The 144179-nt window shown below is 41.4% G+C and overlaps 1 protein-coding gene across 2 annotated transcripts; it reads right to left on the bottom strand.

The window, feature by feature from the left end:
* Positions 1–40347: 40347 nt before the first annotated feature.
* Positions 40348–140562, bottom strand: SLC1A3 (solute carrier family 1 member 3). Of its 2 annotated transcripts, XM_049862470.1 has the most exons (10): positions 140458–140562; positions 138423–138698; positions 108375–108512; positions 62417–62621; positions 59628–59670; positions 54198–54490; positions 49488–49721; positions 48546–48740; positions 45251–45385; positions 40348–42656 (listed from the first exon to the last, which is right to left on the bottom strand). In XM_049862470.1, exons 2-10 carry the CDS (start codon positions 138601–138603, stop codon positions 42452–42454), a joined length of 1629 nt encoding a protein of 542 aa, XP_049718427.1. In that variant the 5' UTR covers positions 138604–138698; positions 140458–140562; the 3' UTR covers positions 40348–42451. The 2 variants fall into 2 exon arrangements, with proteins under 2 accessions (XP_049718427.1, XP_049718434.1); XM_049862477.1 differs by lacking the exons at positions 108375–108512; positions 138423–138698; positions 140458–140562 and adding an exon at positions 107931–107999.
* Between the last annotated feature and the right edge of the window lie 3617 nt (positions 140563–144179).

The raw sequence follows: 144179 nt of genomic DNA, 5'->3' as shown, positions 1-144179 counted from the left end.
ATAGAGTTTCCAAGGAGCACCTGGAGGATTTGAACTGCCACCCTTTTGGTTAGCAGCCGTAGCACTTAACCACCATGCCACCAGCGTTTCCAAGTATATACATAAAAAAAAGATATGTTTAATTTCTATATTTAACATTAACTTTTTAACAGAAGACAACAGAAACCTAGCATAATCAGGACTACCAAGGGCTGGGATCCACTAGGAATGAAGATCTGGGTGACTCCACCACATCATTAACCTGGCCGAGCTGTGAGGCTGACTGAGGGGAAAAGTCACATCGAATGGGTCATGGAGGAAAAAAGTTGTAAATAGCAACCCTAACCTTGTAACAAGTTACTGAAATTAAGACTATCATAACCACCAATATTTTTTTTCCTTTCTCTGTTACGTATATATTTATATATATTAACCATTTTCCTCTGAGGTGTGATGGGTTGCTTTTGTGTGGCTTTTACCGCCACGATCTTATAACTCCCACCCAAGTAATTGGGTCAGGCTATGCAAATAAGGTAATGATGGCCCACCAAGGGGATTGGTCAGTTTTGCCATTCCACTAGGGTTAAAAGAGAGCCAATCCCAGAGCAGAGAGAGGATCTCATCACCATCAAGGAAGAAGAGCCAGGGACAGAGCACATCCTTTGGACCTGGGATCCCAGCATCGAGACCCACCCGAACCAGGAGATCGAGAGAGAGTGCTATAACACTGAATATGGCAAGAAGTGGTGGCAGAGAAACAACAGCAGAAGAGACAGACAAGAGAGGCCTCCCCAGCCCATGGAGCAAGAAAGCTGAGTGCATTTGGGCATGGGGCTTGCATTTGGGGTAGGGTGCCTCTGGGCACTTGATGGAGCTAGGTTTGCTGAACTGTAGAACTAGGCTGAGGGCCTTCAGGCTTACTGGCAGAGTAGGGTGCCTCTGGGAACTTATTGGCAGAGCTAAAAGAGCTTTGTAACACTAGCCTGAGCAGGGCAGAGGCACAGAGGCCAGAGAAAGGCATTCCTACAGGCATAGCTGGGAAGCAGCTATCCTGGCGGAAAAACTGTATTCTGAGCATTCCTGAACCTGAATTGTAACCTGTTACTTTCCTAATAAACCACGTAATTGTGAGTATTGTCTATGAGTTCTGTGTGGCTGTTGAAATGAGTTATGAACTGCAGCAGAGAAGTAGAGAGTGCTGTAGGAGGGACGGTTGGTGTCAGAATTAGTAAAGGTGGTGAAGAGAGGAGGCATGTCTGACCTCTGCCTCGTAAGAATCAGCCTTGGGCTGTTCATCTTGATTCACCTTCTCCCTTGTGAAGTTAGAGGAGGTCAGATGCCACCCTGTTATAACTACAGTTTAAGCAAGAAAAATATTTATTCAAAGATTACAGGACATTAAATGGCTTATTGAAATATTGAGAGAACCAAAGAAACAGGCTCCAAGTCAAGCTTTCAGGAAAAACTCCCAAAGTCACAATACAGAAACGGGTCACCAAAGGAGTGGCTTCCTCCTCTGTGATCGAGAAGCAACTGCCTCCAGGGTCATACTCCAATGCCGTGATCAGGATGCTGCTAGGATGAGAAAACTGTCACATCGGGAAGTCACACAATGCCTTTATGATATATACCACCAGAAAGGATCCTGGTAGTCTGCCTCTTACTACTCATCAGCTTAGTTACTAAAAAAAAAGTTACCATAGAGTAGACTGACTCTTGGTGACCCATGTAAGTCAGAGTAGAACTGTGTGCCAGAGAATTTCCATTGGCTGATATTTGGAAATAGAACACAGGTTTTTCTTCCGAGGCTCTTCTGGGTGGGTTCAAACTGCCAGTCTTTTGGTTAGCAGCCTGTTTGCACTACTCAGAGACTCCCAACTTAGTTACTAGACACTGGTATCTAGGCTAATCCTGCTACAGGAAAAAAAAAAAAAAATCCCTCCATGACTGTGCTTTCCAGAAAGAAGATCAGCATCACTTCTGCCTTCCAGATCTCACACAAGTGTGATTGGTTGGCTAAACTTAAAAGACACCCAAAATCTTGGCTGCAAGAGCATCTTGTTGTCAGTTGTCATCCAGTCAATTCCAACTCATAGCAACCCTACGTACAACAGAATGTAGGAGGGACAGTTGGTGTCAGAATTAGTAAAGGTGGTGGAGAGAGGAGGCATGTCTGACCTCTGCCTCGTAAGAATCAGTCTTGGGCTGTTCATCTTGATTCACCTTGTCCCTTGTAAAGTTAGAAGAGGTCAGATGCCACCCTGTTATAACTACAGTTTAAGCAAGAAAAATATTTATTACAGGACATTAAATGGCTTATTGAAATATTGAGAGAATCAAAGAAACAGCCTCCAAGTCAAGCTTTCAGGAAAAACTCCCAAAGTCACAATGCAGAAACGGGTCACCAAAGGAGCGGCTTGTCCTGCACCAGAACTCACGATTGTCCCTATGGTTGAGACCATCATTGCAGCCCCTGTGTCAATTCATCTAAACAAACAAACAAAAAACTCCCCCAGACAATTCTATGTGCAGCAGACTCTGAGAACCACTGTCAAAGAGGGTATGAAGTACATCTTCATCACCCCTTCAGTGCCTCAATAGTTTTTGGTCTCCTTCTCCTCAGGCCATTACTGTTTCCTATCAGAATCAAAGCGCTGATTGATGAAACAGCAATAAAAGACATAAACTGACCTATAATTTTTGACAGATTTCTCTCCAGAATAATAGGGAACGTAACAGTGGTGCATCATGGAGAAGCCACACCTAAACCTTGCTTGCTCCTTATGATGAACATTGGCGAGAGACAGTGGGTTCCTAAAGCCCTATATTAATTAGGGTTTACTTGCCAAGATCATCTTGTGGAGGGTCTTCCTCTTTTTGCTGACTCTCTACCATGCATGATGTCCACCCTGATTACATGTCCAAAGTATGTGAGATGAAGTCTTGCCATCTTTGCTTCTAAGGAGCATTCTGGCTGTACTTCTTCCAAGACAGATTTGTTCGTTCTTTTGGCAGTTCATGGTATATTCAATATTCTTCAACAACGCCATAGTTCAAAGGTGTCAATTCTTCTTCAGTCTTCCTTATTCATTGTCCAGCTTTCGCATGCATGTGAGGCAATTGAAAATACCATGGCTTGGGTCAGGTGCACCTTAGTTTTCAAGGTGACATCTTTGCTTTTTAACGCTTTAAAGAGATCTTTTGCAACAGATTTGTGCAGTGTAACACGTCATTTGATTTTTTGACTGCTGCTTCCAAGGGTTTTGACGTGGATCCAAATAAAATGAAATCCTTGACAACTTGCAAGGGCATCTGGGAAACATAATTATTTGCCTTCTAACTTCTGCATTTCAGGAAAGTTCACCAGAAGGAGGGTGGAATGGATATTGAGTATCAATCCACCTTAAATACCATAGACCATTGCTATTCTACATGCACTTCTCCCCATATTTAAGCTTCGAAACAATAATAATGTAACTACCCTTCATACAAAAAAAATGAGCTCACCTCCCCTCTAAAAGAGAGACCCAGAGACCCATCAGTCTTTGCTTTTAATTTATTTTATAACAGATGAATTCTTCTTGTAAACCTTGTGTACCAATATAGTCATAAAGCAATAGGTCTGGCATCAAAAGACTAAGTTATTAGCAATAAGCAATCTTTTCCTTAAAGAAAGGTATCTTTCAAATGACATCAATAGGTATCTTGTTTGGTTTTGCTTCACTTTTTTTTTTTAATTGTGCTAAATATATAGGTAACAGAACATTGTCCATTTCAACAATCTTCACATATACAGTTCAATGACAGCGATTATGTTTATCATGTTGTTCAACCATCACCCTTACATGTTCCTGATTTTTTCCACCACTTTTAACAAAAGCTCAGTGTTGGGACATTTTTAAAATTCCATCCCAGGGCTGAGCCTCTCAGTGTGGGATCTCAGATTCAGGATTTTGGAAGCTCCCGAAGTGGTTTCATTGTGTGGCCAAGATTGGAGAACCACTACAGCCTGGGAAGAGAGTGGGGAATTCTTAGGTTATGCATGAGTTGCAGTTAGGGAGAAAGAACATGCTAGTAAAGTTGCATGGGGATGACATCGTCAGGATCCATGGGTTCATCAGATGGCATGTGGGTTTTTCAAGTTATTGGGGTCTTTTAGTTCCCAGGCAATGAGTTAGGGAAAATCACAGCAGCAATCCAGAAAGAGGAAGTCATGAGGAAATAAAGGACAAGGGCGCTGGGGAGGACATACCCTAGGGACGCCTTCTCCACATTTTTGAACCAGAAGAGGCAATTGGAGGGGCTATTGCACTAAAAAACTATTACTGTTTTTTTATGTAGATTGTGCACACTTTATACATTTTTTGCCAATCTTGCAACCCCCCTAGCTATTTTCGTAAGCGAGCTATGCCATGCGTTACATGTGTAGGTGTGTTACTTCAGAAAAAAAACACGGTAATTCAGACATGATGGGAAGCCTGGTGTACTGTATATTCACACACTTGAAAGAAACAGGGTTAGCCAGAATGGATTGCTAAGAAATTGGATAATAATTTTGAGTTTATGTTGCCTTGCCACTTTTCACCTATTTGTAAAATTATTTTTCAATGATTTTAAATTTCTCTGCAATCTCCTGAATGCCTGGCTTTAGAGAACTGGAGAATGCGAACCTGCAAACCCTCCAGTTTGCTGATTTGTCGTTGTATTTTTAGGAATCGAGAGGAGCCTATCACAAATAGTTGGTCCTCTTAGCTAATTTTTTTTTTTTTTTAAAGAGTCCTTCACTATTAATAATTCTAAAATGAAAATTATTCTTTTGGCAGATGTCCTCCAAAATTTATTGCTTCATATCTAGTAACCCCTCGCTGCAGGCTAATTCATCTGGTTGCTCTGGGATACATTGTGCAGCTAATTCATGCAGGCAGGTTCATGGGGAAGCTGTTGCTCACGAGATTTTATATGACCTCACTGGTTGACTGGTAACACCTGCTTTAAGCCTTTCCCATGCCAAGAGCATCAGGCCATGATCCATGATATAGAATGCTACAAGCTTAGCATTTATTTGATGCCCTGCTAGAGTAGGCACTGTTTCTCAGGGAAATGCCTGACTTTACCCACAGGTAACCTGCAGACACTCTGTCTACCACCCTTTCATCTAATCTCAAAAGCATCCGAATCCACCCTTAGCTAGAAAAATAATTTTGTGTGTCGACAGGGTTAAGTTCTGGTGCTCAGGTGTTTGGTCAAATACTAGTCAAGATGTTGCTGTGAAGGTATTTTGTAGATGTGATTAACATTTGTAATTAGTTGACTTTAAATAAAGGAGATAAGCCTCGATAATGTGGGTGTGCATCATCCAATCACTTAAAGGCCTTAAGAGCAAATAACAAGATTTCTTGGAGAAGAAGGAATTCAGCCTCAAGAAATTCTGTGTGAGATTCCGGACTACCGTCTTGCCTTACAGATTTTGGACTCAAAAACTGCAATATTAGTTCTTCCCTGTTTCCTGCCTGCAGGTCTACCCTACAGATTTGGACTTGCCAACAACCCCCACTACTGTGTGAGCCTATTCCCTACAATAAATCTCTCTCTCTCTATATGAATATATCCGTTGGTGTTGAGTCAATTTCAATTCATAGCTACCCTACAGGGTAGAGTAGAACTGCCCCATAGGGTTTCCAAGGCTGTAATCTTTAAGAAAGCAGGCTACCACATCTTTCTCTCACAAAGTGGCTGGAGGGTTCCAACCATCGATCTTTCAGTTAGCACAGTTGCTTAACCACTGTGCCACCAGAGCTTCTGTAGTGGGCTCCTATACATAGGAGCCCTGGTGGCAAAATTGTGAAGCTCTGGGCTGCTAACTGAAAAGCAGACAGCTCGAATCCACCAGCTGTTTCATGGGGGAAAAGACCTGGCGATCTGCTCCTGTCAAGATCTCAGCCTAGGAAACCCTATGTGGCAGTTCTACTTTGTCCTATAGGGTCTCTATGAGTCAGAATTGACTCGATGGCACACAACAACAAATATATATATATATATATATATATATATACCGATAGGATATGTATGCTGTTGTTAGTTGCTGTCCAGTTGGTCCCTGACTCATGGCAACCACCATACACAATGTGACTGGGTCCTTGTGATCCATAGGGTTTTCAGTGGCTGATTTTTGGAAGTAGATTGCCAGGCCTTTCTTCTAGGATATATATATATCTCCTATTGGTTCTGTTTCTCTGGAGTACCTTGACTGAGAGCACCAGCATCGCAGGCTATTTTTACTGTATACTAGGTTGTGACTGAAAACTAGTAATCTTTGTTTCCCTGGGGCCACACTAAAGGGACAAGGGTAAGATGGAGTTAGGTTACAATAACAGGAACAAAGTTGAGTTTCCCTGGCTCAACTGCTACCCTTGATGGGACTTGGCAGGCATTTCAGCCTCCCTCTTAGGCATGCTTGTACCCTGCAGGCCTCCTGGTGAATCCAGGGCTCCTGCCATTTCCTCCTTTCCAGTCCTGAGGTTGGCCCCATGGGCCCTTGCTCCCAGGTTGCTGCCCTGAACTCCTGGAAACTTCTAACTCTCTCTAGCTAAACTTGAGGCACAATTATAGCCCCTGTAGAAGCTGTTGTGGGCTTCCCCCAATCTCAATGTTCTATTTTCCTTTATATCGTCCCTGCAGCTGATTAATTTATATTAAAAAAAAAATTTATATTATGTGACAATATTATTGTATGTGTTCTTGCTGAAAAGCTCTCCAATAGAGGATACAAATGCATAAGTGGAGTGATAGCACTGTTTTCTTTCTCCCTGGTGAAACATTGGTCATGAACACCAGCTGTTTATTTTACTCCAGAATGGGAAGGGCAAGGGAGGATGGAGCTGGGGGCAGGTTTCACTTATTTTACTACTTTGGTCAAAGGAAGCCTTGGTTGCCTGTAGGAGAAAGAAGCTTTACTGGATCAGGCACTTTCCCAGATATTAGATAATCTCAGGGTTGAGTAGATAGGTAGAAAAAAGCTGTAACCTGGGCCTTTTATTCTCATGAAGAAAATATAGCTAACTGCATTTCCAATCTTGATGAAGTCTTTTCTGATATAAATAGAGTATGACAAATTTAGCTCAAGAGTCAGCATCTAACAACCAGATAAAAATGGTCATTTTGGATTGTGCAACTGGGGTAGAAGTTACCCCAAGGAAGACTTATAAAATTTCTCTCTGTTTCTTGATCTCTTTCTTGCCTCTTGCTGTGCATTCCTCCTCATTTCTTCCCTCCCTTTGCCTAGTGCTGGATGGAGTTTCCATTGGGCCCCACCATTGTGCTAATAATAGCGATCGCTGCTATTTATCAAGCACTTACCACTTGCCAGGCGCTGTGCAAAACACCCTAGATACATTACCTCACTCATTCCTCCCACGGTGCTCCCGGAGGATGGGCATATTTGTGTAATGAGCACGGTCTGACAGGGAGCTTAATTGCTCCATTATGTCCTTTGTCAGCACTCCAAATAATCAAGTTATTGGTATTCTCAAACTTTTCATGCTTGGCTTAAAATATATTGGTAAATATAATGCTGGCTACAGAAAGAAACCAGCAGGCAGGCTATGGGGAATTGGAGTTATGCTTTATTTATTTTTTCCTCCTTTCCCTAAGCAGTAATTACTGGTGGTAAACGAAAGTTCTGGGAGCTGTTGTTTTTTATTGAAATTTAACTCCTTCCTTTCCTGCAGTAAAACAGACTCCTCTGATGAAATCGAACTAGGGTGAGTAAGATCCTTTGGTGGAGGAAAGTGCTAAGTTTTGAACTCAACTTCTCTTGGTAGGCCCAAAGCTTACGAACATTTTCAAAGCTTAATCATTTGCGAAAGCAAAAGCAAGTTCTCTGTGCATTATTGCTGTTGTTTGAGTCTGACTCATGGCGACCCCATGCGTGCAGAGTAGAACTGTTCCATAAGGTTTTCAAGGGTGTGATCTTTCGGAGATAGATTGCCAGGATGGTCTGCAGAGGCACCTCTGGATGGATCCAAATAGCCACCCTTTTGGCAAGTATTCATATGCTCAACTGTTTGTGCCACCCAGGTCAAAACCTCTAGGCTGTCTGTCTCTGGAAGGCCCAGCCCTTTAAGTTAGAGCAAATGAATTGGGAGAGAATGGCAGTCAAATGAGTGCAGGCTGGGATTTTTATTTATGTTTTCTCTTTCTCCGGGAGCGTGTATTACCTTCCACCTTCTTTGCTCTCTTAGTGAACCCATCTGTGTATGGAGCTCTCCAGAGTTCTTCCGCTTCAGTTTTCCACAGGTAAAGCATTGAAGGTTGCTTTCAAAGTCAGGATCTATGAGGCTCCTGGGACTGGCAAATATTCTGCAGTTAGACAGCCTGGTTTTCACACAGGGCCACAGAGCCAACTTATTCAGGCACGAGAGCACTCGGGGAGCATGGTCTTGCATCAGATGCTGAAGATCTTTCATCACGTTGCTCTGAAAATATGGCTGGAACAACCACAGATGACAACTGATGCAACAGGACAGCGGGGGCTGGAGCACTGGGAGCTGAGCTGCCCTTGTGAAAGGAAAGACCGAAAGGAAAAGGAAAAGACAGTATCTTGAGGCACTGAACTTCCTTTTCCAGCTGCATATTACCTGAGAATATCCCACATCTTTTAAGATAAGCTTAAAGGGAATATTATGAAGTCACTGAGGTGAAAAGTGACCAGGCATGGTGGCAGCTCATCAGAATATTAGCCTTTCTTAGTTTTATCAACATCAGTAAGGTCTGAACAGCACTGTTTCTAGTTATTCATTTGTATATGGAAGATTTCAAAGGTAAAAACAACAACAAACAAAAAAACAAACCAAACACCCAGTAATATATTGTAGTAGGCTGAACAATGGCCCCCAAAGATATTAGGTCCTAGTCCCTGGAACCTGTAAATATTACCATATATGGAAAAAGTGTCTTTGCAGACATGATCAAGTTAAGGAGCTTGAGATGGGGAGATTATCCTGGATTATCCAGATGAGTTCTATATGCAGTCACAAGGGTCCTTATAAGAGGGAGGCAGAGGGAGGTTTAACACACACAGAAGAAGAGGAGAAGGCAATGTGACCACAGAGGCAGAGATTGCAGTGATGCGGCCACAAGTCAAGGGTTGCTGGCAGCCACTAGAATTATGTAGTAAAGCCATGAAGATCTAGGTTACAATATCATCCCTATCGCTTGCCAACTCTGTCATCTGGGACAAATAATTTTTTCTGATCTGTAAAATGGGAATAGTAATACATACTTATAGGGCCGCTATGAGTTGGAATCGACTCCGCTGCAATGGGCTTTTTTAATAGGGTAGTACCACTTTATTCTGAAAATTCGGGGAGCTAGTAAGCATTGTTGAAAGGAAGTGGGGAGGGACCTCTCAATGTGGTACTTCAAGAAGGTAAACATGGTAGTGGCAAGTCTGGAAGTTTCTATGCGCTTGTAACAGCCTAGGTGTGGGTCTTAAGGCAGGAGAGTGGAACTAAAGAGAAGGATGAATAAAAAGTACATCAGAAGACATATGGGCTTTATTGTATACATGTAAAACTGAATACAAATTTGTGAGGAATGGAAGGGAATTATATGTGTTTTTTCTATTCCCCTTTTCCTGCCCCTCTCATTTCTCTCCCTCTTTTTCTTCCTTATTTCTCCCTCCTTTTGCCTCCACTCCTATGTATTTCAGTAGTGCCAACCACAGTTCATTTAAACTATAATTGGAAGTCTTCTTTTGAAATGGAGATGCCTGATACATTTAAAAAAAAATTTTTTTTTTTTTCTAGACACCATAAATCAAACATCGGGCTTCGAATTTCAGAGTGGGGACAAGAAGTCATTACACAAGGGACCTTCCAGCTCCTTTTTAAAGGGCCAGTTGAGATCATGGACTGGAGCAAATACTCAGGGGCATTTGGGGTAGCCAACCTTCCAGAACAATAGACCTGTGTTCCACTATTGTCTTTGCTGTGGAAAAGCTCTCATTTTGGATGCTTCTTTTCCTCAATAGTGTTCCCTGTGGGCATGGTCTCTTCAAATTTCTGTAAAAACACAGTATTTCTTCATCTGCGGGTATGAATTTGGCAAAGAGAGGAGTGGCTGATGGATGGAACATCATACCAGTATTGAAAACCTCCTTCTAAACCTCCTTCTAATCTTTACTTATGGCTATAGACAAAAAACAGCCATGTTCACAGCAAGAAATAGCATTTAGAAAATGTGGGAAGAATATTTTTGTTAGTTTAAATGGGACTCCATATTTTAACCACAGTTTATTATATGAGAATATCAGCATATGTCAATTCATCTCTTGCTGTTTCCTTATCAACTGTCCCACAGGAGTTTATTCCTAACTTTTTTACTCTCTGAAAATGGCCAAACCCATCCCTCTACCTCTGGCCTCTTCCTTCCCCTCCACTCCTCAAAAAGTGAGACCATCCTGTTTGAGATTTCCCTGCATTGCTTTTCTTCCTTTTCTCCTCAGCATATCACAATGTCTACACTCATCCTCAGGCCCTTCCATCACACTTGAAAGAAAAAGATGTCCTCCTAGTGGTCCAGACCTAATCTTGCCACCTGTTCTCACAAGTTATCCTCCCAGTATCTCCCTGAAACTTGGCCCTTAATCAGCAACTCTCATCCTGGTTTTCCCCTCACCTTTGTCACCATGGAAGTGGTGCTCATAAATGGGCAAGGGTTACTTTATATACACTTATACATCCCATAAGGAGCCCTGGTGACACACGGCTAAAGTGATTGGCTGCTAACCAAAAGGCTAGCAGTTCAATCCCACCTGCTGCTCTTTGGGAGAAAGGTGTGGCAATCTGCTTCCATTAAAGATTTACAGCTTTGGAAACCCTATGGGGCAGTTCTACCCTGTCCTATCAGGTCACTATGAGTTAGAATTGACTTGATGGCTGTGGGTTTATACACTCTATGATACCCAGCCAAGTGAGAAGGAGCTCATCACCAAACATTTGTTGAATGAGCATAAGTTCATATGTGTATTCCTGTGGAATGTAAGCTCAGTGCCTGGCACAGGATGGATGCTCAACAATATTCTTATATTAATTTACAGGTTCCTCTTTGATGTCTGAAGTTGCCCTGATCCAAGCCATGATTTTTTCATTTGTCTCATATGCATGCAAAAACTGGACAATGAAAAAGGAAGATAGAAGAATTGAAGCATTTAAACTGTGGTGTTGGCAAATAATATTGGATATGCTGTGGACTGCCAGAAGAATGAACAAATTAGTCTTAAAAGAAATACAGCCAAAATGCTCCTTTCAAGGGTGAGTTGTGGGCCTTCAGATCACTTACTTTGGACAAGTCATCAGGAAAGACCAATAGCTAGAAAAAGACACCATGGTTGGGAGAGTAGAGGGTCAGTAAAAATGTGAGAAATCCTCAGTGAGATAAATGGACACAATAGCCGCAACCATGGACCCAAACATATCAATGCTCATGAAGATAGAGCAGAAGCAGGCAATGTTTAGATCTGTTATGCATAGGATCACAATGAGTTGCAGCAGACTTGAAGGCAACTAACAACAACAATCCATGTTGAAACAAACCTTTCCTTGACTCTGCTACTTCTCTAAGTGGCTACATCATTGTAAGACTTTCACAGCCACACTTCACAAAAATACAGCAGTGTAATCTCTAGTTCTCCTCCTTTTCCACTCCCCAACTCCCTTCCATCCAACTTCCCTTTCAACACTCTAAGAACCCTATCAAAGGTGAATACTAGGAAAATTGGAAGTCGTCAAAAATGAAATAGAAGGCAGAAACGTCAATATCCTAGGCATTAGTGAGCTGAAATGGACTGGTATTGGCCATTTTGAATTGGACAATCATATGCCAGGAATGACAACTTGAAGAGGAATGGCATTGCATTCGTCCTCAAAAAGAATATTTCAAGATTTATCCTGAAGTACAGTGCTGTCAGTGAGGATAATATCCATATGTCTCAGTTAATATAATTATTTTTCAAATTTAAGGATCAACCACTAAGGGAAAAGATGAAGAAGTAGAAGTTTATTACCAACTTCTGTAGTCTGAAATTGATCAAAAGTGTGATCAAGATTCATTGATAATTATTGATGAATGGAATGTGAAAGTTGTAAACAAAGAATACCAAAAAAAACCCCAAAACAAAAAACAAACCTGTTGTGTCAATTCCAACTCATAGCTACCCTATAGGACAGAATAGAACTGCCCCATAGAGTTTCCAAGGAGCGCCTGGTGGGTTTGAACTGTTGACCTTTTGGTTAGCAGCTCTAGCCCTTAGCCACTACTCTACCAGGGTTTCCTAAGAAGAAGGATAGTACTTGGAAAATAAGGCCTTGGTGATAGATATGATGCCAGAGATCACATGATAGAATTTTGCATGACCAATAACTTCCTCATTGCAAATACCTTATTTTCACCAGCATAAATGGTGACTATATATGTGGACCTCATCAGATGGAATACACAGCAATCAAATCAACTATATCTGTGGAAAGAGGTGATGGAGAAACTCAATATCATCAGTCAGAACAAGGCTGGGGCTGACTGTGGAACAGACCATCAGTTGCTCATATGCAAGTTCGGGTTGAAACTGAGGAGAACTGGAACAAGTCCATGGAAGCCAAAGTATGACCTCAAGTATATCCCACCTGAATTTAGAGACCATCTCAAGAATAGATTTGATGAGTTGAATAGTAATGACCAGATGAGTTGTGGAATGACATCAAGGACATCATGCATGAAGAAAGCAAGAGGTCATTAAAAAGGCAGGAAAGAAAGACCAAAATGGATGTCAGAAGAGACTCTAAAACAGTCTTGAATGTTGAGTAGCTAAAGCAAAAAGAAGAAATGATGAAGTAAAAGAGCTGAACAGAAGATTCCAAAGGGTGGTTCGAGAAGACAAAGTAAAGTATTATAATGACTTGTGCAAAGACCTGGAGATAGAAGACCAAAAGAGAAGAACACACTTAGCATTTCTCAGGCTGAAAGAACTGAAGAAAAAATTCAAAACTTGAGATGCAGTATTGAAGGATTCTATGGGGAAAATATTAAATGATGCGGGAAGCATCAAAAGCAGATGGAAGGAATACACAGAGTCACTATACCAAAAAGAATTGGTCAGTGTTCAACCATTTCAGGAGGTAGCATATGATCAGGAACCAATGGTACTAAAGGAAGAAGTCCAAGCTACACTAAGGCATTGGTGAAAAACAAGGCTGTAGGAATTGACAGAATACTAACTGAGATGTTTCAACAAACACATGCAGCACTGGAAGTACTTGCTCATCTATATCAAGAAATTTGGAAGACAGCTACCTGGCCAACTGGCTGGAAGAGATCTGTATTTATGCCTATTAGCAAGAAAGGTGGTCCAACTGAATGCAGAAATTATCAAACAATATCATTAATATCACACCCAAGTAAAAGTTTGCTGAAGATCATTCAACAGTGGCTGCAGCAGTGTATCAACAGGCAACTTCCAGGAATTCAAGCTGGATTCAGAAGACAACATGGAATCAGGGACATCATTGCTGATGTCAAATGGATCCTGGCTGAAAGCAGAGAATTCCAGAAAGATGTTTGCCTGTGTTTTATTGACTATGCAAAGGCATTCGACTGTGTGGATCATAAAAAATTATGGATAATATTACAAACGATGGGAATTCCAGAACACTTAATTGTGCACATGAAAAACCTGTGCATAGATCAAGAGGCAGTTATTCAAACAGAACAAGGGGATACTGTGTGGTTTAAATTCAGAAAAGGTGTGTGTCAGGGTTGTATCCTTTCACCACACTTATTCAATTTGTATTCTGAGTAAATATTCTGAGAAGCTGGATTATATGAAGAAGAACATGGCATCAGGATTGGAGGAAGACTCCTTAACAACCGGCATTATGCAGATGACACAACTTTGCTTGGCGAAAGTGAAGAGGGCTTGAAGCACTTACTGAGGAAGGTCAAAGACCACAGCCTTCAGTATGAATTATACCTCAACATAAAGAAAACAAAAATCCTCACAACTGGACCAATAAGCAACATCATGATAAACAGAGAAAAAATTGAAGTTGCCAAGGATTTCATTTCACTTAGGTCCACAATCAACACCCATAAAACAGCAGTAGAGAAAGCAAATGATGCATTGCATTGGGCAAATCTGCTGCAAAAGATCTCTTTAAAATGTCAAAAAGGAGAGAGATGTCACCTTGAAGACTAAGGTGTTCCTCATCCAAGCCATGGTATTCTCAATTGCCTCGTATGCATGGGAAAGCTGTACAATGAATAAGGAAGACTGAAGAAGAATTGAGGGGTGAAGAACATTGAACATACCGTGGACTGCCAAAAGAACAAACAAATCTGTCTTGGGAGAAATACAACCAGAATGCTCCTTAGAAGCAAGGGTGGTGAGACCAAGTCTCACATACTTTGGACATGTTGTCAGGAGAGACCATTCCCTGGAGAAGGACATCATGCTTGATGAAGTAGAGGGTCAGCGAAAAATGAAGGCCCTCAAGGAGGTGGATTGACACAGTTAGTGCAACAACAGACTCAATTATGACAACAATTATGAGGGCGACGCAGAACTGGGCAGTGTTTCATTCTGTTGTACATAGGGTCGCTGTGAGTTGGAACCGACTTGATGGCACCTAACAACAACAACAACATATGCCCAGAGTAGATCCCCAGTGTTTATTAGATGGATAAATCTAATGATCTGTTTTTACTTATAAAATCATGCAATATTTGATCCAGAAGGAAATTCACCATCCAAAAACATGGTACCAGCAGAAAATATAAATTGCTTCAGGGTAACACAGCAAATAGTTAACAGGGAAGGGGAGTGATGTAAGAGGGTGAAGAAAACATCTGTGGTTTACTCTGTATATTTCCCTATTCTTCACATCTTTTATAAGGGAATGAAATTATGTATCACAATAGGCCCACTGTATCTGCAGGTTCCACATCCATGGATTCAACCAACCTCTGACTGAAAATATTCGGGGTGGTGGGGGGAAGTTGCGAAAAGCAAAATTTGCATTTGCTGCACACTGAGCACTCTGCTGAATCCATTCAAATGAAGTGATGTGTAGCATCCCCTGCTGTAGCCTTCTGCCATTTCACAGATCCTCAGTCTCCAGCACACACTGTTTGACCATTGTTCACCTGATATCTTGTCCTTATTCCCTAAACGATACAGTATAACAACTATTTACATAGTATTAGTTATTATAAGTAATCTGGAGAGGTTTTAAAGTATACAGGAGGATGTGCTAGGTTATATGCAAATCCTACTCCATTTTATATAAGGAATTTGAACATCTGAGGATTTTGGTATTGGTGGGGGTTCTGGAACCAATCCCCCGAAGGGATGACTGTATTTTTAAAAACACATACAATGTAGACAAAATGATTTAATGTGTCTCTTTAAGGTAGTTTAGAACAAGAAATGGCTACAGATCCAGAAAGGGTTATTTTAGCATGTTTCCGGTATACAGGCTTGATTATTTGGATTGATCTGAAGAGTAAGGACTGGATTCTTCCATAACACAGCACTTAATGTCATGATATCATGATCAGACACCAAATATTGGATTTTAATGCACCATGTTAGTCTTACCTAGTATGGCTGTTTTGTTATAAAATACACATTTATTTCAGTTTCTAACACTAACACAAGCTCCTCCCTTCTTCCTTCCTTTCTTTCTGTCTTCCCTTCCATCCTTCTACAGCAAGTGCACAACTGTGTTAGATACTGTGTGGGATGTTCCCTGGGTGGCGCAAACAGTTAAGTGCTCAGCTGATAGCCAAAATGTTGGTGGTTCGAAAGACAGCCTTTGCAATTTACTTCCAAAAGGTCACAGCCTTGAAAACCTTATGGAGCAATTCTACTCTGCACACATGGGGTTGCCATGAGTTGGAATGGACTTAAAAGCATCTAACAACAACATACTCAGCTCCTGTTTTCCAGAAACTTACATATTGGCTTGGGAGATAAGACACATGAAAAAAGACAACAGATGATCTGTTAAGAAGAGATAATGCCATACGACCAACAAAGAGGCGGCAGGGCCACGAAGATGGAATAGATAGATGCTTACAGCGAGCCCTCTTACAACAAAGACCTGAAAAAACAAGTGAAACGAGTGTATTTATGACAAGCTAGGAGCCCTGAACATCAAATGCAAGGTTAGAGAATGAACTGAGGGGCAGGGGGAGAAAGAGACAGTTCAGAGGTGGAGAGGATTTACCGGACCTGAATCTCTGGGAGCCCTCAAGCACCATTCCCAGAAGTGGCTGCGGCGGGCTGGTAGTAGCATTCAGCTGCTGTTTCCTCAGGGAGAAGCAGCCAGCCACAAAGCCTACTCATACCTCTGGAACCAGAAAAGAATGGCACACTTTTGGCAAAAGCTAAGTACTTGCATATATTTTCCATGCCCCCAGCTCCCAAGCTGGCTTCAGTGGCTGTTGATTTCCCTGGCCCTGAGATAGGCCCTGTTGAGCACCTAGAGCCATCCTCCAGGCCCTAGAGAAGGAATAAATTTGAAATTGGGGGAAAAGATTATTTGCCAGGTCCTCTAACCAGGGGAGCTCAGGACCGAAGCAGCACCTGTCCAGGCATAAATGGTCTGTGGGCTTTGAGTACCTTTCCCCTCTGCATGGACATGTGTGGGCATATTTCAGGAGAATAGGCCCTTTTTGGCAGACTCCAACCATTTCAGCTGTGAAGTGGAGAGGTGGGTGTTTGATGTTTGACATTGCTTTGACTATTAAACAAGGTCCTCACCTACCCACTTCAGGGCCTAAGGACTGGTAGCTCCACTCAGGTCACCCAGCCACCTGCAACAAGTATGCAGGTATCACTGGTACCTCCCAGTCCTTACAACCAAAAACATGGGGTGACCATGGTCCATCTACGGAACTCACCCACCTGTACACTCTAAGGAAGAGGGACATGCTTTCCTCAGAGACACTTGGGGGATGATTCTCAGAGACCTGCCTTGTTCAGAGTGTGATCCCCTGCTGCAACCAGATACCAGTACCTACACCAATCACCCCTACCCCTCTAAGACTGTAGGACAGAGCCTGTACCACACATTTGATGATCAGCTGCCTGGACACCTGAGCTGAATTCATACAAGAAAAGTGAATGGACTCCTAGACGGATATACCTGATAACAGCTGTAGCCATCTGGGGACAGGAGTCAGAGCTCCAAAGGCAAAAATAATCAAGCTAACTCAACCAACCTATTTGGGCATATCAAAACAAAACAAAGCAAGAAGCTATGATACAGTAAGCAAACATAAGATAAACCAATACAATAACTTATAGATGGTTTGGAGACAACAGTCAACATGAAGTCACATAAAGAAACAGACCATGATCACCTCAACAAGCTCTCAAAGCAAAGAATCAAGGGATCTTCTAGATGAAAATGCTTTCCTAGAATTACCAGAGGCAGAATACAAAAGATTAATACACAGAACCCTTCAAGACATCAGGAAGGAAATGAGGCAGTACACAAAAACAAGCCAAGGAACACACAGATAAAGCAGTTGAAGAAATTAAAAAGGTTATTCAGGAGCATAACGAAAAATTTAATAAGCTGGAAGAATCCATAGACAGACAGTAATCAGAAATTCAGAAGATTAACAATAAAATTATAGAAGTAGACAATTCAATAGAAAGTCAGAGGAGCAGAACTGAGCAAGTGGAAGGCAGAATTTATGAACTTGAAGATAAAGCACTTAGCACCAATATATTTCAAGAAAAATCAGATAAACGAATTTTAAAAAATGAAGAAACTTTAAGAATCATGTGGGACTCTATCAAGAGAAATAACCTGTGAGTGATTGGAGTGCCAGAACAGAGATGGATAACAGAAAATACAGAGAAAATTGTTGAAGATTTGTTGGCAGAAAACTTCCCTGATATCGTGAAAGATGAGAGGATGTCTATCCAAGATGCTCATCAGACTCCACATAAAGTAGATTTTAAAAGAAAGTCACCAAGACATATTATAATCAAACTTGCCAAAACCAAAGAGAGAATTTTAAGAGCAGCTAGGGATAAGCAAAAAGTCACCTACAAAGAAGAGCCAGTAAGAATAAGCTTGGACTACTCGAGAGAAACCATGCAGGCAAGAAGGCAATGGGATGACTTATACAAAAAAATTGAAGGAAAAAAATTGCCAGCCAAGAATCATATATCCAGCAAAACTGTCTCTCAAATATGAAGGTGAAATTAGGACATTTCCAGATAAGCAGAAGCTTAGGGAATTCGTCAAAACCAAAACTACAAAAAATACTAAAGGGAGTTCTTTGGTTAGAAAATCAATAAGATCAGGTATCAAGATCCAAGACTAGAACACTGGGCAGAGCAATCAGATGTCAACCCAGAAAGGGAAATCACAAAAAATAAATCAAGATAAATGCTCAAAATAGGGAAACAGAGATGTTATTATGTAAAAGAAGACAACATTAAAATAATAAAGAGGGACTAAGAAATGTAGTCAGAGATCTTTCATATGGAGAGGAAGACAAGGCAATACAAAGAAAGAAAAGTTAGGTTTAAATTTAGAAAAATAGGGGTAAATAATAAGGTAATCACAAAGGAGACAAATTATCCTACACATCAAAATAAAATACAAGAAAAAAATAGAGACTTAGCAGAAACAAAATCAACAACAACGAATATGAGGAAAAGACTACATATAAAGATAACCTACTCAGCACATAAAATTAAGTGGGAGAAAGAAACTGTCAACAACACACAAAAAAAGACATCAAAATGATAGCACTAAATTCATACGTATCCATAATTATGCTGAATGTGAATGGACTAAATGCACCAATGAAGAGACAGGGAGTAGCAAAATGGATTAAAAAACACAATCCGTCTATATGTTGCCTGCAAGAGACACACCTTAGACTTAGAGACACAAACAAACTAAAACTCAAAGGATGGAGAAAATATATCAAGCCATCAACAATCAAAAAAGAGCAGAAGTGGCAATATTAATTTCTGACAAAATAGACTGTAAAGTTAAATCCATCATAAAGGATAAGGAAGGACACTATATAATGATTAAAGGGACAATATATCAAGAAGATATAACCATATTAAATATTTATGCACCCAATGACATTGCTGCAAGATACATAAAACAAACTCTATCAGCATTGAAAAGTGAGATAGACAGCTCCGCAATAATAGTAGGGGACTTCAACACACCACTTTCAGTGAAGGCCAGGACATCCAGAAAGAAGCTCAATCAACCAACTCGACCTCATAGACATATACAGAACACTCCACCCAACAGCAGCCAGGTATACTTTCTTTTCTAGTGCACATGGAACATTCTCTAGAATAGACCACATATTAAGTCATAAAGGACGCCTTAGCAGAATCCAAAACATTGAAAAATTACAAAGCATAAGCCCAACATATATGTAATTAAGGTCTGAAAGAGGGGACCGATAAGAAGGTTGTGAGGTGCCACTACTGATGCAGATTACAATACAGCTGACTGTACACATGCAAATAAAACAGAACCCTATTGAACTCTTTTTTTTTTTTTTTTCATTGTTCTGACTTGTTACTTCAACATCGTCGTTCTCAAATCGTTGCTGGCACACTTTTTTCCTAGCGTTAGAATTGCAAATAGACTCCTGCCAAGTGATTTTGCCAACAGTTCCCATTCTTTCTGCAAACAGTCGGGTGCTCAGGCTTAAGATGTAATGTGTCCACACTCACCTGTCATTTGGGATACAACATGTCCATGACCACATAGCCAGTAAGAGGCAGAGTCAGGAGTTTAACCAAGTCGTCTGCCCCCAGAACCTGCATGCTTAGCCAGTGCCTTTGGGAAAGGGAAGGGAAACTGACTTCTACTGAATATCTATGATGTGCCAGGCACTCCGTTAAGCACTTTCATATGCATTATTTCATTCAATCCTCATGACAATCCTCAGAAATAGCTATGATATCCTCAGTTTCTGTGAATGTGGAAAGAAATGAAAGCTCAGAGAGGTTAGGTAAGTTGCCCAAGGTCACACAGCTTGTAAGTAATGGAGCTAGGATTTAAACCCAAGTGTCTCTGACTTCAAAGTATAGGTCCATCTCACCATTTCTGATAATATTGATAAGATCATTCAAAACATAGCAGTGGGAGATTAAAATGGTCCTTGGCAATTCAAACATTGGGAATCACAGGTCTACGCCCTCTGTTTACTGGCTTCATAGTGTTTTTGTGAGCATTACCACTTTGATATCTTCTCACCAATCCCTGTCATCTTCCTTCTTGAGTTCTCTCCTATCTCTTGGTCTTCTTTGCCTTTTACCCTTTAGCCACTTAATAGTCTCGCCTTTTATCTCCATTAATAACTTCCCAAGTGCCTCTACAGCTCTCTCATACTGTGCTCCTTTTGGCACTATAACTTATATCAAAGTTGCTTTGTAATCTGCATTTCTGTTTCTTTTGGTCTGCTCTGAATTTCATGAGAGAGAGAACCATGTTTTGTTTATTCATGTTGTTTCTCTCAGGCTGGCTACTGTGCTGAACATGAAGTAAAAAATAAACAATTATGCCTTGACTTGAATTCCCCTCTGGTTGTTCTTAAAAGTCACCTGAGATTTTCCTCCCAGCTGTACGCCTTTTGTACCACCCCTTCCCCAGTCTCCACCCTTCACTACCAACCTACAGGGCCCCGAGCTCAGGTAACTCAGTGAATTAAGACTTTCGGCCATGACGGCAATGTTCTACATCTGCATTGTCCAACATGGTAGCTACTAGCCACGTGTGGCTACTGAGCACTTGAAATGTGGCTAGTGTGACTGAAGAATTGGATTTTCAATTTTAAGTAAAGTTAAATAATTAATTTAAATAATTTGTTTAAATGAATTGATTTAACTTATTAGCTATTTAACTTATTTTAAATGTAAATAGACACAACCATCTTGGACAGCATGGCTCTTGAGGAATACATAACAAGAAAATGCCCCCTGAAGTAATGACTTGAGGAGACATCATGACTAAAAATGAGAGGAAAGACATTGTGCTCATGGAAAACACTCTGTGCAAAATGGAACAAATGAGCTCCTCAATCTGAAGCCCAAATTAGAGAATAGACTTTTGCAAGAACTCTGTAGGAATATATTCTTGAGTTTACAGAAGTGAGGTCTGTTGGAAAGTTGTACAATTATTTCTAGGCAGCCTGCTGCCCACATCTGCTCTCACGTTGACTTGAGCAAGTCATTGTGCAATCAGTGGACTAATTGTGTAGACACAGCGTGTGGTTCATAGGGTGGCAGCTCCATTAAGGTAACATTCATGTCTATAGGGGAAGAGGGAGGAGATGCCTGAGTGCTCTCTTATTGAATTACCCTAAAAATCCCTTCAAAGACACTAAGATACTGGAAAAAATTCCTTTTTTTTTCCTCCTCTACATTTCTGCCAAATTTAATTTTCTTGTTTTCTTTTCCTGAAACTGTAGTAACTGTCAAGAATGCATTGCTGGGAGCCAAATTTGTCATTTCTTTCAGCAGTTGAAGAGCTTTGATTTTTCTTTTTAGGAGTAATGCACCTCCTCTCAGAGGACAGCTAAGTGAAAATGCACTCCCAAAACTAGATTTGCTCTGCATACTTCCTTCAATTTGTCAAAAAGACAAAAACTGGACCAGCCTCACTTTGTTGTAATGCCTGGAAATTACCTGCAATCATCTTCCACCTACTTTTCTTGTCTTTATTATCTAATATGTATAGCAGGATAGAAGAAAATGAGCACATTTACAATGTCATGTTCTGCTTATATGTGTATTGTCAAAGCTAATTGTTTTAAGCAAGGTGTTTCTGTCTTTGACTAAAATGAGCAGTGCCTGTGAGTATCAAGGAAATGATGGTAGAGTTTCAAAAGTTGTTTTCATCACAGAGTCCTACACTTCACGTCTTCATGTGCTAACGCTGATAATCAATGCACAAGGGCTGGCTTAAGCAATGCTTAGCTTTCAAAACAGAAAGGTGAATGGCACGTTCATTAATGAAATTCCTTAATATTCCCCCTTGCTCTATCCAGTTAGAAAGAGAGATATTAGTTTGTTTGTTGTTTTGTTTTGTTTTTAAATCCCCGTTTGCAGAGAAGGAAACGAAGACCATCAATTAGCCAAGGGATTTTTACTTTCCCTACCCAACTGTGGAGTAGCCATGTTGAATATTGAACATAATTTCAATTTCTGCACCGTCTTCAAAACACATAAGGCATCTCTTCAGGGTAGCCATTTGCTCCCGACATAGACCTGATACCTGCTGCTTGTATATTCGACCTTAACAATGAATAATGAATAATCAGAAAGAGATTTTTATTGTTGTCACAAAGTAGGTCAAGTAGAGAAGGGTGAATACTACCTCCTCCTTGCCTGGCAATGTGGTCTACATTTCTGTCTTTTCCCTTCCAGATTTCTCCTTTCCTCCTTGCTGCTCAGCCTTATCATGGGCAGGTTTATCGTGACAATACTACTGTTGAGCAGCTTAAGTCCTATGTCACCCAAGACAGTCTCCTGGAACTCCTACTATGTACCAGCCCCTTTCCAGAGCTGATCTTTAATCCTCATGCCAACCTTGAGAGCAGGTGGCATTTCTATCCCACAGATGTGGAAACTGAGACATAGCAAGGTGCAGTGATGCCCATGACACAGAGGATAGAAGGTGACAGAGTTGAGCAAAGAAGTCATGTTTTTTTGACTCTGAAGCACCAGCTGGGTTGCCCTCATATCAGAAAATAAAGTTCCACTTCATGGAGAGAATCCCAGGTCTCATGTGGCTTCAAAATACTACCCTTTTAGGGAAGCAGAGCCCTAAGATGAAAAACACCCCTTGCAGGAAGAAATCTGGCCTAGGCTTATCCAGTAAGGGGAATTCAACATTGCTGCTCACATCCTAATCCTTGGAACCTGTGAATATGTTACATGGTAAAGGGATTTTACAGATACGATTAAGGATTTTAAGGAGATTATGTTGGATTAGCTGAGTAGGCCCTGTGGAATCACAAAGGTCTTTGTAAAAGGGAAGCAGGAAGATCAGAATTAGTAGTACAAGTTGTGACAATGGAAGCAAGAGTGATGTGAGGAAAAGGCTGTGAGCCAAGGAATGTAGGTGCTCTCTAAACTGGCAAGAAAATAGATTTGCTCCTGAAGCTTTCAGAAGGAACGTAGCCCTACTAACACTTTGATTTTAGATTTCTGGCCTCCAGAACTGTAAGAGAATAAATCGTGCTGTTCTAAGCTGTCATGGATTGAATTGTGGCCCCCCAAAATATCTGTCAACTTAGCTGGGACATGATTCTTAGTATTGTGCGATTGTCCAGTATTTTGTGTGATTTTCCTATATGCTGTAAATCCTATCACTATGATGAAATAAGACGGATTAGCAGCAGTTACACTGATGAGGTCTACATGATTAGGTAGTGTCTTAAGCTGATCTCTTTTGAGATATAAAAGAGAGAAGAGAGCAGAGAGACACAGGGACCTCATACCACAAAGAAAGAAGTGCCGGGAGCAGAGTGCATCCTTTGGACCTGAGGTTCCTGGGCTGAGATGCTCCCAGACCAAGGGAAGACTAATGACAAAGACCTTCCTCCAGAGCCGACAGGGAGAGAAAGCCTTCCCCTGGAGCTGGTGCCCTGAATTTGGACTTCTAGCCTATTGGACTGAGAAAGAATAAACTCTTTGGTAAAGCCATCCACTTGTGGTATTTCTGGTTATAGCAGCACTAGATAACTAAGACACAAGCCCCTAAATTTCTGGTAATCTGTTGCAGCAGTTAGAGGAAATGAAAACAGCTTATTAACAAAGCTGTCTGCTACCAAAAAGAAAACCACCTTCTAAGTGTTGAGTTAGCCTGTTATTGTGCCCATTTATTAGGGCTAATGACTACTGTACTTTTTTTTGCTCCATGTCCCAGAAGGGCCTCTTACATCAAAAGTGCAATGAAGTCTTTGATTCTTAAAATATTGTTGAATAAGTTTGTTCATATGTACATATACATTAAAAAAATTTTTTTTTTGTAAGTATAATTGTGCATACAAATAGATACACACTCTACCAACTGGACTGCTGAAAGGTCCTGAAGGTAGAGCAAGAAGAAAATTGATCCCTGTGATTCCACAAATGAAAAATGGGTCTTGCACGGTATCACGTATCTTACACAACAGACAGAACATAATGCCAGGTGGGAAGGAGCTTACAGATGGCAGGTAACTGACAGACAAAGGTCTTAGAGATGGAATATAAAAATGCCATAAACGCAGTGAATGCCTGATTCAGAGAAAGCATATTTCATCCAAATCAAAACCACATTTCCGCTACTGTGGTTCTCAGTCTGGGGAAGGTACTTCCCAGGGGACATTTAAAAAGGTATGAGGGGTATTTTTGGTAGTCACAGCAATGGAGATGGGAAGGTGGAAAATGGGGAGGAAAAGTGGGGGAAGTAGAAGAGTGGGGTGGGGTGGGGAACTACCAGCATTTGGTGTCTAGGGGCCAAGGATGCTGAAAGTCTGCAGCTCTCAGGAAATTCCACCTGACGAAGAACTGTCTCATAAAAATGCTAATAATGCCATACTGAGAAACACTGAAAGGGAAGCGCATCAAACAGATATTAATGCTGGCCATTTGGAATTCATTTTACATAAAACCAAACCCAGTGCTGTCGAGTCAATTCTGACTCACAACGACCCTATAGGACAGATTAGAACTGCCCCATAGAGTTTCCAAGGAGCGCCTGGTGGATTCGAACTGCCAACCCTTTGGTTAGCAGCCATAGCACTTAACCACTACTCCACCAGGGTTTCCTCATTTTACATATATGAATATATATATTTAGAGTTGGTTCAGTGGCAGAATTCTTGCCTTCCATGTGGGAGACCTGCGTTAGATTTCTGGTCAAGGCACCTCATGAGCAGTCACCACCCATATGTCAGTGGAGGTTTGCGTGTTGCTGTGATGCTGAGAAAGTTTCAGCAGAGCTTCCAGACTAAGAGGCTGGCAATCTACTTCTGAAACTCAGTCAATGAAAACACAAAGGTGTGATCCACAGCTGATCACGGGCATGGTGCAGGGCTGGGCAGTGTTCTGTTCCATTGTGCGTGGGGTCACCAGGAGTTGGGGCAACTCAATGGCAGCTAATAACAACAACAATATCTGTACTGCTGTTTACTCTGTGCTAGACACTGGGGATATAATGGTGAAAAATAAACACTTTTTGCCCACAAGAAGTGGGCAAAGAAGTTCAGTAGGAGACAGACCACATTCTTTCACAATAGCTGTAACACAAAGGCCAAGGGGAATGAAGGAGGATCCAGAAAAGTGTACCGAAGGACATGCTGCCTCCATTGAAGTCAGAGTCAGCAAAGAGAAGGTGGAAAGAATGGTTTAGGGGTATGGAGTTTGCCCAGACTGCTGACTTAAAAATTTACTTCCATGACCCGTGATCTTGAGCAACTTATTTAAATTCATCCTAGTTCCTATTCCTCATCAGTAAAATGGGAGATGATAATAGTTTGTACTTCAGAGAGCTGACATGACTTGATTTTAACCATGTAAATCTCTTAGACCAATGCCTGGCAGACAGTTGCCTCTGTAAATATTAGCTATTATTTTAATGGAGTGAGTCAAACAATGACTGGAAAGAAGTAGAGATCTAGACTTTGAAGGACAGCTGGAACTTAAATAAAATGATGAAAAGGGGAAAGGAACTAATATTTTTTGAATAAGTGTTTAAAGCTTAACATCAAAGGAGTTGCTTTGAGGGTTAAATAAAATAACACCCACTGCTCATCATTGTCTCAGCTTTCAGTTGAGTCTAAATATTTTATCCAGGATCACATGAAAGGAGGTGGACCCTGGATATGTCTGACTCTAAATTCTTGTTCTTCCTTTCTGCCTCACTGAGTCCAGCTGCATAGAGAAGGGAGGTGGTCCAGGAGGGGTGTGGGAGACATGAGGAATCAATCTGGCTGGAGTCAAGGTCGGTACCTAGTTCAATGTTATCCTTAAGTTCAAGATACTGGCATGCTGGCATCTCGGTGACCACCAGATGTCAGTGCTAACAAGAAATTTTTCCTCCTGGTTCTGTTTCCAGGGCTAAGTGCCAGGGTGCACTTATTTCTTCATTTGGCAAGCAGCAGCAGTAGATAGAAGGAGCCCTGGTGGCACAATGGTTAAATGCTCGGCTGCTAACTGAAAGGTCGGTGGTTTGAACCCACCAGCCGCTCACTGGAGAAAAGACTGGGTGATCTGCTCCCATAAAGATTATGCCTAGAAAACCCTATGGGGTAGCTTCTACTCAGTCTTATAGGGTCACCATAAGTTGGAATCAACTAGCTGGCACACAACAACAACTGTTCAATAAGGCTCTCTCAGAGAAGTCGACCCTTGTCATAGAGCCCCGTTGTCTAAATTCAGGAGAGTGTGGGATGATTTCAGAGAGCTTGGGCAGAAGAACATGTATCAGCAGAGACCAGAACAGAATTTGGAAAATTTGTGGTTGTAGAACTCTTGGCCCTTTCTTTAAGATACAAGTCTGAATCACTAATTCCTAAGGAACAATTTGTATTGGAAGATGAAAGTTCCTTCAGGGTTATCAGTAGTGGAAACTGAAAGGCAGTCTGAATCCTTGAAGTCCACAGAGTGAAAAAAGTTATTGATTGGTTATTGGCTATTCTTCAGCAAGCTTGAAACCATAGCTTTAAACATTTTTAATCATAAAATATAATTTGCCCAGGGTGGGAGCTGTGATGTTAATTTTATGTGTCAACTTGGCGAGGCTATGTTGCTGAATCATTTAGTTAAAACACTAGTCTCATTGCTGTTATAGTTACATGTGATTAAATCAATTGGCCTCAAGGAAAGCAGATAACCTTCCATAATGTGGGTGGGCCTCAATCTATCAGCTGAAGGCCTTCAGAGCAAAAAGAGTTTCCCTAAGGTTGCATCCTGCCTCCAGACTATAAATAGACATCTTGTCAGAACACTGTCATTCTTCGTTTTCCTCATCACCTGACCTGCGTATCTTGGGATGCAAGCCTGCTGGAGTCTCCAGCTTGTCACCTGACATACAGATTTGGGACTTGCCAGCCCCCACAATCATACGAGCCAATTTCTTAAAGTAAATTTCTCTATCACTGATTCTGTTTCTCTAGAGAACCCTAAGACTAGAGCCTACACACACGCACACACACACAAAATGTGATACATATAGTGCATTATTCCACGAAACTCTTTTTTATATTACTAGTATTTTTTATTGTACTTTAGATGAAGGTTTACAGAACGAACTACCTTCTCATTAAACAGTTAGTACACATATTATTTTACAACATTGGTTAATAACCCCACGGCATGTCAACACTCTCCTTCCTCTACCTTGGGTTCCCTATTACCAGCTTTCTTGTCCCCTCCACCTTCTAGTCCTTGCCCCTGGGCTGGTGTGCCCCTTTAGTCTCGTTTTGTTTTATGGGCCTGTCTAATCTTTGTCTGAAAGGTGGACCTCAAGAGTGACTTTATTACTGAGCTAAAAGGGTGTCTGGGGGCCATACTCTCTGGGTTTCTCCAGTCTCTGTCAGGCCAGTAAATCTGGTCTTTTTTTGTGAGTTAGAATTATGTTCTACATTTTTCTCCAGCTCTGTCTGGGACCCTCTAATGTGATCCCTGTCAGAGCAGTCGGTGGTGGTAGCCAGGCACCATCTAGTTGTACTGGACTCAGTCTGGTGTAGGCTGTGGTAGATGTGGTCCATCAGTCCTTTGGACTACTCTTTCCCTGTGTCTTTAGTTGCCTTCAATTTCCCTTGCTCCCAAGCGGGTGAGACCAGTGGCGTGTCATAGATGGCTGGTATTTCAGGAAACTTTTATTTCAAGTATGTCTGTGTGTGTGTTTTGGTTTGGAATTGATTTGATGGCACACAACAACAACAACAACAACAGCAACAAAACTAATTTAAAGGCCCACAGGTTGAAAAAACTGACTTTGGAGATTATTCCACAGTGTGTTTTAGATGAGCTCTTTAGTTTGCAATGCTTGACTAGAGCTAATTTACAGAGTTAGAATGGCCTATGGGGAAAAACACCTGCTTTGGATTTAGACCCGGAATGGAGCGAGAACTTTACCTTGAGTAAATTACTTATTAGCTGAATTTCGACTTCCTCATATGTGAAATAAATTGTAATAGTGTCTACTCACAGGGCTGTTGTGAGGTGCCTGGTATATAACAGGATTTCAATATATGTCTTCCCTTCTGTACTTGAAGGCTTTTATATTACATGTGTAAAAGAACTTTACAATTTAACAAAACAACGGCATTTCTGATGCAGAAGGGGGACTAAGCACTAAAACCAAACAAAAACAAAAAAGGAACACATGGCCGTCGAGTCAATTCCGACTCATAGTGACCCTATAGGACAGAGAAGAACGGCGCCAGAGGGTTTCCAAGGAACAGTTGGTGGATTCAAACTGCTGAACTTTTTGGTAAGCAGCTGAGTTCTTATCCACTGTGCCACCAGGGCTCCTAATCTTTAGGAGTAGAATCACCCTGATTGTGTAGTTTAGCCATAATCATGCCTAGAGGCAGATGCTGGACTAAGTATCTCTTAGAGTTTTGGGGAGAGGAAAACATCCAGTTTACAGTGATGTTCTTATTGGGATTCACTTGTCTGACACCCTTTTAGTACTCAAGTACTCATCACACGGATGTTATTACTTGTTTGATTGCTTTCCCTGCTAGGATCTGTGCTTGGCTGGTAAACAGTGGGTGCTCAAAATATTGTTGAATTAATGTATAATTATGAATGAGTTTGGGACTGGTGGGTCAGGCATCCTATCTGGAAATTTCTGGCAGAAGAATCCTGTGAGGTGGTGAGGAAAGAGCTGGGAGGACTCATGTTTTCGTTTCCAAGGTAATAAATACTATCATTAGGAAACTGATTCACACAGAAAAGTCTTCATTTATGACCAAGCTGCTTAAACTATATAGGTATTTTCAGAGTTTTTGAGCGTGACTGCTGGCCAATCAGAAGTGACACAAAGAGCTACCATTTATTGATCGTGTGAGTGTATGTGCTGGGCCCTGAGCTAATTAATCAGTTGCCATCAAGTCAATTCTGACTCACGGCTGCCCCACGTGTGTCAGAGTAGAACTGTGCTCTATGCAGTTTTCAATGGTTGATTTTTTGGAAGTAGATTGCTAGGTGTTTCTTCCAAGGCACTTCTGGGTGGACTCATACTTCCAACCTGTCAGTTAGCAGCCAAGCTTGTTAGCCATTTGCATCAGCTAGGAATTCCCACTGACCTAATTATTACCTAATTAAATCCTCATAAAACCCCATGATCCCAATGGTATTTCCCCAGAGGGGGAAACTTTAGGTTCAGAGAAGCCAAGTTATTGTTCAAGGACATACAGTGAATATATTAATTTCCAAGGACCATAGCAAAGTACCACAAATTGTTTGACTTACAAGAACATAAATTTTTTGTCTCACAGTTCTGGAGGTTAGTAGTCACAATTCAGGGTATCAGCAGGGCTATGCTCTCTCCAAAGACTCTAGAGGAAGACCCTTGTCTCTCTTAGCTTCTGGTAGCCCAGGAGTTCCTTGGCTTGTAGCTACAGCATAGCTCCATCTCTACCTTTATGTTCGCTCGGCCATCCTTCTTCTGTGTGTCTCTCCTTTTTTTTGAGAATACCACTCATATTGGTTTAGGACTCACCCTGCTCCAATTTGATCTGATGTTAATTGAACTGATAACATCTTCGAATACCTTATTTCCAAACAAGGTTGCATTCACAGGTACGAAGGTTAGGACTTCAACATATCTTTTGGGGGACAAAATTCAATCTATAAGAGTGAGAAAGTAAAGAGTGTCTGTTGGAACTAGGGTCTTCTGACTGTGAAGCCTATGCTCAGGCTTATCCAATCTGGGGTGACTCACTGTCTCATAGGCTCAAAGCTGGGACAAAGTGGGAACACTGATGTGCCTTTTGGAGTCTGCAACATGTGGATGAGGAAGGGTACAAGACATGTGTATGAGAAAGCCGTTTCCATTCTGCTTAGATCAGTCCCTTGATTTCTTCCAACAGGGAGCCCTAAAAGGAGACAGTATTGCCATCCTGGTCTCTGATTTCCACTTGGGCAGAAGTGAGGGGTAAATAGTGACATCTTTCCTATGTCAAGGTTTTCCTTGATCTTTTCTTAGAGAATGTCAGAAACACATTATTATTTTTAAAGCCCATTGTTATTTGAAGCCTATTCTCTATAAACTCTGGTGGTGTAGCAGTTAAGAGTTCAGCAGCTAACCAAAAGGTCGGCAGTTCGAATCCATCAGGCTCTCCTTGGAAACCCTATGGGGCAGTTCTACTCTGTCCTATAGGGTCACTATGAGTTGGCATCGACTTGAGGGCAATCGGTTTTTTTTTTTTTTTTTTTGGTTATTCTCTACTTTAGGAGGATTCTTACCTGAGGCAAAAATGGCGAGACTTGATCCAGGGTGTGATCCTGCTGAGCTAGAAACACGTGCATGGGTTCCTTTACAGCTTCTGAGCTTCACAACCTTTTCTCTCATGGGACACTAACATGCAGTGAAGAGGTCCAGGATGACCTGGCAGTGTGACCTGGGGCAAGTCACAACATCAAGGGAGGTAAAAGTGGAGGAAATTAAGGGAGAAAAAAGCTTAGGCCAGTCATAAAAGCCCAAAGTAGTTTGAATTTCATAAATAAATAAACCTCAAAGGTGGAAATAAATAAGCACTTCTTTAGCAGGATTGGAAAATCAGTCTTTGAAAAGACACTAGAAAAATCAATGGAACGAAAGAAGACCACAGTGAAGATTTCCTTGTCACCATGACTCATTTTTTGATAGTAATAATAATACTATTGATACAACATTCTGGGGAAAAATTTGACATTATTTTCTCTTTTGTTTTTCTGATTATACTTTTTTCCCAAGCCAGCCAAGGGCACTCATCTGTCTCAAGAAATTAGGATAGTTACAGCAGAAAGAAATCAATGGTATTCAGGTGCTGATCCTCAAAACAGGATCTTATTTCAAGGTATTAGACTTGAGAGTAGACACTGTGGAAAGAGAAGATTTTCTAAATGTCCTTATCTCTTTTGTTAGATTATCAAGCTTGGTGAACCAGACCACAGGGTTTTGCATGAGGGAGATCCATGCAGGGAGAGAAGTGAGTGGCAGGTAACCCATCCTTACAAGCCATGGGGTGGCTGGAAAAAGAAGGGAGGCCAAGAGCAAAGGTTTTGGCCCTCGGACAGGTGTTATATAAGCTGAGGAGAAGCCTGTGGGCAGAGGGCTCTAACTCTTCTCCCTGATTGTCCTGGGCTGTCCTGAGCCAACATGGTCTGGTTTGCATAGATGAGCCTCCCTCTATCCCTGCAGCATGGGTATTAGGTTGAGAAGCAGCAGATCTGATGGGAGCCCTGCCTAGTTGGGAGCAAGCTCTAGGGCTGAATGAAGAATATGGAGAGGATGGAAGGAAGATGAAAGACTAGGGGGATGCACAGAAAAATGCCAAGTACTTAAAGAGAAAGTGGTCAAGTTACTCAACGGAGAGTATTTAAATGGACAAAGATTGGGATTACCAACCTGGAAGAAAACCAGATAATTTAGAAATACATTAAAACATCCCTTACCTCTCAAACCCCCAGTGGAATCCTATTACATCACAAAAAAAGACAGGCTCTTTACCATCTTAGTTATCTAGGGCTGCTATAACAGAAAAACCACAAGTGGGTGCCTTTAACAGAGAGAAATTTATTTCTTCATGGTAAAGTAAGCTAAAAGTCCAATTCAGGGTGTCAGCTCCAGGGGAAGGCTTTCTTTCTGTCAGCCTTCTCATCAATCTTCCCCTGGACTGGGAGCTTCTCCATGCAGGGAGCCCAGGTCCAAAGGATGTGGTCTGCTTCCAGCACTGCCTTCTTGGTGGTATGAGGTCCCCTGTCTCTCCGCTTGCTTCTCTCTTTTATATCACAACAGACTGCCTCAAGACACAATCCAATCTTGTAGACTGAGTTCTGCCTCACTAACACAACTGCCACTCATCCCTCCTCAGGATTTACAACACATAGGAAAATCACACAATACCGGGAATCATGGCCCAGCCAAATTGATACACACACTTTTTTGGGGACATAATTCAATCCATGACATTCACTGTGGTCTGCCAAGACCTTACCAGATAGCCCCTTAGCCCCTAAGTCCCTTGGCCCCTCTCTGGTTTCTGGCCTCCTTGATGTTTCTCCAATGAAGGGCACAAATGCTACCCAGGGTCTTTGCACTGGCATTTCCTTCTTCACTCTGAACCCACAGGCTTAGTCTCTCCCTCTATTTAGGATTCCCTTCATATAGCACCTCCTCAGAAAACTTCCCTGACCACCCTATTTGGGTGGTATCCTTTACCCCTCTCCAAGTCCTTATCCTGTTTTATTATTCTTTTTTTATTATGACAAACTTGGCCCTACATTATATGTTTATTTGTTTGTAGATTTACTTTCTAAAAACAAATTTTACTTTCTGTCTTTCTCACTAGAATGCAACTTTGTAAAGAGATGGACTTTTACTGTACTTAACTCTATCTGCATTGCCCATAACTATGCCTGGCACGTAGGAGGCATTCCATAAATATCTGTGAAATAAATGAAGGAAGGGACTTATTTTCCCTGCATGTTCAAGTGTTGCTGTTGTGTGCTGTCCAGTTGATTTTGACTCATGGGGAACCTGTAGGACAGAGTAGAACTGCCCCATAGGGTTTCCAAGGAGTGGCTGGTGGATTCAAACTGTTGACCTTTTGATTAGCTGCCAAGCTCTTAAGCAGTGTGCCACCAAGACTCCATTCAACTGTTAGTGTGAGCAAACTTATGATGCCATTATGATAACACCCCAAATAAGCATCATTTATTGAGCTTTTATATTTGCCAGTGACCTTACCCTTATTTCTGGATCCCTGGTGGTGCAGTGGTTAAGAGCTCAGGCTGCTAACCAACGGGTCAGCAGTTTGAATCCACCAGCCGCATCTTGGAAACCCCATAGGGCAGTTCTACTCTGTTCCACAGGGTTGCTCTGAGTAGGAATTGACTGGATAGAAAGGTGTTTGTTTTTTTTTGTTTTTACCCTGATTTCTGATTTGATCCTCAGCAATCCTAAAAAATAGAAATGATTATCATGTTAGAGATGAGGAAACTAAGTCATAGAGAGGCTGAGTAACTTGCCCAATGTCATACAGCCAATCTGCAGAGCCTGGGTGGAAACCCTGGTCTGCGAACTCCAAAGGTCCATTTAGAACCTAAACCAGTGTTTCTCAAACTTCAGAGTGCATCAGAATTCCCTGAAGGGCTTGTTAAAACAGTGTGTTGGACTCTACACTCAGAATTTCTAATTCGGTAGGTCTGGGTGGGACCTGAGATTTGCATTTCTAACAAGTTGCCAGGGGATCCTGATGCTGCTGGTTCAGGGTGTCACTGCTCTAGACACAGAATGCTTCAAGTCCCTTTTTCCTTCCAATTTTGAAACTATTTGCTGCCTCTATAGCTTCCTCTGAGTCCATCAGTAGTAAGTTTCCAGTTAAATGCTCCGTGTTCCCACGTGGCCTCCGCTGGGGTGCATCGGGCCACCTGGAGCCTAGAGAAAGACCTTTGCCACGGGGTGGCAGCAACACCCCAGGGTTTGGCTTCCTGCTTTGGACAATTCATTAGCACACCACGCCTTGGGTTCCCACGCGCTGGCCTGAGGCTCTCCATTTCCCCTTGGCAGGGAAGAGGACGGCCAGAGAGGGCCTGACACAAGGGGGAGGTCGCTGGCACACAGAGGGGCAGTTTTGTTCTGTGGGAGACTCGAGAGGAAGCTGGGTGGTCTCCTCAGAGCATCGAATTGTGCCCTTCACAAAACCCCCACGCAGTGTGGGGCTGCTGGGAGAGCAGGCCTGACAAAAGGGTGTCAGAGGCAACTGGCAGAGACTGTGTTCCACCGCAGGCGGAGGCCTGGGCCCTTCAGTGAGGTGGCCTGGCGTTTCTCATGCTGTCGGTTTCCAGGGGTGACGGCTTCCGCAAAGCCGCCCTCCCAGAAAATGTAGGTCTGTGGTCTCCTTGAGGAGTTTCGTCCTGCTCACAGCGGGCCCAGATAAGCCGGGACCCGTTCTCCACTCCCCGCAATGCAACCCCCACACCTCTTCCTCCTTCATTGAGCCAGTTTTGTTCCAAATTTCTTAAGAATTTTTCTAAGTGCCAGAACTGTGTTGAGAATTTTATATGTATCGTCTATTTAATTCTCATTATACCCTCCTCGAGGAAGGCATTATATCCATTTACATGAGGAAATTAAGTTTCACTTATCATTTGCCAAGTTTATTTGACCATGAAATCCCAGTTTCATGCCCCCTTCTAATAGGTGGTAACCTGATATAAAAATTGGTTTGGAGATTGTAAGGAGCCCTGGTGTCACAGTGGTAAAGCACTCAGCTGCTAACTGAAAGGTTGGCAGTTCAAACCTTCCAGCTGCTCCATGGGAGAAAGCTGTGGCAGTCTGCTTCTGGGAAGATTACAGCCTTGGAAACCCTATGGGGCAGTTCTACTGTGTCCTATAGCGTTGCCATGAGTCAGAATTTACTTGCAGGCAGTAGGTACAGCTTGGTAGGAGATTGTGGGTTCAGTCCAATCCCCACAAGTACAGATAAGGACATTGAGTTCCAGGGAGGCTGAATGATTAAGCAAAGGTACCACAGTGCAGGACCGTGGTGGTTTAGTGGTAGAATGCTCACCTTCCACGCAGGAGACCTGAGTTCCTGGACAATGTACCTCATGCACAACCACCACCCACCTGTCAGTAGAGGGCTGCCTGTTGTTATCACGCCAAATGGGTTTCAGTAGAGCTTCCAGACTAAGGACTAGGAAGAAAGGGCTTAGTGATCTTCTTCCAAAATTCAGCCAGTGAAAGCCCTATGGAGCACAGGGGTCCGATCCACAACTGATCATGGGAATGGTGTAGGACTGGGCAGTGTTTTGTTCAGTTGTGCATAGGGTTGCCATGAGTTGGGGCCAACTGGATGGCAGCTAACAACAACAACACATGGTAACCTGATATAAAAATTGGTTTGGAGAATATGGGTTTAACCCAACCCCACAAGTGCAGATGAGGACCGAGTTCCAGGGAGGTTGAATGATTAGACCAAGGCACAACAGTCAGTTAAGGCAAGACAAGGACTAGAACCCAGTGAAGCCACATAAGAACTACTATTACCATTAAACCGATAGATTGTGTTCTTGGGTTTAGCAAGACAGATCAAGGACCCTGATGAAACTGCTCAAGAATTCAGGTATAATAGAGGGTGTTGGACGGAGCCAGAGAAAAATGTAGAACAAAATTCTAACTCACACAAAAGACCAGGCTTACTGGCTTGATAGAGACTAGAGAAACCTTGAGAGTACCGCCCCCGGATGCCCTTTTTGCTCAGTAATTTAGTCACTCCTGAGGTTCACCCTTTAGCCAAAGATTAAACAGACCCATAAAACAAAAAGAGACTAAAGGGGCACACTAGCCCAGGGGCAAGGACTGGAAGGCAGGAGGGGTCAGGAAAGCTGGTAACAGGGAAGCCAAGGTCAAGAAGGGAGAGTGTTGACACTTTGTGGGGTTGTTAACCAAAGTCATAAAACAGTATGTGTACTAACTGTTTAACGAAAAGCTAGTTTGTTCTGTAAACCTTCATCTAAAGTACAATTAAAAAAAAAAAAAGAATTCAGGTATAACAGGTGTGGTTGGATTCAACCCACCACTGTGTACAAGTTAGGGTTCAACCATCAATCTGAAGCTAAGTTCTACAGGTTTCAGGAAGCATGGAGCTATTTTTAGTCTAGCCACGTTAGTTTTCTGGACCCTGGTGGCTCAGAGTTCGGCTCTTAACCAAAAGGTCGGCAGTTTGAATCCACCAGCTGCGTCTTGGATACCCGATGGGGCAGTTCTACTCTGTCCTATAGGGTTGCTATGAGTGGGAACTGACTTGGTGGCAATGGGCATATTAGTTTTCTAATAACCACACTGACTTTCTTGAGTTTCTTTTCTACTTCTTTGGCTAAATGAAAGAATGCCTCCCTGAGGTAAGGTAGTGCCAAGGCAGTGAGAATTGGTGACAGTTTTCAGACTTGTGTTATTGACAAAAATCTTTGTGTGTTACATTCTCCCCAGGGCAAACCAGTCACCAGCTCATTGCACTGGGTTGTGCTGACTCCCGGAGGCTCTTTATTTTCTCCTGCAATAGCTATGCCTGGAAGCTCCTGGCTGGCTGCCTTGAGGACTTTTTACGATCCCCTGAACCTACAGAGTTGGAAAAGAAATCTGTAAGTTGTAATCTGACACCTCCTTCTAGAAGATTCACTGCGATCTTTAACATGGCCACAGATAGGCAATTGTTGGTAAAGAGTTTATAGTTTTAAGAGGCATATTTTGTCCCTCTTCCACGGTATCAATTGTACCCTGCTTTCCATATCCTTCAGCCTCGGCTTAAATAAGGGGCTTTTGTGAAAATGGTGTCCATGCATTGAGGCTAGAATTCGCTGAAGAGACTTTGAAAAATGCCTCATTCCCAAATTTATAGCAAGTGGAAAAGGATCAGTTTTGAATAGCACAATGTGAAAAAAATATGGATACTTTTCTAAAAAGGTATACCCCTAATGAAAAAAATGTGTAGTCCTCATTGGAAACCAATATGTGAATGCCAAAATTTTCAACTCTGTAATGGATTACAGAAAATATTTTATGTGTGTGTGTACGTGTGTGTGTGGGGGGAGGTGGGAGTGAGAAGTCAGTGAGAGAAAGAAAGGAGAGAAAAAAACAGGGAAGAAAAGAAAAACAGATGTGAATCTTATATGTTTTAAGGATGGATAACTGAAATGCTGCTTAATTTGTCTAAGACAGTTCTGTGAGATCTTAAAGGTGATTGATCAAGATTTCTTAACTGTGGCCAAAGGATTTACAAGGACATAATGAGTGATAACATTCCCAGAACAAATAAACAGAAAATATTCCCAATCTGAACTACCTTTTTGAGGTATATTTTTGCCTGCAGGCAGACATTATAAATTAGAATGATTATTTTATAATGAGGGCCCTCCTCACACAAACTCTTTCACCTATAATACTCACTTCATAGAGGCAAGCATGAATTGTCTTGAGTTTTTCATTTTACTTGTGTGTAAGTTTAACAAATAAAAATACAGGATGCTCATACTCTATTTTGGAACATGTTGTTGTTAGTTGCTATCAAGTTGGCTCTAACTCATGGCAATCCCATATACAATGGTCCTGTTCTATCTTCATGATCGTTGGCATGCTTCAGTTTATTGTTGTAGCTACCTATATATTTGGAGTGCCTTCCAACATAGGGGGCTCATTTTCCAGCACTATATCGGACAATAGTTAGTTGTGATCCATTGGGGTTTCATTGACTAATTTTTAGAAGTAGATCCTCAGGCCTTTCTTCCTAGTCTGTCTTAGTCTGTAAGGTCCACTGAAACTTGTCACCATGGGTGGCCCTGGCAGCATTTGAAATACTGATGGTACAGCTTCCAGCATCATAGCAACATGCAAGTCACCAGAGTATGACAAACTGACAGGTGGTGGTGGTTTGGGACATACTCATACATTATTATTTAATATATTTGTACATTATTATTATTATTGGACATTATTTGTTATTTATCTGAAGTCCAAATTTAACTGAGTGTCCTATATGTTATCTGGCAGCCCTACCCTATGTGTAGATACAGCAAATTGTGACTGTCTCAAAAGTGAAGGGTGAGATAGCACGAGGAGGGAAGACCTGCTAGAAATGTCATCATGCAGCCTTCTGAGTATACCTGCCTGCACTTGGCAAACATAAGCAATGGAATGGGAAGATGCAATTCCCCAGCAAGATGAGGAAAAAGTGGGAGGGCGGGGGGTTTGGAGGGGACAGAGGCAAGGCACAAAGGAGACAAAACAGAATATTCAGAAGGAAGAGGCCCCTGGGAGACTCTATTGGAGAAGCCGAGTGACCTGTAGAACCTCTCCTTGGGGAAAAGTGGGTTACCGAAGGGATCAGTGAAATGGAGGCATTGAAGGATTTTAAACTACTCCATGGCTTTCACGGAAGATGATCCTCCCTTTACACTGCAGATCTTGGAATTCAATACGCACTAGTCCAACTTCAAGAGGAAGTTCAGCTCCCCACTCTGGGGTTCCCCACTAAAACAATCCCGGATGAGCTCTGGGCTCCCCCCTGGTGGCTCTGGTGGGTATTGCTCCCTCAGATCCGCCTCAGGTATCTCAGCAACTTGGCTCACTTTCCGTCTTAGAAATGCTGGGCATCAGCTTCCTTCTCTCTTCCTTCCTTCATTTCTGTCTGTTTATTCATTCGGAGCCTGCCCTCCGCATGACACCTTCCAACTGCTCTGCTCCCCAGGACGAGGCCACACAGAGCTGGGCATTGTTGCCTCTGTTCTGGGACCACCCGGGTGGGAGAAAAGAGCGGCTGAGTGACAGCAGCCTCCGGTCAGTGCCCAGCTGGGTCGCGGCATGAAGGCGTGTGCTCCGACCCCCAGAAGGATCTTCTTCTCCGCTGACCTCCAGTGGGAAACAGACCCTTCCTCCAACCTTCTTCCTGACCCGTCCAATTAACAGCACTCCATTTTCAGTTTTCAGTGTGGTGTGTATGAATAAAGGCTTAGAAAAAAAAGGAGAACTTTACTGGGGAAGGGAATTTTTCAGCCTGGGCAAGGGAAGCCTGCTTGGGTTGGGGGCAGTGGTGGCCCAGGGATGAGGATGGGAAGGGGAGGGCATAAATCCCAACCTCAGAGGAGGGAATTAGAAAAAATTTAAGAATGTTTTGACTTATCAGGACTATTTAAAGATGTTAACTTGAAATATTTTATAGTTCCATTTGTGAGCAGACTTGTGGCTACTTCATGTAGGGCTTTATCCTCTAGTCACCCCTTCATCCAGTCACACCCTGACAGAACTGCCACTCCCCTAACTGTAATGGCGGCTCCATGGATTTCCAACAGCCTGGTGATGAGCTTCTCAAGTTTGCACTCTGGAGGGCACAAAATCCAGTTTAGGCTGCAGAAGGGAAGGAAACTGGTGACCGGAAGAGGAAGCATTTCCTAGCAGTGGATTGATCTTTTGTGGTACTTCCCTGAATGCTTCTCACTGTCCAGAAGGTCCCAGAGGTATGCAGATATTGGTCCTCTCAGGGTGGCCAGAGCTGGTTTGGTCCCTCAGGCCATGAGCAATTCTTTTCCCCATGTGGCCCCGAAGGAGAAATATGTATTCAAAAGTTAGGGTGCATTTATCAAGCACACCAATTTGTAAATTTTTTGGTCACAGGATCCTTTAGAGAATCTGCCGGAAATTAAGGATTTCATTACCAGAAAAAGGTAAATGCACAAAACTTTTCCACAATTTCAAGGGCCTTAGGAACCCACTGAAGTCTTCATGTGGATGACCTAGGCATCCATGGACCGCACTTAGGAGCCTCTCCTGTAGGTGGATGCCACCTGCAGGTAGAGGATCAGATTAAAGGGTCTCTGGACACAACTTTAGAATGGTTAAGAGCTACAGCTGCTAACCAAAAGTCAGCAATTCAAATCTACCAGCCGTTCCTTGGAAACCCTATGGGGCAGTTCTACTCTGTCCTATCGGGTCGTTATGAGTCGGAATTGACTCAATGGCCAGGGTTGGGTTTCGGGCACAACTTCAACCTGGAGGTTCCATGATAATCTGCCGCTGTCAATTCTTTATTTTTAAAAAAGTCATCACCCAGAAGTCTGAATGGAGCAGTGGCACTAGCACCATGGCCATTTCTGAAATATCCCTTGAGCTCTTATGCAGCTCTTTTCACAAATGGCAACAGTAATCATAGAGATAAATCTACCTAATTTAATGGTCAGGCTGGGATTTATATTTTTGGCAGAATCATTGGTGGCATTACACTTTTCTAATCCCAACATAGAAAATTATCAACATGATTGAATCTGTCTGAGAAATGTGAACCTGATGTGGACAAGTAAGTGCAGGTTGTTACAGCAAAGAGTTTCCTTCAACTATTTCCAGCTCTGTTCTAGAAGCTGAGCAGAGAGAGCCTACCCTTACTTCTGTTCTTGTGGCCAACTCCTCCTGCTGGGTCTAAGATTTTACCTTCTCCCTCTGCTTTGCCATGTGGTATTCTTCCCCAGCATTGCCCTGAGCTTCATGGACAAAGAATTTATGTTCTTTTGAGGAGAAGAATAAGAACATACACGGATATAATGTAAAACTATTTCTTTTCTTTATTGAAAATACATCTACAAAGTAATGGTTCTCAGTCCACACTGGGTGCGTGTACATGCAGAGCCTGTGGTGGGCTGGTGAGAGGATCATACCTAGAGGACCTGGTTCCTTAAGAAATGGTTAGTATAAAAAAGGATCACACTGTGTAACAGAATTAATTTGCCATGATTAATTTTGCTCTACTGGTGTCATAAAATGACAGTCACATACGTTAACTTTTGTAGTGCATTCCCCAAATAGAGCCTCAACGTTAAATGGTTACTCCACCACTGCCTAATGTTAACATGTATGCACACAAAATGCTTGGGATCTATATAAAAACATCTCTAATTGTATATCAGAGGAAGAATATCTAGATTTTCAGTCTGTTAGCATAATTAAGCCCATTCTTCACCATTTTTCGGTCAGATATTCAAATACAGCTGGTGTTGTCTAACAGCTCCCACTTGACCCCTTTGACTGGATATTCCTTAAAAAAAAAAAAATTTTTTTTTTTTTTTATTCCTTAGGGGGTAAAAATTAATCTCCTCTAAACCTGGGAGCTGCCTTGCCTGAAATTAATGCCCCTGCTGTTGTTTTTACTTGCAAGCTCATTGACAATGCCTTCATACCAATTCATCTTCTACCATTTCGCTCAGGGACACAAATGAAACACAACAAAACAACCCACTCCAGTTGAAGGTTTTGAATCATTTGGTAAGTGGAAATCCAACACAAAGAAATACCTTGTTTCTCTCATCTTACGAACTTTCGATGAAAGTAAAAAACATTTCCAAATAAGGGACCACCCAACCAGCTCATGGACCCCTGTGAAAGCACTCATTCAACTCCGTTAAAATATATAAGAAATGACCTCATGTTTTGATACGCACACTTCCTTAGGGAATGATTTTGAACTGAAGAGAAAAAGTATTCCAGGTTAAAAAAAAGAAAATAACTTTTTAATTCTTTCCTAAAGACCTAGAATATTGGTGTTCTAAGATCCTCTCTTTATAATATCAACCATGCTCCATTTTTTCCTAGCTGGCTCTTTAGTGTTCCATGGTAAGACCATGAGCACCCTGCTAGTTGCTAGTCTTACATTTTCTTTTCTAAAAGTCTATTGTCAGTTGAGAAGTGGTAGGAGACCTCCTTCCCAGAGCAGTCCCTTCAGTTTAGGAAGAGTTGGAAAGAAGGGCATACTTCCCCAGTTCGGAAGAACTGGGCAGAGAGTTTCATGAATAATTCCACTACCGGAATGGCCTCCTGCCTGGTGGCTTGCGTAACTGACATTTTGGACACGGGACCTGGTGAACCACATAGACCTCCCACCCCTAATTAGAAATGTTCACTCTCTACTAAATGTCCTTCCTGCATGTTCCGAGGAATGATACTTGGTCCTGGCTGTCCGGAGGGAAAATGAAGGGTGGCTTTTCATGATGTCACAGGGTGTTCACGCTAAAAGAGACCATCAAGGCATCAAGGGAACTCATCCATTTTACAGACGTAGGTCCTAGAGATGAGAAGCGACTTACTGAAGGCCACACAGAAATTTCACTTTATGCCTCTTCTCATGCTGTGGTAGGTGTGCATGTATATTGTCCTGCTACTTATATAATAAGGACATAAGTCAGAAGAGAAAGGAAAAAAAAAATCCCTTCTACGTCCAACTGATCACTGATTGTAGTTTATCACGTTATGTTTTAAGACTAAAACTGAATTGTGTCCTAAAGGATTTTTAAATTTTGAAGCTTGCTTCAGAAATATGTTTATGGCCTACTTTTTGTTTGACTCTTTAGCGTATAAAAAACATCACATTTACAGGACTGTGTGCCACGTCAGCTTGTAAGATCTGATCAAGAATATTTTTGATCTCGAGTATCTTATTAGGTAAGACTAACACGAAATGATTTAAGATTTTGAAGTGTGGGATAAAAGCCATACAATTCGGCTGCTGCAAAATTCTCCCTTCTTTTTGAAGTAATACTTCCAATACTGTTCAGAATAAGGGAAAGTGAGGCAAGGGGCTTACTGTAGAAAATGAGTTGTAATGGGATGGAAGCATTATAATGGTTTTCAAACACCCGGTGCTCAAGAAAGCATTTCTTTATGTTAGCCTACATCTTGGTTTCACTGTCCAAAGGCTTCTCATTTTCACTTTCTTGGGCAATCAGCTGATACGATTTCTTCATTTCATTCTCTTCAATCACTGAGTTACCCATTTCGACATCTCGGTTCTTCAGTTCATGTCGTGATAAGTGCTCAACAATTCCAGCTCCAAGGGAGTCACCCAGCACGTTGGTGGTAGTACGGAGGCGGTCCCTATGGGAAGGGCAGGAGGAAGGAAAGATAAGGCTCCCACCAGCATTATGTGATTTCAGCTTATGTTATGAGCTGGCTGGTTAAGTGTTTGGAAGCAGCTCTTAAAGTTCAATTTGGAGTAATCACCAACTGCATGATTACATAATGAACACATACCTTGATAATAAAACCAGCTGCCATGGAGTGGACTCTGTTTCATGGTGACCCTGTGTGTGTCAGAGTAGGACTGTGCTCCATAGGGTTTTCAATAGCTGATTTTTCGGAAGTAGATCACCAGGTCTTTCTTCCAAGGCATCTCTGGGTGGACTCGAACTGCCAACCTTTCGGTTAGCTTCCAACCGCATTAACAATTTGCCCCACCTAGGACCACCCTTAATAATAAAAAAATGAAACAAAACCTGTTGCCATCGAGTCAATTCCGACTCAGGGTGACTCTGGTTTGTGACTGGCTGCTAACCAAGAGGTTGCTGGTTCGAACCTACCCAGAGGCTCTGCGGAAGAAAGTCCTGGGGGTCTGCTTCCATAAAGATTACAGCCAAGAAACCCTACGGAGCAGGTCTACTCTTTAACACGCTGGGTTGCCCTTAATAAAAGCAGATATTAAATATCATAAGGATACATATATTTTTAACTTTCAGTTACTAGTCTGACTCTATTTAGAGTACCAACAGTAGGGAATGACCCTTCCCTTTCTTGATTCTCTCTCCCACAACTCGCCTTTCTTTATACCAGTGTTTCTCAAAGTGTAATCCAGAGACCCCTAAGGGTCCCTGAGATCCAAACTATTTTCATAATAATACTAAGATATTATTTGCCCCTTTCACTCTCATTTTCTCATGAATGTTTGGTGGAGTTTCGCAAAGACTACGTGTGTGATGTCACAAGGGACTGAATATAGAAGCAGCTAGGAGGCTCCAGCTATCTTGTATTGTCAGTGGACACTAGGAGATTTGCAAGAATTTTAAATGACGCCATTCTTTTCATTAAATTTTCGGTTCAGAAATGGTTATTTTTTTGTAAAAATGTTATTTATGTTAACATGTAACAAATTTATTATTGTAATGTTTAAATGCATTTAAAAATGTAAAATTTCTCAGTGTTCTCTACTTTGGTAATTATTGATATATATATATATCTCACATAAATACAAACCTTTTGGCTCCTCAATAATATTTAAGTGTGAAGGGGTCCTGAGATAAAAAACTTTGGGAATCATGGCTTTATACTAGAAAAGTGTTTACATGAGTTGAGTGTGGACTGTGGGCTGGACAGTGGGCTGGCTGCTTTCCATGGATCATCGCATTTAATCCCTACAGCACTACTAGGAGGTAGATGACACTACCATCCCCATTTTACAGAGCAGGAAACTAGGGCTGTTGGGAAAACTGCCCAGTGCCACACAGGGTCTAGATGCAAATACGGAACCAAGTGACTGGGAAGAGACTGTGGACCCCGTGGTCTCATCAACACCCCACCACCCCTCTCACTCAGGGACGCATTACTCAATAAGCAAGGTATGCATGGGCTTACTTGTGCTGATTTACTAATCTGTAGTGCACAGTTTCACCTGATGTGGTGAAAAACAGGTGAAATCGTGCACTACAGATAAGTAAGTCAGCACAAGTAAGCCCATGTGTACCTTGCCTGGAAACCCTGATGGTGTACTGGTTAGGAGCTTCGGCTGCTAACCAAAATGTTGGCAGTAGGAATCCACCAGGCGCTCCTTGGAAACCCTATGGGGCAGTTCTATTCTGTCCTATAGAGTCACTATGATTCGGAATCAACTCGACGGCAACAGGTTTGGTTTTTTGGTTTGGTACCTTGCTTACTGGTTAGTCACCCCTGCTCTCAGTCATTGTGCTCTGCGCACACATTCAGGCTCTCCGTGGTCATTAGCTCTAGTGAAGTCAACATATGTTGACTCCAGCACTGGCTATGTTCTAGGCATTTGCTTTGGAGAGCCAAGGAAGAATATTTTGGAAAGTGGAAGAAAGTGTGTGAGAGAGAGGAGGCAGAGGATGTCAACTAGAAGGATAGGGGTAGAGGGCAGAGGGATGGGTCCCAGACAGCAGGGTCTAATTCTCGGAACTTTCTCCAGAGCCCCAAACCGATTCCGCTTAATGACGCTAGCCCTTTTCCCACTGTCTGCACGCTCCCACCTCTTCCTATTGGGGTCAGATGGAAACATCTTGCTGCATTATGAGAAGCACAAGGGGGAAGGGCCTGAACTGGCGTGTGAGGCCTGCCATTCCGTTCCAGACGCTGTGGGGACGTGTTGTGTGATCCAGAACCAGCCGTGCTGATTTATGTTGGCTTTGCAGACAGTGGGTTTCCCAATTCCTGAACGGCTTTACGGAGTGGGAAGTGTAGCAGCCAGATGTGCCCTGTGGGCTGATAGGAAGTGAGTGCGCATGGCGACTGGGGGTCGGTCTCCAGATAAGGGCCAGGGAGCAGGAAATGAGGACAATTTAATGACAGCAAGCTGCCTCTCTTAGCCAAGCTCTGTTTGGCAGGCACCTCTGGCTGCCTGGTGCCCTAGAATGACAGAGGAGGCCCCGCGACAGCGTGTCAGGGTACAGTCTGTGTGTACTCACAGGAACCAGTCTACGGCAATGATGAGCGTGATGTCGTCGGTCGGCAGCCCCACAGATGTCAGCACGATGACCATGGTGACCAGGCCTGCCTGAGGAATCCCAGCAGCCCCAATACTGGCAGCTGTGGCTGTGATGCTGTTAAAGGAAGTCCCCAAACAGAAAACATTTTTACAAATCTTCCGAAGTAGACAGTATTCCCTGCAAAACACTCACCATGCCAAGAAGTGACTTGGCATTTGAACAGAAGAGGAGATGCTTTGGAAAAATTCAAATGAGATTGAAGAAAAAAATCACTGAGCTAATGATCATACTAATATTTGTCAAGCACTTACTATGTGTCATCTGATACGCTAAGCATGGCTTGTCCCATTTGATCCTCACAACAACCACTATGAAGTCAGCTTTATTATTATAGCCATTTTTTTTTACATGAACAAATTGGTGGCTATATCATTTTTCACATATCTGAAAGTGTTTTGTAAAGTCTAAAATGCGATATAGTTACAATAACATGATTTATTTCTAATAGTTCACCTATCCAAGTGGAGGGTTGTAAAGATATTTGTATGATTAACATGGTCAGAAAAAACATCAAATTTATTAATTGAAAAGCAAAATGGTTTATGAACTAAGTTCTGCGGCATTACAAATATTTTTTACAGAGGCACTGTTGACTTGGTTTGCAAGGCACTTAACCTTCACTTTAGCTGAGTCTGGGATTCAGTTTGTTAAATACTTATTTCATAGGGCATTAGGAGAATGTGAAACTATTTTATAAATAGTAAAGCATTACACAAATATATAGTTTTATGAATAAAATAGTAAGTCTGTGGCAGTCTCCTTGTGGTTCTCCCATATTGCTCTTCTTCCCCAATACTAGAATCTATAGCTGTTGTACGCCCACCCAGGATGAAGACTACATTTCCCAGCCTCCCTTGGAGCTTAGACTAACTTCTGGCTAATGATAGGAGCCCTGGTGGTGCAATGGTTAGGTGCTCAGCTGCTAACCAGAAAGGTCAGCAGTTCGAACTCACCAGTGGCTCCGAGGGAGAAAAGACCTGGCGATCTGCTCCCATAAAGATTACAGCCTAGAAAACCCTCTGGGGCAGTTCTACACTGTCCCATAGGGTAGCTATGAGTTCTAATCAACTCGAGGGCACACAACAATGACAACAATGAGACATCAGTGGAAGTCACTGAACAACCTGCAGGCTGAGCCATTTCCTTTTTCCTAGTAGTTACGATTTGGAGGTGGCAGTGAGCCATTCTTGACCACCCAGACGAGGATAATGCCCCAGGGGTGATGGGACCTTACACCGTAGAATACCTACTAGCCTTGAGGGCTTTGTGGAGCAGAGCTGCTGCACATGAAAGAGAAATATGGAGTTAAAAATCTGTCACGTGGACCTGAACCTTTTTCATTATTCAGGGCTTTTTAACCAGTGTGTCAAGGTATGCCCAAGAATAGGTGACAGGTGAGCTAAGATCCTGATCTCCCAGCCCCCAGTGTAGCTGGACAGGGCTTGGGGCTACCAGAACCCCCAGGCCAGTCATCTTGGCCATGATCAGCCTCATCTCTTTACCCCATACATCCTATAACCATCATCATTTTCCCATAATGATATATACAGAATGTACATAATATTGGCATGAAGATATAAGCCAAACGTGTAACATATTTCTAAACAACATATATAAACACAAAAAGGTGGGGGGATTGATAGAGGTTAAAAGAGACTAAAGAAGAGTCCCCGGGTGGTGCACATAGTTAAGGTTGCTAACTGAAAGGTTGGAAGTTTGAGTCCACACTGAGGTGCCTCAGAGGAGAGGCCTGGTGATGTTCCTGAAAACCAGCCACTGAAAACCCTATGAAGCACAGCTCTACTCTGACACATACGGGTCTCCATGAGTAGGAATTGGCTTGAGGGCAACTGATGGTTGGCTAAAAAAAAAAAAATGCAAAGCATAAATCTGAATTTGATCTTGGTTGGCCTGGGAAGGGAGAAAAAAAACTATAAAAAACGCTTTTGGGATAATTGGAGAAATTGAATGTAGATTGGCTATTTGGGAAGTACTTTTAAGATTCTTACTAGTGAGGTTGTAGAGGAGAATAGTCTGAGGACATGCATGCTGAACTACGGACGGGTGACAACACACACGTGCACACACACAGAGAGAGAGAGGCAGAGGTATTGGAGAGAGAGGAGGAAAGGAGAAGCAAAAAAGGCAAAATGTTAGCAATTGCTGGATCTAGATGGGGGATGTCGTAATATTCATTTACAAACAAAAAGTTGTTGAACTAATAAAAAAAGATCTGATTTTTGATTTCTAAAATATATCAAAGTCTGGTATAGATTGTGAGGCAGAAAGTCCTCCAGTTGCTTTTACCCTTATTGGCACATTGTATATATTGACTTTCAGTAAACAAAAAGGGGGGCTATATTCACATATGCACATGGTTGTGCAGGGGCTAGTTCTGGAAGGCTGGGAAAGAAACTGGCAAGGATCAGTGGCCACCTCAGGAGAAGGAAACTAAGAGAAGGGGGAAGGTGTGGGAAGAAAAATGATTTTTTGCTTGTTGCGAGCAGCTGAGTCAAGACACCTCAAATATAGTAATAAAAAATTCTCCACAGAAATCAAACTCTCATCCTACTTTGACCCCAGAAGAAGCCTTGTTACCTAAAAATTAACCCAAGAGAACAAGTTAATCCATTTTTTAAAGTGTAGTTTTATTTCCTAATATTATCAATAAAAGCTAACATACTTTAATACTTTTTTTAAAATGAAGTAATCTAACACGCAGCAGTGTGGACCTGGTTTCTTAAAGAGAATTATCCATACTCTATATTTTGCAGCTTTTAAAAAGAATGAGCCAGATATATTTGCAGATGGTATATTGATAAGCAAACCAATCAAGTGGCAAAGTGTATGACTCCATTAATTAAAAGAAAAAAAAAGGAGGGTATGCCTATGGATAGAAAAAATTCTTCACACACCAACCTTAACAGTGGTCACCTATGTGGAGATGGAGGTAGGAAGGGATGGGGCAGGCAAGTTTCACTTGTTACTTCATACACTTCTACATTATTAGAATTTTGTTTTTAATGAGTGTCTGTAATGATAAAAAAAAGACTAATAAAAATATCTAAACCATCAAAAACAAAAGTATTCCCCCAAACCCCAACCTCCGGTTTATGAGAGATTCCCTTCTCAGTTTCTTCACCAATCCCCGATCTCCAGTTTGTCTTTTAAAGTCGTTCTTAAGAAAATCTTGTGTAGAACTCTTTCTTCATACCTGATTGTAATAATCTGTCCAAAGTTCAGTTCGAAGTTGTTCACTTGGGCGATGAAAATGGCAGCCAAGGCCTCATAGAGGGCAGTGCCATCCATGTTAATGGTGGCCCCCACAGGGAGCACGAATCTGGTGACGCGTTTGTCCACACCAATGTTCTCCTCCAGGCACTTGAAGGTGATGGGTAGGGTGGCAGAACTGAGAACAGTGAAACAGGGAATGTCAGCTGACCTTCCTGGTAGTTCCAGCCCTGTCTGTGTGTTTGGTCTCTTGGACAGAGTTCCTTCCTCTCCCATGTCCTAAAGGGAACTGAGTCAGCACTTGGAGAAAGAGGGGAGCAGGGTTAGGAACAGTGTGTTCCCTTCATGGGGTCAACTGGCAGTTCTCCTTCTTTTGGGTTCCTCTGTAAGGCATCACTTGTGATTGTCACCCATCACAATTGCCTGTGCCAAGTCACTGTGTCATTTCTCTCTCAGGCAAATGTAAACTGGAAGAGGGAGATTATAGTGGGCAGGAAAGATAGTTGATTTCCATTTTATCCCAAAAAAGTTTATATAGCTAGCCACTCCCCTGAATCCCAAGTAGGTCTGAACAGCACCACATGCCTGAAAGGTTAAAACCCAAGACAAAATGCTCCCCTCTGCCCCTCAACCTGGAGTCCCTGGGTGGTACAATCAGTTAACGGACTTGGCTGCTAACCGAAAGGTTGGTGGTTCAATCCACTCAGAGACTCTTCAGAAGAAAGGCCCGGAGATCTGCTTCTGAAAATCAGCCATTGAAAACCCTATGGAACATAGTTCTACTCTGATACACTGGGTCGCCATGAGTTGGCATTGACTTGACATCAGCTGGTTTTGTTTTTGGTAGCCCCAACCAGAAGGCTCTGATTCAAAGTAAATTCCAGATGAATTTTACTGCAAGAGTAAGTTACCTTTACATACATACCTTGAGGAGGTTCCCAGAGCTGTGATGAGTGCTTGTAGCAAGCCTCCGATAAAAACCCAAGGGTTTTTACGTGTTACCAAGAAGTAGAGAAGGGGCAGGACAATGACTGCGTGAATGAGTAAGCCGACGATGACTGTCACTGTGTACATGGCAAGCTGCCCCCCGATCACTCCCATGTCTTCCATCTCTACAATTTTCCCTGCAATCAGGAAGAGGATGCCAAGAGGGGCGTACCTGTATAGAAGCAAATGCATGGCACAATTGGAAATTGGATCTGCAAAAAGCTATTCCTACAAGTTATTGAATGATAAGAAAAGTGATAGTTGATTTCCAAACTTGTCTGACCAGGATACTACTGTTGTTGTTAGCTGCCCCCCTCTCGCACTCATGGGGGCCCCATGCACAATGGAATGTATTGCACCATCCTATGATTGGTTGCAGACTGGACCACTGTGATCCACAGGATTCTCATTGGGAAGTAGAGTCCCAGGTGTTTCTCCCCAGTGTGCCTTAATCTGGAAGCTCTGCTGAAGCCTGTTCAGGGTCCCAGCAACATACAAGCTCCACTGACGGATGAGTGGGGGTCGTACATGAGGTGCGTGGGCCAGGAATTGAACCTGGGTCTCCTGTATGGAAGGTGACAATTCTACCACTGAACCACCAATGCCTCTCCCCGACCACCGGAATATTATTAGGACTTCTAAAAATTGTGCATTTCTTTCTTTTTTTCAATATAAATTTCCCGTGTTCCGTTTGCTCACAGTTTTTCCAGGACATCGTGTTTTCTCCCAAATTTGTGATAAAAGACAGATACACATACTTCTTTGTTCCTAGATAATGATCCTTTCGAAACACCTGGGTCACTTTTCTGGTCCTCAGATGCCACCCACTACCCCTGCCTCCTGCTCCCTTGCAAGTACCCTGAAATGCCGGAGCTCAGAGAACCAGCATCCCAATATTCAGAGAACCAGCATCCCAATATTCCGACTTTTAGAAGCATTTCTCACATCAGAGCCTGATTCCCAAATTAAAGCAAGATGCAAACAGTGCCATTTCAGTGTTTTAGATCTGCAGTCAGCCCTGTTTTTCAAGGACCACTTTTATTATTTTTTTCCATATCCACACACCACTTACAATATTCAAAAAACCGAAACAAACCCACTGCCATCTAGTCTATTCTGACTCATAGCAACCCTAAAGGACAGAGTAGAACTGCACCATGGAGTTTCCAAGGAGCACCTGGCAGATTCGAACTGCCGACCTCTTGGTTAGCAGCCATAGCACTTAACCACTAAGCCACCAGGGTTTCCACTCACAATATAGCTTAATATTATTCAAATCAATTTTTGTACTTAAGTAAATCTGCTTTAAAAAGAGAAAATTTTACAGTACAGTGCAAATGGAAAGCTAACTTCACCTGCCATAAATAGCAAATGACCAGAGAATGAATTGAGCTATGAAAATTAATAATGTGCGTGTAAAAAAAAAATTTCTTTTTAATGTATTACCACAATCAGAGTTATAAGTGTTCTAATTAAGTTATTATTACTATTCACTGCTACTACCCCGTGCAGACTGCCAAGAATGAGCAACTGAAATACAAAATGACTAGCACATATTGAAGTAGTCCTGTTTCCCTAGAGGACCCCCGCCCCACTCTCAACTCCCTTTGCCTGGTGTGTTCAGTAAACTACAACCAAACTCACTCTACCCAAAACAGTGAAGCCAATTGCTCTGAAGGAGAAGGGTCTGCTGGGAACACTGGAAGACTTAGTTTAAACTGAAAAATATGATGCTCCTTTTAAAAAGCCCCTTTACAACACAGGCCAGGAAATTACAGGAGTACCTGTTTTGAGAAATGTAATAACTCAATGTGGAATGTGCAGGCAAATGGACAGCTAGAAAAGCGATATGTGAGGGTCATTCAGTGGCTTTGAATGGGCTTCTTTCATAACAGAGGTGAAAAGTGGAGACATTTTAATAAAATGAAGATAAATGTCCACTTTCAGCTCTGCCAGGATTTCAATGGCACCTTCCAATTGGGGACTCCTGTGGAGACCACATTCTGCTTGGTCTTTGTGCTCAAGTTCATATCCACCTTGTATAAACTTCTGAAAAATGGATTTCTCTGGGCTTTGGTGGCAATAAAGACAAAAGATATTTTTAATCATGTGGGTGAATGAGTGTTTTTCTTAGAAAATGGATGCCTTCCTGCCTCAGGTACCAAGGAAGAGTTTGGATTAAAAATAAAGGATAAAAGAAAAGCAGCCCCGACATGAGGCCTACAGCCATCAAAGGGGACTCTCCCTGCTGGGGAGAATTTACTTTTCCAAGGCCCATGTTCCTTTTTGGATTTAGTCTTTTCCTTTGTCTCCTGGTCTCAACTTTATTAAAGGATGTTTTGTTATAAATCGTGGCTTGGCATTCTATCATACTTCCCATGAGTCCTTTGGGCATACAGCAGAACTGCCATTTGGCCATTTGTATTTCTTTCTAGGGCTGAAATAGAATAAAAAAATTTTTTTTTTTTTTTTTTTTTATAGGAGACCTCAGTTTTTCTGAAGGCCTAGGGCCTCTGCGAGGCATTGGTTTTTCAGTGGTAGAATTCTCACCTTCTGCCCAGGAGACCCAGGTTTGTCCTGGCCAATGCACTTTGCGCACAGCCACCCATCTGTCACTGGAGGCTTCTGTGTTGCTATGATGCTGAACAAGTCTCAGTGGAGCTTCAAGATTAGGAAGAAAGGCCTGGTAATATACTTCTGAAAATCAGCCAATAAAACCTTATGGATCACAACAGTCCAGTTCATAACTGATCATGGGGATTGTTCAGGACCTGGCAGTATTTTGTTGTTGTGTGTTGAAAATATACCCAGCAAAACATACACCAATTCAACAGTTTATACATGTATAATTCAGTGACATTGATTACATTCTTTGAGTTGTACAATCATTCTCACCCTCCTTTTCTGAGTTGTTTCTCCTCCGTTAACAAATTCACTGACCCCCTAAGGTTCCAGTCTAATCTCGTGAGTTGCTGTTGTCAGTTTAACAGCTAGTTCTTAAAAGAACATAATACTCAAGGCAGGCATTTTTTTTTTTTTTAACCAGTTAAGCTAAACTATTATCTGGCTTTAAGAAGACTTCGGGGGATATTTTTGGTTTAACGTTTAAAGGTTATCTCAGGGCAATAGTTTCAGGGGCTCATCTAGCTTCCATGGCTCCAGAAAGTCTGTAATCCATGAGAATTTGAAATTCTGTTCTGCATTTTCCCCCTTCTGATTAGGATTCTTCTATAGAATCTTTGATCAAAATGTTCAGTAATGGTAGCTAGGCACCATCCATTTCTTCTGGTCTCATGACAAAGAAGGTAGATGTTCATGGAGACCACACATTACAAGTCCTCCTCCTATTCCTGACTCTCCTTTTTTGTTACTCCAGGTGAATACAGACCAATTGGTGTGCTTTGGATGGCCTCTTCTAGGCAATGTTTTATTTTAATGTGCTTAGGGTTACCATGAGTTAGTTGCTAACTCAATAGCAGCTAACAGTAGGGGCCTCTGCATTTGCTTTTCCCCAACTGTCTTGGAATAAGTACAGCCAGAACGCTTCTCAGAAGCCAGGGTGCCAAGACTTCATCTCACATACTTTGGACATATTATTAGGAGGGACCAGTCTCTGGAGAAGGACATCACACTTGGTATAGGGTCAGTGAAAAAGAAGAAGACCCTCAATGAGATGGATTGGCACAGTGGCTACAACAATGGGCTCAAACATAGCAAGGATTGGGAGTGGGCAGTGTTTCATTCTGTTGTACACAGGGTCACTATAAGTTGGAACCAACCTGACAGCACCTAAGAACAACAACGCTGTTTTTTTTTTTTTTTTTTAATTAACAGCAACAACTGGTAATGCTTTTCTCCTGGTCTCCTGACTCAATGGCCTTTCCACACCTTCCAAGGCAAATTTCATGCTTCCATCTCAGTCATTTTTTTTTTTACCACATCACCTGCTGTTTTATTTTTCTTTTTCACAGCACTTGTGCCTAATTTAAAGCATACGGTTGATTTATTTGTTTATTGTCTGATTCCCTCCAAAGGAATGTAAGGTCCAGGACATCCTTGTATATTCTCTAGATTGCTAAATCCCCATGTGCCTGGCACTGTATGCTTGGCACATAGTAGACACTCAATAAATATTTATTGAATGAATAACTAAATAGATGTAAAATGGAAGAGTGAGGAATGGGATCCCATCAGCACTAGGGTAAAGGAATTGATACCTTTCAAAAACAAGCCAGCAAACTTACTAAGGTAGGTTTGCAGAAGTTTTAAGACCTTTACAGGCCAAGAAACTGTTTATTGATTTCCTGTGCTTTCCAGAATAAGATCATTGCAGTTGGCCATCCTGCCCTTCAGCCTGGTGGCATCTTCCTCAATATAGAACACATGTGGATAGCAATAAACATCATGTATATACATAGCACACAGAGTTCCTGGGTGGTGCAAACTTTTAATGTGCTCAGCTGCTAACCAAAAAGTTGGAGATTTGAATCCTTTGGAAGAAAACTTGGTGACTTACTTCTGAAAAATCAGCCATTGAAAACCCTGTGGAGTATAGTTCTATTCTGACACACATGGGGTTGCCATGAGTTGGAGTCAACTCAACGGCAACTGGTTAACTGGTTTATATAGAACAAATGAAAATACATACCACATTATCACTGCTACCAGTCTCATGATGGCTTCATTAAGAGAATCAAAGAAGTCTTTCAGGGCTTGCCCCTGCTCCTTCATGCTTCCAATCACAAAACCAAAGCACATGGAGAAGACAACCAGCCCCAGGGCGTTGACTCCATTCACAGATCCTGGAACTGGGACCAGCTCCTCTTTGATTCGTGTGAGCGTCTCCATGGCCTCTGACACGTTGTTTATCACAGCACCCACGAGCGTTTCATTGGACTGGATAGGCACTTTAAAGCTTCTCTTCTCATAGTTAGTTTTAAACTTAAAACAAAAAACCACAACAGGAATTAAAAGTGATTTTTATTTTTTGTACTCCCCTGTTGTCCAAATTTTCTACAATAATATATATTACTTTGTATTCAGAGAATAGTGTTATATAAAGCTTCTAAATCTATGTATCTATCTACCTACCTACCTATCTACCTATCTACCTATCTATCTTGTTAGAAATCCCTACCACCTACTCAACCCAGACAGACACAAACACAGTCAAATACATATAACAGGAAAGAGATATCTGATTAGAGATGTTGAACTAAACGTACACATGTGCTTTTGCTTTCTTCTGAAGCCCCAAGAAATTACTATAATGTGATTAAAAACAAAAACCATAAATCCAAACACTCACAATAGTCCCTTTTATTTCTTATGGGATCATACTGTGGGATCATGGAGAAGTCACTCACTATCCTTTTCCTCATATTTTGCAACTGGGAAACAGAGATAACTGTGCTGTTCAGGCTCACAGGATTATCGTGACGATCAAATTAAACAGGAATATATGAAAACATTTTGTAAACTTTAAAGCACTATGCTAACATTGGCTAGTGGTGCTCGATGACAAAGCCCGACAGGAACTAGATTTAGTTGAAGATTTCAGTGAAGATTAAAAACCCCCAAAGAGTCTACAAGACATTCACGATATTATGTATTTTTTTAATTTTAATTTTATTGTGGTAAAAAACACGTAACAAAAAGTTTGCCACTTTAGCCATGTGAAGTGTGCAATTCAGCGACCTTAATTACTTTCACCGTGTTATGCTGCCATCACCACTATCCATTTCCAAATGTTTTTCATCACCCCAAACAGAAACTTAGCACCTCTTCAGCAATACCCCCCATCCCCTCCTCCCCTCAGCCCCTGGGAACCACTAATAAACTCTGTCTCTATGCGTTTGCCTATTCTACATACATTATTTTATTTAATTGGGATCATACAATATTTGTCCCTTTGTGTCTGATTTATTTCATTCAGCATTATGTTTTCATTCATATCATAACATGTATCAGAATTTCATTTCTCCTTATGGCTGAATAATATTCCATTGTATGTATATATCACATTTTGTTTTATCCATTCATCTGCTGGTGGACACTGAGTCGTTTCCACCTTTTGACTATTGTGCATAGTGCTACAATGAACATTGTTGCACACCTATCTGTTTGAGTCCCTGCTTTCAAGTCTCTTGGGTATGTACCTAGGAGTGGAATGGCTGTTGGCGCAGTAGATAAGCACTTGGCTACTAACCAAAAGGTCAGCAGTTCAAACCCACCAGCTGCTCTGCGGAAGAAAGACGTGTCAGTCTACTTCCATAAAGATTCACAACCTTGGAAACTCTAGGGGCAGTTCTACTCTGTCCTATAGGGTCACTATGAGTCAGAATCAACTCAGTGGCAACGGATTTGGTTTTTAGTTTTTATGGTTATTCTATGTCTAACTTTTTGAGGAAACACCAAACTGTTTTCCATACTGTCTGTACCGTTCTACATTGCCACCAGCAATGGACAAGGGTTCCAATTTCTCCGTGTTCTCTCTAATGCTTGTTAGCTTCCCTTTTTTCTGATAATAGCCATCCTATCATTGTTAAGAATAGGTGCCTAATTAACATTTGATGGTGAAAACCGACTTTCCTAAGTCCATAGAGGCATTTCTCTCCTTACTCATAAGATGGTCTTTCCCCCATCACTTCTGCATAGGTGCTCTAGACAGAAGATGTTCAGTTCACTAATGTGACCATATGAAACAGTTAAGTCCATCCCTCTATGATTTTAATTACAGCAGAAGAGTTCCTGGCTTTGATGGTGATGGTGGTAGAATATCAGAGAGAATAATAATGTATGAATGAATGTTGGCTGAATATAAGGTGACAGAGAAAAAATACATCTGTACATGAAATGCTGGATTATTTCTTTACTAATAGCAAGTGGGAGACTTTCTTGTCCATTGGGAAACAACTATTCCCAAACAAGGACACGGCCAGCTATCAAGGCTATGGATATGCCCCTGAACAATCAGAGGTAATTTCAAGCAAACAAATTGGTCCCTGCCCGTCTCCTATTCCAGTCAACTCTCAAATTCCCTTCATTCCATTGTGGGGAAGGGAGGGGACGCTATGCATGTTGTGGATTGTCCAGGGTGGATCTTCAACCCTGATCAACGTTTCCTATGCTTCCAACTCTTATTTTTACTTAGACATAGTTGGTAGCTGTAGTGGGTTGAATTGTTTCGCCCTAAGAGATCTGTTCAAGTCCTAACAGTACCCAAGAATGTGACTTTATTTGGAAATAGGGTCTTCGCAGATGTAGTCAAGTTAAGATGAGGTCCTACTGGATTATGGTGAGCCCTAAATCCAATGATAGGCATCTTTATGTTGTTGTTGTGTGCTGCCGAGTTGGTTCCAACTCATAGGGACCCTATAGTACAGAGGAGAACTGCCCAATAGGTTTCCAAGGCTGTAATTCTTTATAGGAGCAGACTGACAGTTCTTTTCTCTCATGGATTCGAACCATGGACCTTTTGGTTAGCAGCCAAGTGCTTAACCATTTTACCACCAGGGCTCCTTAGGAGAGAAAGGAAAGGGAGATTTGGATACAGAGACACACACAGGGAAGAAGGCCAGGTGGAGACAGAGGCAGAGATTGGAGTGACACGGCCATAAACCAAGGATTGCCGGGAGCCACCAGAATCTAGTAAGAGGCAAGGATGGATTCTTCTCTAGAGCTTCCTTCAAGGGGAGGCATGGCCCTGCCTACAGTTTGATTTTGGACTTCCAACCCCCAGAAGTGTGAGAGAATGTCTGTTGTTTTAAGCCACCCAGTGTGTGGTAATTTGATGTGCCAGAACTAGGAAACAAATAGAGTAGCCTACAGAGAAGTTGTAACCTCGTTTGCATTCTGACCTAAGCAAAAGAGATCTGGGAAGGGTACATTTGCTTTCCTTTCAAAATCCTGTAAACGCAATCCAAAGACATGAGTCAGCATTTTTCCCATGAGAAAGATCTGGGAATCAGCATTTTTGCTCTATCACCCAATGCCTCCTGACTCACTGGAATGGATCAGCCCCATGGTGCTGGGCTTGGCTAGTGGGATTGAAAGGGGTTTATTATTTATGGTCACAGATGTTTTTAAATTAAAAAGAGTCAGGTTTTTGGCTTCTTAAGCTTTTTTTTTTTTTTTTTTTTTTGTAAACAAAAGCTACTCCTTGAATTTGTGGTTTATATGTGTAAAATCCCGCTCCCCATGAGGTCAGGGTTTTGTTTGTCTTGCAGACCCTGAGCACTGGGTTAGGGAGTTCCAATGGAGTGAAATGACACCATCTGGAGAAATGCAGGAGTCCCTGAGTGGCACAACTGGTTAAGTGCTCTACTAATAACGGAAAGGTTGATGGTTTGAATCCACCCAGAGACACCTCAGAAGAAAGCCCTGGTGATCTGGTTCCAAAAGGTCGCAGCCCTATAAACCATGTGGGGTACAGTTCTACTCGGCACGCACGGGGTTTCCGTGAGTTGGAATCCACTTAGCAGCAACTTGCTTGGTTTATTGGTTTGGAGAAATGTTTGACAACTCTAATTTTTTTTCCCTTTTAGTACTTTGGGCAACAAAGCTTTTTCATTAAAGTGGCATTGGAAAAATTTTACTAATTTTATCCCTTAATAGTGAAATGTATTTGTATCCACAACCCAGACAGCCAAGAGTTGCTTGGCTATGGGGCTAAGAACTGGACCTCTCTATAGCCTCCAGGCGTCTCACCACCCTGGATATATACCTTTCTAGGAAGCAGAATTAAAAAAAAAAAAAAAACCCGTTGCCAATGAGTTGATTCTGACTCTTAGTGACCCTATTGGACAGAATAGGACTACCCCATTCGAACTGCCGACATTTTGGTTAGCAGCTGTAGCTCTTCATCACTATGCCATCAGGGTTTCCAAGGAAGCAGAACGGAGTAGTAGAAAAAAAGATAGAATTTGGAGTCAACACAATGGATTTGAATTCTGGGTCCTCCATTTACTACTTGTGAAATCTTGGGCCTGTTCCATAATCTGCCGGAGCTCTCAGATGAGTTGCCTTATCAGTGTGATACAGTTATACTCACCACATTTATATTTCTATACTCACCATGTTTATATTTATCATGTCAGATCATATAATATTAGTGCTGGGCACATAGCAGGCATTCAATAAATGATGATGCCATTCCTTTCTGATGCAGCTCCCCCTTTTAGAATACATAGGAGTCCCTGGGCGGTAAAAACGGTTAACAAAAAATGCTTGGCTGCTAACCATGAAGTTAGAGGTTTGAGTCAACCCAGAGGTGCCTCAGATGAGAGGCCTGGTAACTCACTTCTGAAAAATCGGCCACTGAAAACCCATGGAGCACAGTTCTACTCTGACTCACCGTAAGTCAGAGTCGACTTGACAGCAAGTGGCTACTGGTTTTAGGATACTTAACACCTTTAGTTGTCTTTTAAATCAAACCCAGAAACCTGAAGAATCTTCCTAAAATTCTTTAAAGTAAGTTGTAAATTTATCTTACATTGGAATTTGCTTGCTGAGTGGGCTTTTGTGGGGGGACAACAGCATAGGAGAGGATGGAGGGAGGGGTCTCCTGATTACCCTTCTTAACAATAACAGACCCTAAGGGCTATTTGTATGCAAGACACACAATGTCGAGCAACTAATAAGCCCCCAGTACAAGGTAAGAAAGGAGACCTGGTGGTGTGCAGTGGTTAAGCACTCAGCTGCTAACCAAAAGGTGGCTGGTTTGAACCCACCAGCTGCTCAGTGGGAGAAAGATGTGGCAGTCTGCTTCCTCAGAGAAACAGAAAACCCTGTGGGAAAACCTGGAAACCCCGTGAGGCAGTTCTACTCTGTCCTGTGGGGTCACTAGGAGTCAGAGTTGACTCGACGGTAATGGGTTTGGTTTTTTGGTTTTGGACAAGGAAAGAGCCACTCTCTCCTCTCAAAATAACCCAGACAACCTTAGTGCTTTCCATCTGGTTGGCAAGAATTGTTCCTTATTGCAAAGAAGGGGGAAGAAAAAGAGAGTCCTACCCTGTTTGGTGTGCTAAAGTTGCCAAAGAAGAATTTCAAGGTGAATTAGTGGCGGTAGAGTATTTACCTGTTTAAAGCAGGCTTCCACCAGATTTGGAGGGAACATGTTCCTGCAAAGAAAGCAATAGGCACTTGAAAAATGTCCCAAATAATAAGTTTGCTCCTTAAACACCATTTCAATGTGTCTAAGGTAAAGACTGCACTGAGTCAATGAAATGGAAGGATTTTGGTAGGTTTCATGACTTGAACTGGGACATACGGTCATCCCTAAGTGTGGCCCATATTTTTCAGGCAAGTCCCAAATTCAACTCATCTGTCCTCTTGTCAGATCATGTGATACTTGGTTCAGATATTATCTCATCAAAACTCTGCTCCTAGGGAGTATCAATGTGAGAACGGAAATGTCTTTCATCTTATGCATTCTGGTTAACTGAGATATTATTTAATTGTAGAAATTTTAGTATTTAATTTTCCATTTAGTAGGAACTGAGTGTTCTGAATCAAAATCATGGTTGAGTGTGGAATTTTGTTCTGTTCTGAATTCAAAGGCCTTCTGGGAAATGGGATATTGGCACTGAATTGTGGGAGCTTCTGAGACTGTCTGGTGACTCTTTGGGGTGATGGTGTACCATATTTGAATTTGAGGTCTATGTGGTACAGTTGGTCGCTTCCTCAGAGACTGTATCAGAGCAGTGTTTTAGTTCATTGAGGGGACAGGAGTAGAGGCACCTGCTGGTTGGTGAGTCTCTAACCAGCTGTGTGACCTTGGCTGTGTCACGGAAACCCTTTAGGTCTCAAATGACTCATCTGTTAGAGAGGAGACTGGATTAAACTATCATTAAGGCGCCATGATCGAAGATTGCAAGAGAAGAAAGTATGACCCAGGGCAGTTGAAGAGCCTAAGAGTCTATAAGCTGTGTGCTAGCAAAGTCATACTTGAAGGTTATAAACTATTGTGCCTTTCTTTCCACCACCTAGGCTACCCCGTTTCCTTTTGCTTTTCATCTATGCACTATGGGCTTGTTTCTGTAAAACTTGATAGAAACGTGCATTCAGGGGGTTCCAGGATAAATGCTGGAACCAAGGGGAATGGTGGGGAATACACTTGTCATTGGAGCAAGGTGGGGCAGAAACTCACATCCTCAAATGGGCCAACCAGCCTGGGGATGAGCATTAATTCAAACTTCCCGAGGGTAAAGTTTATGAAAAAAAGACAAAAAGTTTTAATTAACTATATGAAGTAAATAAAAACATAGCTATTGGGTGACATTCTGGTATGGAATAATGCTATAGGGTGTCTTATTACCTTCTGATCATTGTGACTAACTCCTTAAAAGGGGCTTTCAAGAGGAGACGCTATGGGGCTGGGGTGTGCTTACATACAGATGCTGTGGCGTCTACAGTGGAAATTGAAAGTTGCTGCTGAAAAACCCTTCTGTTCCCCAAATCTCTCTTGAATCTGCCTGCCACAGACCCATCCCTTGAGACACCATGTGCAATCAGGTCCCTAGGAGGAGTTTCCTTCAGTTGATCAAAGGGGAACCCTGTAGAGTAGGTTATAGTATCTAAAATTACTAGTTGTTTTGCAGGTAAATTGTAAAGAAGGAGAGGAAAGGACAGGCTCTGCGAAGCTACATGGTGGGGAACCCTAAGCAGGTGGGAAATCCAGAGGCCTGTGCTGGGATATCTTCTGTTTGCCGCTCTAGACCTGCCCTCCACCCTGCTCTCAGCCCTGGGATGCTGACCTCTGTGAGCTGTATGTAGTATGTTGATTCTCTTGCCTTTTGGCTCCTTGTTGGGGTTGTCTAGAGGGATGCACTGATAGATCACAGGTTAGGGGGAAAGAGAAGTTGATGCATATTTCTCCCAGTTTTCTCTTTGACAGGCTGTGACTTAGCAGCATCTCCCTTCCTCCAAGTTAGAGCTACAACTCCCACCCTGAGGCTCTCACCTCTGGTTACAGTCCTTCCTTGGCTCTGCTAATAGCTCCCTTCCTTTACCCCTTCAGTGCTAGGGATGGTAGCAAAATACTTGCTATTGCTGTTAGTGCCCTGGTGCCTCACTACATCTTGTACGTGCCCTTTACTCTGCTCCCACCTTTGCAAACCCTCTTCAATTATTCTTCTAAGTATGCAATCTGCTTCCTTCCAAGGCCCTGACTGATATAAGGGCAGGTGTAGAGAGAGAGCAAGCAGAAAGGTGCCAGGATCAAAGTTCGGCTTACTTCACAGTTCTATGTAAGACTGACCCTATTACCAAGACTATTTCAAATACTAGATAGACTCACTTGTAATCAACGGATGGCTTATATGTAAACAATGCTAAGGAAGTTGTCCTTTACCCTTTTATTATTGATTTGGCAAATCCCTTCTTCATAAATGTATCCAAGGAAAACCTTGGGACAGGTATGACCAGATGATCTCTAAGGTTTCTTCTGGATCTAAATTGTTGTGTATAATGGACGATGGTACAAATCACAAGTTTTAAATTAGAAGAGTCCAGTGAATAGGTCATACCTGAATAAAAATTAGCCTTGAGAAAAGTAGGTTAGGAATTATTAACATTCCAAGGTGAGCTGCAGAACTGAGAAGAGAACTGAGTGATCACATTCTGGATCTAAAAAACAGGAGTCTCAAAATCTGCATGCAGTCCTTGCTACACTTGTCTCTTTCACAAGAGATCAGAAAATAGATCCTTACACTTGTTTCTGTTAGAAAGAAGTGAAGATGGGGCCTTCATTTCAAGCCTGGCAAGGCTGGTTCAGTCAGACACCTCTTCCAGGGTTTAATTAACTCCCCAAGATAAGGGGTTCAGTAATCAAAATATACCTAAAGGGTCTGGCTTCCAAGGACGTACCTGATCAAGTCCAGGAAGGCGTCTGCAGCTGTCACTTGTACAATTTTGCCTTCTCTGTGCATGTTTTCCTTTGTGCCCTTCCCAGGATGGATGATGATAACAATGATTATGCCAATCACCACAGCAATGATGGTCGTAGTCATGTAATAGACTACAGCTCGCATTCCCATCTTCCCTGATGCCTTACTATCTAGGGCCGCCATTCCTGGTGAAGGCAAACAGAAGGAGATTTTCAGAAAGTCAGTCCAGGGAAATCTCCAGTGGAAGACAAAGGAATAACAGTTCCTTCTACACTCCTCTACCCTCATCTCACCCAGCAATGGGATTTGTACATGTTATGAGAACTTGGCCCCAGATTTAATTAGGGCATTGAAGAGAGTGAAGGGAAAAAGCCATAGAATGGCTTGGCATCACTTATGTCAGCAAATATGTGATCACCTCTTTTCTACTCAAAGAGTGGACTTCACATGGTCAAATAAAATCTGTTCGCTAAGTGTTGGAAAGTACAAATCAAATTCTGTCCTGGGTTACTACCAGTAGTGTGTGTGTGTTCATGTAAAGATACACTTAAAAAAATACATGGCAAAATAACCTAAGCTTACTTCAAGTTCAAGCACTGAAGTGATTCAACAAATTAATTGCCATTAAATTCTTTTGAAAGGGTTCTTATCATATATGTACTTGGGGGTCTTTTTTGACGTTTTTATGTAATTTAAGCCATTATTCCGATCACCTTCTGATCTATCTTCAATTTGCATTTAAAATAGACTTTGGGTTCTAAGGCCAAAGTCCTCAAAATAGCTTCTCTGCTGTTTTATTTCATCTCATCTAATCAAAATTTCTTAAAAAATTATTTTGGTGGGATCCTTCTCATCCTCATACTGCCTTCCTCTACCTGGTCCTAGGTCTGGAAGGCACCATCCCATGTTAAACATCCCTCTTGCCCTCATTTTCAGGACACCTTCAAAGTCTACCTCAAGCAGGGTGTCATCCTAGGTAAGGAAGAAGACATGGATTTTATAGTTTCCCTAACACATCCTGATGCCTTCCGAGCTGAAAGACAAGAGGAAATGACATGAAATCTCCAAAAGAGCAAATTGTCTATCACAATATGGGCTCTTCTGGTCATTAGCTGTGTCCTCACTTTTCCTCACTCTTTTTCCCCCTCAATCCTACTGAACACTAAAATCCAATTGTGTATAATCTAATCATAGTTAATTAGACTTTTTTTTTTTTTTTTTACTATTTGAAATCAAGTTTCTATAAATGTATTAAAAGATTATGCTGTAATTCAGTGATTGATACTAGGTTCAAATGGTGGTTGAATATTTAGGTAATTGCCCTGTTCACACAAATGTATCTAGAGTAAGTAAAGTTTTGAAAAAAATAGTCTCCATGATTGCCAGACAACTGGCTGGGTTTGCCCCCAAATCATGCAAAGCTATTAGCTTATGTAAGAATTAATGCTGTGACCGTCAATGTATAATTTCATTCATATGTGAACCATATCATTCATAATTCTTATAATAAGCACTTCTCGAACATCTGATATGTTCCTATTTTTAACAACCTCGAAGGCAGGTTACAAAACAAGTAATGTAACCCTCCAAGGTCTTGGCTAACGAGTAGAATGGAAAGGGGACTAGAACCCAGATCTTATGCAGCTAAATTTAGCTTGCTTTCTGCCATTGAGAAAACCAAATTGCAGTTTACACAAATTAGAAGGCCAGCTTTGGCTTTCATGCATGAACTAAACCTTTTTGTCCTTGCCCACTTGAAACCCAGTGCTAAATGCTATTACTGTGCCCCTCGTATCCATTTATTGGGATGGCGTCACTTCAACACTTCACCTACACTAAAAATGGGCTAACCCTTCTCAGCCAGTCTCCCATTCCCCCCTTTCATTCTCAGGTCTGAATCACATCTCGTAATAGCTTGGCTTTCCTGTTTTCGAAATGATTTCTCTCAGAAGGGCCCAGTCTCTTTCCCATCATTGCCTGAGCTCGTCACCACTGAAGCCTGTAATTCTTCCGCTGCGGCTGCCGACCCGGGGAGTGGTGTGAGCACAATAGGCCGGATGTCTCTGCTAGGGGGTACCAGGCAGCAGTATTTTCTTCCTCCGGGATGCTTTCTCTCCCTCTTGCCTTCTATTCTGTAGTGCTGTGCCGTTCTCACGCCAACTCTTCTCTGACGCTCCTGCCCACTATTCCCGACCTATAGCTATTCAAAGAGAGCACTAAGTGGTCCAGGCAGCGCACTAGAAACCAAGTGGCAAACAAAGGGTAAGGCATTTATCTCCCCCCTGCTCCCACGGGGAGGGAAATGGAGAGAAAGTTATCCCAGTACCCACCCAACAGGGTATCAGCTCTAGGAAACAAAGTGTATAGTTGTTGCTGTTTTTATAGTTTTAAAATGAAAGCCAGTATGGAAGTATTTTATCCATACTTTTTAATTCTGAAATAACTGAAGATTACCTTCAGAGCATTTTTAGCCATGAGTGGAGAAGGAAAATCTATTCAATGAGAGGCTCACCATCCTCTGCGTATCAGCCCTTTCCTTTGAGAAGAGAACAAAGCAACAGCCACCATTGTTTCAGCCAAGGAAGGAGGTGGAGTGTCTTTATTAACCAATTTTCCATGTATGTCCTTCCCCTAAAGTGATCTCGTAGTCCCACGTGGGGCTGCTTGCCTACCTCTGCCCCTGACACTCCAGTATCCTCATCCTCCCTCCTTCCAATGCCAATTACTTTCTTTTCTCAGATACAGTCCTGTGGAATGAAAAGAACCACTGGCCACAAGGCCACACACTATCATCAGGGGAATAGTATAGGTCAAAGGTGGACAACCTATTATACCCGGGGCTGGAAAGAGAATGGCCTTGGTTCTGGTGGGGATCCAGACAGTGGAGGAAGAACTCTGGAAGACAAATCCCTAGATCAGCGGGGTGCTGCTGTTCCTCTCCCTCACCCACACTCCATGACTTCCTCCTTTGCCCAACCTCATGAAATCCGAGAGAATAAACTTTACATCGGAGACGAAACACAAATGTCAGAGTGTCTGGGGCAAGGGTAAAGTACTAAATCATCTTGTAGAAAAGGGAGTTTTGGCAGGAACTGCTCTAAGTGTTTGAGAAGGGGGAAATTTGCACTGAGCCTTGTCACTTAAAAAATATGTGGAAGAAAAGGGCATTGGGACAATGGGGAGACAATGGGGAGATAGGAGTTCACTCGGGTGTGTGGGTAATGGTGAGAGTGTGTTAGAACAACCATGCATTCATCTCAATACATATTTGAGAAACACATTCCAGAGTAAGCAGTAAAGATAACAATCTTGATTGGTGTGTTTTTCTTCATTTGATCTGGGCAGAACTAAGCCAGCCCATTCAAGACATTCTGACATCTCTAATATGAAGACAACCTGCCATCAGAAGCAAGACCCTCTTGAAATGCAAATAATTGCTATGCAAGCACTATGATGATGCCTCCAGTTCTGATGGCATCCTTTGTGTATTTGCATATTTTGAGTTAACTTTTATACTGGTCCGTTGAATTTGCTCACCAAGTCCTACCTCTGGCCAATGACACATAGTCATTTAATTATATGACGACTTTATAATGTGGATATTGCTACCATTTTTATAGGTGAAGAAACAAGAGGCCCAGATAAGTTAAGTAGCTTGCCCAGTGTTGCACAGCTAATATATGGCACTGGCAGGAATTGAATTCACATCCTCAAGAGCAGCCCCTTTTCTACTATACTTCTCTTTACATGGACAACTAGGAGTCCTCCACATTTCATTTGCTTGTTATCCATACTGGCTTTCTGTAATTTTCTTGTATTTAAGGTCAATGTTGAGATGAGCCAGTGGCTTAAGGAAAACTCCGTGGAGGGATGAAATCGAAAAAAAGATCTGTCACATCCCTCAGTATTCCCTATTGTTGTTGTAAGCTGCTGTCGAGTCAGCACCTGACTCATGGAGACCCCCTGCACAACAGGATCAGACTGTTGTGATCCATAGGGTTTTTGTTGGCTGGTTTTTTGAAGTAGATTGTCAGGACTTTCTTCCTCATCTGTCTTAGTCTAGAAGTTCCACTGAAACTTGTTCAGCATCATAGCAACACGCAAGGCTCCACTGATAGATGGGTGGTGACTGTATATGAGGTGCACTGGCAGAGAATTTGAACCTGGGCCTCCTGCATGGAAGGCGAGCATTCTACCAATGAACTACCACTACAATCTGCTGATCCCAGTACCCAGTGCCATCAAGTTGATTCCGACTCATAGCAACACCACCTGCTGATAAATCCATGCAAATTCTTCACCATTCCTAGGAAAACAACCCAGGGCATGTTTCACTGGGGTGTGGAAGGCCATGGATACTCACTGGCTGGGAGCACTTGAGCTTTTTTTTCCTTTCTAAAAATCAACTAGTCAATAACGAGTCATCAATCAAGACCTCAATCAGTTGTTTCTGCAAACCTATTACTACACATTCATCAATAAATTACACATCTAAAGGAGACTGAACAAAATGTGTTCTGGAAGGTGAAAGATTAAAACTTGGCTTCAAATACTGGTATACTTCAGGTAGCAGTCACTTTGAAGAGAGAGAAAAGAGAAGACATTTTCTTGAAGCAAATGGGCAATTACCTCTTTAGTTATAAAGACAGTTTTTTGGTAATCAGTGTAGCACAACAAATATGCATGGCTTTTTTTTGGGGGGGGAAGGAGGAGTGTTTCATAAATACACGTATGAGACTCTAAGTTGGTATTGTAAATGAGATTTCTTTTGGTGTAATATTTGCTATGGCTTCTTCTTGAATAAATGAAATATATTATGTGTTCAGCCAGGTATTAAAGGATAATAATGTTGAGTTTCCAAGGCTCTATCATTTGCATGGATTTTATTTTGCTATCTATTGAACTTCTGAAAATCTGTGTCTTATACATTAACATGTCTCAGTATACTTCCTCCAAAAGTTGCTACGTAGTTTTTGCAAACTGAAATCTGAAGAAGAAGGCTCCTGTTATGAATTGTCTTTCCACTTATCCCCATGGTATTTCATTGTTCTTCCAAGGCCACTGGACCGAGCCATAAAGATTGGAAAAGGGGTAGTGGCAACTGCTGATTGAAGAATATTGTTCTGTTTCAGTTTTATTTCATTTCAGATGTACTCCTTCTCCACAATGCACTTCTCAAACGCGCATCTAATGAAAGCCGCCTGTTCCCAACCCTCCTAGAATTTCAAGATGGGCAAACTTACAGCAAGAAAATCAAGGATGAGTTCCAATATGTACCATATTCATCTGAATACAAGGGGATGATTTCTTTTTCCTAAGGAAAATTAAACTCTGAAAAATATACTTCATATTTACAGATCGAAAAGTGGGGTCCTGGGTCCTAAGCAGCTGCCCACTGCTGGAGCAAGCATGGGGACCTAGAAGCTCCCAGAAAAAAGGCAGTGAGGGACTGGGGAGTGGGCATGAACCAAATCAGTTTAAATGCTTTATGGAAGCCGACTGCCACATCTTTCTCCCATGGATGGGTTGGTGGGGGTTGGTGGGCTCGGTTAGCAGCCAAGTGCTTAGATATTGCACCACCAGGGCTCCTTAATACTATATTAAGTTTTCCTACACTAAAACATATTCTTCTGGCCCTTTATAGACTAGACCGTGAAAAAGTAAAGTTCTATGATTCTATAGATTCTGAAACTGAAGGCAAAGCTTTAAAACTTAGGTTAGAAATTGTTAGTAAAAATAATTGCATCATAATTTTGAATCACAATTAGTAAGTAGGCTTAGCCTCAGAGCTTAATTTAAAAGACAATATTCAAACTGCTTTAAGGCTCACTGCAAGCATTTTTAGAAGTAAATTCTTGCTTAAAAATTATGGCTAAGTGACTAAGAGTTCAGGATCCGAGGTTAGAATATCTGGGTTTTACTCCTGACTCTGGTGCTGTGTGACCTCTGTAAGCCTCAGTTCCCTCATCTGTAGAATGGGAATAATTAATGAAAGCTCCCTCACAGTTTTTTGCTGGCATTAAAGGGGCTTCTATACAGAAAACTGTAATGCTTGGCAGGTACTAAGCATTCAACAAATGTGACCTGTCATTGTTATTAAGCAGAGGAAATCATAAACAAGCTATTCACTAGGTGTTTTTTTTTTTTTTTTTTTTTTTACTTCTCTAAGCCTCTATGTCTCATCTATAAAAGAAGTTAATAATGTCTACATTGCAAGATTGTTATGAAGATTAGAGAAAATGTACATCAAAATAGGCCCTTGATAAATGATAGGATCATTCTACATCTCCCTCTACTAGCGTTTGAGTGCTAAGAGAGCAGGGCCATCTGTTTTATTCAGTGCTGTAGCCTCAGAGCCTAGACGGTCATTTATTACTGTTATTGTTGTTATGCTCCATAGAGGCCACACTTTTTTTTTATGTTTAGGTTATGCTTACTGTATTAATTACAAGTACTAAAGGTGCTTTTCTTGTAAAATTCTGACTCACCAATTCTGATTAAACAACAACAAAAAAAAAACCAAACCCCTTGTCGTCGAGTCGATTCTGACTCATAGCGACCCTATAGTGACCCTATAGGACAGAGCAGAACTGCCCCATAGAGTTTTCAAGGAGTGCCTGGTGGATTTGAACTGCTGACCTTTAGGTTAGCAGCCATAGCACTTAACCACTACGCCACCAGGGTTTCCCCAATTCTGATTAGCCTTCCCTTAATTCATTGGAAATAGTGAGGTTTAGTCTATCTTGAACGATGTTGCGGGAGAACAGTGCCAACACAAACCCAGAATCACCTGGACCTTAATTTCTAGGACCAAGAAGTCATTTACAGAGAGAAGTCCCCAGGCTGGTCTGGGTGGCCGGGAGGCTAGCATACATCTACCACTCACCACCAGAAGCACCCCTCTTGGTTCTTCCCTCTCTCTCCTGTTATTTTCCATCCTTTGCTAATGTGTTTTACTCTTGCAGATAAGCCTATGTAAGTCATTGCTATAGTTTTGTCGACATACTAACAGAGGAACGAGTGAATAAATGAATGAATGAAAAGAATAAACAAATGCACAGAAGGAAACGGAAGAGAGAGGGGGTCTAAATGAATGCTTATTACACAAGTCATGAAACCAATTTAGTGTGTCATGACTAGTATTTTATCCATTAATGAAAGAGAATAGAATAGAAAACATCAGGGTACATCACATATGGTAAAGGTAAGTATTGTTTTGTGCAACGTTTGTTTCAGTTGTGTGTGTGTGTATGTGTGTGCCGGGTCACAGGTAAAATCTATTTATTATTGTGGGTCTGGTTAAAAAAAAAAAGTTTGTAAAACACTGGTATGTATTCCCTATTAATTAATAGCAGCGGTTTTACAAAGTAATCTATCATCTTCTCTGCCTATGACCTCGCTCCGCCCACCATACCAAGAATTGACTTCATGTCGATAGTAGACATCAAGGAAAGGAGGGCGCTGATCGCTGGATCCAGCCAGTTCATTCTAACTGAAATCCTATGGACATTGTGATGAAGCAAAAAGTTTTAGAAAAGATTCACTTCATGGAACTTTAAGCAAAAACAGCTACTTACTTTGAGCTGTTAAGTGACTCAGTGAAGAGTCAAGCCATCTCCACAAAGAGCTGAGCACAAATTTTGGGGAGTTTATAGGCAATTAAATCACAAGTATTTTTACTCGGGTTTTCACCCGGCCAGACTTTCTTCCCCATTATGACATTTCAATAGCCTATAAAGCCACGAGGCTTTATGAGTTTATATGGCATGAAAATGACAAGTGACGCTTCCTTACAAATATGCAGGTTGTGATGGCATACAATTTGTCAGGCAACTTGATTTTTTAATTTGACCCTTAAAACTTGTCAACAAAAATCTTCATCGAGCTTTAGTGTTCAACAGTAAAATGAAGTGTGGAAAAACAAAAGGGAAACATTCTTTTGGAAGATTGCTAAATGGAAAAAAGTTAATGGAGCAGACAATATTATTAGCGGCAGAAAAGTCAAATAAATCATCTTTTATCCTCAGTCTGCTAGGACTACGCAATCTCTTTTTGTCCTGGCTAGAGTTGTTCTTTGAAAATGAACTTTCATACAAGGAAGAAGCGAGGGGAAACTGAAGCCCAACGTCAACCATGGTTACTTCAAATATCAAAAGAGTTTTTAGTGTCCTTTCCCCTTAACCTTTGGGGTGGAGACTGCCTCTCCTGGGTGACCAGAAGTCTTAACTGTTCAATAGAGTCTCATTAGAGCCTAACACAGACCTACAACCATTCCTGCAAGGCAGTTTGCCTGGGAACCCATGGTAGAGTCTTCCTCTCTTGCTCAGCAAGGTCACAGGAAACTCTCAGAAAGACCAGCTCTGAAATTCACTTCTCAGAGACCCACAGCTGTGGGTGCAAGACCCACTGTGAGGTGATTTAGATACCCATTTACCCTTCATGTTAGCCCATCCTTTGCTCACAGTATTGGAATGTGCCGCACAATATGCTTTCTTGAAGAGGAACCAGGGAGTAATTCATCTTCTTTATGTGTGCTAAGCAGAGCAAGAGGGAGAGGCTAGTGGGACCCACGAAGAGCTGGGGAGTAGTGATTAGTAACAGCTGACAGCCTCAGACCAAGACCCTTTCTTTGGTTACCTCATTGTAACAGCCGAGCACAAAGAAATGACTGTCCTCTTGCCAAGATTTAGAAACCCAGGACCACAGAAAATAGCAGCTAAAAGAAAATATGTGCGTTGGGCAGTGAGGGTAAGGCACTGATGGAACCCACTCTTGGTTAGACCTACCTGTAAAACCTGGCTTTGAAAGGAAACCTCTATAGTGCGGAAAGAAGTGTTTCCCACATGGTGGGCCCATCAACCAGCACCACCAGAAGCATCAACATTAATGGAGGAAGGAGAAATGGGCTGGATTCACTAACCTTAGAAAGAATGTTAGAGTGCAGCAAATTGCTTTGGTTTAATGAGAGGAAGTTCTCTGAGGGCCAGAGTTTCCCCACTCCCTGCCCCTTCCCCCCTTATCCCAAAAGAATCACGATTTACAATTAACCATTGGATGAGTAGCTTGCAATTTCCAAAATAGCCCTCTTTACTTTGGATTGTGTTTCTTGCTGAGGAAAAGACCTTTATGTTCTGGGAGAGGCGTAGCAGGGGGTGGGGGAGGGAGGAGGGAAGGGGAGCCCTCGTCCCGTCCAAGGCTCCCGTCCAAGGCGGCACCAGAGCAGACGTGGACATTCTGAGGTGCCACAAGTATGAATGGCGTCTGACTGAGGCAGCTGGTCAAGGGGGGGGGCGGGGAGGGAAGGCGTTTCTGCTGAAAGCCTATTCATCTTGAAATTGGGGGTGAGGATTCAATTTAGAGATTACCCCTGGGCCCTTGAATCGGGGGTGGAGGCACAATTTAGAGACTGCCCTTTGGCGCTCATTACCCTGGCTCTGCCTCTGCTGTTCTGGGCACCACATGGCTTTCTTAGGCAGATGATGATCGAGGCAGTGTTTCCGCGCTGGCAGAATGCTGAAAGGAACAGAATTCCACAACTGGGCCTGACTTGTCCAAAGTTAATAAAAGCATGTCTCAAGCTGTCTGCTGAACATGTCAGACTCAAGGGGTGCCCTCTCTTCCCATGGAAGGCCGGTCTTTCACAGAAGAAAAGGGACTGAAGCAAAAGCAACATATGGACGCTAGGATCCAACTTGACCTGCTCCTGCTTTCCAAAAGAACAGTTGAAGTAGGAATGTGATGTCAGGCCTTGCAGAGAGGCTGGGAAACAGTAGACATTCTCTGCGGCTGAAGGAGCCACTATAACCTGAGTGGTGGACATCTTGCCCCAACTGTGTGAGCCGCTGTGACTCATCCCTTCTTCCCTGGTATTGAAAGTTTCTGGAATCATAACCCTAGCTGGGAACTCTGAAATGGACTGAGGTTAAGTTCGTTGCTTGAAACTGAAATTAAAGTTTTAATCTTTTCTTTATGAAAGATTTATTTCTCATAAAAAGGAACAATTATAGAGCAAAACGTGTTCAACTTATCTGTTTTCTACATTAAATCAGAGATGTAGAATCTTATGTACTATATAAAAGAACACGTTTTTAAAACACTTTCGTTACCATTGGCATAAATGGTTTGCAGCTACTTTTTATGCCTCTGGACCTCATTGGAAAGGTGTTATTCCAGTTCATATGCATTTGGTGTCAAGATAGGTCCCTTTTGAAATGCGTAAAGCTCAGCAGGCCTGAGTTGGAGCCTCACTGTTGTGTAGGTTGAGCATTCTAATAGGTGATGCTTCTAGGACATGTTAGTTTTATAAATTTTTGCCTTTTTTCCCCTTTATTTCTGTGAGATAAGGCATGCAAGCATAATTAAGGCTTTTCTGTGTGAGAGTTAGGGAGCTCTGATAGGTTTGTTTTGGAAAGGCGCCTACAATAAATTATACCTCTAGTTCCCACTGGCATGCTGTCACACCACAGATTGATGGCGCCACAGTGTCACTAGTGTCATTGGCGGATTGTACTGCCAAGTCATATTTCTCAAAATCCATACTACCAACCCAATATTTAAACACACAGTCCATTAGTAAGCATGCATTCCAATACTGAACATACATGACATTAAAAAAAAAAAAAAGCAACAACAACAACAAAAATGGTAACGAAAGGATTAAAAATTCAGATCTACATCTTGGCCAGTTAAGAATTAGAAAGAGTGAGCAAAATTAAGTCTTTGGGGATAGGGCTAGGGGCTAGAGGCGAGGAGGAAGCGAAAGTTGAGATAAGATAGAGAATGACATATCGGAGGTGAGAGAAAAATCAGAAAAAGAGGAGAAAAAAGGCTAAAGAGCAGAGGAACAGGGAATGGAGAAAAAGTTCCATAGGAGTTTTTTATCTCAGTCAGCACATTTCTTGGGTCATGGCCAACACACCTCTTGTTAGTTCTGATAAGTTTCTCGGCATTTGAAAAGCTCATCAATTGTTCTTATCTTTTTTAATCTATAAAGAAAGTCACACCCAGGGAGTGGGGGATTTTTCTCCCAGCTACCTGAGCCAAACAATAAGCAATATCACTTGATAGAGTGAAAAAAACTGTGCTAAGTTCTGGAACTGGTCAGCTTCTCTCAACTCTGCCTTACCAAGAGACCATTCTCTCATTGGAACAGGAAAAGCTGCATTTTTGCCCCCAGGCCCAAGGGCAACAATGGGATAGAATTATTACTGATACAGTCCACAAGTAGTGGTACAATACTTTTACTGACTTTTTCCCCCCTTTCTATAGATTGGGGGTGCTTTTGTTTTGTATATTCTGCTTTGGTTTTTTAACACCAAAATAGTTTGATGTTTTTCAAGCGGTACTTAGAAATTCTCAAAAATTCTCCTAAGAAAGTTGTGGGCAGCCGCTCATGTCAAACTTCACTAATCCTGAATCAGCTTTCGTGATCTAGGAGGGTGTACAAAGAAAGGACGTGGGAGTGGCATTTGATTGATTGGTCAGAGGCTGATGTTTCATGGGATGGGTTGACAAAAATTATTCTTTAACTTAGAGCTAACACAGCTACAACTAGTGAATGGGTACCTCTGAGTAAATTATATGTAAAGAGAACTAGAAACAATGTTAAAAAATATGAGATAAAAGATTTATAACAAGGTAATGGGTGAAAAAAAAAAAAGGGCTGGTAAGGTCCCCCACTGCCATCGAGTCAATTCCGACTCATAGGGGCCCTATAGGACAGAGTAGAACTGCCCCACAGAGTTTCCAAGGAGCGCCTGGCACATTCGAAGTGCCGACCTCTTGGTTAACAGTCATAGCATTTAACCACTACGCCACCAGGGTTTCCAGTTGGTAAGGTAGTGAAGTGAAATTAAGGGTAACTTGCTACTTTAAAAAATGGCTGTATCAATTGCTTCCACAATTAAATTTTTTCACGTATGCATCCATTCAACATTTAAAGGACCTTCTCTGTCCTATAGAGTAGTTCCGAGTCGGAATTGATGGATGTGGTTTTGTTGTTGTTGTTGTTTTCGGTTTATTATAATAAACAAAATTTAAAAGAATATTATGAAAACAGGCCTGAACAACACCACCAAAAACAAAAGCAAGCAAACAAACAAAAAACCCACACGTAAAATTATCCAACAGAGTGATTTGGAATGAAATTGGGAGGAAAACAGAGAAATTTGGTGGTACATATTGGAGGGAATTGGTTGGAATCAACATCGACTCTAAAGCCTGCTTGACTTTGAATTCTGGTTCCCCCACTTATTAGTGTGTGACTTTGGTCAAGTTATGTAAACTTTCGGTGTCTCAGTAAGTAAGTATTTACTTCATAGAGTTGTTCTAAGTATTAAAAAAGTTAACATGTGTGATGACTTAGAAAAATATTGGGCAGATATAAGTTAGCCATGATGATGGTGATGACTTAATTTTTTTTTTTAGCTTTGAAGGGATCCTTGATATACCACAGTAAAATGTGAGAACACAGTAAGTAAAATTAGACTACACTGTATATACTGCCATGGACATTGTGACTGAGCAAAAAGCTGTAGAAAAGATTCACTTCATACCTTATTGGATGAAATCCTCCCAAAGAACCCCACAAGGTGGGCACTAACAATGATCATAATTTACACATTAGGGGGGGGAAAAAAAACCCAAACTTATTGCCATCAAGTCGATTCCGACTCATAGGAAAGAGGGGGATTAAGTCACTTTCTCAGGGTCACGCAGCTAGCAAGGGGCATTGCTGGCATTTGAACTCGTCTTTTTGTGACTCTAGAACCCACTGTTTAGTCACTACATATACTGCCCAGGGGATTCTTTGTAAAATAAATTCCTATTTGCACTGGATTTGTATCAACTGTTGATTTGTGTTTAATCTACCTAAGGGTGGACTGTGTCAAGAATCTGTTTAAATTCATATTTGAGATGATGCCATCTATCATAATGAAAAAGGATGACTCACGTGCTGTCAGAAAAAGCACAGACGATGAGTGGCTGCTGTCAAGGCACCAGGAGCCCTGCACTAGTGTGAGCCTAACATCTCAGTGAACTGGAGAGTCATAATTAGCCAGCTTTACTCAGAAGGTGATCTACAGATGTACAGCCTAAATCAAAGAAGAAAGAAAGAAAACTCAACCTTGGATAATTACGCATTGCAAAAGCCTTAAATAATTCCTCTTGCTGTTAGCTGCATTCCAGTTGGTCCCCGACTCATGGTGACCCCGTGCACAATGGGATGGGGCCATTGTGATCCAAAGGGTTTCTGTCATTGGTTGATTTTTGGAAGTAGGTTACCAGGCCTTTCTTCCTAGTCTGTCTTTGTCTGAAAGCTCCACTGAAACTTGTTCAGCATCATAGCACCATGAAAGCCTCCACTGACAGACAGATGGGTGGTGGGTACGTGTAAGGGTACATTGGCCAGAAATCAAACCTGGGTTTCCTACATGGAAGGCATAAATTCTATCACTGGACCACCACTGGGTGATTCCTAGAAGCATGGAATGTAGAGTCGGAAGGGATTCCCAGACCACTTTGTGAGGCTGCAGACCTTTTTTTCGCTCCCTCAGGAGCGTCAGTTATCAAACTTTCCCTGAGCCCGTCCTTGACGGCACTCACAATCTCCCAGGCTAGCTCTTTATTGTCGGGCAGCTTTTGATTTAAAAAACAAATGGTGCTTAGAAAAAATTGAAATCTGGTTCCTTCTAATATTTTTCCTTTGAGATAAAATTTTGCTTCTGGATGAACCCAGAGCAAATCTGGTCTGCATTTACCAGAAGACTTTGGTCTTCTTTTCTCTGACGGACCCTCACGTATCATTATTTCCAGATTCCACCAACTTGTAACGCCTCTCACTGCCCACCAGACCACTCCCATGCTCTGGCCTGAAACTTCTTTTCTCAGCTTCATTTTCTACTGGTGCATACTGTTAATGTGCTTGGCTGCTAACTGAAAGGTTGGCGGTTTGAGTCCACCCAAAGATGCCTTGGAAGAAAGGCCTGTGATCTGCTTCCAAAAAAATCTGCCACTGAAAACCCTATGGGGCACAGTTCTGCTCTGATACACATGTGGTCACCATGAGTAGGAGCTGACTTGATGGCAACAGGTACTGGTTTATTCTTTCTGGCAACATTGACCACTCACTATTCCCTAGACGTGCCTTGAGTTTTCCTGTCTCTGCATCTTTGCTTTTAATGTTTCCTCTACCCTCATCCTCATTTCCTGTTGAAATCCGACTGGTAGTCCAGCCTGTGAATTCCCACAGTGCTTTCTTTGTGTTTCTCTGCTTTATAGTCGACTTTGTTTTGCAAAGTCATGTGTCTACCTGTCATGTCTCCATTTAAATTTTCAAGCTCTTACGGCTAGGGGCTGGCAATATTTTTTCCAATCTTTATTCCCCACAGTGGTTTGCACAGTACCTTGCCCCAAACGGGAGTCCAACAAGTATATCTTGGATTGGATTCAACACCGTCTTAGTAGCCAGCTACTCTGCTTTGTCAAAGTCTGTCCTGAAAATGCTCGGAACTAAATATATTACTCCCAACGCAGTGTGACCAATGCACAGTACAGTGAACTATTAATACTTTTAGTGAGGAAGCACACGACTATATTCTTTTTTTTTTTTAAGCCACCACATCCTACTGTTGGTTCACATTAAGCTTCTAGTCACATGAACGGCTGCCAAGCTCAGTCATTCCCCATCCTGTAATTGCACAATTGTCTTTTGAATCTAAAAGCAAAAATGTGCATTTACCCCCTACTCAGCTTCATATTGTTGGTTTCCATCCAGCATTGCAGCCTACTGAAGTCATTTTGAACTGTGATTCCAGGCATATGTGGTAGAAGTCATCTCTTTTAGGCTTACGCCATTTGAAAACGCAATGTAGGTGCCTCTTATGTCTTTATCTAAGTCACTGCTAGTTATATATATTGAATAGGAGAAGGCTTTTAAAAAAGCATTACCGGGTACTTCACCAGGTGTCCTTCCAAGCTGACAGGGAGCCTTAAGCATCATAGGTTCAGCCAGTCTCAAATCCCCTTCACTGTGTTAACACTTATTTTATTGTCAAAGGCGTGATGGAAGGCGCAAACATTTTCAGAATAACCAAAACGAATTGTGCCAGAATTCCACAGCCAAAAAGTTATTCTAGGAAGGGAATATTTTTAAAACAGAAAAGAGATTCCATACAATTCCCAGAGCTATTACAAGACCTTCTGTGAGAATACAGCAAGCCTGACTTTATAACCTCAGGAAAGAGCTCTCTTTTCCTCAAAGAATGTCTGTGTATCAATCTAGGAAAATATAAGTTGATAAATATCATTCTCTACTGAATAGAAATCTAATATCATTTTGGCAGAGATGTAAACACATCAAGGATTAATACAAACATGAATTATTCATATGCAAAAGATATAACTGAATAGAAATATAATATCATTTTGGCAGAGATGTAAACACATCAAGGATTAATACAAACATGAATTATTCATATGCAAAAGATAGATAATAATCATTTTAGGCTTGGGGAAAGTTCACCGGATAAGTCATAAGTAAAACATCCTGGTTGTGCTACATTGATTGTTCAAAAGTCTATTATTTAAGAGTATATGCCTTTAATTCATCTTCACCTTCACTCCTTCCACAATGACATATCTGCTTGCGATTTTTGAGGTTATACCCCTTCAATTATAAATATATGTGATGCTCTGTATTTCTTACTATATGCACAGTAGGGACTCAATATCTATTCGTTGAATGAATAATGAATGACGGAGTCTGCAGATTCAGCGGGTGAGAATACTTGACTGACTACAGTCAACCCACAAATCCATGAGTTAGTTATGGAACATCATTCGTCGCCGTTGCTCATCACTGCAACTGGCTCTGTGTGGGATGCAAACGTGCAAAAATTAGTTCCTACTCTCAAAGTGTTCTTTTGTTCAGGAGCAAGTCACATTCTCTCTCACCAAACAATTACAGCCTAAGGTAGTACACAATGGAATGTTAAACCATACATGATGTAAAAAGTTAAGTGCACAAGTATGGGAAAATTGTGGGAAATATTTAGCTCCTGTGGAGGAAAGGCTTACGTAGGCAGCAAAATTAAGGCAACCAATACATTTGAGCATCATACACTGACCCAGTAGAATCGAGAGGCCACATTAGGGTTTGCACGGCACAGCAGAGAGGGGGCTTTGGCGACACATAGACTTCAATTTGAATCCAGGCTCAGCTCCTTGCCAGTAGGGAGACCTTGAGAAGTTATGTATTTTCTCTGAGACTCACTTTCCTCATCTGAAAAATGGGACTAATAACAATGACCTTGCAGAAGGTATAGCAAGTATGTGTGAACAATGTCCAGCATGTCTCTTATGCTCAATAGCTGCTAGGAATTATTACAGCAGGTAAATAAAAAAAAGTTACTGGCCGATCGCAGAATAAACATATCATCGAGATTAACATTTTACTACTTTAAGGTGGAAGAGAGTAAATGGGAGCTGAACTGCAGTATCAATGTTCTCATGTATTTATTCGGCGCTCTCAGGTGTAAACCACTCATTATTTAGCTAACTATCGATGGGCTAACAACGGTTAATGAGCTCAGCAGCTAACTGAAAGGCTGGTGATCCGAGTCTACCTGGAGGTCCTCAGGAGAAAGGCCTGGTGATCCACTTTAGAAAAATCAGCCACAGAAAACGCTGTAGAACACAGTTCTACTCTGACACACATGAGGCCACCATGAGGCAGAATTGACTCTATGGCAACCGGTTGAATCCCGTGCCAGACCGTCCCAGACCCTGTAGCAGTGTCCCTAACTTGCACACATCTTAATGCTATGGGAACTTGGTTTTAGGGAATATAATCCCACAGGAAATCTGCAATCATCCTTTGAAACCAAGTCTGTTATCAAAAAGCCAAAATTAAATACCAAAAACTGAGAGTGAGTTATGGCTGAGGCCCTCCAGGTTTGGTGAGCGAGGCCAAGGAAACCAAGAGGTTCAATGATGTACAAATTGACACAACTAGTTAGTGGTGAGGCTAGAAGAGAACGGAAGTTTTACAGCCTTTTGTTAATGTAAAGCAGTTTGAAAGCTTGGCCTTAACATATCATCTCGAAACTGGCTAAGTTGATGACAGTTTCCTCAATCTTGGAAGTTCACCAGCTTTCTTAGTGAGCAGATTTTTTATTCTAAAACAGAAAATTTAGCGACTTCAGATGTTTACTCTGGGTTACCAGTAAGCAGTTTTCTCATTCAGAAACATCCATAAACTGCAGTGAGCTTGAATTAAGGAGGCAGCAAGTCAGCTGAAAGGAGGTGAGGTAACAGGCAACATGATCTTTGAAACTGACTACCAATTACTGACAAAGCCAGGTGTGGTCAATGAGAACGGCATCAGATGACCTCGGCCAAGATTGAGGAAATGATCCTCTCTGGGCAAAACCTAGATGCAAATACAAGGAGGGGCCTCATACCTGATACTCTCTGGCAAGAAAGCCAACGGAGTCTTTGAAGTCTGATATTTACAGCATTGAAGCCAAACCTAAGATGGTGGTGGTTGTTAGCTACCATCCTATCTCCTGTGACTCATGGCAAACTTATGTAAAAAGAACTGAACATTTCCTGTTCCTGCATCATCTTCATGATTGTTGGTATATCTGAGATCATTGTTGCAACTACTGTGTAGTGACTTCCAACCTAGGGGGCTCACCTTCCAGCACTATATTGAACAATATTCTGTTGTGATCTATAGGGTATTCATTGACTGATTTTTGGAAGTGGATCACCAGGTTCTTCGTCTCTGTCTTAGTCTGGAAGCTCTGCTGAAACCTGTCTACCATGTGCGGCCCTGCTGGTATTTGAAATACTGGTGGCATAGCTTCCAGCAGAAACCCTGGTGGTGTATTGGTTAAGAGTTACGGCTGCTAACCAAGAGGTCGGCAGTTCAAATCCACCAGGTGCTCCTTGGAAACTCTATGGGGCAGTACCACTCTGTCCTACAGGGTCGCTCTATGAGTTGGAATCGGCTCCATGGCAGTGGGTTTGGTTTGGTTTGGCTTAGCTTCCAGCATCACAGCAAAACACAAGCCACCATAGTACGACAAACTGACGAAGTGGCAGTAACCACTAACAGTCTAGTGCCTATAGTTCACATAAAGCATGCTCACATCCATGATCTCAGCTGAACTGACCTCAGCGTCCCGCATGAGGCAAGTAGAACAAGTATTTTTTATTACTATCACTACTCTTATTTTCACTCCATAAATGAGGACCTAAATTCCCAAGTGACTTCCCCCACAGCTACAGCTAGTCTATGCTGTGGCTGGTATAGAAACTAGTCTCTTGGCTCCAAAGTTTGTATTTATAAGAACCAACCAAGTATACCAAAAACAACAACAAAAAAACCAACCCTGTTGGCTGTCAAGTCAATTCTGACTCCTATTGACCCTACAGAACAGAGTAGAAGTGCCCTATAAGGTTTGTAAGGAGTAGGTGGTAAATTCAAACTGCCAGCCGTTTGATTAGCAGCCAAGCTCTTAACCATTGTACCACCAGGGCTCCAAACGGGTATAATAAATACAAATAGATGCAGCCAGAGTGAGCACTGTCTCCCTGAATATACACTCTGTACCGCTCACTGGCCCCTCTTCAGCTTTTTAGGTGTAAACATCATATCTGTCTGCAGAGGAGGGCCTGGAGTCTATGTTTAAGAGCCGTGTGGCTTCTTTCTTCAGAACCTAGCATGGCTAGCTGGAGGACGGTGTCATCACCAGGGTGTGTGGGTGGTGTGGACCGCACCAGGTGACACTGTCAGAGGGGGTGACACCAAAATGACTGTCTATAAAATTTTTATGCAGTGTTTCAGCAGAAATGTATTATTTTTTAATAAAAATACCCCTGTAGTTAGTTACAACAACAAAAACAAGTTTCGTAAGCTCAGCTTACATGTATCTGTATACCTGCAAGGGTAAAACTCTATGCTAATTAACTTTTTGAACCTTCTGATGCGCTTTGGTCAGAGCTGTCATTATTACCCAATTACAATGACGCTGGGAATCACATGATTTCCTCTGTATATGCTACAAACAGGCACTGTTGTTTTCACCATTACCTGTACAGAAAACATTACTAAGGATTCTGTATGATCTGGTATGGGAGGAGGTTCATGGAGGATGGTGACACACTGGGTAACACCAACCCTAGTAATGCCACTGTTGGAGGAGGTCAATACTGAATGAATTAACATCCTCTAGCTAGACCCTCACCAAGATGGACTGACACAGTGGCTGCAACGATGGGCCAAAACATAGCAAGAATTGTGAGGATGGTGCAGGACCAGTGTTTCGTTTTGTTGTACACAGAGTTGTTATGAGTTGGAACCGACTCAATGGCACCTAACAACAGCAACAACAACAGCTAGGCAATAAAGAGTCTTGGCAGGCATTTGGAACCAACCAGCTGCTCTGCAGGAGAAGGATGTGGCAGTCTGGTTCCTTAAAGATTTACAGTTTTGGAAACCCTAAGCAGCAGTTCTACTCTATCCTACAGGGTCACTATGAGTCGGAATTGACTCGATGGCAACGGGTTGGCTGTTGTAGCTAGACAATAGTGGCTGTGCATGACTCAGAACACAAATGCAATAAGGAAAAGAAAGTGAGTGAAGCATGAAAACGTATGGCCGATGCCGTCAGGACTGTTTAATGTGCAGCTGTGGAAGCACAGGGCTACCTACGGTTGACCAGGGAAAGAAAGGAAGCAGCTCAGTCCATGTCCCTGGGTATGGGCAGCCTACGAAGGCCACAGCACATGTGAATGGTTGTGAAATAACTTTCAGATGAGTAGAAATGCAAAATATTTCAAGTACGGAGATGAGCTGTGTAAAGAAGTGAGACGGATGGGATATCCACCCATGGGGAATCCGTAGGCAAGATACTGTGCTGTAATTGATTACTTTTGTGTGGCCGTTCTAGCCATGGTCTTGTAACTCCCACCCAGCTGATTGGGCAGGACTGCATGATAAGGTAATTGTGACTCACCAAGGGGATGCTCAGTTTTGCCTGAAAAGATAGCCAATTCCAGAGTGGATAGAAAAGCCCACTACCACCAAGGAAGGAGAGACCAGCAGTAGAGACCCAGAAGCAGGAGATGGGGTGGTGGGCTTCCCAGCCTACAGAAAGAGAAAGCTGAGTGCCTTGGGCAGAGACTAAGGGCCAGGGAGAGGCATGTCTTGATGGAAGAACTGTATCCTGAATGTTTCTGAGCCTGAATTGTAACTCTTATTTCCCCAATAAACCCCATAATTGTCAGTATGGTATGTGAGTTCTGTGTGGCCATTGCAATGAATTATCAAACCCAGTAAAGAGTGCTATGGGAGGGACGGTTAACGTCAGAACTGGTGAAGATGGCAGAGAGAGGAGGCATGTCTGACCTCCACCTGATGGGAATCAGCCTTGGGCTGTTGAACTTTGTTCTCTTTTCCCCTTGGGGCTTGGAGGAGGTCAGACACTACCCCCATGCCATTTTTACAGATACATAAAGATGCCCCATAATCTATAATGAAGTATTTTGAAGTATGAGGACATGCTCATTGGCTTAGCCAATTCACAGTGGATTCTCTGTATGCCCAAGCAATTTTCTGTATGCTCTTAACAGCCGCTGGAGGAGCATGGGCACCCCCTCAGAGATGGATTCTTAGTCTCCTGATGACAAACTGACAGAGTGGTATTGTTGTTAGTTGCCTTCCAGCCGGTCAATTCTGACTCATGGAGACCCCGTGCATGGAGAGTAGAACTGCTCCATAGAATTTTTCAAGGCTGTGAACTTTCGGAAGCAGATCGCCAGGTATGTCTCCTGAAGTGCCTCTGGGTGGATTTGAATCGCCAACCTTTTGGCTAACGGTGAAGTGTTTAATTATTTGCTCTATTCAGAGACTCCAGACAGAGTGGTAGTAGCCACTCATAGTCTAGTACGTACAGTTTACGTACAGCATATAAATCATGGACACTGAATAATAAGAAAACATTACCTTTTCCTTATTTGTGGCTCACGTGACAAACATTTTATGGAGCACTTATTGTATGCTGGAGCTCTGGTGGTGCAGTGGTTAAAAGCTTGGCTGCTAACCAAAAGGCTGGCAGTTTGAATCCATCAGCCATTCCTTGGAAACCCTATGGGGCCATTCTACTCTGTCCTATAGGGTCGCTATGAGTCAGAATCAATGGCAACTCACTGGCAACGGGTTTATCGTATGCCAGGCCCAGGATCTAGAGACAGAAATAGAACCCAGCACTTGCTCTCAGAACTCAGAAGCCCGTGAGGAGCACAGCATTCTGCAAGGCAGGACAGTGTGTTCAGCAGGGCCACGTACCTCAGGTTGGGAAAGAACGGCGTGGCATAAGAGAGGGGCCCTGGAGAAGGGGACTTGAAATTGTAATAACCTATAAACTGAAGCTCTGATGAAACTTAACTTATTGTCAGGGGCAACTGGAAAAGCATATTTAGAACGAAGGAGCAATTTTAGTGCCAAAGTGGATTTGCCTGTGCATGTTTAATGGATTTGACTTTGAGAGCCAAGAATTTAATAGTGGTGTTGTCACAGCCAATAAATAGGTTAGGAGAACTCGTGATGGGGAAACGCGGAGTCAGAGGTGAAGTATTTATATGAACGCTGGAACAGATCGAAGACCTAAAGGCCATTGAAATAAACCTATATTTTGACAACTGGTACTCCTCACAGTGCTGCCAAACACCTTGCATCTGTTCAAATCTATTATGAACCATTTCCTCGGGCAGAGAACGTCGAAGAATTATAAGCAGCTGCCGAGGAGTGTGCTACTAGTAGGGTGGGCTGCTTGCATGCTGCAAATTAGTGTATGAGTTTATTCATTAAACTAAAATGCCGTTAATGATCGTGGACATGCTGCAAAACACATGAGGAATTCAATCACAAAGCTTCTATGAGATCACAAAAGCAATTTAATAAGTAAAACTTAGAAAATGCATTAAAAAGCAAACTAGAAAATCCATCTGACCTCTAGTATTTGGTTTACGTGAAGATGCACCTAATCCCTCCAGGGGAATCACCTTTCAGTGCCCTCACCCAAACCATCTCAAAGTCTACAATTTACAAGTAAGCTGTGTCTACTTCTCTAATTCAACTTTTAGGGGTATCAAATTTATTTTGTTTTTTGGAGAACTTGTGTAGGGCTCCTAAGAATTTTTCTGAGTGAAATTGTCTTCTACTGTGTACTTACATCCTTGACATGCTACGGGAGGAGAAGAAAGCCGTGTGATACGGCAGTGTTGGAAATACATAGCTATATTGGGTTACTTTCTTTTTACTAAACATTTTAGGTCCAGTTCTTGCTCCCTGGGTAACTCTGGGAATTCTCTGGAGGCACACAGAAGACCTGAATCTAGCTCTTTGTATCTGTAACTGTACACCTGTTATTGATACAGACGATGAAAGGAAAACACCAAACACACATTGTTCTATTTTTAAGCTGTTGTACTCAGTTCCAGGGGAGGGAAAGATGCCCTTTCTCCCCTTGAAAGTTACTAAGAGCCAGCTATTCTGCTGTAGAGTAAACTCAATTTCTAAACTTTGAAGATAGTTGATCTTAAAGTATTGAGGGAGAGAGTGTGGAGTCTATGTGTGTTTGTGTGTGTATGTGCGTGTGTGTGTGTGTGTGCCAGTTGAGGCCAGGTTGCCAAAGTGAATTTTTTGCTAGGATCCAGAAATGCCTGTCAGGGAAGCTAACTAGATGGCACACACACTCTCATGTCCTGGGGCAGAACCACATGTCATGGCTTCTAGTAGGCACCCCACCAAATATTAGCTGAAAGATTGAATCAGTGAATCTTTCCAGGAAAAGCACGGCAAAGCTCTCTTTGCCTGTTAAAAAAAAAAAAAAAAAAAAAAAAAAGCCAACTGCATAAATTGGCAGTAGGGTGCAATATTTCTCTAAGTCAAGAGGCCAGATGTTGGTTTTTCTAGTCTGATCTTGTTCAAGGGAGCTGAGTAAGTTTCAGGAGGAGCTGAGTCACCTTGGAACTTTGAACCTTCATCCCTCCTATATTAACCTCTTCTGAAAATGTTATGCGGTGCATATTACTTTTTTTTGCTCTAAAGCAGAGCCTCTCTAAGATAATTGAAGACTCTCTTTGGAATCTCAAAAAATGATTGTTGCCAGCCACTGGGGATGGAGAACTGAACAAAGTGGTTCCCACTCTCATGAAGCTTAGAGTCAGCTGGAAGAGATGGAGAACGGCAGTGAGGTTATGTAACTGCATTGCACAGGTAGGACAGGTTTCCTGAAGGAAGTAATGTCAAGGTGAGTCCTAACTGTAAGTAGGTGTTTAAGGTGAAGAAAGGGAGAGTCCAGGCAGACACTGTAGCAGGGGCACAGGGAGGAAATGGGGGAGATAAGCAGGAGCTACGCAAGCCAGGTTCAGGGGTTTGGGCTTTATTTTAAAAGCAATGTTGGTGATAAGCTCAGAGCTGAGTTTTAGGAAGATCATTCTTTTTATGACAAGAGGGTCAGAAGAGAACAAGACCCAGGGCGGGGTGGGGGACAGGAAAACCTACAAGGGAGTTGTTGCTGTAGATTAGGAGTGAGATGGTCTTGGCCTAGTCTAGGGTGGAGGCAGTGACTAGAAGTCAATAAAATTATTGAATCAACCACACTGGGAGGAGAAGCCAAAGCAGGGCCAAGTTTCCAGTTTAGTCCTCATTTTTTACTTTTTCTTTGATTAAAAAAAAATTTTTTTAATAGTTTTCCTAATCTATCTGCCTTCTTCCCTTAATTCTTTCTTTCCTTTCTTCCTCCTTCGCTTCCTTCTTCCCTTCCTCCCTCCGTTTCTTTTTCTTTCCTTTCTAAATCTAAAATTACTAAATTCTCCTCCACATTTATGTTCTTTTTCAAGGAATAAATTTAGTCTACATGCACTGACCGTCTTCATAATAACGCACCAGTTGTATAAAATCATAGTAACTTGAATGAGACCAATGGATTCTTTGAAGGCAAGGAGGCAAGATTAGACTCACGGAGTCTTTACTGTGTTTATAAGCTTTTTTGGAGACAATTCTAGTTATGCGTCCACCTGGTGACTTATCCTGAAACTCTCTCTCCTTTGAAACAAAAGAAAGAATTTTTGTGGGTCTGAGAAAGTAGCAATTAAACTGCCAAAAATGGTCTTCTGAGGCGCCTCTGGGTGGGTTCAAACCACCAGATAATAGGTATTACAGTTATGTTTAGGAAAAAAAATCCTTTAGAGATAAGGGACTCCAATAAAAAGCAGGCTTTCCCATAGACTGTAGAGAGAAAGCCTCTATCCTGTATTGGGGAGGGCTAAGGGAAAAGGGAGAAACGGTGGACAAGTTCACCCAACATCTAATCTAGTTTCCCCATTGGCTTCAACACTAGGAATTGGATGACCCAGATAAAAATAGTAAGTTAGATTGACATTCCAGAATTCTGCTTTTACATTTATCCAGCAATGAGTTTCTGAAAGTGAAATCAATGTTCCTAAAAGTTTGGGTCAAATTTTAAATACACTAAGGTAAAGTAACCCATGGAGCCCTAGTGTTTAAGAGCTCCAACTGCTAACCAGATGGTCAGGAGTTCGAATCCACCAGCTACTCCTTGGAAACCCTATGGGGCAGTTCTACCTTGTCCTATAGTGTCGCTATGAGTCAGAGTTGACTCAATGGCAACAGCTTTTTTTTTTTTTGGTTAAAGTAACCCATGGTGCAGCATTTTACAATTCATTGTTTTTGAAAGTTTCACACAGTGATTCTCAATTAGGAAGGCGTCTCACACTCAGTGGTGGGGGCAGGTGTTACAGAAATGAGTATCAGGGTATCAGAATAACCTTTAGGATCTTTTAAAACTATCCAAGTTTACGTGGTAACTTCTACTCCCTTCCCGACCGCCCCCCTGCCCCCATAAAAGCAAAAAGAAAACAAGAGGCTATATTAACTGCTATTACTTAGTAGAGTGGTTTAACCCTCAAGGGTGTTGGGGCTAGAAAAATTCTGAGAACCACAGATCTGGACATCTTGTTAAGGTATTTTCTCAAAGCGAGCTATACCTTGTCCTTTCAACACAGTCATGAATTGTTTTAGAACAAAGCTGTTGGAATGAAATTCCTGAAAAAGATGGAAATATCTTTCTTTCTAACAGACAAATAACAAGCTACATAAAGGCCTCTTCTTTATGTCACTTTTCAATCTTGGTTTTGTCAACCAACAAAAGATAGAATTGTGTTTTTTGGGGGGAAGCCTAAAAGTAGGAATTTAAGTCAATTGTCCATTTTTTTTTTAAATAGAGATAAAATTCTCAGAGAATCTTTTACCCACAAGCCAATCAGATAAATTCATTCAGCTGGAATCAACTTGTGACTTATAATTACACATACATAAAGAATATAATAACTGGTCTGTCCAGCTAGGACTGTTCATTACATGTATTATAAAAGTGTATATTTGTGATGTTTCTTTTGAGTGGTTTTTTTGTTTTCTTTTTCCCTATTGGGATCTTAGCAACTCTTGAACCACAGATTGCTAATGCAGTTTGGGTCATAAGAGATCAAAGTCCTGCACTTCCCTCCTTTCAGAGTTTTCACAATATACATGGTTGAAGGGAAAACAGGGGGGAGTACTATCTCTAAAGACCAGTCGCATACTGGGCCTGTTCATGCCTAAAGTCAGTTCCTTTAAGTCTCTCATGTGATGAGGCTGAGATTTTTGAATGTGGATTATCTGTGCAAATGAGTTGATATCAGTAGCTCAGTGCCACAAGAAGGCCAGGGGTTACCCTACAAGAACACTGTGATTATGAACAAAGGCTTATCTAAACCATAAATACTTTCCGAGGGCAGTCAAAAGTTGGAAAATCGAACTCTCAAACTCTACAGAGAAGCAGATAGTATTGGGTGTGGCATTGAATGCTGAGGTTGCCCAAAGATTTGACCTATTAATTACGGGGGTAAAAATGGTGGAATTTGTGGGTTCTCATTAACTTAAGAACAGTGTCCTAATTTGCATTAATCGTCAGTAAGAAGGTTTATTGGCACAGAAGCCAGTTTGTTTGTAAAGTTCTTAAGTTAAATTTTTGAAGCTAAAGTTGTTTTTCTGAGGGACACTGTCCTGTCTGTAAGTGAGTTCATTGAACGTACAAACCTTTTTCATTTCCTTTCAACATTAAAACAGTGTAATCATTTTTTAAAAAAACTTAATAATGAAAAATCACTTACCAGAATAAAACATTATTCTTTGCATATCTGTATGCTTGGTCCTCAAAAAAAAAAAAAAAAAAAAAAGTGGGGTAGGCACAAACCAAATGGTAAATTTAATGCTAATTCGTGCTTTAATTAAAGCAAAATTCTAAGTGATCACGTAGAGATGCAAAATAACTTATATTAGCCCTAATCTATAATGCTACAGAAAATGATGGCTGATTCAAATAGTCGTTGTATGCCATCGAGTTGATTCCTACTCATAGCGACCCCATAGGACAGAGCTGAACTGCCCAACAGGGTTTCCAAGACCGTAATCTTTACAGAAGCAGACTGCCACTTCTTTCTCCCACTGAGCAGGGGGTGGGTTCAAACCGCCGACTTTTCGGTTAGCAGCTGAGTGCTTAACTACTGCACCACCAGGGCTCCTTATTCAAATAGTAGGGCTCCAAAATACTCACTCGAAACTCAGAACAATCAGAACCCATTTTAGCCTCCTATAAAAAACAGGATAAATTAAAAAAAAAAAAAGCCATGAAGTTATTGCAATAAATATGACAAAAGAAACCGCTCTTTCAAATCCTTGTTGTGGCTGCTGCCTTTTCTCAAAAACTGCTTTCAGTTGTAAAAACAAAAGTGGATGACTAGAGTTTGAATGTTTCCTAAAGAAACGGCCCTTCAGTCAAACTTGACCAAAATCCGCATTTTTCTGGTACTGACAAAAATCACTTTTCATGATAGAATCTCTGATTCTAACTTAATTGTTAATATGTGTTCTTTGGCATGAGTGGACACATGGGGAGAATGGCAAAAATAACATGCCAAAATAAATGGACTAAATTTGCTTTAATACATTTGATCTCTCCCTCTCTCTTTTCTGAGTGAAGTCTGGAATCATTTTAAATGCCAAGGAAAATACTCCATTGAACAAACGCTATATTTGAATTTGAGCATATTTTGATTGCAGATCAAAAATAAAATCATTTCGTTGTCTCGTTAGGGGGAGGGTAATTGGGAGTATGTAGCAAGATATATATAAGTTTTTATGTGAGAGACTGACTTGATTTGTAAACTTTCACTTAAAGCACAATAAAAATTATTATAAATAAATAAAAGCATTTATTTGGAAGGCTTGAGGATGCTTGGCTCCAAAGAAATTGAAGGCTGCTAAATTTGCCTTTTGTACATGGAAAAAAAATTAAATGATTTCTTTCAAAGCCTCTTAATAGTTGCAATATGACCGGTATGTGGCTGAAAATAGAAATCAGTCACCAGTGAGTGTTTGCTGAGTACTTACAGGGCTCATAGAGTATTTAAAGAGGAAAATGATCAAATTAGACTCTTACTTGAAACCACACAAGAACAGCTACGCATTTCTATACAATGCAATTAAGGAAAAAGAAATGAAAACCTAAAACTTCGTTATGCAGGATAGTGAAGCTTTCTCTGCAGCCCCAGGGTGAGTACAGGTGGGCAGAGCCTACCTCTGTTATGACTCTGGCAAATGGGTATTTTATAACATGGTGTCATATGGAATCTACATTTTATTAGAATAGATACATCTTGGCTAGTGACGCTAGGACTTTGAAATGTAGATGATTTCAATGAGAAACACCTCATGGGACCAATTCAACCCCTGGCCCTTACACCCCAATAGCACAATTAACATGGGGTGAATGCAGTGTGCTTTTAAATGCCCACGGCTACCTCTGCTTCCCACAAATAGCACCATTTGTACTCCACTGAGGCGTGAATTACACGTACTCATAACATTTTTAAAAATCTTTTTCTCAAAACTATCCCTTTCAGCATTAATTGTGAGCACTATCAAAATAGAAAGTTTTCAAAGACGCAGGAACGACTTGGCGAAATTTTCTCCTCGAGAGACCACAAATATTACTTGGCAAACTGTTTTCCTTCTAATATCAAAATCCCATTTTCCCACTGGGGAGGTTAAATCCTTATCCACATGAACACACACTCAGAGCACCCCCTGCCCGACTAGCATGTGTGATAAGGATCTTGCCTGCAAAGTGGAATGAAAGCATACACGTGCGGTCTGCCTTCATGTAGCTTGCACTTGGAGAGGAAACTCTGGCCCTGAATTATCAAAAGGGAATCACAGGGCTAAAGAACAAAGCAGACACACATACCAGAGTGTGGTTTTGTCCAACCACGGATAGCAGACATTACTGAACAATGTCTAACATTTAGATTTTCAAAAAAACTTGGGATATTTTGTTTGTTTTTTTGAGGTTTTTGATTTTATGCCCCTGGTGTGGATTTCCACACAGGAAAGATAATCTGAAACAGCAGTATAAATAGAGAAAAACCAACTGTTAGTGAAAAAAGGCCAGGCCTTGTTATCAAGGATACTCCACGCAATAGTCTGTCAGTGTTCTTTAGAACTGCAGTTTCCCTTGATCCGAAACTGTCTCTGGCACCAACGAAGGTTCTCAAGGAAGGCGATGCTGCCCTCATTGACATCAATGTCAAAAGACTCAACTGTCTTTAGTTTTTCCCTAACAGTTATTGTTTTGTGTCTTCAAAGAGTATTCAGTCATTTAAATTTAGCTTAAGAGAGCTTCCTGGCAGCTATCTAAGATGCATCAATGAGTCTCAACCTACCTGGATCAAAGGAGAAGAGGAACACCAAGGACACAAGGTAATTATGAGCCCAAGAGACAGAAAGGGCCACATGAACCAGAGACTACATCAGCCTGAGACCAGAAGAAGTAGATGGTGCCCGGCTACAACTGATGAATGCCCTGACAGGGAACACAACAGAGAACCCCTGAGGGAGCAGGACAGCACTGGGATGCAGACCCCAAATTCTCATAAAAAGAACAGACTCACTGGTCTGACTGAGACTGGAAGGACCCCGGTGGTCATGGCCCCCAGACCTTCTGTTGGCCCAGGACAGGAGCCATTCCCGAAGCCAACTCTTCAGACATGGTTTGGACTAGACAATGGGTTGGAGAGGGATGCTGGTGAGGAGTGAGCTTCTTGGATCAGGTGGACGCTTGAGACTATGTTGGCATCTCCTGCCTGGAGGGGAGATGAGAGGGTAGAGGGGGTTAGAAGCTGGAGAAATGGGCACAAAAAGAGAGAGTGGAGGGAGGGAGCAGGCTGTCTTATTAGGGAGAGAGTAACTGGGAGTGTGTAGCAAGGTGTATATAAGTTTTTGTGTGAGAGACTGACTTGATTTGTAAACTTTCACTTAAAGCACAATAAAAATTATTTTAAAAAAAAGAGCTTCCTGGGTGTTTTCTTTAACAAACACGAAAGAATGCCTTGTAATTATGTTTCTTAATTGTAGTATGCTACTTATATATCAGTAAGAGGATGTCAACATAATCCAGCAAGGTGCTTGGACTGTAGTCTTATTTGTTGTTGTTGCTGTTGTGTACTGTCAAGTCGATTTCAACTCATGGTGACCCTATAGGACAGAGTAAAACTGCCCCATAGGGTTTCTGAGGCTGTAATCTTTATGAGAGCACATCTCCAGGTCTTTTCTCCCATGGAACCACTAGTGGGTTCGAACCGCCAACCTTGTGGTTAGCAGCTGAGTGCTTATCCATTGTGCCACCAGAGCTCCTTGTAGTCTCGTTTAGGCCTTAACAATTAACGATAAATCTGTATTACAATAAGCTAGCTCATCCAGTAAAAGTAAACTTTGTGCAGCCTCTGCTGGTAAATCAAGATGTGAGAGCAGCTGATTGAAACAAGCCCAAAGTTACCGAGAATGATCATTTAGAGACCCATTCCTGGCTTCACTTTGGCTTTTATTGATGGCCAAAAGGCTTCTGGAAGTCAGTCTATAAAGGTGCGGAATTCAAGATGTGAGTTTAAGGTAATTTTCAAATAAAACTTGATCCCCCCTCCTCAAAAAAGGAAACAGTAGAAATGGCATTGAATGGTAGTGGCGCTTTAAATCAGGCACTGAAAAGCCTACGAGCAAAATTCTACTTTGACAAACATGGGATGCCTTGAGTCAGAGTTGGCTGGAAATTTTACGTCTTAGGTCTAAGAGGACTCTTGCCTTTACCTATGGAGACATGTGGTTTAGCTAAAACTTTTAAACCATATGTTATGTAGTTTGGGTATTCTTATGGTGCATTTCACATCTCAAAAATGGCAAAATTTAAATAGTAAGCCTTTGCCTTTACTAAAATAATTGTTGAAATTCTTTAAAATGTATATGGTAAACTCATCAATTGAAACACTTTGCTACATTATATACAATATTTGTTAACTTGTCCAGTTAGTCTAGTTATAATAAATAAAAATAAAATTAATTTTAAATGTAAGGGAGGTATAATATTTTAATGTCGATTCTTTTGAAAGGGACATTCCAAATGGTTTTCTGCTTATCAGTCGTCTAACCTACCACAGATAGAGTTTTTACACAAGGCTTTCAAAGGACATCATGCTTTCTCCCTAAGCCTGGACTTCACTTTCAGAGATGAGCGATGCAGATACTTGAGTTATCCAGCTTGTTAGTTCAGTGATCAGATATCTCCCTAAATGAGGGGTCAGAGATCAAATATCTGTCTTAGTGAGACATTCCTTCACCCCAGCTGTCTCTGTGGTTGCCCCGAGAGGTGGGTGGGGGTGAGGGTAGAGGTGGGGGAAGACACAGACTGAGAAAGGGACTTCTGAATTGCATACTCGAGTTCCCTCCGAGGAATGTGGATACTACGCTGCTGTGCTGATACAGATCTCACTGGTATGAAGTGGGTTTTATGGACTGCTTCAGTCTCCTGGTACAGCTCAATTTACCGAATGGCCTGTTGCTGAAAATTCTGTTCAGGTCTCTTACAATAGTAATGAATGATATTATTTATTGGAATTCTTTCCATTACAAGTTATAATCCTGGGTCAGTTGTTTTCAAAGCAATGTTTGCTTTCCTTGGAACTAGTTATTTCCACCATAGTTTATTATCTGAATGAAACTTTGTAACAAGCACTTAACAGTGCTTATTTATAGTAGGTATTAACCACAGTAAAGAATGCTTCTCAATGACTGTCATAACTTATGACAAGCTGTCTAGTCATCACTGTATACAGCTTAAACCCACTGCCGTTGAGTTGATTCTGACTCATACTGACCCTATAGGACAGAGTAAAACTGCCCTGTAGAGTTTCCAAGGACCGCCTGGCCGATTCGAGCTGACAACCTTTTGGTAAACAGCCATAGCACTTAACCACTATGCCACCAGGGTTTCCATACAGCTTAAGAAGTCCAATCTTAATATATAAAGAGCTATTACAATTCAATAATAAAAAGATGAATAAGGGACAAGGGATCTGAATAGACATTTCTCCAAAGATGTACAAATGGCCAATATGACGTGAAGCATGCTTGATAGCATTAGTCAACAGAGAAATGCAAATAAAAAATCACAATGAGATACCATTTCACACCCACTAGCATGGTTGTAAAAAACAAACAAACAAACAAACAGAAAATAACAAGTGTCTGTGGGAACGTGAAGGAGAAATTCGAACGCTCGTATACTGTTATGAGAATGTAAAATGGTGCAGCTGTTTTGGAAAACAGTGTGGCAGTTCCTCAAACGGTTAAACACAGTTACGGTATGGTCCAGTCATTCTACGTCTGTAGAATGTAATACACCAGTAATACACCTCTAAGTATAAACCCAAAGGAGAAAAATAAAAACATACGTCCACACAAAAAGTTATACATAAATGTTCATAGCGGCATTATTCATATTAGCCCTAAAGCAGAAACAATCTGAATGTCCATCACCTGACGAATGGGTAAATAAAATGTGTCATATCCATACGATGCAATAGTATTTGACAATAAAAAGAAATGAAGCACTGATATGTATTACAACATGGACGAACCTTGAAAATATGTGAAGCAAAAGAAGCCATATATATGGCAAAGGACCATATATGGTATCATTCCATTTATAGAAAGTATCTAGAATAGGCAAATCTACAGAGACAGAAAGTAGATTAGTGGTTGCCTAAGGCTACAGGGAAAGGGTGGGGGAGTTGAGGAGTAATGGCTAAAGGTTATGAGGTTTTCTTTTGGGGAAACAAAAATGTTCTAAAATTGATTGTGGTGCATTGGATCCACAAGTCTGTGAACATACTAAAAAGTCTCTGAACTGTATACTTTAAATAGGTGAATTGTAGGTATGTGAATTATATCTTAAAGCTATTTTAAAAAATGCCACCCTGAACTAAGTAAACAAACCTAAGTCTACCAATACCAAGAAATAATTTTAGAGTCTTCATATCAATTAAAGAAATTGTCTATTGCAGCATAGGTTTCTACCATTCTAAGGAACAAGGATTGGGGTAGCAGTGGATGGCAAAGTCTGGCATCAGGTATGTTTCTAGCAGCTGAATGTCCGATATGCATTGCTACAAGTGTGTCTCTCACATAAACGAAACGTGCTTATGTGATGTATATAGCACTTCTCAGCACTTGACCTCACTTGGTAGTTAAGTTCATGTTCGGATGTTTATTTAATGGAAAACCACAGAGCGATTCAAGCACGTTCCTACAGAACATCTGTGTTCAGTAAGCCGAACTCAAATGCGCCCTGCTAAAATAAAGTAATGATGTCGTGTACCCAACTGAGGGAAAAAAATTTAGCAGGCTAAAATTAATTCTCTCAATTTTGAGATTTTTTCCACTGTAAATATTTCTTATGACTTTGTTGCCTATGGTTTCAGTGCTGGCAAAAAAAAAAAAAAAAAAAGGCTTGCAAGCTATGAAATATTATACCTAAATCAATTATACCTAAATGATATTAGAACATTTGAAATTATTGATCATGCTTAATTCAATAGCTTATAGTGTTCATAGAAATACGCTTATAGTGCTGTTTGTTCTCATATTGCCGAAGAGCCATATTTTCTCATAATGTATTCCTACTTCATATTATAGAATTCAATATGTAAACATTTTTTAGTGTACCCAAAAAAGCATTATGAATTTTCAGTTTGGCTATCCCTAAATGTTTGAGAACTATAACAACAACGTTAATGTCTGGCTCTGAAACTATCTTTGAGTCCATGCCAAAGGAATGCTTTTCGATATATCACTACGCATAGGGTCCCAAGACTACTAAATTTTATTCTAAAATGAAAATATATGGCAAGATTCCACTATAGAAGCTATTGATATTTCCATTATTTTTTCTTAAATACTTAATGCATAGTAACTAGTATTGGGATTTTTTTTTTCTTTTAAGGATATTTTACTTGTATGTATCCCTGTAATAAACCTTTAAGAAAATTTTGCAATATATTTTCATGAAGTCAGCTGTAAAAGAAACTTCAGCTCTTAGCAAAAACAGCCTTGAGAACAATGCATTTAAATTACAGCTTAAATAGAAATAATCTAGTTGAGAAACCGTAAAGTACAAAACCAAAACCTGGAAAAATAGTAAAAAAAAAAAAGCTGCTAACATTAGCGGCACTGCCATGCTATGGTACTTTTCAGAATGGGGAGGACTTTGAGAAAAGAACAAACATACAAAGCTCCGTGTGTACATACACACACTCATATATTGTGCTATGATGAAAAAGTGTGACCCCCCATATTTCACAGCATAAACATTTTATTGCTGGGGGGAAAAAAAAAAAACTAACCAAGCCTGTTGTTGTTGAGTTGATTCCAATTCCTGTTAAATACATATCATGCTCTAGCAGCAAGAGAGTTCTGGTAATTAATATGAAGCACTCATACAGAGCTCGAACCATATACAGAAACAGGGTCCAGAGTTTGATTAGCAAGAATTCCTTCAAGTGACTGACAATGCTTGGTGTGGAGGAAGCATAAAAGAAACAAAAAATAGGTTAAAATTATGTCAAAATATTACATCTGTCTTGGTTTTTTTAAAAGGGTCCTTTGACCCTTTTAGAGAAGGAATGAAATATATGGTATTTGCTTCAAAATAATCTAGTGGTGGTGGAGGTAGGATAATGGATGAGGGAGGGAGCCCAGGGGTATTACAGGTGAAACAAGATTGGATGTATGTCTTTTTTTTTTTTTTTCCAACAGTACTAACAAATCCTGAATAATACGGATGCCATTTTAACAGGCTAGATCTAGGAGCCCAGCAATTATCTAACTCTTCCTTACAGAAGTCTTCCTAAATGGTTAGCCAACAGCTTCTTCTGAATGGCTCAGAACTGGCCACCTTAATATATCGCCCTGTCACAGGAATCCCCCTGGGTAATTTAGGGGAAGTTTCTTCTCTTCTGAAGCCCAGATGGAAACTCAAACTGTTTAAAATCATAAATAAATACAAAAATGGCAAAGTCTATTTCCACATACGAGGAAATCCAGAAAGGAAAATCTGAAAACACCAGTGTGGCACTGGCGGTGGATATGTTATTGGGTTAATAAACCGAGTATAATCATGGGGGAGGGCAATGGCTTCCAGCCTGGGATTTGAGATTATTGCAAGGATCTTGTTCATGAAGAAGCTGAAAGAAATGTATCTTGCCCGGTGAAATGGACTTACAGAAACATAAGACTTGGGAACCTAGATTCTACCCAGACTCACAATTGCATGGATCGTTCCAACAGATCAATCTTACAGCAGAGAACATTGGCTCCCCAAAGTCTTTCTGCATATATCACAAAATGCCTGCCAAGCACTGAACAGAGAAGACAGGGTACCATTCTCTGGAGGCTTACAATCCACGACACTGTCACTGAAAGGCTTGTCTGGCTTCAGGTCCTTCTCTCTCTCTCTGTACTGACAGTAGCCTCACCATCTTTTATTTGGCTTTAAGGGAGACAGAGAAATCTTTTACAACGGAATGCAGATGATCTCATTATTTCTAGGATAAACAGTTCTCCTAGCAAGAAGTCCGTTCAAATCAGATTGGTCCATCTGTGTCAGTCTGGGGTATTTTCGTGTTTCACTCTGTGTATTTCTCCACTGGTTTACTCATCTTTTCTTTTTTACTCATACAAATAGTATGGATTCATGTATTGCTTGAATAATACAAAAGACTTTAAATAAAACTGTATGGGATTTACAGTGGCTAATAACTGGCATTTGTGAAGGCATGGGAGAAAAAAAGCATTCTTTGGGAGTGTAAAATGGCATAACCTTTTTGGAGCCCTGATAGCGCAGTGGTTAAGAGCGCAGCTGCAAACCAAAACGTCGGAGTTTAAATCCACCAGCCGCTCCTTGGAAGCCCTATGGAGCAGTTTAGTTCTATTCTGTCCTATAAGGTTGCTGAGTCGGAATCAACTCGACAGCAATGGGTTTGGTTTTTTTTTTTTTAATTTATCAACAATTTTCTGGATTTTTAAATGAACACACTTGGTGATCTAGCAATTCTGCTTTTAGTAACCAATCACACAGAAATAGTGCACAAAGGTATGTACCTAAAGAAGTTCAATGCAGTTTAATTTGAAAGAGCAAAAATAATGAAGACAACCTAACCATTAAACAGTAAGGCATATCTACATGTACTGTACTGATGTGGAAGAACATCCATGAGATATTTCTGACAAAGTAAGCATACTGCAGAACAATACACATGACTCTATTTTTGTAAACAAAATGGTATATTTGTGTGTAGGCTTTTAAAAAGGGCATGAAAGATTACTAGCTCACAGTTCGAGTAGTTATCATGCGTCAGGCAGCGTTCTAGATGTTCTACGGGCATTAATTTGTACCTTTGCAACAATCCAATGAGGTAGGTACTACTATTTATCTCCATTTCATAGATTAGGACACTAAGGCAGAGAGAGATTAAGTAGCTTGTTCAAGGTCACTGATCTGAAAAATGGCAAAGCTGGACTTCAAACTCAAGTAGTCTAATCTGAGTGCTTACCCCACTCCCAGGCACTGCTTTCTTGAACAGATCTCACAACGTTAACAGTGCTTATCTCTGGAGTGTAGCATTTTTATTTTACACACATTGATATTTACATGTCATTTTTAATACAACATGTATTCCTTTTGAAATTAAAAAAAAAAGAGAACATTAAAAGTGGTATGCTGTGAGGCAGGATGAACTACATTCTAGGTGCTATGAAGCCACAAAGGTGTGTAAAACATGGTCCCGTTCAGTTTGGAGAATCAGACATTTGTACAAAAGTCCATCAAGAGGGAAGCAGCATGCATTGTTGATGTATGAGTAACAGTAATGATAAGTGCTTCAGGAGTCCAGTGGAGGAAGGGGAATCTCACATTCAGCTGGAGCAGGCAGGGACAGCTTTATGAAAGAGTTGAAGCTAAGATGGACTGTGAAGGAGCTCAAGGATTTTGCCAGAGCGAGGGGAACGTGGTAAGAGGAAAAATGAAGTGCTGAGGGCATTGGGGAACTGCAGGAGGGAGCCGAGGTTCTGTCGAGGAAGCAGAGACAAAAAAGCTGGTCAAATGGATTGTGAAGGCTGTAAACGGTCTTATTTGCTGCGCCAAGAATTCCGACTTTATTCTTTAGGCAATGCAAAGAATGTACCAGGTAAAGACACAGTACCTTCAAGAAGCCTTTGTGAGAAGACAAGTTAACAGCAAATGACATCATAGTGCACTAACTATTATGAGACGGAAGTGAACCTTTGACTCTGGGAGCATGTATTAGCAGGGGCCACGGGGAAGCCAGTGAAGGCTTCCTGGAAGAGGGGGTGTCTAAACTAATGAGAGCCTGAAATAAAGTGGTTTCATTGGGGGACTAGAAAACAAAGAATAATTCTAGGAGAACAGTAAAGTGGTGGTTCTGAACCCTGGGTGCACAGTAGAATCACCTAGAGAACTAAAAAGAAATATCAATCCCAAGCCTGGTTCGACCTAATTGAAGAACTCTTATCTCTGCTACTTTCCATGCAGCATAATTAATCCAACTTTCAGAATATCACTCCAGAAGTGAGAACTGCACAAGACGGTGTCTCACCCCAGAAGCATTCCTGCCCTCCTCCATCCTGTCCTTAAGCTCATACCTCCAAGTCAGAATTCATCAGGCTGCTTGCTCACCTGAAAATCATTATCATATTAACAGAAAAAAAAAACCCCATCCATTCCCAACACCTCCCACCCTCAACGGACTGGAGGAGATTTTGGTAAGCAGTACAATCAAATCAATAATTAAAAAAAAAATCTTAATTTTTCTTAGATATTGTTTCACTTTAAAGGAAGCTTTTAAATAGTCTTCTTCTTTACTTTACAACTTTCATTTCTTACAACCTAAAACCTCAATCAAAACCACAGGGTAAGTTGAAGCTACTGAAATTAACAGGTAAGAATTCTCAACTCAAGCAGGACCAAGCCTCTTGGAAGGTGCCATCTCACACAGAGCCTTGAGCCTGGTGCCTCTGATTTTTCAACTGAAAAATGATTCCATTTTTTACCACAAAAATCCTTCCACAAACATTCAACTCTAGGGGGATTAGCTGGCCACAGATTTAACTCCTTGGAGCCAATGGTTTGATGTAGCTGATAAAACAGTGGACCCAACTTCAGTCTTTATTTACAGGATTGGGTCCAGATCACTGTCTTTACTCAGTCATGTGACAGCAGGAGCCCTGGGTTCAATTCTGGGCAGCCCAGCCTAATAGGAACACAGAGAAATGTGGAGGAGACAACCAGGGTGATGAAGGGCAGAGAGTAGGCACATAAGAAGCCTGAGGGAATCGGGACCTTAGCCTGTGCTCGGTGCCCAAGAGACTACTAGGTGCTCTCCTGAGCACATCTGAAGAATCAGTCACCCTCTGTTGCTCCATGTGCAGGATGAGGACCAATCCAATAGGTGGACCTTACAGGAGATACACTTCAGCTCAACAATTTAAACCATCAAAGAATGGAATGTTCTAGGAGAGTCTCCAGGGGGTGCTGGAGAGGGAATTCCCACTCTGGGTACAAGGCTGAACAGTATTACCTCCAACTCAAAAACAAGCAAACAAAAAACCTGTTGCCATCCAGTTGATTCTGACTCATATCGACCCTATAGGACAGAGTAGAAGTGCCCCATAGGGCTTCCAAGATGCGGCTGGTGGATTCGAACTGTTGACCTTTTGGCTAGCAGCCAAGCTCTTAAACATTGCACCACCGGGGGCCCCCCTTCCAGCTCAGAGAGCCTCAAATCTGACTCCCCTCCTAAAAGCTGAGTGGCTCCCTTCTTAAAGGGAAAGTTTCTGCAGTTGAAACCCTGTGGAGTACCTCTTCTCTCTAAGTTCCCATCTATGAGGCCACATTCCCCGAATGGTGGTTGCTGGGAACCTCACAGGGCCCCACCTTTGGCTGTTACCGTATTTAATGGTAAAAGAGTTAAAAAATTAGGTGTGAGGAAAACACTGCAGGAAAAAAAGAATGTTCCTTCCTTCTTGCTAATAAGGATATTTCATAGCTCAGGAGCCTGAATGCTGGTGAGACAGGGGAAGAGGGACAATCACACTGCTCATTTTCTTCTTTGTTTCCCACCGGGCTCACACTTCCTGTGTCATCATAACTCTGCGATATTGCAGTTATGAATCTATCTACCAACCAGACTTTGAGCTCCTTGAGGACAGGAACCTTGTCTTCTTCATTTTGGAATCCTCAGGTCCTAGAAAAGTATCCAATACATACAAAGCCTCAACAAATGCTGTTTGCAATGGAATGGACAGATTTCAATGGAATGGACAGCTGGACTTAAATGGCTTTGTCTACATCTCACCAAAACCCAAATCCACTAAAAAAAAAAAAAAAGGCATTTAATTACCCAGATTTCTTTCTACATGATGCAAAAAAGCCAGGTGATTTTTTTTTTTTTTTTTTACCCCACAGATGAATTCTTCCCATTATATCCTACAACCCCCATCTCTAAGATGAGGGCTGCTTAGCCCTCCTTCCCAGGTGCTTGTGAACAGCCCTGGAGAAAAAATCAAGCAGGATCAGCCTGTTGCCTCCAAGTCAGCTGGGCTGGAGCTTCTTTATGGCTGGCTTATTTACTGGCCACCTAAGTGTTGAGACTGAGATTTCGTTTGCCTGAGCTAGAGAGGATCTGTGCACAGCATGAAAGCAGCCTGTGAAATTTGCTGCCCCCAGGAATCCAGGGTGAGACACTTTGGAGCTGGGTTCCTCAGGAAAGACCAGGCAGTTGTATAATCAATGATAATATTTAGAATTGTGCAGCTGTGATAAGGGTAATCTCAACCCAGGCTGCAGGGCAGAAACCAATCCCTTGCAGTGGTGAGGAAGGAATTCTCTCTGGCTCCCATGTTGTTACTTCATGGTTTCTTTAATTTACCATTAGGAAAACGATTTCTGCAGGAATCATACACAAATGAGGTATGGAATCTGGAGGTTTAGTTATATATCCCTCAACTGAAGCTCTCTCTTCTTGCTCTAGATGTCTTGATACAACATAGACTGCTAAGGGAAAGCCCTTGTTGCCACTACTCTTATTGCCAATAAATCAATTTCGACTCATGGCAGCCCCATATGTGTCAATGTAGAACTGTGCTCCATAGGGTTTTCGGTGGCTGATGTTTTGGAAGTAGATTGCCAGTGCTTTCTTTTGAGGTGCTCTGGGTAGCCTTGAACCTCCCACCTTTTGGTTAGCCTTACTGTTTTTTATAGCTCTCATTAATTGAGTATATATTATATGCCAGGTGTAAATCCTCACAACAACCTCATGACACAGGTACCTACCTTCTGGTCACTGTTGAGTCAATTCTGGCTCATAGTGACCCTTTAGCACAGAGCAGAACTGCCTCACAGGGTTTCCAAGGCTGTAAATCTTTAGGGAAGCAGACTGCCACATCCTTCTCCCACGGAGAGGCCAGTAGCTTCCAACCACCGACCTTTCGGTTAGCAGCCAAGTATTTAACCACTGTGCCACCAGGGCTCCTTTTACAGGTACCATTATCACCCCCATTTTACAGAGAATGAAACACAGTTCCAAAGAAACTCCTCCACAAAATGTATGTGTAGGGGAAGGGAAGAAGCCTACAGTACTTTTTCTTGGACTTAAGTGCCCAGACTACTTCCAACAGGCCTCAGCTACATGCCAGAGCCATGGAGATGAATGGTTTAAAATATTAATTTTTTTCTTAAGCAATTTTGGCTCTCATATTTGCAGGCCCTTAACAAACCCCTTCACATACCCAAGAATTAAGAATTATCCACCCATTAAACAACTCATTGCCATCAAGTCAAATCCAACCCATAGTGACCCTATAGGACAGAGTAGAACTGCCCCATAGGGTTTCCAAGATTGATTTGAACTGCTGACCTTTCGGATAGCAGCTGAAGGCTTAACCTCTGCACCACCAGGGATCCAAGAATTATTCAGTTCATTTTTTTTTTTTTGCTGGCTCATGTTAAATGAAATGACAAAACTTTAATTCACTCTTCTTTTTTCTGAAACGTCAGGGCCATACTTTGCGTCACAAAGTAATTGTTTTTGCTTCCATTATTCTCCCAGTTAAGAAAGCCCCTTGCTGGTGATCCTAGCTTGTTGGCTTCAACTATAGCTAAGTCCCACATTCCACTGACTTTGGTGGTCTATATATTTGAAAGGAAGTTGCCCAGGTGTTATGTGGCACACCATGGAGCTTGTCACATTGGGGTGGGGGGGGTTGCAGGCAGGTGTTTTGTTTTTCAGTTGTTTTTGTTTGTTTCATTATAGATACAAAAAAGAATTCTTAGAGCTTTGCCAAGGACAAATGGGTTCCAAACATCTCTTGTCCTTGGAAACATTCAGGCAGAAGTGGAGAAGCTCTTGGAAGGGATACTGCAGAGATTCAAGAAGTAGAGGGATGATTGGACTAGAGTGGAGTAAATACAGCGGTTCCGGCGGTAGAGAAACCCTACCTTAGTTAACATTACATCACATCATGAGAAAGTCATTCTTTCCAATTCTCTTTCAATCCTCTGAATTAAAGGAAATGGGAAGTCTCATTTTGGTGCTTGTGTGGATTTAACACCTCTTTAACGTTTGCTGGAGTCCCTGGGTGGTGCAAACTGTTAACATTCTCAGCTGCTAACTGAAAGGTTGGAGCTTTGAGTCCTCCCAGAGATGACTTAGAAGGGAGGCCTGGAGGTAAACTTCCAAAAATTTGAAAACTCTGTGGAACACAGTTCTTACTCTGACACATATGGGGGCAGAATGGATTCAATGGCAACTAACTGGTTGGTTTAACATTTGCCAATCCCACCCTCCAACCTTTTTTTATTTAAACAATGGGAGTGTATAAAGCTCTTAGAACTTTTTAGAGGCAACAATATCAATCTAGAATTTCATAACATTGTAATTTATTACTTTCTCATTTTCACTTTCTGGTAAGGATTTGAGAGCACTGAAAGAAAATTATGTTGATTTAAAGAAAATTTTTAGTAAATGAGAATAGGGGTGGTACTTAATTGAAATTGAGCCCTGGTGGAACAGGGTAATAAGAGCTCAGCTGCAAAACAAGAGGTTGCCAGTTCGAATCCACCAGCCACTACTTGGAAACCCTATGGGGCAGTTCTACTCTGTCCTATAGGGTCACTATGAGTCGGAATCGACTTGACAGCAGTGGGTTTTCCTTTACTCATATTGGAAAGTTCTGAATTACTTGACTTTGGGATGGAGACGCCATGACTCTATGAAAATTAGATTTGGGATCATGTTCTTAAAATCAATCAAATTTTCTCTTTTTTGTTGGGAGTACATATGACAAGACTTACTCCTTCATAATTGGAATTAGAATGGGAATTTGCTTATATACTGTATATTGTATGATTTAAGAGGTACAGGAAAACTCTCTCCAACCTTCCCCCCATGCATCTTCTTGGAGGCTATATCTTTGTATTTGTGTACCCCTCGCGCCTAGCTCAGGGCCTGACATAGTAAGAGTTCAAGAAATGTTTGTTAATGAATGAACAAATGTTAAAAGATAAACATTCCAGTGTACCCTGCCATCAGCCCCAGATACTGCTGCTACTTTGACTGTTGCTGTTGACAACCTCTCCAACCATTTTCACTCACAATTGTGAAGGACATGAAAAAGCCCAACTCTGCACAGATTCTGTTGGTCAATGCTATGTTCCCCACTTCCAGAAAACTGGGCAGACACCAAGGATGTCACATGACGTAACTGAGGGAGGGGGGATGTGCACTTGGAATGAGAAAAGAAGAAAGCCCTAGTTTTCTAAAAAGGTTCAGCAGTAAGCAAGAGATGATAGCAATGTCTATATAGTACAAACTCAAATGTAGTTTAATTATTATTCAGTGAATTTAATCAGGCTAAGCCAGTCAAGTCAACTCCTGTTTCTGGCATGAAGTATCTAGTTTGGTCGCCTATCTTGATCAAATCAATAGAAACAGGTGCCAAGTCCCTATTTTATTGTGTGGTGTGTTGGCACATTTTCTTTTTATTAAAAAAAATGAGAATAATAAAGAAAAAACAGGCACTTGAATACAAATCTAGCTATTAGACTTACTTCCAGCTTCTCTCTGGAAGCTTCTAGAATGCTAATACACTCCAACAATGTTTGGAAAGATTGGAATTTCAAATTCAGGAAGAGGAAAACATGGCTTATGGGGACCCTAGAACCACAGTTGTTTCAGGTTCAAAGACTTAGATATCTCAGTGTTTAAATGTAACATTAGTACAATTGAATGTACACTCTAAAATCTTCTAAAACAAAATGCCCAGCCCAAGAAATGCAATAAAGGTTTCATTTATTTCGATTTCTGTCTGGGCGGAACTTGGGACCTTTGAACTTAAGAGCACTAAGTCTGTCAAGTATTTTGCCATCGGGAAATGTCTTCTTTGGGAACATGACCTCTGGGTTCTTATTCTGGTGTTTCTATATGGTACAGGAAAGACCAGCACAGCTATTACACAACAGTTTATACTCAGAAGATGCGGAGAAGAGGTTTTCCAATAGCTGTTTGTTTCACGGGCAATAAATGTGGTGTTTCAGTAGCTGATTCCATGTTATTAGTCAAGCATTGGCATAGAACTGTCAACGACTGAATAAAACATATGAAACCCAGTGGCAGCCCAATAATGCCTTTCTTATAACAAATAGCATCGGCCTTCAACCTGGAGTTCCAATCGTGGTAAGCCAATAGTTGGATTGGGCTTGCAGATGGGTTTTGTTTGGCTTGCGATGTTCTTTGTTTTTTTAATTGTCCTAACATTTAAAAATCTACAGGGTTTTTAGAAAATTTGGATTTCTGGATTCTCTTGAAAATTGAGAAGATTTGGCCTTGGTTCCCATATGGCAACAATTGGCTGGAGCTCCCGAGACTTAAATTTTTCAGTTCACAGTTGTCTCCTTTTGTCCACACTATTCTGCAGCTGGGTCAGTTGCCATTTATCATCCCACATGTCCCTGTTACTTCTCCTGCTAAAGGGAAACATTTCTCTGAATCCATGACTATCAAAGTAGGAAAACAAAAAGTAGCCTGAGATGGCAGTTTCATATGTACACGCTGCCTGCCTCCACGCTGGAGGCATTTATGTTTGCTTTTCCATTCCACAACGATGGAGCCTGACTTTGTTCCTTCTTTGGGCAACAGATTCACCAGTAACATCCCCCCATTATCCACAGGGACGGTACAATTTGCGAAGTTTCCTCTCTTCCCATCGCTGGAGATTCTTATTGAATCATTCCGGAAATTACTCTTTTGACATTAACACCTTAAAAAGATCTTTGGCAAACTATTTATGTCCCTTCAGGCTCTCTGTCTTACACAGATAAATGCTGAGAATCTCTCAATGGTTCTAAATGGCAGCACACCCAACTTGCAATTAGCTTATATTCTAAAAGTTCATTTTACGTTGGTTGTTTGCAGCTTAGAATTCCTTTCTCTTTAACAACAATATTATAAGCAGTGACAATTCTCCCAGGTGGGCCCACACATTTATTTCTTTTTAACCACGCAAAGGGATTACATCATAGTATTCTTTCTACAAAATTATTCTTTCTCAACCAAAGCCCTTATTCCTTTGATAATGTTGATGTAGTATTAGAAAATCCCAGAAAGTCCTATTTCGAGGTAATGTCAACTGAGACTTAATACTTTCTTTAACTCTACTAATAGCGGGCTTTGACTGACCTCCTCTAAGGAGTAACACGGTAGGGTTTTCAACACAATTGTCAGAAGGCAGAAACGTCTAAATACCGGTGCCATTCTGAAAAGAGACAGCATAAAGGAATCCAGAACCCCTCAGTGTGTGTCCTCAACCCAGGAAAACTGTAGGTTCTCAGTTCAGTAGGGATGGTGAAGAGGGACTCACTGATGTACTAATTAAAATGGGGAATATTGACTTTGTCCTGTAAGTGCTTTTTGCAAAGAACTTGTTTCCCCAGAAAAATGGCGGCACCTGAGTAATAAATGAGAACGTGCCCTTATGTAACAGCATTTAATATCATTTCTGTGATAGGAATTGCTGCTGTGATTATTCCTAGTTAGCCATGGACCAGGCCAGTTTCATAATCAAGTATCCCAAATCAACCTGTCTGTACGATGGTTTTATGGGCAATTCATCCTCCAATGGAACTTGTGTATATGCAATAACTTGTTTAAGGCCCTGGACAAGTGGAAGCCAGCAGAGATCTGCAAGACACAGAAAAACTCGAAATAGTTTCTGTCCACGTAATGGCTAGCTTTCTAAGGGATGCAACAGTCAGAATCTTGCTCATGATTTTTAAGTCGGACTACAAAGTTGTTACATAGAGATCTTGAAAGGAGATTGTAAGTATCCTTGAGAACTCCCTGAGGGGAAAGATGCTCAGAAGCCAGCTAACGTAGAAGCAGAGTGGTCCACCTAGGGGGAGATGGTGAGCCAAGGGTGGAAAGAGAACAAGATCGTGAATACCTTAGTACTGGGCTTCAGCTACAAACCCAGAAACCACTGTGTGTGGGGGGGGCGGGGTCTATAGTAATGCCCTTTCCAAGTCAGAGATGTGCTGCTAGGTAAGAGAAGAGTGGGCAGGAAGGAATGCGGGGTACCATTTTTCTGCAACTTCTTGGCTGCGTTTGTATTGACCAGTCACATATGCAAACGACTCTTTAACCTTTTCCCAGGCAGGAGTAAACTACCTCCCTGTCGTAGAAAAGAGAATCCTATCCTGCAAGCTTCCACTCATTGAAAATCCAAGTGTCCACTGAGGACACATCCAGATGAGAAAATTTCCCACCCCCTCCCCATTCTCCCACCATCGTAAAAGGTAACGGGGTGGGGGGCAACTGGAGAAGGAAATGAGATCATGCGGGTACACCAGAAAAAGATAAAGTGTTGGTGGCAGCAGAGTTGGTGAGTGTGTGGTGGGCATTACCTCTTGATGAGGCTTCCAAGAAGGCTCCCGCTCAAGTCCTGGTGGCTCTGAGAACAAGCATTCTTGCATCAATAGCTAATAGGCTGTCCAACCAGATGTTATCTGGGTGGGATAAGAGGGTGAGAAAACAGACCTGTTGTACGCTGTTGTCAACTACATCACTGTGGTCAGAGAAGGCTGGTTGTGTGGTGTTTAGCAGGGCACCTCTTTCATAGTGAGGCAGACCAGATTACGTGGCTGTTTAAATCCGTTTCCTCTTGTGATTGGCAAAATACGAGTTATAATCATTCATGCATTACTAAAGCCCCCTTTCCATCATTTTGAAGGGACTTTTGTTTTTTTTTTTCTAGAACAGAGCATGCATCCAGCAGAAACCTAAAGCGTTTGCTTTTTCTAAGCAATCTTTTTGCAAGAAGCACACTTAAAAACAACGTCATGTGGTACCTGTGACAAGACTGGAGATGATAAGAGGCAATACCAGCATCTGTAACATCCTCATGAGGAGTTCCCCAGGAAAAGAGAAGTACTTGACTTCCCGGTAGCTCATCTTGTATGGTCGGAGAGTAAATCCAAGGATTGTACCTGAAGGGAGGGGGAAAAAGAAAAAAAAAAAAAGAAGAAAAATTGAGTCTTTTCTGAAGCTGAAGCCACAGTCCTAGAAAAATGGACAAATATTTGGCTGGTGGTGACCCGTGTCTGACAAGAGTAAATTTATTTAAGCAGCAAATATTTGTGATGCTTTGGGAGTAGTCATTGTCTGGAAGGGTCTGGATGAATCCAAGGCTTCAAGTAGAACTTACAGAAAAAAATGTTTCTGGCTTTACAAATGAAAAATATCTTTGTCTAACTTTAACTCAGCGGAACTATTTTGACATGGGTCAGCACAGTGTTACAAAGACTGGGACATATTTAGGAGACAGATCACGTGTCCACGTGAACAAGGCCATGTGGGGAAAAAAAGGCCTTCTCATAATGCAGTTGTCTTATAACAACAGATGTTAGAACTGTTAGCATAACTGCTTTAGAAACCACTTGATGTTGTCGTCAAGTTGATTCCGACTCACGGCGACCCCATGTGTTGCAGAGTAGAACTGCTCCATAAGGTTGTCTTGACTATAATCTTTATGCAAGCAGACTGCCAAGCCTTCCTTGCTTGTAGTGCAATTTAAATTTTTTTTTCCAATTAAAAGACCCCTATTCATTCACAGTGTTAATCCATTTTCTTTATCTCTTTGACTACACACAACACTTTCTTTCTCTCTCTCTCTACGTGGTCTTGACATTGCCTTGGAAACTGTACTGTACTGTACAGACTTATTCCTTGCTAGCAAGAGAAGGTTCCAAAATGAGTAGAGAGACTCTTTTGCCAGATCTTTTTCTTGAAAACTTGGGATAAAATTGGGGAAAGAAAAAGCAACTTTCCCTTTAATTTTCCTTCTGCTCCTAGAACTTTAAAACATATTTTTAAAATGTTGATTTTATATGGGCATCAAATTATGCATGATAGGTGTTGAAATGTTCAGAAATTAATAAAAGTATTAAGACATTTGATCTTTCTCCCTTTTCCTTAATTTACTTTTCTCACCCAAGAAAATTTACTTATTCCAATATTATAAATACTTCCAAAATTTTTGTCTTGGTACAATTAAAACACGTGATTTCATATTTTAAAATACATGTAAGTTGTAGGGAAAAGAAAATGCCTGGTAAGGGGTGAATTGGAAGCAAAGGCTAGAGGGGGAAAGCAAATATCAGGTAAACACAAGTTTTTCCAAAGGAGGCAGGCAGTCCTTTATGGAAATGGAACTATCCTAACTTCTTATGAAACAGGTTTCTGGAACACAAAGTTCATTTCAGTTACCACCCTAACTCCAATTCTGGGATTTCAGCAACCATGAAATATCCATTCTTTGATTAAATCTTGTGATATTCCAAAAAGAACCTGAATATGTAACTTGAAAATCCAGCTGACCCAGTTCTCAGGACCTTCAAGAAAATGTTGCTTTGCCCCCTCAATACAACAGTAACATACTCAAGAAAGAAAAGCTGATTTGAAAAATGCAGAAAAGCAAGCGGCAAAAAAACCTGCCCATATTGGTTGTACTACCCGCCCCGCCCCGCCAAAAACCTGAAATAGCTCATGCTTATTGGAAAATTCCTAGCTGGTACAAATGGTTTGCACTCGGCTATTAAACTAAAGGTTGGAAGTTTGGATACACCCAGAGGCGCCATGGAAGAAAGGTCTGGCAATCTGTTTCTGTTACGATTACAGCCAAGAAAATCCTATGAACAGTTCTACTCTGTAACACATGGGGTCACGATGACTCGGAATCTAATTGACCAGAATTGGTTTGGTGTTGGGTTTTAATGCTTACTGTCTTCTTACTATATGTCAGGCATTATTATCAGTGCTTTACATGTGTTAGCAAATTTAATCTTCACAAAAACGCCAGGAGGTAGGTACTACTTATTTCACTATCAATTTGCTGATGGAGAAACCTTAGCTTAAAACTCGCCCAAAGGGTTAGAAGCAGGCGGCATGGACACAGAAAGAGAGAGTGGAGGGAGGGAGCGCGCTGTCTCATTAGGGGGAGAGCAATTGGGAGTATGTAGGTTAGCAAGGTGTATATAAGTTTTTGTGTGAGAGACTGATTTGATTTGTAAACTTTCACTTAAAGCACAATAAAAATTAAGAAAAAAAACAAACTCGCCCAAAGTCAAATAGCTACTCAAGTGGCAGAGCTTGGATTTGAAACCAGGCAGTTTGGCTCCACATCCCAGCTCCCATGCTCTTATTCACCTCACACACTTTCTGCTGCTCCTGCAGAGCAAAGACAATGATTGTTAATGCTTCAGGAAGTTTCTTTCCAGAATTTTCCCATACATAGCTAAATGTATGGAAATCTCATAGAATATACTTTTTCATATACAGTCACCATAAACATCACCTTTAGGCTTCATGATATCAGCTCCAATGATTGTATCAGAATTCATTTAATTCTTCCTCTGTTGTTAAACACAAGTTGTTTTGCATTTTTTACCTCTATGAAGAACACCGTGAGAACTTATGAAGCCTATTTTATATCGGTTGTTGTATGCCGTTGAGTCCATTCCTACTCATAGCGACCCTACAGGTTAGACTAGGGCTTCCAAAGAGTGGCAGGTGGATTCGAACTGTCGACGTTTGATTAGCAGCCTAAGCTCTTAACCACTGCACCACCAAGGCTCCATTTTATACCTAGGAATATTTTTTAGTTTAGTTTTAGAGAAAATGAACTGGTGGGTCAAAGGTTATGAACACCTCAATCCATGTTAGGGAATTGCTTTCCCAGCAAGTTGAATGAACAGCCCCGCAGGAGTTTATGCTTCCCCAGTGAATATGGTTTTTGTTGTCGTGTTGATACTGACTCAAAGAACCCTACAGGGCAGAGTAGAACTGCTCCACAGGGTTTCCTAGGCTGCAATCTTTATGGGAGCAGATCTCCAGATCTTTTCTCTTGCTGAGCCGATGGTGGGTTTGAACGGCTGACCTTGTGGTTAGCAGCTGAGCACTTAACCAGTGCACCACCAGGCCTCCTACCAGTGAATAAGAACACCTTATTTCCTATAACCAAGAGCAGAGAGTATTATCACTGAAAAAAGTGGCAAAAACAAGCTAATTTGATAAGTAATATATATGTATTTTTTGTTTTCTTTTGTATTTACTTAATATATGTTTTTTAAACTAATTGTATTTTTGCCAAGCATCTACTTGGTCATTATAATTTCTTAAGAATTTGTGTGTGTGTTTGGTATAGGTTCTTTAGACAATAATTACCCTTTATAATCACCATATAAAGTTTGCTTTCTTTTCAGTTAAATGCAACCTTGATTTTACTGGAATTATTTGTTTTATCATCTTTATTTAAGTGCCTTTAAACATTTGTCAAGTACAACAAACATGTATACAGTAAACACAACAAACTAATTTTGCTTATCTGGAATTTGAACATATTAAGGTGCAAGGAATCTTGTCATCGAGTCAATTTCGACTCAAAGCAAGCTCATGTGTGCAGAATAGAACTGCTGCGTAGGGTTCTCAAGGCTGTGACCTTTCAGAAGCAGATCACTGCCATGCCTGTCTTCCAAGACTCCTCTGAGTGGGTTCAGGTTGCCAACCTTTTGGCTAGTGGTTGCATGCTTGTCTGCACCACCCAAGGGTGCCACTAAGGCTCCCTAGGAATCTTGTTGTTGTTGTTAGGTTCCGACTCATAGCGACCCTACGCACAACAGAGCGAAACACTGCCTGGTCCTGCGCCATCCTTACAATTGTTGTTATGCTTCAGCTTGTTGTTGTAGCCACTGTGTCAATCCACCTCGTTGAGGGTCTTCCTTTTTTCTGCTGACCCTGTACTTTGCAAGCATGATGTCCTTCTCCACAGATTGATCCCTCCAGACAACACGTCCAAAGTATGTAAGATGCAGTCTCGCCATCCTTACTTCTAAGGAACATTCTGGTTGCACTTCTTCCAAGACAGATTTATTCATTATTTTGGCAGTCCATGGTATATTCAATATTCTTCACCAACACCACAATTCAAAGGCGTCAATTCTTCTTTGGTCTTCCTTATTTACTATCCAGCTTTCACATGCATATGATGCAATTGAAAATACCATGGCTTGGGTCAGGTACACTTTAGTCTTCAAGGTGACATCTTTGCTTTTCGACACTTTAAAAGAGGTCCTTTGCAGCAGATTTACCCAATGCAATGCGTCGTTTGATTTCTCGACTACTGCTTCCATGGGTGTTGATTGTGGATCCAAGTAAAATGAAATCCTTAACAACTTCAGTCTTTTCTCCCTTTATTGTGATGTTGCTTATTGGTCCAGGTATGAGGTTTTTGTTTTCTTTATGCTGAGGTGCTATCCATACAGAAGACTGTGGTCTCTGATCTTCATTAGTAAGTGCTTCAAGTCCTCTTCACTTTCAGCAAGCAAGGTTGTGTCATCTGCATAACGCAGGTTATTAGTGAGTCTTCCTCCAATCCTAATGCCCCGTTCTTCTTCACAGAGTCCAGCTTCTTGGATTATTTGCTCAGCATACAGATTGAATAGGTATGGTGAAAAGATACAACCCTGACGCACACCTTTCCTGACTTTAAACCAATCAGTATCTCCTTGTTCTGTCCAAACAACTGCGTCTTGATCTATGTAAAGGTTCCTCATGAGCACAATTAAGTGTTCTGGAATTCCCATTCTTCGCAGTGTTATCCACAATTTGTTATGATCCGCACAGTTGAATGCCTTTTTATAGTACACACAGGGAAACATCCTTCTGGTATTCTCTGCTTTCAGCCACCATCCATCTGACATCAGCAATGATATCCCTGGTTCCACATCCTCTTCTGAAACCGGCCTGAATTTCTGGCAGTTCCCTGTTGATATACTGCTGCAGCTGTTTTTCAATGATCTTCAGCAAAATTTTGCTTGCATGTGATATTAATGATATTGTTCTGTAATTTCCACATTCGGTTGGATCACCTTTCTTGGGAATAGGCATGAATATGGATGTCTTCCAGTCAGTTGGCCAGGAAGCTGGCTTCCACATTTCTTGGCATAGACAAGTGAGCACCTCCAGCGCTGCGTCCGTTGGTTGAAACATCTCAATTGATATTCCGTCAATTCCTGGAGCCTTGTTTTTTGCAAATGCCTTCAGAGCAGCTTAGACTTCTTCCTTTAGTGCCATTAATTCCTAATCATATGCTACCTCTTGAAATGGTTGAACATCGACTAATTCTTTCTGAGTGTCTTCCAACCTGGGGGGCTCATCTTCCAGCACTATATCAGTCAATGTTCTGCTGCTATTCATAAGGTTTTCACTGGCTAATGCTTTTCAGAAGTAGACTGCCGGGTCCTTCTTCCTAGTCTGTCTTAGTCTGGAAGCTCGGCTGAAACTTGTCCTCCATGGGTGACCCTGCTGGCATCTGAATACCAGTGGCATAGCTTCCAGCATCACAGCAACTTCCAGCATCACAGCAACACGCAAGCCCCCACAGTACAACAAACTGACAGACACATGGGGGAATTAGGAGCCTTAGATATTCCCAAATAGCAATTTAAGACCAGGCTTGGTTTTACAAGTTCATTTTAAGTTGATTATTACTGGAAATGCATTTACTTGTATACAACATTATTGCCAAGGGTGATTAGGATCTTGCCTAGTCCAAAAAACCTATTTAATTTATAATTTATAAATAATAGAATAGCTGATCTATGAATAATGCCCTCCTTGTTACCAGAAGCGAGGGACAAACCAGTGTAGATGAAGGAAGGGGTTATTTTTTCTAAATATGAGGTGCACTTGATTCCCTCTTCCAAAGCCTAACCTGTCCCAGCACGACTCTGCCCCCCTCTGTAGAACTACACCAGCTGTATCCAGAATCCTTCTCTCCCTGGGGGCTCCACGTACCTTCTCTCCTTTTCCCACTTCAAACCCCATGTTTACTTAGTGCAACCAACTTTCACCTAGGTGTTAGGAGGGAAAGCAATCTAGTTCATTGAATGAATGCTGGGCAATGTGTAAAGTTCTTTAACTGTCCCACTGTCCAGACAGATAACTCCGAGAGTAACAGCAAGATAGCCAAGTAACCAAAGTCTCAAGAGGTGGTAATATTTTTCTTCTGTCTCCTTCCAGTCAACAAGTCAATTTTGCTTGAGAGTGTAGTTCTACCTCAGTGGCTCTAGGCGTGTCTGTGTTTCAGTTTCTTACATTCTTCCTTGCAGAGCCCACATTTTCTAAACTCTTTTCTTTCCAGTGGGAACAGCAGAGAGGAGCCATCATTAGTTTATAAGGGATAGATGGAAGTCAAATGTTTTGAAGGGAAGAGTTATTTAGAGAGACCGATAATTGCAAATACATTAGTATGCTATCTCTGGGTTTACTAAATAAGCCATTTCTCACGGAAGAGGAGATTAGGTTGAGGAAGGAGAATATTATGGAGTCCTTATTATGGGTTAAGGAGCCCTGCCGGTGCAGTGGATAAGCACTCGATTCTAACCACAAGGTTGGCAGTTAAGAACCCACCAGCTGCTCCATGGGAGAAAGATGCAACAGTCTGTTCCCATAAAGATTTACAGCCTTGGAAACCCTATGGGGCAGTTCTACCCCATCCTATAGCATCACTATGAGTTGGAATTGGTTCAACGGCAATCAGTGTTTTTCGGATATTATAGATTAATGATAGTATTTAATCTTTACCACAACTTCATGAGGTAGATATTATTATGTTTATTTTAAAGAGGAATAAATTGAGGTTCAGAAGTTAGTTAACTTGCTCAACATTAGATCTAGTAAATTGACCTAGAGGATTCTAAATGAAGCCAAGTGTTCTTTCTACTACATTTATCTGCGACTCAAACACAAACACATCCTTGTAGCCTGAGTCTGAGGAGAGCTCTCAAATGTGACTGGCTCCTGAGTGTTCAGCATCTCTAGCCACTAGACTGTTTATGCCCTTGAGTAATAATCTTGAGCTGCTAAGCTCTCCCTGAGGCACCCAGCACATTCCGGAACTGTTCACAAGTCATCTTACTTGACAACTAAGACCCACTGCCATTGAGTCAATTCTGACTTATGGTGACCCTATAGGACAGAGTTGTTGTTGTTAGGTGCTGTCGAGTCAATTTTGACTCATAACAACCCTATGTACAACAGAACGAAACACCGCTGGGTCCTGTGCCATCCTCACAATCATTGTTATGTTTGAGCCCACTGTTGCAGCCACTGTGTCAATCCATCTCGTTGAGGGTCTCCCTCTTTTTTGCTGACCCTCTACTTTACAAAGCATGATGTCCTTTACCAGGGACTGGTCCCTCCTGATAACACGTCCGAAGTATGTGAGGAGTAGAACTGCCCCATAGAGTTTCCAAGGCTGTAAATCTTTATAGGAGAAGACTGCCACATCTTTCCCCTGAGAAGTGGCTCATGAGTTCAAACCACTGACCCTTCAGTTAGCAACTGAATGCTTTAACCACGAAGTCACCAGGGCTCCTCTTACTTGATGAGAACCTCAGAATATGGTTATTAGTACCAGGCCACTGTTCAAAATGGTTACACCGAATCCTTTGTTCTGAAATGACCTAACTAAACTTGTATAAGTTAATAATCAAACTAGCCTGACTTTTTCCCCTTTCAATAAACACATTTTAATCCTTGAAACCCATCAGTAACAAAGGTGGAACGCCATTAAATAAAAACATGCTTCAGGTTTCCCATTTTTAATAACAACAGCTAACAGTCATCGAGGGCTCAAAAAAAAAAAAACCAAATCCGTTGCTGTCGAGTTGATTCTAACTCATAGTGATCCTATAGAACAAAGTAGAACTGCCACATAGGGCTTCCAAGGGGCAGTTTGTGGATTCAGACTGCCAACTTTTTGATTAGCAGCCAAGCTCTTAACTAATGTGCCACCAGGGTTCCAAAAAAAAAAAAAAAAAAAACCCATTGCTATTGAGTTGATTCCGACTCATAGCAACCCTATAAGACAGAGTAGAACTGCCCCATAGGGTTTCCAAGGAGCAGCTGGTGGATTTGAAGCACGTGCAAATCCTCATAAGCTCACTGCCTCACAAACACCAACAAGGCCAGGACTCTTATTATCCGTGCTTTTCCAAATGAAGAACCACAGTCATTGAGAGTAGGTAAACTGCAAAAACCATACAGCTAGTAAAGGTTGGAGCCACACTAGGCATAGAGAGGGGTCAAGCTACTTGCCCAAGGTCATGGTGAATGGCTGACACGACCTTCACACCCAGGCTGTCCAGCTCCATCTCCAGGTCTCCCATTAGATTGCACTCAAGGCCTCTCAATAGCTAATGTAAAGCACCTAAGTTAGTACCCAATATTTTGTCACCTTTTCCTTCCATTTTGAATTAGGCTAACGAAGTCTAGAGCTTAACTTAGGGAAAAATATCATTTAATGAAGTCAACATTTAGCACTTCGTTTGTTGAATGAATAAACAAAAGAGATTTTTCTTCAAATCCAGCTGTCTGCTCCAGTGGCAACATTGGAGGTAAAGCCAGCTAACAGCATCAAATCAAAAGGAAATGCTTTGAATGAGGAGACTGCTGTTTTTGGTAAGTAGTTCAGGTTTCTGATTACATCCTAGCCCAGCAGTGAAAAAAGCCTTCCCTGAAGCACGTTCCCACAGCCTGATGGACAGACTTCTCAGAGTCCTCTTGACTCTGCCCTTCCGCTCAATTAGGGGTAGCAGGGCAAAGTCGTAGGAGCCCTGTTTTGCTTTGGTAAAGCAGCCCACTGCCTCTGCAGAACTGAGCTCCATTAGTGGGCATTGATTTGAAGCACATTGATTGATGACGGCCCCAGAGCTAATAAAAAGCTTTATGGGCACCAGATCCTTTATTATTGATTGCTCTGCAAAAATAAAAATCAAGAATAGCTTTCTGATTTCAGCAGAGCTGAAACAAACTCTGCAAAATTTGCACCTTGGTGACATAATGGATAAACACCACCAAAAAAACAAAATCAAGATTGCTAGCTAAGACCCCTTTAATCTGATAAAACTATTGAAAGAAAATATTTAAGGCTAAAAGAACGAGTCGCAGTTGGAAGTAAAATTTGGACCAAGTTACCCACTTAAACTGTGGATAAACTTTGAGGTTTGAAACAGTAAAAAATTTAATAAAGTTCCTATTCTATCTACTAACTGCCATGAACAGATTGGCAAACCAAAGCCTTCTAAAATTATTACTCAGCATGCAGACTTCTCCAGAAAAACAAGCGGTATCCCAAAGGAGCCCTGGTGGCACAATGTTAAACACTCAGCTGCTAACAGAAAGGCTGGAGGTTTAAACCCACCTAATGGCTCCAAGGGAGAAAGACCTGGCAATTTGTTCCTGTAAAGATTAAAAATTACAGCCAAGAAAACCCTATGGGTCAGTTCTACTCTCACATGCGGTCACTATAAGTTGGAATCGACTCGATGGCACCTAACAACAACAACAACCCAAAAGGAGCCCAGACATGCAAAAGGAATCTAAAAATAATAGTGGAGTTGACACTGAGAGAAAGGCCTCACATTCTGAGGTCAGTCAAAAGAAAGCTACCGAACGCTGCAGCTCATCTAAGATGAGCAACCAGCTCATACACTTCTAGTCCGCCAGAGGATAATCAAGCTACTACCCAGGACAAGCTAGGCCCGCAAATATTTAGCCAGGAAGGGGGTCATGCTGTCCACTTGAGGTATTCAAGGTAGCTAGAGGAAAACAGCACTATCTAATATTTTGGTTTTATGTGACAAAATGCTTCCTTTTCCAAAGTTAGGATCTATTCATTCATGTAGTGAAAAAAAGATCTAGCATTACTTTGTCTCAAGGTTACAACAATCTCATGTATAGTGTAATGTAATCATAAGAGCGACATACCGTTATCTTTGCCATATTCTGATATTTAAAAGCGAGTCACAGGTCCCACCCACACTCAAAAAGACAGCAGCATACGGTGGGTAGAGATCTAACATGCAAAGGTCTCTGACCTCCCCACCAAGCTGAGTCTAACGTACTATAGATAGACTTACAGAGAAGATGCTCAATAGATGTTCGGTAAATGAAGGATGTTGGGATTCTAGCTGGAGTCCTATCTTTAACTATTCAGGTGACCTTGTGTAAGTCCTATGCCTCAGTTTCCTTTTTAAAATGAAGAAGGCTCCAAGATTTAAATATCACTCTCCTTTTCACCTATGGAAACCCTGGTGTTGTAATGGTTAAGTGCTACAGCTGCTAACCAAAAGGTTGGCAGTTCAAATCCACCAGGTGCTCCTTGGAAACTGTACGGGGCAGTTCTACTCTGTCCTATAGAGTCACTAGGGGTTGGAATCGACTCGCCAGCAATGGGTTTTTTCGCTTATACAAGAGTCTTCTAACTGGTTTCCTTGCTTCTGCTCTCACCCCCTGTTGTGGACTGAATGACGTCCCCCCAGAATGTGTGTTGTAAATTCTAGCCTCTATGCCTGTGGAGCTGTGAGCCCTGGTGACACAGTGGTTAAAGTGATCGACTGCTAACTGAAAAGGTCAGTGGTTCAAAACCAGCGTCTCCACCGGAGAAAGATGTGGAAGGCTGCTTCCGTAGGGAGTTATAGCCTTGGCAACACTATGGGGTGGCTATGAGTTGGAATCGACCTGATGGGAGACTGTTTGGTTTGATTTATGCCTGTGGTGGAGCCCTCGTGGCGCAGTGGTTTAAGTGTTCAGCTGCTAAACAAAAGGTCATTGGTTCAAACATACCAGTAGCTCCTCAGGGGAAAGATGTGGCAGTCTGCTTCTGTAAAGATTACAGTCTTGGAAATCCTATAGGGCAATTCTACTCTGTCCTATAGGGTTGCTGAGAGTCAGAATTGGCTTGATGGCAATGGGTTTGGTTTTTTGGTTTTATGCCTGTAGTTATAATCCCATTTGAGAATGGGTTGTCTTTGTTAGGTTAATGAGGCAAGATTAGTGGAGGGTGTGTCTCGAGTCAAACTCTTTTGAGATATAAGACATTAAACAAGTAAAGGACAGAAGCAGAGATGCCAAGACATGGAGATCTCCAAGGAACCAGGAAACAGAAGCTGAAGAAACAAGGGTGTTCCTCCAAAGCCCACGGGGAAAGAAAGCCTTCCCATAGAGCCAGCGCTCTGAATTCAGACTTCCAGCCCCCTAAACTGTGAGAAAATAAATTTCTGTTTGTGGTGGTATTTCTGTTATAGCAGCACTAGATAACGAGGACGCCTCCCACAGCCTATTCCCGAAATTATACCCAGAGGGACCCTTTAAAACCTAAGTCAAAATGTCCTTGCTCTGCTCAAAACCCTCCACTGGCTCCCCAGCCCATGAAGAATAAAAGCCAAAGGCCATGCAATGGCCACATCTGGCCTGTTCCCCTGGTCCCACCAATCTTGGAACACACCTCTTGCTCTGCTCCCCTGGCTCACTCTGTTTCAATATTTGCCTCCTTGTTGTTCCTCCATGATCTACTGATCCCACTTTAGGGTCCTTGCCCAGGCTACTCCCTCTGCCTACGACTCTTCCCAGATATTCACAAGGTTCACCTCCTTTAAGACTTAATTCAAATGTCACCTTCTCAATGAAGCCTGCCCTGAACTCTTCCCCCTTAACCTGCTTTATTTGTTTCAGTTGTTCTCATCACCTTTTAAAATACAATATAATTTTCTAATTTATTATGTTTCTTGTTTATGGTTGTCTCCTCCTATTAAAATGTAGGTTCCATGAGATCAGGGGTTTTTGTCAATTTGGTTCACCAATATATATCAAGCCCCTAAAACAGTTCCTGGCACATAAAAAAAAAAAAAAAAAACAAACCAAATGCATTGCTGTCGAGTTGATTATGACTCCTAGTGACCCTATAGGACAGAGTAGAACTGCCCCATAGGGTTTCCAAGGAGTGGCTAGTGGATTCAAAATGCTGACCTTTTGGTTGGCAATCGAGCTCTTAACGAGACTCAATCCTGGAACACAGTAGGTGCTTAATATATTGTTGAATTAATACACAAACAGCATGATTTAATCTCTTGTAGATAACTAGTATCTACCTATGCCTGTGCCCCAGCTGGTGTTGAGCGTGCTTCCTGAGTGGAGGAATCTTCTTGCTTTCTGCCCCTCAGTAAATCTGATTCCCCACTGTACTCCATGAGCATAGTCACCTACTCCAGGGACACATCCTCTCTTCAAAACTGTGGGGCTTCTCTGTTCTGGTCTGTGAAACTATATCTTGATTGAATGACTATTTCTCATATGCTCAGGTTTCTACATTCAAAAACTAGGAGTGATAGCTCCTGGTCCCTAATTCTATCACGAGGTAGGTTTTGGGCATGAGGGAAGAGGAGGTGTGATGCTGTAGAAAGATTATGGACTGAGAGTCAGAGATGAAGGTTCTGGGCTCGATGTTGTTAGCTGCCACGGAGTTGGCCCTGATTCATGGCAACCCTATGCACAACAGAACCATGGTTAATTGTAGACTGGACCCTCATGATCCAGGGGGTTTTCACTGGCTGATTTTTAGAAGTATACTGCTAGGCCTTTCTTCCTAGTCCATCTTAGTCTGGAAACTCTGCTGAAACTTGTTCAGCATCACAGCAACATGCAAGCCTCGGCTGACAGGGTAGTGTCTGTACATGAGATGCAGTGGTTGGGAGTCAAACTTGGGTCTCCTGCATGGAAAGTGAGAATTCTACCACTGAGCCATCAATGGTCCCATTCTGGGCCTGATACTGCCAGGAATTTATGCTGGTAGATACTTTATTTGTATGATTTACGGTTCACATCAAGCCTACAGGATTTAACATCACCATTTCATCAATGAGACGACTAAGCCCTAGAAAGAATAAGGTATTTGTCCAAGGTTACATGGCAGTTGGTGATGTAGTAGAATGAGGCTTTATACTTAGATCTGCTTGTCTCCAGAGCCCATATCTTCAAATCACATAATCTCTTTGAGCCTTTTTTTTTTTTTTGCACAGTGAGAGAGATGGATTGGAACAGGGAGTACCTAAGATCCTCTTGAACTCTCCTAGTTTCAGCTAAATGTTCTGAGTCTAAAAGGGCCATGTAAGCCAAAAGCAACGAAGTCTCAGTGCTCTATGAATTCATCTTGTACCTTCCAATCAGTTCCAGACTCCTTGATAAAGCATTCAAGGACTCAAAAATGCTTTTCAACTTGGCCATTACAGTTATTGTGACAGATATGCAATAAATAACCCTGATTATATGAGAGATCGAATAAAAGTTTCCATTTCAGGACGTGGCCAGATTGTGGTACAATTTGGATGTCATACGCCTGTCTCAGGACAGCTTGACAAAATTGATGGACATAAAGCTCCATTTGCTTATTTTTACAAGGAGGACATGGCATAATGGTGAACCAAACTGTCCAAGGGGTCTGTCGGTCCAGACCTGGTCTTTTGTTTCAGCCCAAACTTCCAGGCATTTCCTGGTGAGAAGCGACTCTGTTTGAGGCTACCTCGGCCCTCCCCCCTCCCTTTTTCCCACATCCCTCAGAGATTTGGGCCCTGGCTTGGCTCCTTCTTTTGTCCTTTGGTATTTCCTGTCGCTGGAGGTGGGAAATACCTGCTCCAGCCTTATTCCACCAGTAGTGCCTAGATGAAGCAACCCTGGAAGAATGACCAAGTAAGTAGGGTACAAGCACAGATCCAAGGCCATAAGGCGTGTGACTCCGAATACAACTGCATCAGAAGAACTCTGGAGTTCTGTGAAGCCTGGTGCTGTCTCCCTAAAACTCTGCTAACGAGGGTTACAAGAAGTGGCCATTTGATTTACAAATACTAGTTTAGGTCTTTTAAATGCCCAATCCTCTGCCATTAAAAAAAACTTCCATTCTAAAAACAGCAACCCAAATCATCAGAACCTCGTTTTCTTTTCTTTAAAAAAAAAAATATATATATATATATATATATATATATAGACGAGTTAAAAAAAAATAGTGAGTATGAACTGGAAATGAAATATATTTTAAAATTTCCTATATTTTAAAATTGTGCCTTTTGCTTATATGCTCATGTACAGCAAGTGCACCCATTTCCATCTGCTGCCTCTTCAGTTCTTTCAGAGTTTCTGTTCTGCTGTCTTATACGTCTCTGTGCAGTACAAATACTAAAGCTTACCCCTATTTCCTGATTTTATGTTTTGCTCTAGAGTCTATCAGTCTTTTGCATACAGCTCTTCAGGTTATCAGCACTAGTATTCCAGGGAATTATTTAAGGACAGGTAGCAGTGTCCAAGACAGTACCTGAAAGAATCAGGGCTAGATTGGGAGCCAAAAGTCCTGGGTTCTATAGTCAGATTCCTGGCTATTTCTTATTTATAAGAGTCCTTGAAAAGTCACTCCATGTTCAGTTTCCAAACTTCTACTAAATTAGGAGTGAGATGGATAAAACCTCAAACCCTGTTCCGTCTCTATTATAGTTTGTTGTAAAGCCTGTATATGATAAGAAATGTGAAAGTCCTTCCAACAGTTCAATGTATTATAAAATAAAATCTTTGGGTGTCTTATCTGAATTAAATCCATGCTTATGAAGCAGAGAGGTGGAATGCCTGCATCTACTTGACTTGATCCCGAAACTGCATATTTTCAAGTCCATTGCTTTCCTAAGTTTATCTGTCTAGCCAGCCTACACCAACTGCAAGGTCCAATCATCTTTATACCTGGAAGGCAGCAGCATGGCTAACTCTTTTACAAATCCCATAATTTGGGAAAGTATATTAGTGCAACTTCTACAGGAGACAGCTTGGCAACATTTATTAAAATTTCACATGAATATACTGTTAGATTTAGTAATTTGACTCTTAGTCATATATCGTAAGGTAAATTATACCTGAGTAATGTAAGTTTTGTGTAAGATTATTCATACTATTTTTTTATGTCTAAAGGTTGGAAACAATCTAAATGTCCATCAGTAGACAACTGGTATACATAAATTATGAGGCATCCTTACATTGCAGCCCTAAGAGAGAATGAAGAGTCTCTCTATGTGCTAATAAGCAATGATATCTAAGGTGAATAAAGCAAGGTATACAGGAGACTATGTATACCATGGAGTCCCCGGGTGGTGCAAATGGTTAACGTGCTTGGCTGCTAACTGAAAGATTGGAGGTTCAAGTCCACCTCCTAGGCACCTTGAAAGAAAGACCTGGTAATCTATGTCCAAAAAAAATCAGCCATTGAAAACCCTATGGAGCACAGTTCTACCCTAACACACATGTGTCGCCATGAGTCAGGGTCAACTTGACAGCAACTAGTGTGTATACGATGCTATCATTTGGGTATGAAAGGGCAAAAAAATACCTATGTATTTATTTTCATACTTATAAAATAGTTCTAAGGGCACATAAGAAATTGATAACAAGATGAACTAAACTCCTGAAGGACGGGTGGTTGGAATACCTTTCATTTGATTTCCTTTTGATTTTGGACTGTGTATATCTATTTACTGCATTAGTAAAATTACAAACTAAATAAGTAAAAGAGAAAAACGTCCACAACTTTTTCTTTCTTACGGAATTCTATTGTACATCATTTCTGCTGATTGCTGAGATCTTCCTAAAAAGTCATTTTGGGTTGGGGCTGCTTTCTCCTCAGTCCTGCTTTCATCTGCTTCAACAACAGTTACTTAATCTAGACCACAGACAGGAAGGGAACTCACTAGTTGTGCTCAGATTTATACAGAGTGGATGCCTTTCAGACCAAATAGTTCTTTTTTTCTGGAGGCAAGGAAGTGAATCTGAAAATAAGAAATCTTGCACTCAATCATTATAAAATCATGTGCTGCTTTGACCAATTAGTCCTTGGAGTTACAAGTAGACCAAAGCTGAAAACTCACATTGTAAACCACTTGGCATAAGGCCTTGGTGGTTCAGTGGTAAAATTCTCACTTCCATGCGGGAGACCAGCTAATACACCACATGTGTAGCCACCACCCTTCTGTCACGGAGGGTTGTGTGTTGCTCTGATTCTGAACAGGTTTTGGCAGAGATTCCAGATGATGATGGAAGAGGAAGAAAGGTTTAATGATCTATCTATTTCTGAAAATCAGCCAATGAAAACCCTATGAATCACTGTGGTCTGATCCACAACCAATCATGGGAAATAGGCAGAAGCAGGCATCTTTTTGTTTCATTGTACACAGAGACCCCATGAGCTAGGGGGCAGACTTGACAGCAGCTAACAACAACAAAACCGCTCAGCAAAGGTAACAGGCTTTTTATCATCCCTCATAGTGTGTAAAGCATTGCAATAATTCATCATTTCTTCCATTTGCTTTAGCTATTCTATGTTCAAGAGCAAGTTTCAGAGTCTCTTCTGACATCCGTTTTGGTCTCTTCTTTTTTTTCTGTCTTTTTAATGAATGACCTTTTGCTTTCTTCATGTATGATATCCTTGATAACATCCCACAGCTCATCTGGTCTTCGATCATTAGTGTTCAATGTGTTAAATCTATTCTTGAGGGGGTCTCCAAATTCAGGTGGAATATACTCAGGGTCGTACTTAGGCTCTCATGGACTTGTTTTAATTTTCTTCAGCTTCAGCTTGAATTTGCATATGATGGTCTGTTCTGCAGTCAGCCCCTGGCCTTGTTCTGGCTGATGATATTGAGCTTCTCCATTGTCTCCTTCCACAGATGTAGTCGATTTGATTCCTGTGTAGTCCATTTGGCGAGGTCCATGTGTATAGTTGCTGTTATGTTGTCAAAAAAAGGTTATTTGTAATGAATAAGTCAATGGTCTTGCAAAATCCTATCACACCATCTCCAGCACGTTTCTATCACCAAGGCCGTATTTTCCAACTACTCATCCTTCTTCATTTCCAACTTTCGCATTCCAGTCACCAGTAATTATCAATGTATCTTGATTGCATGTTTGACAGACTGCAGAAGTTGGTAAAAATCTTCCATTACTTCCTCTTTGGCATTGGCGGTGGGTGTGTAAATTTGAATAATAATCTTATTAACTGGTCTTCCTTGTAGGCATATGGATATTCTCCTATCACTGACAGCGTTGTACTCCAGGAAAGACATTGAAACATTCTTTTTTGACAATGAGCATGATGCCGTTCCTCTTCAATCTGTCATTCCCTGCGTAGTAGACCATACGATTGTCCTATTCCAAATGGCCAATACCAGTCCATTTCTGCTCGCAAATGCTTAGAATATCTATCTTCAAGTGTTCTATTTCATTTTTGGCAACTTCTAATTTTCCTAAATTCATACTTTATACATTCCCTTAATGGTCATTTGCAGCTCTTTCTTCTCATTTTGAGTCATGCCACATCAGCAAATGAAGGTCGCGAAAGCTTAACTCCATCCACATCATTAAGGTTGACTCTAATTTGAGGTGACTCTTCCCCAGTTGTATTCTAAGTACTTTCGAACCTGAGAGGGTTATCTTCTGGCACTATATCAGACAATGTTCTACTGCTATTCATAAAGTTTTCATTGGTCAATTTTTTTAGAGGTAGATGACCAGGTCCTTCTTAGCCTGTCTGAAGACTAGCAGCTTCACTGAAAACTGTCCACTATTAGTGACCCTGATAGTATTTGAAATACTGGCATAGCTTCTAGCACTGTAGCAACACACAAACCACCACTGGCAGACCACTGGTGTGCATCAGGATTGTATCCTTTTACCATACCTATTCAATCTGTATGCTAAGAAAATAATCTGAGAAGCTGGACTATATGAAGAAGAACACTGTATCAGGATTGAAGGAAGACTCATTAACAACGTTTGAAATGCAGGTAACACAATATTGCTGGGTGAAAGTCAAAAGGGTTTGAAGCACTTACTAATGAAGTTCAAAGACAAAAGCCTTCAGTATGGATTACACCTCAGCATAAAGGAAACAAAAATCCTCACAACTGGACCAATAAGCAATATTATGATAATCAGAGAAAAGATTGAAGTTGTCAAGGATTTTATTTTAATCCACAATCAACACCCATGGAAGAAGCAGTCAAGAAACTAAATGCCGCATTGCATTGGGCAAATCTGCTGCAAAAGACATCTTTAAAGTGTTAAAAAGCAAAGATGTCACTTTGAGGACTAAGGTGCTCCTGACCCAAGCCATGGTATTTTCAACCGCCCCATATGCATGAAAAAGCTGGATGATGAATAAAGAAGACCAAAGAAGAATTGAAGCCTTTCAATTATGGTGTTGGCAAAGAATATTGAATATATCATGGACTGCCAGAAGAATGAACAAATCTGTCTTGGAAGAAGTACAGTCAGAAATGCTCCTTAGAAGTGAGGATGGTGAGACGTTGTCTCGTGTACTTTGGACATGTTATCAGGAGGGATCAGTTCCCAGAGAAGGACATCATCCTTGATAAAGTAAAGGGTCAGTCAAAAAAAGGAAGATGCTTAATGAGATGGATTGACACAGTGGTTGCAACAATGGGCTCAAGCACAGCAACCATTGTGAGGATGGTGCAGGATTGGCCAGTGTTTCATTTTGTTGTACATGGCGTTGCTATGAGTCAGAACCAACTCAATGGCATCTAACAACAACGTTGCAATACTAGAATTTACAAAGCTCCAGGAAGTTTATTGAATCTCAGATTTGTTTTAGATGAGTACTTTGTATGCTTTAAAAAACCCATCTCAGAAGACAAAAAATAAAAATATGTATTAAAAGAAGATCATGGCCAGTGGAGTATTACACAACAATAAAGAACAATGATAAATCTATGAAGCATAACATGGATGAATGTGGAGGACATTATGCTGAGTGAAATAAGTCGATCATAAAAAGACAAGTATTGTATGAGACCACTACTATAAAAACACACAAAAAAGGTTAACACACAAAAAGAAACAATCTTTGATGGTTACAAGGGAGGGGAGGGATAGGAATGGAAAAACACTAAATAAACAGTAGGTAAGTGGTAACTTTGGTGAAGGGTAAGACAGTACACAATACTGAGGAAACCAGCACAACTCGTCCAAGGCAAGGTCATGGAAGCTCCATAGACACATCCAAACTCCTTGAGGGACCTAATTGTTGGCCTGAGGGCTATGGGGATCATGGTCTCGGAGAACATCTAGCTCAACTGGCATAAGATAGTTTATAAAGAATGTTCTCCATTCTACTTTGCTGAGTAGCGTCTGGGGTCTTAAAAGCCTGTGAGCAACCATCTAAGATACTCCACTGGTCTCATCCCTATGGGAGCAAGGGAGAATGAAGAAAACTAAAGATACAAAAGAAAGATTAGTCTAAAGGACTAATGGACCACAACTACCAAGGCCTTCACCAGACTGAGTCCAGCACAACTAGATGGTGCCTGGCCACCACCACTGACTGTTCTGACAGGGATCACAAAAGAGGGTCCCAGACAGAGCTGGAGAAAAATGTAGAAGAAAATTCTAACTCATAAAAAAAGATCAGACTTACTGGCCTGACAGAGACTACAGAAACCCTGAGAGTATGGCCCCAGACACCCCTTTAGCTCAGTAATGAAGTCACTCCTGAGGTTCACCCTTCAGCCAAAGATTATTAGACAGGCCTGTAAAACTAAGTGAGACTAAAGGGGCACACCAGCCCAAGGACAAGGACTAGAAGGCGGGAGGGGACAGGAAAGCTGGTAATAAGGAACCCAAGGTCTAGAAGGGAGAGTGTTGACATGTCGGGGGGTTGTTAACCAATGTCATAAAGCAATATGTGTGCTGTTTAATGAGAAACTAGTTTGTTCTGTAAACCTTCAACTAAAGTACAGTTAAAAAAAAAAAGTGATGATGGCATTGATGATAGGCATTCTCCTAACAGACTCATAATTCACTTCTTGATGTCTTTATCTTCACATTCATCAACCAGCTAATACTGGCATGTGACCAGTGAAACACATGTGGCCCTGAGGGCTTTTTTTTTGTCTTACTTGCTTTAAAGGTGGAATTTCAAGTCATGCAATGCCTTTAAATCAGGTGCCATCTTTTCAGGATGAGAGCACAGCAATTGTCCATCCGTACTCTCATTAGGGATAAATGAGCCTCGTCTTACAAGGCTCTGAATACAAAATCTCTCACTATCACCCACTGTCTTCTCTCTAGCAGCAACAGTTGTTAGTGGCCTTGAGTCATTGTTGGAGAACTGGAGAAGTCTCTTTGGGAACAAGAAGAAAGAGTGCCTTCCCTGGAGACAGGAGCTCAGGCTTGAAATTCAAAACTTAGTGTGCCTTTCAACTCGATGCTCCTAAATTTACCTTCAAATCTCTGACATATAACAGAGGAAAAAAGGAGTGCCTTTCCCCCTCTTATCTTAAACCTTCATTCAGAGTATACCTTCCTTTACCTAATTTTGGGGTTTTCATTCTTGTCCTTTTTGGTTTCAAAACCACTTGAGCAAGTCTCTTGACTGGTGATAGAAATGTGAGGAGGCTTGTCTTGGGAATAAGCTCTGAGCAATTTTGAAAGCGCTGAAGCTTGACACAGAACTCTATAATTTTTATACATGGTGAATACAGTGGCTAACCTTTGAGCCCTGAAGTGCTCTGTGTGTTCCTCATCTGATAATGCAGAGTGACAATGATACAGCTGACCTAGCTGCAGCCCAAATACTTGATGAATGATAGCATCCTAAAAAAAAAAAAAAAAAAATCCTAGAGCTCCATAAATAGAAAGTACTCTACCACCTGGCATGTACAACTTGGAAAGGATGGTGCTTAAACTCTGGTTGCCTCTTCCAAACAGTGCAGGCTCTTCACAATCTTGTTTATTCAGGGCAGATTAATCAGTAAGCACAGTGTGCACTGGCTTACAGTATGCAAGGTACGCACGGGCTTAATTGTGCTTACTTACTAATGTGAGATTGTGCACTACAGATTAGTAAGTAAGCACAGTCAAGCCCATGTGTACATTGTTTATTGGGTAATCCATCCCAACAACAAATACAAAAGCAAAGGCCAACAGTTTTTTCCCCTCTGATTTATGAGAGACTGGGAGTCAGAATCGACTCCATGGCAACAAGTTGGAAGAAGACCGAAGAGGAAAAATAGCTCCTGCAAGAGGTATGCTCCACTGTGTCCTCAAACACTGGTTAGGAAACATTGATCATCAGACCGAAAACCAGATACTTAAGGGCCCTCTGGTGGTGCGTAGGTTAAGCACTCAGCTGCTAACCGAAAGGTAGGTGGTTAGAACCTCCCAGGTGCTCCGAGATGTGGCAGTCTGCTTCCGTACAGATTCACCGCATTGGAAGCCCTATGGGGCAGTTCTGCTCTGTCCTATTGGGTCTCTATGAGATGGATTTGACTCAACGGCAATGGGAGACCTCAAAGTGAGAGAAAGTGGCTGGTTGTTAGACTGGATAGACTTGCTAGAATGGGTGAGGAGATCATCAATATAGGAATTTTATAGCGTCATAGACTGGAAAGGTTAAGGAAACACCTGTGCCTCCCAGTCTACATATTCTGATGCTCTAGAAGACAAAACTAGACTAAAAATTATACAATTTTGGAGTTGGAAGCAGACATTAGTCCAAACTTACTTTGCTGAGGAGGAAATGTGAGGCCCAGGGATTTGTCCAAAATCACAAAGCATGTTAACTGATGGCAGAGCCAGGTCTGTAAACCAGGACCTGTAGACTGCCAGTGCTGTCTACGCTGCATTCCAGACATTTGTAGATACTAATCGGAAGGAGGATGAACTGGCCACGGGCTTACATTGCTACAGAGAGTGTAATGGGGAAGTGTTTTGTAAACTGTAATGCCACAAAAATGGAAAGTATTATTATTGCAAGTAATTGTTCTAAACACACCCACTTATTTGATACTTACTTGAAAAAGAAGCAAATTTGAAATTGCCTACTCAGTTTTCTCAACTATCATAATTAATGAGAAGAAAACAGAGCAAAATAAAATCTAGAGATAATCTGAGGACAAAATTAAACTTTCTGCTCCCTACCTCAAAGTTCTGAGTGGCACAAACAGTCAAGCACTTTACTAATGGTCGAAAGGTTGGCCGCTGGAACCCACCCAGAGGCACCTGTAAAGACAGACCTAATGGTCTGCTTCTGAAAGGCACAGGCTTGAAAACTCCATGGAGCAATTCTGCTCTGCACACATAGGGTTGCCATGAGTCAGAATCAACTCAACAGCAGCTAACCACTTACACCAAAATGCTGGAGGAAAGGAGTAGAAACCCAGGAGGCAGAGAACCCTCAGACTGGCCCGAGTGGCGCGAACAAAGAATGCACCATTGAGTGTATTAAAACATCTATTAAAAATACTTTCTCTGCGACTTCCCATTTGCCCTTGGAAACCCTGTTAGCATCATGGTTAAGAGCTACGACTGCTAACCAAAAGGTCAGCAGTTCGAATCCACCAGGCGCTCCTTGGAAACTATATGGGGCAGTTCTGCTCTGTCCTATAGGGTTGCTATGAGTTGGAATCAACTCGATGGCAATGAGTTTTGTTTTTTTTTTTCCCCATTTGCTGTCCATTGAATAGTCTGTAGTGTGATAATAGCTACTTGGGGATTACTTTCTGGTTTGGCTCAGGGGCCCAGGTAGGTAAAGGGACAGATAATGACGATATCGCTTACACTGAGGCTTTCATCTCTGCCTCTCAAAGCCCTTTGAAACTATTAAGTCTCTTCCTACAATTCTCTTCGCTCTCTTCTCAAACCAGGGAAACAGAAGCCACTTCTCTTAACCCCCAAAAGAGGTGACCGTCATCTTTCCCCTGCCTCACCCCTGGGTCTCTGGCAGGTCAGACTCATGAAGTCAGTGTTTACTACTTGGTGTGGGCTAGATGCCATAACAAAGATGTCATAGAAAAGTTGAGGTACATACAGTCTCTATGGACATTTGACCTGCTGAGAACTTAAGGAAATTATTTAAGGTTACAGGGCTTTAAGTGGCAGAACCTGGTATATAAACCTAGTAGAACTGTTAAATAAACCTATTTTGGACATGAAGAAATGGAGGTTGCTTTCAGAAATGGGACATAAACCCAGGTTGTCTGACTCCAGAACCCAGAGCTCTAATCCACTCTGTTGTATTGGCTATATTCCCGCAATAGGAGGTAGCTCCTGGGAATGTGATTGAGAAAGTGGGAGAGAGGGCCATGGGCACACACGTCAGGGATTTGTCATCCCTGGCCTTGACAAGTTTTCTGTATTTTTGCTTCTGGGGGGAAGAAGGTGAAACAGAAGAAAATCAGGCTCTAGTTCTTATACTCTATGCCTGGGTCGCTTCTCCAGAGTGCAGGGGCTGCAAATCCACTGCTTCCCAGCCTCAAAGGCCTAGCCCTCCCTTCCAATCCTCTGCCCTGGAACCTCTGCTGAGGGCACGACCAGGAGAGGGCCTGCCTCAGACACCACCCTTCCCCCATCTTCCGGAAGCTCACTCTCTTCTTTCCCATTTGCAGGACGTGTTAAAAGAATGATAAATCTGAACCCAGAAGTTCAGCCACCATTTTTTGGATTCCTGTTGTTCAACTTCCTTGGCCAGGGAGCCGTGGTGGCACAATGGTTAAGTGCTCCGCTGCTAACCCACCAGCAGCTCCACCGGAGAAGGACATGGTGAGCTGCTTCCCTAAAGATTACAGCCTAGAAAACTCTGTGGGGCAGTTCTACTGTCATATGGGGTCACTATGAGTTGAAAATGACTCAATGGCACCTAAAAAAACAACGACCTTTCAGGCAATGTCCCTCTGTCAGAAGGTTCTGTGAACTGAGATGATACTAGTACCGTGCTGTCAGATGGTGCCCACTCCACTAATAGTTGGCTAGTTTGGTCCCTCTACTACTCAGTTCAGTCCAGCAGCTGATAGTAAATCATATTGATTAACCTGTTGGTCTGAGCACTGACTCAGATAGATAGTGCAAATGTCTGAGGCATAGAATATCACGGTGTCATTTCTGAAATATGACTGCTTTCAGGCACATAGAATCGGGCCCTAGAATTAATACTGTCACTGAAGAGTAGCTTATGCAGTGGGATAACCTGATTCACTGATCATACCTCATTCAACGTACAAAGACAGTACCTGTCCTTATTCAGTCTGGAGGTCTTAGGGGTGCCTTCCAAATCTCTATCTGTTGTGAGGCCTCTTCCGCTGTATCTCCACGACAGCAGTATTCTGGCTTTCAAACACAGCATGTCCAAAACTGAACTTACTTTCACCACCTCAATCTTTGTCCTGTATTCTACTTTTGCTGGTGGTACCATCAGCCACTCAGTCACCTGAGCCAGAAACTGGGGCATCAGCCTACAGTCTGCCCTCTCTCAACCCTCGTATTTAATCAATTACCAAGCCTCCTGAGTGACCTTCTAAAGAGCTTCCAATTCTACCTCTCCTTTTCATCCCTACTGTTGATGTTTCAGTGCAGACTCTTAGCTAATTGCTGTAATAAAACTAGAATGGGTAGTCCCTGAGGGCATAAGTGTGGTGGATAAGACTATGAGCTCAGAGTCAGAATGGAGCCAGAATGAAGAATTTGAATCCTACTCGATATGCATCAGCCATATGGTAAGTATCTGAGCTTCAGTTTCTTCATCTGTAAAATGGGGATAATAAAATACTTCCCTTCCTGGGTTGTTATGATGATTCAATGAAGTTAACATACTTATAGCTCTTAAAACATTGCTTGGCACAAAATACACACTTTGTGTTATGCTATTATTGTTAGCAATTTATTCTTGATATAAGGATAGGTAAGGAAACTGAGGCTCAGAACTGTTAAATGCCTTCCTTAGGATCATCCAGTTACTAAATAATACAGCTGGCATATATGAATCCATAATGGCACACATAGGGCTCGCAGTGCAGCTGTTAGTAAGAACTTGGACCCTCCAAAGTACCACACACAGAAAGATGCCATGTTATATAGAACACTATGCATAGTATGGAAACCCTGGTGGCGTAGTGGCTGCTAACCATAACGGTCGGCTGTTTGAATCTGCCAGGTGCTCCTCAGAAACTCTACAGGGCAGTTCTACTCTGTCCTATAGGGTCGCTATGAGTCGGAATCGACTCGATGGCACTGGGTTTGGTTTGGTTTTTTTTTTTTTTTGGATGCGTAGTATGAGCTCATTTAAAAAAAATTTTTAGACTTAATTTGCAGACTTCTCTTTTACTACCTCTGAGCCTTGTATATCCTTTTGTCACCTTACTTTTCTTCTATCTCTCTCACTATATAACTTAAGGGCAGAAAATTCCCATTGGAAGCACAGGGCGAGGCACACAACACTTAGAATTTGTTAAAATGGTAACAGCATTGGATCTTAATAAAAAAAAATTAACTTATTTAGTGGAGAATAGATTATAATAGTAAATAACAAATAATGTAGAAAAAAATTCAAACTACAAAAGATTTTTCAGAGGAAAATAATATTCCTTCTATCCCATTCCTTAGACACCTGGCTACTATCCCAAGAAGCCATGGTGGCCAGTTCCTTTGATATTCTTTCAGAGATATTCTAGAATTGCATTGAATTTTAGTGAATTTAAATTTACTGCCGAAGGGTACAAGGTGACTGGGAAAAATGCTTTATAAAAACTTGGTTAGTACGTTTTCTTTCCTGAGAAATCACCAATTTTAAATCCATAAAAATGGCAACCTAAATGTTTTTTTTTTTTTTTTTTTTTGGTGGCAAGACCAACAGCAGAGAAAGATGCTAAGGTGTTCGTAAACTCCTCCAGGTAAAGCCACTGTCTCATGCCAAACAATTCTATTTACAGATTCCCAGCCCTTGAAGTTAATCTTTCTGACCCATTTCTTCATAATTCTGTGGCCTGAGATTTCATTTTTATTGTGCGATTCGTTCCCTGGACACGGAAAGAGTCTGTATTCTGTGACGTGATCATGACAAAGGTCTTTCTCTTTCTTTTGGCCAGATGTCTGAGGTCACCCTTACACAACTTACCACAGTATGAAAAGAGAAAGTGCTTCCTGGAGGAAGAAAGACAGTAACCACTTTTCTCCTCAGTGTGGTTTTTGTCTGACAGATGTCTGCAATTGCCCTGGAAGATACTCTCTTTAATAATGCACCCCCTTAAAGAGACTGAATGCTTGGTACTGCCTTTTCTCGGGTTGCTAACCTGTTCCTGTTACTTTTGTCATAGTACAGTACATTTAGACTTTGATGCTGCTTAAAAATGACATTAGAAATGGCTTTCTTAGAAAAGATATCAAATTGCACAAGTCTGTGTCTAATAGAGGAAGTGGTCCTAAAATATTTACAATTCCCTACTTTATTCTAAAGATGTAGATTCATATGTCTTTACCCCTCCCCATAATATTTTTCTAGTTCCATGTCCCTGTGTTAAATGGACACTCATTTTATTTCCAAAAGACAAAACAAAACAGACTAAATAAAGAATTCACCCCAATACATAGGTTTTTTTCCAGCCTTTTTTTACTAAGAGCAATCAAAAGCCAAGAATTTGAACTCTAATAGCAATAGTTCATCGCATCTCTTTTTTCAGGAAAATAACTATTTTTTCCCTTTGTTAGCATCTTTACCATTTTTCCTCTCTATGCTGTAGCAAGTAAATTAAGGAGTTGATGTCCAGACATGGTATCCCTAGTATTTTGGGGGGCTGATGTTGACATGCTGAGATAAGTTAAATAGAACCTTTGTTTCCACTGGGCCCTCCATGGGAGATGCACCAAAGACAGCTGACTGGCCTCTTCCTTTTCTCCTAAATCTGTTTGCTACTAAATTGTCTGTTTGCTATTCCAAGTCTTTGGTGTAGGCTCAGTGGTCTCCCTGACTGTCAATGAACTCTTTTTAGTTGTTTCTTTGTTAGTGCCTTCTTGTTGCTTCTCAGTTTCCACCAGTAAAGGGCATCCAGCCAGTTTATCTACCCCAGCTCAGCCAACTCTTACTGAAGTTTTCACAGATCTGAGGAAAAGCTTCATTGGGTTAAGAAAAGATTCCAGAACTCCTGGAGAAATTGGACTTTTAAATTCTGGCATTCTCTTCATTCTATTGGTGATGTCATTTCTCTGTAGTAATCACTTAGGAGCTTCCTTCTCCACCGCTCTGCTTTTCATGTTCAGGCTTCATTATTTTCCATTCCTCAATTCTGCAGTTGAAATCTTTCTGTTCTAGAAAGTGACCTCTCCTGGTGGTACCACTTTGAACAGGCTTTTCTGCAACTTTTTCCAATATACTGCATATTACTGAACTCTATTATTATATATCTGGGATTGAAAAATAAATAATTCATTGTATTTATTAAATGAATGCAAGGGATGTGGCTTAATCATTTGCAGGAGAATTATAAATTTTCTGCTGAGTTTAATTGTGTAAATCAGAGAGTAAAATGATAATGCTATGTGACTACATTTAGCACTGCTTGTTAATGGGTCTCCTCCAAGACAGCAGCATTTCTTCTCCTGGCACTTCTCACAAGATGGCAGCTAGTCAGCAGAGCAGAGAGACAGGGCGGCAGAGTAGTTAAGAGCATGGCCTCTGGTGCTAGACAGCCTGGGTTTGACTTCCAGCTCTAGCACTTACTAGCTGTGTGACTTTGAGCAAGTTGCTTGATCTCTCCAGGCTCTTTTCTGTAGTGTGAAGAAAAGCTTAGTAATGGTACCTACCCACTCATTTCATAGGCTTGTTGCAGACAAATTGAGCTAATACAGTGAAATCTGTGAGAGCCGGAACTCAGTGGGACTGCCTTGTTTTTCTGGGTCTTGCAAGCTTTCTGCCTTTGACAGGGTCCAGTCTTAACTATTTTTCTATCGCTGTCTATTAGTGGAAAATATTTGAGTTTCCTTCTCTCACAGGTTTCCACCTTTCACAGGTTTTGGCTTGTGCAGGTTTTACTATATATGCAAAACATCTAGAGAGGAGCTGGAAAAGTAAGACTATATAAATGCTTGCTATATTATTATTCAGCTATTGCTTGGGTTAACAGTGACTGACCGAAAGCAAAAAATGAGGTGAGTATATTACATTTTACATTGACTTCAAGGACAATGTCATAGCACTGAAATTCTCTGAGGAATATATTCAAACCCGGTGTCATGGATTGAATTATGTCCGCCTAAAAACATGTGTATCAATTGTGCTGGGCCATGATTCCCAGTATTGTGTAATTTTCCTTTATCTTGTAAATCTTGCCTCTGTGACGTTAATGAGAGAGGATGGGCAGCAGTTGTGTTGGTGAGACAGGACTCAGCCTACAAGTTTGGATTGTGTCTTGAGGCAATCTCTTGAGACATAAAAGAAAGAAGCAGGCAGAGAGATGGAGAACCTCGTACCACCAAGAAAGCAGTGCCAGGAGCACAGCGCATACTCTGGACCTGGGGTTCCTGCGCGAAGAAACTCCTAGTCTGTGGGAGGATTGATGAGAAGGCTGACAGAGAGAGGAAGCCTTCCCCTGGAGCTGACACCCTGAATTTGGACTTTTAGCCTACTTTACTGCGAGGAGATGTTTCTCTTTGTTAAAGCCATCCACTTGTGATATTTCTGTCATAGCAGCACTAGACGACTAAGACACCGGGGAACCTATTTAAGAAAAGCAATAACTTCTCTGGGTCAAACAGGACATTTTCTCTTTGAACATCTCTAAAATTAATGAATAGTCATTAATTACCAATAATTACTAAAAGGAGCCAAAGATGTTGAAATGGGAAATATTTGAAGTCTTGCGATGACCTGGAAACCCTGGTGGCGTAGTAGTTAAGTGCTACGGCTGCTAACCAAAAGGTCGGCAGTTCGAATCCACCAGGTGCTCCTTGGAAACTCTATGGGGCAGCTCTACTCTGTCCTACAGGGTCGCTATGAGTCGGAATCGACTCGATGGCAGTGGGTACGATGACCTATACTTTCCTGATATATTTCTATTTGTTTGCAACTTAAGAATCCTTTTTTTTCTTGGGAGGGGGTATAAAGTTATAATTATATTTCTATGCTACATGAAAATTTTATATTATATGTAATTATAAATCTTAATTTTTATTAAGTCACTACCTCTTTATAGTCAATAGAGATCCTGGCAAGCTCAAAGGTTGAGATTCAAGCTACATGAATGTCTTTTTAAGGCAAACTGGTAGAAATTTAAGTTAGAGCAGTTTTTACAAATGACATTGGCTTACATGTTCATCGACCTAAGGATTTCTGTATTGGTTTGGTCAAAAATTCAAAGTAAGCTGTTTTTTTCCAGCAATCTTTTAAAGTAGGATCAATGCCACCTGCACGTAATAAACTATAACTTCAGATACCAATAAACCAAACAAAATAATAATGTTTTATTAGTACAGATTGCTGTCAACAATGCTTCAAAAAGGGTACAGTTGTTAATGGCAGGCACTGAGATGCAATGAATGAAAGAGAACTGGGTCAACAATTTTTCCAATTCACCTTTCCAGTTACTGGGTGAGAGAGTAAAAACACTTAAAAGATTCAGCCTGTCTAAATGTTGATACTTGGCTTCGAGTCAGCACCAGTTAGAATTTAATTAATATTAGGTAATGTGCATAAATTCAGAATATATGAACAGAAACTTGTGTTCTATTTTTTAAATCTGTTCACCCCCCTCCAATAAAACTATAAAAGGCTTCTGCAGAGTATCTCATTTTGAGTGTACTAATTGTATAAGTTAGTTTTAAGTGAAAGTGACGTTGTATAATCACTACATTTTGACTACAGTCTATCCCACTTTCTTCTTGTTGATATTTAACTGCTCATGCCTAATGATTAAATTATCCTTTCTTTTGTCCTTAGATGAGATTGAAAAAACATTTATTTCCCTTCTCAACACAATCGATTTGCATAATGCCTAACGATGCTTCTTTCAGATTCCCACATTGACCACACATTGCTGCAAACATGCCAACAAACTGCCACTATTAAAAAAAAAAGAAAATCTGAATTCCCACAAATCAGTCCATCTGATAATGTTGGCAGGCAGCCAGATGGCCCACAGAAACAAGATACAGTTTTGTGATTTTTGGTTTTTTTTGATCCGATGACTTACCCACAATGACAGCAGTGACAGTCAGCAGCACAAAGGCGTTCCGAAACAGGTAATTTTTAACATCCTCCTTTGTGATGTTCTGCACTTTCTTCTTGGCCAAGAGTGTGCGTTTACGAACTCCTCGCTGCAACCTCTCCATCCGTCCCCCGATCTTGGGCTCTTCTCCATTGCTTTTAGTCATATTTTACTGCTCTGCAAGTGTCTCTTCTTTGCACTTCAGTGTGTCGGAATCACCCCCAGAAAGTCAAAGCTCCTCTTTGGTGTTAGAGCACACAACTAGAACAGGAGAGAAAGAGAGGAGCGTTACAGCCTAACCAAACCCAAACCAAACCCAGTGCCGTTGACTCAATTCCAACTCATAGCGACCCTATAGGACAGAGTAGAAATGCCCCATAGGGTTTCCAAGGAGCGCCTTGGCATATTCGAACTGCCGAACCTTTGGTTAGGAGCCATAGCATTTAACCACTACAGGGGTGAGAAATTCTCTCTGCTCCACACCAACGCAAGTTGCTGGTAAACTGCCTGATCTCAGCAGGAATCATGGACTGGAAGGTGGCAATGCCAGGTTTCAAGACTACAATGTGCTTGTTTTACTGGACCACGTGTGAGAAATGTACATAAATCCAGAATATATGAACAGAAACTTGTGTTCTATTTTATAAATTCATCCACCCCCCTCCAATAAAAAGGCTTCCCCAGAGCTGGGCCTGACTGAGTACCCCCTATGCTACCCCCAGAACCCAGCCTTGGACATGCAATGAATGTCCAATTGAACTACATGCACAGGAAGGGCTCAATAATTGCTTGATGGCTTGTTTTATATACACGGTGAAGGCATAACCATGTCAATAAAATGTATGATATTTGGCAGTTGAGGTCTTTCTATTATATAAAGTGTCTATTTTCTTAAGAAAAAGAAACCATGATAATATCAATTAATAAATATGATAAACACACATACACACAAGTGCCCTTAGGACATGGGAAATGTATTTATTTTACAGGATGATTTTTTTCATTTTTTCCACAAAATAAAGTGCTTTGGGTAAAAAAAAAAAACCGAACCCATTGCCATCGAGGCAATTCCGGCTCATAGCGACCCCAGAGTGCTTTGGGTACATCTGTAAATTATCAGAAATCATAATTCCTTTTCATTTTTTATTACAAATAGAAGTACAAAGTAGCATTTGTCTTCGTGACAAATATGCTGGAGTCGTCTGAGGACTCTACCACTAACTTCGAAGTATTTTAGAATTTTGGATTTCTAGAACAAATGAAACGAATCCAACTTTCATTCCTAACATTACAGCGCCTGGTTTTTAGTTTCTTTAAAGTGCTCTTTCAAATATATCCAAGCAAGTCTTTTTCCTTGGTGGAAATCAGCGGTCTGAAGGAGCCAGGGATTCCTCCAGCTGCTTTACAAGATTTCGAATCCACAGTCTCTCCCTTGATCAATCTGAGTGAAAATCAGGCGTGCCTGTGGACGTGTGTGTCTGGCAACGCCAGCAGCCAGCGTGTGCGTCCGTGGGGGGAGGTAACTGGAAACCCAGGGACTCCTCGGAAGCGTTTGGCAAATCCAAGTGTGGAAAAAAGGTCCCGTCTTAACTGTTTTGACTTTTAAGTAAAATTACAGGTTGGGGTCAGTTATAATAAGACCTCCAACTTGTTTAAGACTTCACACCAGATTAAAAGCTTAGCGAGATGTGAAGGACAGAAGGGAGAGATCAGATTTATGTGAATCTGTGATTTCCTTTACCAGTCACTTTTAAACAGATCAGCTCAGCCTTGATTCTTCTCGAAATTAACCACAATCTGCCTCCAATCCACCCTGAATTACTCAACCCCAGATTAAGAGAGGACCCGACATAACTCGACACCACATGCTGCCTACATTAAATTACTAACAGGGACTTTATCTACCAAAATGGCTAGCTTTTACTCTCGATAGTCCTCAGCTTGGGGAACAAAATAATACATTGGCAAAGAAATGGGAGGGGAAATTAAACCCAGCAGGAATACAGGACTCTACACTTACCTTTGCGGGTTTCGTAACGGGTGGAAGAAACCCCGGGCAAATGACAAGGTGAATTCCCCAGCAGGTACGACGGAGTTCCTAAACGCGCTGAGCGGCAGCCTGGCTCTGACAATATGCATGTGCTCGGAAACTGCAAGCTACTATCGAGGCTACTTAAGAAAAGGGGAGGAGTCTGTGCCGGGCCAAGGGGAGGGGGGAAATGAGAACACCACGGGAAAGGAGGGGGAGTCCCGAGGTTTCTGGAATATTGATTAATCTTGGCACGCTGCAAACATGCTTGCTGGCTTTGTTTTGCTCCTTAGACCACTTTCACGCTTAGTCAGTTCACTTTCATTAGAAATGCAAAAGCGGGTCCGGGAAGAATTGAAGAATAAAGCACACACAGACTCAGAAAAGCTGGAAGTCCTGATTAGAACGTTTCAAAGCAGACTTTTCTAAGGCTAACTTTAATGATTTCACTTTATTGCAGGTTTCCTCCCCTTAAAGAAACACGACAGCGTGTGCTCTTTTGCCTGGTTGTACGACTGTTACGAAAGAGTCCCTCTTTTTAGATCTGGGAAAATAACTGACATTTCTTGGGAAGACCCGGAACGCAATCAAGTACGGAGGGGGAAAAAAATGCTTACTCTAATTCTCTTAACTTTGCGTAAAGTTACTCAAAACACAAGATGAGACATGCCTCTATTTTAGCAATTTCAACTACATTGCAACAAATCTGATTGAGCTCAAACGGCCTGAATGCAAAGGTAAGAAACACAAAGAGATCAAGACTTTTCTAAACTATAAAGAGCATTTTAGGCCCCAAAGTACAAATGCATATGTGAAGCGTCTGCGGTTCCAACAGTTCAGCTGCTTTCAGATGCCACAATTTTTAAAAGATGCTAAGTTGTTTTGTTCTCCCCTCCACCACCACCATTTTTAGGAGTTAGAAAATTCTCATTGCCTTGAAAACACATATAACTTGCACCTCTAATTCATTTTCTTTAAAAGGAAAATAGATTTTAGAAAGAAGTTATTTTTTTTAAGCCTGGCCCACTTTCAAAACTTGCCTAGCAGATGAAGAAAAGAGTTCAATAGAAACAGAAACTCATACCAAAAATCACAGCCAGAGTTCTGTATTCTTGTTCATTAAATCTCATATTCCCCGTGCAAAACCTGCCCAACTCTTGTGTCTGTCTGCTATCCAACAAGGAAATATGTCTTTATCCCCCTTTAGCAAAGCCAGGGAGAATACCATGAAATGTCTCCTGCCAGCTTCAACTGCTCCCCATATGGCCTTTCCAACGTCTGCTGGTTGGAAAGCAATGGCGAACCATGGAAATGCTTTACGATTACAAATTAGCACGTTATAACAACTTTCTGATTTGGCATCGTTCTAAGAGTTCATTGAAAATACATACTTTTGACAGCCTCAGTCTTCAGCCATCTTTCCCTTCCTCTGATCTCCTGTGTCAGTATCTCTACCACATGGTGTAATAATTATACTCTGTCTTGTATAGTTTACCTTTTAAAATCATGCTGTGCTTTGGCTTCTCATCTTAATTGTAAGTTCTTTAACGGCAAGAACCTGCCTTATGTCTGATACATAACAAACATTAAGTAAACTTTATACATGGTTGATATAATATAAGGGCATGAAACATAATAGAGGGTCAACAAAAAACTGGAAGACCCTCCATGAGATGGATTGGCACAATGGCTGCAACAACGGGCTCAAACACAGCAACGATTATGAGGACAGCGCAGGGCCAAGCAGCATTTTGTTCTATTGTACATAAGGTCACTATGAGTTGGAAACGACTCCACGGCACTTAAAACATGATACAAAATGCTTTTCAACCTTCCGTATTTAAACAAAAACTATCTGTTTTGCTCTTGGCATCCCTGGCCTGGATGCACAGAGCAGGTCTCATTTCTCAATACCATGACTACTTTTTTTAAAAGCATTTATTTACTACATCAGCTCCCATCTGAGCCATGGGTTTAGGACTAACTTGTCCACATTCCTTGTAGAAGTGACTTGTATTTCAAAAGAACTTTAAAGAGAAATCTGATGATTTTAAATGGAGTTTCAAGCTTAGTGGCATTTCCATTTTTTATTCCTTAGGCTAAAAAAAAAAAGCGAGGGGGGAGGAGTTGCTGGAAAACCACAGTTTGACTAACATAGAGATTGGAAGGTCCTCCAGCTCCCTCTTCTTGTTCCTTTTTTTCTACTTCCTAAAGCTTAGTTAAAACCATTTCATTATTTTAGTTTGCGCAGACTTTATGGGACCCCAGTTTACCCTGGAGAGGGGAAATAATTCCCCACTGGAAGTTTTGTTGGCTGTAATAAAACCCAATGAGAAAATGAGATGCAAAGAGTCTCAGTTCAGAGTTATCCGAATTACAAGGTGTTAGTCTGGGGGGAAATAGTGGGAATTGCTTTCTTTAAGCACTACTTTCTCTTTTGGGAAGCTATGGTAATAATGCCCTGGGGGCAACCCGGGTTTTCTCAACACATTTCTACCTTTTCCCTTTACTTTATAAGTATGCCCTGTCAGCTTTAAAACATTTTTTTCCTCTTCTTAGAGACACCATAAATGTAAGATCAAGGAATTATGAACAAGTCTCTATATGTTGTATTTCATTTAAAGCGACTTGATAGTAGGGGGCACAAATCCAGGGAATCATATTAACTTTAATATTCCAGAATGGAAATATATATATATAAAACAAATACTGCTCCTTTTGAAAAATCTGCCAAGATTTTTCTTTGGACATTCTATTATTAAGTATATTGTAGGTAAATTCTTCGTTTTGGAGAAAAATGTCCCTATAACAAGAGACAGAGTTCCTGGATGGTCCAAATGGTTAACGCCCTTGACTCCTAACTGAAAGGTTGGAGGTTCCACCCAGAGGTGCCTCGGAAGAAAGGCCTGGTGTCTACTCTCAAAAAATCAGCCATTGAAAATCCTATGGAGCACAGTTCTACTCTGACACTCGTGGGGTCACCACGAGTCAGAGTCGACTTGACAACAACTAGTGCTGGTATAACAAGAAACAATTACATCCAACCCATTCTTAAATGGGACATCCTCATCAGTTAGTTTTAAGTATGAGGCATCGTTATAATAAACAAGTGCTGATCTTAACATAGCTGGAAAACATTACATTTCAGCATCTAAGATTAGGGAATTTGGATTGATTGGATTTTTTTTTTTTAAGAAGAAGCTTGATTAGAAAATCTTTTTAACATTTAATGAATATTCTCAACTTTCGTTTTGAATTTCATGAGGACGTTTTTTAATTCTTGTTCAAATAACTCATACTTTAGGATTGTAAGGAATATCAATTCTCCTCCTACAATTTGGAAATTGTAGGATGTTAAGACAATAAATAGGTCCTAACTTGATACCAAGGTGTAATAATTAAGTACTAGAGGTAGTAGCAGCAGAAGTAGCAGCAAAACAACAAAAAAAGCAGTGGTAGATTCTGGTCACCTGGAGTTTAACAGACTGGGTTTTATTTTAAACATATACAAGGACTGAAAAATCCAACTGCAGAGAGGTGAACTATAATTAACCTTCATAATATTCATCCATCCATCCATTCATTCATTCAACAAACACAGAGCAGCTACTGTGCTCCAAATACTGGTTCCTTTCTTCAAAGGAGGAAACCCTGGTAGGATAGTGGTTAAGCGCTACCGCTGCTAACCAAAAAGGTCGGAAGTTTGAATCCAC

Source organism: Elephas maximus, chromosome 2 (assembly GCF_024166365.1).
Source record: "Elephas maximus indicus isolate mEleMax1 chromosome 2, mEleMax1 primary haplotype, whole genome shotgun sequence".
Lineage (NCBI taxonomy): Eukaryota > Metazoa > Chordata > Mammalia > Proboscidea > Elephantidae > Elephas > Elephas maximus.
This window is presented reverse-complemented; position numbering and strand designations above follow the sequence as displayed.

Excerpts from the sequence above, each read along its gene's own strand:
- SLC1A3 (XM_049862470.1), bottom strand. The coding sequence starts at position 138,603 with ATGACTAAAAGCAATGGAGAAGAGCCCAAGATCGGGGGACGGATGGAG. Across the intron at positions 108,513-138,422 it reads TGTCACTGCTGTCATTGTGG|GTACAATCCTTGGATTTACT; the intron begins GTAAGTCATCGG and ends CCCTCCCTTCAG. Across the intron at positions 42,657-45,250 it reads ATTGCCGTAGACTGGTTCCT|GGACCGCCTCCGTACTACCA; the intron begins GTGAGTACACAC and ends CCCTTCCCATAG.